This window comes from Myodes glareolus, chromosome 21 (genome assembly GCF_982192425.1).
Source record: "Myodes glareolus chromosome 21, mMyoGla1.1, whole genome shotgun sequence".
Taxonomy (NCBI): Eukaryota; Metazoa; Chordata; class Mammalia; order Rodentia; family Cricetidae; genus Myodes; species Myodes glareolus.
This window is the reverse complement of record NC_142046.1, coordinates 55,561,996-55,706,174: the sequence shown is the minus strand read 5'-3', so window position 1 is coordinate 55,706,174 and position 144,179 is coordinate 55,561,996. Positions and strand designations below refer to the sequence as shown.

At 40.5% G+C, this 144,179-nt stretch overlaps 1 protein-coding gene and 1 pseudogene across 2 annotated transcripts; one reads left to right on the top strand and one right to left on the bottom strand.

Annotated features, from left to right (window-relative positions):
• Window positions 1–70,899: 70,899 nt before the first annotated feature.
• Mtx2 (metaxin 2) lies at window positions 70,900–123,837 on the bottom strand. Of its 2 annotated transcripts, XM_048425911.3 has the most exons (10): window positions 123,612–123,837; window positions 102,176–102,223; window positions 101,105–101,151; window positions 86,208–86,280; window positions 80,820–80,896; window positions 79,292–79,384; window positions 78,818–78,856; window positions 78,282–78,407; window positions 77,283–77,359; window positions 70,900–71,342 (listed from the first exon to the last, which is right to left on the bottom strand). In XM_048425911.3, the coding sequence occupies exons 1-10, from the start codon at window positions 123,649–123,651 to the stop codon at window positions 71,171–71,173; spliced, it is 792 nt and encodes a 263-aa protein (XP_048281868.1). In that variant the 5' UTR covers window positions 123,652–123,837; the 3' UTR covers window positions 70,900–71,170. The 2 variants fall into 2 exon arrangements, with proteins under 2 accessions (XP_048281868.1, XP_085537065.1); XM_085680939.2 differs by lacking the exons at window positions 101,105–101,151; window positions 102,176–102,223 and having other exon boundaries at window positions 123,612–123,836.
• LOC146890387 (large ribosomal subunit protein uL16-like) lies at window positions 88,499–92,404 on the top strand (annotated as a pseudogene).
• Window positions 123,838–144,179: the final 20,342 nt, after the last annotated feature.

The window sequence follows — 144,179 nt, the reverse complement described above, 5'->3', positions numbered from 1 at the left end:
GAGTTCTTTCCTTATTGTAATATATTCTCCACATTCCGTGTGCATTTTAAAAATTGTTGTGTGCCTGTGTATATGATGTGTGTGAACATGTGTCTGTTATATGTGCATATATGTATTTATGTTCATGAGTGGGGGCATGCATGCGCATGCCACGGGAGTGCCCATGGAGGTCAGAGAATACAACCTTAGGTACCAGTCTTTGCTTCCTACCTTGTTTGGGATAGGGTCTCTTGTCTTCCCCTGCTAGGGCACTGCACAGGCTAGCTGCCCCTCGAGCCTCCAGGGTTCTCCTCCTGTCTCAGCCTTCCATCTTGCCCTAGAAGTGCTGGCATTATGGACGTTACCACATCAGCCTTAAGTTGGGTTCTGGGGATTCAAACCCAGGTACTCATGCTTGCACAGATAGTACATGACCCATGGAGCCATCGTCTCCTGCATCTGCATTTCTTTTGTCTTTTGTAGACAGAGACTGCGCTTTCATTTCCAGGCCACCCAGACCCAAATAATCACACAGAAACATTATTAATTACAACACTGTTTGGCCAATGGCTCAGGCATATTCCTAGCTAGCTCTTGCATCTTAAATTAACCCATTTCATTTCAACCACATATCACTTAGACACATAGATGTGGCTTACCGGTAATATTGTGGCATCTTTCTCCTCTGGTGGCTATGTGGCATCTCCTTGACTCCACCTACTCTCTCTCTATATATTTCTGTTTGGATTTCCCATCTGGCTGTTTTCTGCTAAGTCATTGATCAAAACAGTTTTATTAATCAAAAGCAACACATATATAGAAGGACATCCAACATCAGTCTTTTTATTATTCATTCATGTTATTTTGTAACTCTAAGGACCAATTCCAGGGCCTCATGCATGCTAGGAAGGAGCTTTACCACTAAGTTTTAACTGAGCACATGATCACAGCAGTCAATTTTCTAGTTTTTATTCTTACAAATATGGACCATGTTACCAAATTCACGGGGACACAAAAGGGATTTGGACAACTTCTGGGAGCCTTTGCTCTCTCTTTCCTCTTTTGACGCTTCTCTGAGATGCAGATGTTGATAATTTGAACAAAGAAAAATTCCTCAGAATGGTTAAAACAACGAAATTAGAAAGCACACTGGCTCTGTGTGCCCAAGGGAACAGAGCAGGCTGTCTGAGCCTGCCCATCCATTCACACTTGTGTGAAACAGAAACAACCCTTGCTCTTAGCCAAACAACTGTGTAATGATGTCCCCATCGTGGTTAAGTGATTCTTTTTATAACAGCCGCACCAATGACCTAAGTAACTACAACACCTGGCCAGAATCCATGGACACGATGCAGATAGAAGAGAGAAATACGGTACCCAGGAAGAATGTCACGGGCGTTGACAAGGAGGTGCCCGAGGAAACTGAGTACAAAGACATAGCTCAGTGAAGCCGTGCTATTCAGTGATGCCTATGTCTTACTAGAACCTGAGAACTATCAGCTCCTGGTGGTAATTCTGCTATTGTAATGGCGAGAAAATAATCTGCAATCTAAAGAAAAATCTTCTTATCAATAGAGGACGTGCAAACCTTGTGTTGCAATTAGAGGGCAGCATTTGCTGACTTCAGGAGAATCCTGGGTGAGCCTGGTCGGTTCTCCTCCAACACCTGAACTGGGTTTTGTCTGCTTGAAAAGTATCACTTTGGAGACTTTGGAAATCATTCACTTAGAATAGCATGGAAAGTTTTCACTTTAGGGACTTGGGGAGAAATCGCTTATTAGCACAGCACGTAAAATAGGCATTTCTAACGATAAAGTTATCTTCCCATTATTTTTAAGTTCTGTGACACCGAGTAAAAATTTAACTAAGGTGAATAAACCAATTGGAAAGGAAGAAATATTTTAGAATTGATGGGAGAAAAGCTAACTGGAAATCAGCCTGAAAAGATAAAGGGGGCTTACTTTCCATATAGCAGAATATGTTCCAAATAGCTGGAAAAGTATTGCATTTAAGAGGAAACTTTTTTTTAAATATTTATTTATTTGTTTATTATGTATACAGTATTCTGTCTGTAGGCCAGAAGAGGACACCAGGCTTCATTACAGATGGTTGTGAGCCACCATGTGGTTGCTGGGAATTGAACTCAGGACCTTTGGAAGAGCAGGCAATGCTCTTAACTGCTGAGCCATCTCTCCAGCCCCTAAGAGGAAACTTTTAAAACTACAATTCTTATCTCAGTCAGGAGCAACAGTACTGAAATCCTTATATTAAAAAACATCACCAACAAGACAGATGAGGCCAACTAAAGGAAAGATGAAAAACCATACCCCAAACAGGAAGAAGACACGACATCAAAGACTGGAGAGATTTGCATTGCACATGAGCAAAAACTCTTAATATTTTTCAAAAATCTGTATAAACCAAGAGGCTTCTGCTCTTTAGCAGGTGAGGTTGTGAGAGGGGAGAACACAGATGGGGCGATCTAAGTCACAGCCGAAGTGCTTGGAGCGGCGCACAGATTTCCTGATGTTAAAAATGGAAACTGAAGCAATGGTGACCTCATTCGCAGGATCACGCCGGCACGCGTTTCGAGTTGCATGGATTCTCAGGCCACTAGCATGACATAGCCTACCACCTGAGCTGATCTGTCTTTTGACAAACTAACTCGTTTTGATTAGTACACAACCAGGGAAACACTAAGAAAAGAAATTAATTATAGAAAGATGTTTCTAGGAATTGTTTTTTTTATTTCCTTTTATTTGTTGTGTGTATGAGGGAAGGAGGGGTGTGTGTGTGTGTGTGTGTGTGTGTGTGTGTGTGGTGTGAATGAGGGTACCCCCATTCAAGGGTGCATGTGTGGAGGTTAGTTCTCTCTTTCCGCTATGTGTTAAAGGGATCAAACTCAAGTGGCCAGACTTGCTCAGTAAGCACTTGGAGCTGCTGAGTCATCTCTCCAGCCTGCTTCTACAAATTCTATCGTAAGAAAAAAAATTCTTAAATGAAATTTCATTGTATATTTTAAAAAAAACCGTCTCACAGTCAGGAAATGGGTCGTTTAGAGGGTTATGCAGCTAGCGAACGACATTGACGTGTACAAAATTTTTGCAAAACTGTTCAAAGATCAGACATGTGAAATAGAACATCAATTATTAAGCCTAATGATTAGATTTATGTAAAATTATAAGTCTCTTCATTGGAAAGAGTCACAAGAAGGTCTGCATGCAATGAACTCGAGTTTAAAAAGCTGCTTTTCTGGAAAATGTTGGAATGAACCATAAAAGATAACAGATGAATTGGTCAAGTGGAAGAAATCATTTTTCCAGCTTGCAATCATCTCTCAACCAAGTCATAATTTCAGCAAGTACTATTTATTAACTGTCTAATGTGTGCTGGCAATCCCGCTGGCTTCTGAGATGCAGGATCTGAGTGAACATCACGTTCACCCTGCAAGTTAGATACCACGGACCTTCACTTTACAGCTATAAATGGAAGTTCAGGGAGATTAAATAATTTGCCAAGCCACCACACAATTACTGTTGCCCAGAGCCTAAATTAGAATCTACTTCTGCTTCCAAATTATTTCCTTTAAAAGTGTTTCTTCACTGGAATCCACATAGCCCATTCTCATGGGGGAAGACATGGAAAAACACATATTAATCAAGGAAAAAAAGGTCTAAATTCCACCATCGAAAGACTATCACTTGGTATTTTCCCAAATAACCTCTCAATATTTCCCTAGCCTGCTTTCTTTCTCATAGTTAAATTCATAGTCCATGTATAATTTCATATCCTGCATTTTATTTAACATTACATCATACTCATAAGTCTTAATGACAGCATAATACACTATTACATGGATATTCTGTTGCTCACTTAACCATTTAATATACATTTGGACACTGCCAGTTTTTCACTATTAGGAAAGCACCACAATAAAACCCTCCGTGTACAAACGATGCTTGGCAAGGAAGCCGACTGAGAGACGAAGTGTTGGGGTAAAAGGTGTGGGAATCTCAGCGTGGTTAGAAATTCCCTCCCAGGAAGGTTGTATCAGTTCACACCAGCAGTGACTTGGAGAGTGTTTGTCTTGCACACGGCCTTCCTTTCATTACTGCCTTTTGATCCTTGTTAATGGAGAGCTGAGAAATCGGGCATTCTGATGGAGTTTGGGCTTACAGACGGTAGTTTCGCGGGGTTGTTTTTTAATTCAATCTTCTTCAGAGACCCTCCTAAGTGCTCTAAATTGTTTTGGTTCCAGACACGCCATCATAAAACAATCGCAGTCCCTCAGTTTCTTTTCCCACAACATGTCGCCTCCCCGAAGACAGAGGATCTGCAGTCTTTGTTTCGTTTATCCACCAATGTGCTTACAAACCATGGGTGCATGGGAAGCATTTTGACAAAAAAAAAAAAAAAAATAGCAAAATTTTTATGAACTGTTCATAACCTTTAAACAAGTCGATCCTCTCCTGATGGACTGTTTCTGCAAACCAGATATGTTTTAGTTGGTTCCTAAAGAAAGTCATAGAAAATGGATCTGAAGGAGTAGCTATGATCTTTTGTTTCCTTTTGTTTCTCTCATCTCCTTTCAGAGGAGGCAAACATCTTACCAAGAACAGCTGTACTGCAAATAGCAGAGACTAAGCAGGCGGCACCACCTGTGGCCAATCAATAATAAGCAAGCTCTCCAAGGAGGCACCCAGTTCTTCTAAACTTCTTTGGAAAAAGCCTTAAAATTTTTAAGTTGATAATTTTTTCATATAGGTTAGATGGATGGATGGATGGGTGGATGGGTGGGTGGATGGATGTGTGGGTGGGTGGGTGGGTGGATGGAGAGGTGGGTGGGTGGGTGGATGGAGAGGTGGGTGGGTGGGTGGATGGATGGGTGGATGGGTGGGTGGGTGGATGGGTGGATGGGTGAATGGATGGATGGATGGATGGATGGATGGATGGATGGATGGATGGATGGATGGGTTTGTGGGTGGGTAGGTAAGTGGCTTACTGGCTGGCTGGATGTATTCTAAAACATTCGTGAGCAGTCATATCACTCTAATTTAATCTGCTATGGAGCAAGTGGTTATAAACAATTATCATTTCAGCCACTTGCAGTGAATGACAGGGTCACTGGTAGGGTGTGAAAGTGAAATCTCCCCCATAGCCCCTGTGTTTAAATACTTGGTCCAGAGCTGGTGCCAGCATCTTGGAAAGTTGTGGAATCTTTAGGATGTGGAGCCTAAATGGAGAAAGTGGGTGGGATGGCTTGAGAGTTAGAACCAGGCCTACTCCTATGTGGAACTCTGCTTCCGGGTATGTACCACATCGTACGAGAAGCAACCACAAGCACACTCCTGCTACCACAGACTACTCAAGGCCTCTGCCATGCAACAAGTATCTATAAGAAGGAGAAAACTAGTACAAATGAAGTCGCCCTGCCTGTAGTCTCTCCTGCAACTTTGTGGAACCCTATTGTACATTTGTGAATATGCAGGGGAATGGGCAGGTCAGTGAGCATCCTGGACACCTTCAGTTACTACAAACCAACGGGCTTTCAAATGTGCATGTGTTCAAGCATGAACTAGCACTAACAAGTAGACCAGGTCATTCCTGTGTGGTCAACTTTTAAAATAAAGTAAGTAGGGTAGGGGCTAGGAATGTAGTTCAGTGGTAGAGTGCTTGTCTGCCAACTACAAGGCCCTAGGTTCAATCCCCAGCACCACACTATAAATGAGGGGATGAAGGAAAGGAGGAAGAGGGAGGCATAGGTAAATAAACTTTCTTTCCATGTGTAAGAATCTCTCTAACGCTTAAATTCTGAAGAAGGGGACAGACAACACAAGGAAACAAATATATAAGCAAGAAAGTGCGGGCTTCTGATAAGAAGTGGGACGAGGAAAATCAGTCCACATCAGCACACTCGAAAAGGCAGCTCTAAGGAAATGGCGCTGTAGCTGAGATTGAGCTGAGAGGAGCAATCAGGAAGCCAGCCTGGACAGGACAAGGGAGTGGAGCCTCTGGCAACATGCAGTGGTCAGCGAGACACAGGAGGTGGGCCAGGTGGCCAACTCCCTGGGAGGAAGGAAACCAAGGGAGAAGATACTGCCTTGCATAAAGCGCTGCAGGAAGGTGGAGCTCCCAACAGGAGCTGGGCGAAGGCGGGAGAAGTCAGGGAAACTGTCAGCCCGCCTGCTTTCTGCTTCTGCACGCTTAGCTTCCTGTCCTCTCAGTAAACCTACAGTGGCTGCACTATTTAAGACTGTGACCTCATTATCTAAGGCTCTGTTACCCCATCCATTCACACTGTGAGAATATAATGTTGGGATCCAGGCTCTAATCAGAACTCTTCTAACCACTGAAACATCGGTGAACCCTGGACCAGCAGACCTGGGTACCACCACGCCTTACCTAGGAACTGAGTCTCCATCAGAGGATGCCACATCCTGTACCCCACCTGCCTCCCTGCCTCCCTGGGGATCAGAAAGCCTGGCTGCTGACTCCTGCTGTGACCCCTCTCCAACCCTCCAAAAGTATAGGGGGCGCTGTCCTCTGCCACACAGGCTCTGACTCTCCTCGGAGGAACCCCACTCCCACCCCATGCCACTGCCCCTCTAGTTCTCTGTCTATAAATAAATGCTGGCTATGGAAGCCTCGAGACCTGAGTTCAATTCCCAGAGCTGCGAGTTCTCCTCTGACCTCCACACCTGGATCGTGGCATGGATTACCCCCACAACACATACATGCAAATAAATATCATAAAGAAAAAAATGATAAAAAAAACTATTCCTAAATGGTCCAGCCATTCCATTCCTCATAATATCCAAAGGAAACAAAATCATACATCAGAGACACCTAGCTCCCAAGTTCACTGCAGCACTGCTCACAACAGTAAGACACTGGATCAGTTTAGTGTCTGCCAACGAACAACCCGAGCAAAGAAAAAGTGATGTGCATACAGTGGAATACTATTCAACCATGAGAAAAGCACAAAAGTCTGCCACTGAACAGCTGAATCTAGAGAATTTTCATTAAGGCAGTGACTCTCAACCTTCCTAATTCTGAGACCATTTAATATAGTTCCTCACGTGTGGTGATCCCCAGCCACAAAATCATTACTTCATAACTAATTTAATTATTGTTATGAATTGTAATATAAATATCTGTGTTTTCCTACGGTCTTAGGTGACCCCCTGTGGGTAGCGACCCACTGGTTGAGAACCACTGCATTAAGGGACATACACTAGGTGGCAAATGCATGAACTCATTCATCCGTAATCTAAAATAGCTGTTCCTACAGCATGAGAGTAAAATGATGAGTATTAGAAGGCGGGGAGGCCAAGAAGGGTGGGTGCAATCCAATGGTGCAGAATTACTACTACTGTATGGGAAGGAGAAAGACCTAAGCGAAATCAGAGACAAGGAAGAAGGTAGCTGCCTGTGGTTAGGAAGGGTCAGGGTAAAGGTCAAGTGAGAAAATAGAGAATGACGAAGCCGTTGACTTTCCTTGATGATGAAAACGTTCTCAAGTTGGGGTTGTGTGCACTGCTCTTGAGAACACACTAAAAACATGGAATTGTGTGTGATTCTGGTGAACTCTGATGTGCAAGCTACCTCAATAAAACTGTTTGTTTTGATGGTTTGGTTTGTTTTTTAATGTGCCAAAACACAAGGGGAATTATTTGCAACAAAACTCCCAGAAGGGGCTGGAGAGATGGCTCAGTGGAAAAGAGCATTTCCCGCTTTTCCAAAGGTCCTGAATTCAATTCCCAGCAACCACATGGTGGCTCACAACCATCTGTAATGAGGTCTGGTGCCCTCTTCTGGCCTTCAGGCATACACACAGAAATAATATTGTATGCATAATAAATAAATAAATATTTAAAAAAAACCTCCCAGAAGGTGCAGTGCCTTAGGGCATCAGGCTTCTAACCTACAAAACCATAAGATACTGAGTCTGTGGGGTCTTAAGCCGGGAAGCTTGTCATTTGTGTGTTTGTCCCAACAACTACTACTGCAGGAGACTACATATCTAACCTTAAAATCTGCATTGAGAGCTAACGTGTAAACTGTAAGCATTTAGGAATGGCCTATGCATTGTTCATATTACATTATACCAGATTTTCTGGTATGTGTGACCAAAATGATCCCACATAATTATAGTAAGCATACAAACATGTTTTACAGATGGCCATAAACTCACTCTTAACATGCCTTAATTTTGAGATATCAATTTTAGCAAACAAATATAGAGCCAGTCACACTGGATCTCCACATGGGGGTGGGGGGTCTCCCTGCTCATGGAGAACCTAATCCCAAAGTTAGCCTAGAGTGTGAGAGAGACATGAAGGAAAAACCAGTTTCCACTTTCAACACGTTTACAATAAAGCCAGGCAGATAAATGCCACAGGAATTAAGGACCTAATGAGCTGATTTATCGGAGAGCTGTTTCTTGGCAGCATCTCAAGATGTCCTTGTGCCAAGCAGTCCTATTCCTCCAGGAAGGAAGGAAGTGGAAAACCTGGTGTTTTATCACACTATTCCCCTCCCTAGTGAAGCATCCTTTCCTCTAAATGTGAGCAGAGTTCTCTCCCTAAGGCAGACTAGGGAAATAGAAAGGAAAGGTTGACTTTAGAAAACTCGGAAAATAACTGACAGATTTATAATAGAAAAATACAGGGAGAAATTGCCTATCAAATACAGAGAGGGTGCTGTGTGTGTGTGTGTGTGTGTGTGTGTGTGTGTGTGTGTGTGAAGACCCACTTAAAGAGACGATCTTGCACCTCTCTTGTTATACAAGAAAAAAAAAAAGGCTCTCTGCTGGAATGAGCTTAGGGAATTTGCCTTGGGTATTGAAATGGGAGCCATAGCACCAGTAAGAGGTCGAGTTAAATGCACAGGAACCCTAAGGGAATTAACTTAGAGTCCGTGCAAAGGAATGCAGGAAGAAAGATGCAAATTTGGAGGCTCCAGCCTGAGAAAGGAATTCCATTTCCTGAGATCACTGGAGCAAGGCAGAGTCCTGGCACCTGAAGCCATCAGCCTGGAGAAGGAACAGAGGCCAGAGGTTGTTCTGGTTTCTGGGGACAGACACCAAACACCAGAGTAATTTCCTGCACTGGAAAGAAGTGGGGGGATTAAAGGTGGTTTCTCTAGGTTTAGGATAGACACAGGAAGAGTCTACCTCTAGTGAGAGATCAAGAAGTCTGTCGGAAAGCACAGGTGACTCGGGCTTAGTTGATCTGTTTAAGTGCATTAAGAAATGTTCAGACAATAGACATGTGCACCATTGATAGAGAACGCAAGCCTGCAGACAGGTGCCGACATTGCAGGGGGCGCTGTGAGGAACCTTGCGGTATTTCATACAAGGTGACTGTCACGCCAAGCAGATGTGAGGAGGACAAGGCACCTGGGATCGGGGCCCCGTGTGACTTCTCTCTGAGAGGTGAAGCCAGGGAACATTAGGAATATGAATATTGATTGTTGAGAAAGCCCGAGACCCGGCACAAGCCTGACATCTAATTGAATCAAAGAGACCCGTCTACCCCCGCTTCACTTCCACCAGCCCCACCACAATAGAAACCACAACTCCCATTGAGTTAATGACTTCTTCACTTTTGTCAAGAAAAATGGTTCTTCTCCACCCTGAATCGTCTTGATCTCTGTAGCTCCCAGCCATTGATCAATAGCTATTATCTTGCCCAGCTTCTAAGACATCCTGTGTGTAGTCAGCCCCGTTTGTTCATTCATTCATTCATTCATTCATTCATTCATTAATCCATACAGACATCCCCAGAGTGCTAGGCCCTAAGGAAGATGAATAATATTCAATCTGACTAGTCTGGATGTTGAGCACTCTCCTGGGGAAACTGAGCCAGGAAGGTTGTTCCCATGTTCTGGGATTCATCCTTTCCACTTTATCAGCCTTATAATACGAGGCCAGTTTTCCATCCTGCTCCTCACAGACAGTGGGAATCTGGCTGCAGCCCGCTCCCATTCCTCCCTGTTCCACAGGCCCAACTGTGTCTTTCTCTGGCTCAGCAGGATAAAAGTATGCCTCAGTTTCCCCTATCAAAAGATGTATAGCTGCCACATCTACTGACCAATGGTTAGGATCCACATTCATCACTCAGGAGATGTGAAGAGCTGTCTTTGACCCACCCTAATTGATTCCTTACCATTCCCAGCATCTGAACACAGGCTAGCACGTGCTTCCAATTTCTTTTAGTCAAGTACTGCTCTTAAGGATCCTTGGGTCCTCTTTGGCCCTTGACTAGGATTTCTTTTTCTTTATGTGTTGATGCCCTTCACGGACTCCACATTGCCCAGAGTGTGCAGTAATTCTAGGTTCAAAGATAACCACAAAATTGCTTTTTCTCTTTGCTTCAAAACCAAGAAGTGTTTAGATTAACTCTGTGTTATGCCCAAATCCCAAGTCCCCCAAAAATTCAACAAGGAGACCAAGTCCCGTCTGTAAAAGCAAAGAGCCTTTATTTTATGCAAGTTTGCAAACTCGGTCTCTCCGCATGTCCAACATATTGGAATAAACAGATAGCCCCAAGTTCAGTTAGAGTTAAGTTTTTATTGTAGTAAAGGTGGGGGAGAGGGGTTTCTGAGGTTCAGTACCCCTCACTGGCTGACATTTGTCTAGGGGTGCCCTGGTGAGTATGTGCTGGCAGGTGTCCTATCTACAGCAGTTGGAACTTTAGCCATTTCCTTTGGATGGTCTGTTCTTGGGTGGTACTCAGGTAATCTCAGTTTGTGGTTCTTGCTGCAACCAGGCATTGCTTCAGGGTAAACTACTGAGACTCAGGCCTCTATTAAATTTATCAGTGACTGATTCCTACTCTGGCAGGTGATAACGGTTGGAAGTAAAGAACTTCCTTTGGGTGATCTGTTCATATTTAGCTTTTCATGGCTGGCTCCTACACTCTTGTGAGATTGGGTTGAGCAGCGGACATCCCTGAACCAACCTTGGCAATTGAATGATATGAGAACTCTGGTGAGATTGGGTTGAGCAGGGGACATTCCTGAACCAACCTTGGCAGTTGAACGACATGAGAACGGATCGGGTCGGCTGATGAATGAATGAACACCCGTATGAGGTAGCACACTGGTACCATCCTGAGTTGAGGAGACAGTAAACTAAGATGGCAGATCCCCACACTGAGCTGTTCACCTCTGAGAGAGACAGCAGTCAGAGGAGTCTAAGACCCCAGGATAGCGTTGAAGAGCACCATGGCTTTACTCTTATCCAAGTGCACAGAGTGCAAGCTATGTGGGGTCAAATGTGGGCTCCGCCACTTCTCATAGACACGTGACTTGTCGGTGGTTCAGTTTCCTTAGCGATGAAAAGGAAATACCTACAGATCCTAAGCAAGGGGCGGAACTTGGCTCTTTGCAAGCACTCAGTACAGGATCTCTATAGAAGAGACATGGCAGGGGCGGCCGCCTGGAGAAATGGCTCAGGGTTAAGAGCACTGGTTGCTCATGCAGAGGTCCTGAGTTCAACTCCCTGCCCTCAGATGGTGGCTCACAACTATCTCGGATGCCATCTTCTGGTGTGCAGACGTACATGTTGACAAAACTCAAACATGAAGAAGAGACATGAAGGAAGAAACAGGCATGACACTGGCTCAGACATTAATGCTGACCCGAGCGACCAAAGCCTTGCACATGTAGATCTCCGAGGAGACCTAAGATCCCAGCAGAGTACAAACTCTCGGAGATGGGAACAGGAAACCTTCACATAGCAGAGGAAAGGAAAGGAAAGGAAAGGAAAGGAAAGGAAAGGAAAGGAAAGGAAAGGAAAGGAAAGGAAAGGAAAGGAAAGGAAAGGAGGAGAGAGGAAGGAGGGAAAAGGGAGAAGAGGGGGAGACAAGCGAAGCAAAGAAAGAAAGTGTGGATGGGTAATTAAAAAAAAGGTCAATATTGGGATTAATCCAGGAGTCTCGCACAAACGAGGCAAGTGTTTTATCATTGAGTCCCATTCCCAGCTCCTAAATAAAACATTGTAAAGGCAGGGCGGCTATTCACTCCTCTGACTCCACCTGCCTTGGCTGGCTTAGGCCTTCTGTGGGAGTGCATCTAGCATGCACTTCATTAAGCCAGGGACGGCTAGAGCCAGCTAATTGCATACCTGGTAACAACATTCATTACAGCAGCCCCTTGATCAGACACTCAGCTTGAGTGATCCCCTTGGCTGGTGACCTGACCAGCATCTAAAAACACTCAGATGTCCAGCCAGGTTGATGGAGGGCAGGAAGTGTAACCTTTGACCAGGCAAGTGGTAACAGTGTGGCCCTTTCTGCAAGGAAGAACCAAAGGAATTAAAATCAAGTCCGTCACCACGTAGATTGCATTTAGGGCCACCTATAAATCTCTCTGGAAGATTTGCCAAAAATGTTTACTTTTCTTAGTAATTTAAAACAAATGGGGAAAGGTTTGGGGCTGAACATGGCAAAAAACAAATTAAGTTTCCTTCCCTCCCGTTCCATTACATGGGCAAGGTGTCCACCTCTCAGGGTTTGCCCCTCGACCATAATGGGGCGACAAACCAGGGCTATATTTTCTGAAATTAAATCTATTCCTGTCCCTTTGGCTGATTGGGCTGCAATTGTTCTGCGGTGTACTAGTGTGGGTGACATCGCATTCTCACACACTAAATAAAGCTGGTATGACGACAAATGCATTTTATGCAATTTACATGCAATCTCTCTTTGTTCTCTCGTTCCCCCTTAATAACATTCAGACTGAGTTTTGCAATGCCACCAAGAGTCTGAGGGGACACCAGGGACTGATGCTGTGGTTGCTCCTGTTTATAGTTAGGATGTTTATCCTAGGGGTGAGGGCGAGGCTGGGGTAGAGACGCTCTTAGGAGTTAGATGCACACCAAGCAAATGTGAGTGCAAAAACAGCTGGCGCCTGGTTCCCTGCTCTGTGCTTTATTGTAAGGTTTGGCTGCCGGAGTGTGAAAATTTAGGTCCTATCGTAATTCTTTGCTGTCTGTTCTCCCTCAGATGTTTCTGCATTGACCAGCAACACTTAGGGACCAACACAGAGTAAATGCAGCTTGGATAATGTTTCCGACTCTGACACCACATCACGCTATCCTTCTAGAGCAAGGTATTGATTTGAAAATTGGCTTCCTGACTTCTAAGTAATTGTCAATTCTTCTTCTTTTCTTTTTTTTTAAATGGGATTCTTGTCTACTGACTATATAGTCCTTTTTCTGTTTGTTTGGTTTTTATTAGTATAAGTGAGGTGCATTCCGGATCCCCAAGAATGATGCTCGAATAAGAGAATGGAAAAAACAAGTGAGTTTCTGAAGGGTTCCCGGGAACTTTCCCTACCGTTAACCCAGGAAGGTTTGCTCGGCCTTCTCTGCACGACGGTAACCCCAGACTTTAATTTCAGAACAGCACTTAGCATTTGGTCTGATTTTAAGAGAAATGATTTTGTTTCACAGAGCAAAAATTTCTGTCTGTGTTTTCCATTTATTTTATTTAAACCATCCAGTTGCTTTGGCCTCCTCCCCATAGGCACTGCGAGAGAAACACAGATGCATTTGCCTTGAAGTTCCACCTAATGAACTGAACTTTAAATACATGGTCAGGAATGAGTTAGGCATGCTGCGTGAATCTACAAACGGTTGGGGACAGAGAAGGGAAAATCCTGAGGACCTAGGACGTGTCGCAGGGTGTCCAAATTCTGTTGACTTGTGTCACTGTCCAAGAGCCTGGAATTGTTTCTTTTTTAGATGTCTAAGAAGATGAAATGTTCTCCATGATGAGAAGAAATTTTTTTTTCTCTGCCCTTTAAAGGTTCTAGAGAAGTAACAGGAAATCACTAGAAAAGGCTGCAGCGAGCTCTGCTGAGGAATTTCTCCAAGCTCTGCCATTGCTGCCCCTCGGATGAGCCCTCTCTTTTGGAGAACCACACTGTGAAGCCATGAAAATGAGGCCCTGCTCTCTGGCTCTACACATACAATGGTGGCTCTGCTCCTACCCCGCTTTTCGGCCCACTAAATGCACACTAGATACTGCTGTTATGCCTGTTCCAAAAGACCCTGAGGAGGAATCGAGGCACCAGATCTGAGATTGAAGAGGACAAGCCTTACTATGACACTGGTGTGTCCCTGGTGGGGAGGGAGGGTAGTTCCAGGCCCTGGACTTCTTGTTTGTGCTTTGCTTGCCGGCCCTGTATGCCAGGTGTTTGGGAGTGAAGAAGAGAGATGGGGCCTGCACCCCCCGCAGTCTCCAATCTAGCAGGGAGACAGATGGGGAAGAAGTAATTAGTAGGGTGATGGGGCTGTAAATGAGAAGTCTGCTGCTTTGGGAGCCTCTGATGTGCAGAGTGAGAGCCAAGGTGGAGGGCATGAAAAGTAGGAGCGCCTGCACCAAGGAGGTTCTGCCCTCATCTACTCCCGGGATTCCTGCGTGCCATACCAGAAATCACATGCTAGGACTCAGTGTGCAAAGCTGTGGCTTACTCCGATGGGCATGGCTGAAGGGCTGAGGTGAAGGTCACTCCTGACGGCAGAGCCTTCTCCCGCAGGGCTCTTTCTCTCCCACAACTTTCTTCCATCGTCAGCTGAGTGACGGCTTGGAACAGAATCCTTCTCTGGAAGGAAAGTTGCTTGATTTCTGACGCAGAATGATGGAAGCCTGGTAGCCAGCTCTATGACCTTGATTTGGGCCCTGTTTCCTGGGGAAAACAATCCCTGTCTTAGGTGGTCTCATTCATGAGACAAGACAGAGCAGAGGAGATGCATACATCTGCCTCTCCCTTCTGTTAGCAACCTTCAAAACCCAGACAGTCCCTGAAAACTTTGGAAAAGGCAGAGAGGTAGCCAGACTGACTTTGGTTGTCATCTCCCAAAAAAATGACACAGAGACTTCTTATTAAGTATGAAAGCCTTAGCCTCAGTGCAGGCTTATTCCCAACTAACTCTTACAATTTAAATTAATCTGTTTATATGAATCTATGTTCTGCCATGTGGCTTGTTACCACTGCTCAGTACCATGCAACCACTTCCTCCACGTCTGTCTGGCAAATCCCGCCTCTCTCCTTCCCAGAGTTCCTATATCCGCCCTGAAGTCCCCTCTTATCCTTTCTTGCCTAGCTATTGGCCAATCAGCTCCTTATTCAACCAATCAGAAGGTGCATAGACAGGCAAGGTCAAACAGCAACTCGTCTTCACAGTGCACAAAAAGATTACCCCACAGCAAGAGGGATGCATGTTTTCCAAATTTAACAACTCTCCCCTCTACTTCAATGCCAACCCCTGGACACACACCCACAATTTGGTTTCTACCAAAACAAATACATGTCTGGGGTGGGGGAGTGCAGTGGGGCAGGATCTCTTTGTGTAGGCCCAGCCCAACCTTGAATGCAGGATGCTGCTTCAGCCACCTGAGCATTAGGATTACAGGAGTGCAATCACCACACAGTTACCACCACATCTGGCCGTACTGCCCGTGTCTCTTAAAAGAGACAGAAATGTATTCCTTTAACACGGAAACGCATATAATAAATACAGATATCATCACCCATACTTGCGTTTCATTTTCTCCCAAACTTCTGTTTTAAAACCAGAGAAATGAATTCCTGACCCAGAAAAACATTTTTAGAAAGCAGCTACAAAGAAATTGCTGGGCCTGCGGAAGTATGAGGATCTCGACACTCTGGGATGCCTCAGAACACTTCCTGCCTCCCGCTGAGGTCAGGCAGGCACAAACTCCCTTTGGCCTCACTCGTTTATCTCTGCTTCCCACCAGACTTCTGGTACCATCTACATTCCACTCCTGGTTTTACAAACAAGCTTTGCAAAAATGAAGTTCTCAGATAAAGAATCAAAGTCTGGAATTATCTAAACTCCAGTAACATGGAAGACATGAAAATCCACAGGCCTGTAGCTCCCGGGGATTGATAAATACCACTTTAAGCCTCACCTTGGGCTTCTGCTACGACGGTAATGCAATGTGCCACTTTTGTATTTACTGCCTCTCCTTCTCTTATTTACAGGAAAATACATGTCTAGCCATCAATGTTTGGGGTTTTGTGTGTCCTGGGAAGGAAACAGATCTATAGGCGTGCAAATACCTTATTTTCTAGGTAACGTAGTAAGTACAACCTAATAAACTCTTTCTGAAGCAGTCTGGCTGTCTCCATAAACTAAATTTAGAGATAAAAGTGGTTTGAAAGTCTGTTTTTAGTTGTTGCGACAAGTAACGGACGCAGTAAATAAAATGTTACAACGATGTAGATAGAAAAAGCCACACCCATATTCCTCCCACTCCTCTGCGGACTTTCACTATTTTCTGTGCAGTTCTGGCACAGATGCATTTTTACAGAGCAGTCTCCAATTAAATACCACTGCAGGCTTTGCTTCTTCACGCCTCTAAACAATCCCCCGTTTTCTACAGAACTAGTTTTCTCCATTCACGGGCAGCTTCTGAAGTTGGTTTCTCTAAGGAAGGAAATCATAGTAACTTCTATGTTGCTAATTCTGCTCTTCTGATGAATCTGCAGTACCTTAATCACAGCACCTTGGAAAACACATCAGAGGCCCTGTAGCCCCCCTAATGCAATGGACCCTTTTACTACATAGGGAAACCAGTTTTTAAAAAGCTGTGGGGGCAATCAGAATGATCCTGCGATCCAGGAAGACAGAGCAAGTGCAGAGCTCCTGACACCTTGTTCTCCACAGTCACAGCTGTCCCGCTCCAGCCCCAGCACATATTCCATCCAGGTAAATGCTGATTCTCAGTGGCGGTCACATAAAGGCAGCCCCTTGCTCATCACTTTCTCTATCACGAAGCTGCTCCCTGCTTCCAAGCATGAATGGCGTGGTCCTAGCCTGACCACCCAGAAGGGGAACACTTTCATGCTTTGCTTTTAAATGGTTTATTTTTATTTTATTAATTATTTATTTTATTAATATTTTATTAATTAACTGTTTTAATTAATAAAATAATTATCATTTCGTTGATGGAGACAGGAGCAGTCAGATACTCCTGGAGCTGGAGTTGCAGGCAGATCTGAAACCCCCAGCGGAGATGCTGAGAGTTAAACTAGGGTCCTCTGGGAAGGTGGTACATGCTCTTAACTACTGAGCCCTTTCCTGTCTTAAAAACTGCTCTTTTTTTCCCCAAAGCTGAGCTCTAGGTCCCGAGGTCCTGAATAACGTGCCAAGGGCTTGGAGACACTAGGCACAAGATCAATTTTATGCAACTTACCCTGCTTAGGAGTCCACCCCAAGGACTGTACCATGACTCCCCTAAGTTAAGCACTAGAAACTGCTCAGCTTGACTCTCTAGTGTGGAGCGGAAGCCTCTTTGCTACGTGATTATTTCAGACATTGAGTCAAATCGGAAGTCAAATCTTTTGTTCATCAGCTCACTTCTCAGTCAGCTGGAGTCTTGAAGAAGGGTTTCCTCTGGGTTGGCAGGATTAGGGCACTAACTGAGTCACGGGACGTGCTTTTTTCCCAGCCTGCATTTGGGCCTGAAGAGCCCTGGGGAATGGTCTGCAAAGGAGAAAATCAGGGATGGCATGGGTTCTGAATTCCCATGAACACCAGCTGAAGCGGTGATTCTTTTAGCTGGGTTTCCAGCTCCCTAGCGGAAAACCCAGCTTATGGCCGTCTTTTCAGCCGGACACCCACTTTATCCAGCGCTGTTGAGCACAGTTGCCTTTGAACAGAGACCTGGTAATCTGCGCTAGAAAGGTCCCTCTACAAATCCCTCGAACCTCACCGTCTATTCGATAGTTCTCTCCATATTTCACGTCATTACCCATATGTTAAACCAGAGCGTCAAGGACATTCTGAGTCTGGGCAAGAAAACCAGCCCTGGGCATATTTTGTCTCCCATTGTTGCTGCCGTTTCCCGCCGCACAGCTCATGCGGCCCCATTGCGGGTAGGCATATCGGTGTAAGGATTGGGGATTTTTTTTTCTGCCCCTGGGGAAACGCATCTGCCGGAAACAGTGTGTTAGGGGACACTGACACAGCAGTGCAGACATTTCTTTGTGGGAAATAGGAACAGAGCATCTGTAAGGTTACAGATCCACGCAGATGGCTTCTTCCGAACAATCAAGCATTTGTCATAACTGCTACACAAAGAAAGTTTTATGCTCACAGCATTGTCCCTGTAGCATTTGTTCCATATAGAGCTCATGGACACAAACTAAACAAAACAATACAAAAAAATCATCTTACTTTTGCTACATGAGTAATATTCTCTTCGGTGCATGTTCATGAACTTTGATAACTATAATCATGTGCCTAAAATACACACAGCCTTCTTGGTCCTCCATTTGTCAATGTATGGCCGTAAGTATTTACCAAGTTATATGTATTTTCATTAAATAAAATCATCTGGTATAATGAGAACTTCTGGAACACTTCAGAGATTTGTTTTTAGTTTTTGATTAGGTTTGTCCTTTTTATCATACAGTTTTATACTTTAAGGACTGAAAGGTACCAAAACGTACCAAATCTGAGATAGCTAAGAATTCTGGAACATGTCAGAATTGTGGTTTGGGGACCAAGAGTTGTCCCCCACACTCACTATTCTAGTCCTGTCCTCAGGAGTATGCTTCCTTTCTTAATAAACTGCCAAGAGTTTCTATTTCAAAAGTAAAGCATTTTAAAAAGAATTATAGGATTGCCTTTTTCTCCTTTTATTGGGGTTGTTTCTTTGCCATCTCTTGGTGCCAAAGGATCTAAAGATGTTAAAATCATTTTCATCTATCAGAACTGACAATCGTCTTTTGCCTCATGATGGCTCTATGGTGGATTCCTCTAGTGGTGTTTGGTGGCGTTATTTAAGACAAGACAAAATTATTTATGGTATCAAAATCCCTTCATTTTCCTGAAGGAAAACGCTGTCTTTGCTTGCCTACTGCCCCATAAGGGTGTAATTAGGGAAACCTGTGCAAAAGGCTTTAACGTTCTCTTAAGTTTAAAGAAAGAAGCATGAGGGCTTGGGATGACTGTTTCCAAATAAAACAGCAAACAGAATATTAATAGAATATTAAATGTGATAGTTCCGAACAGAAAGATAACGGTCAAAGTATCTCTCTCATGCGATGGCTTCTCACTGACAGACCCCGAGCAACATGGTATTTTCCTTGGAAGACCCTATAACCCCTAGACCTCTTGTTTCATTGCCCCTTCCCTGAGAATGTATTTGTCTTTCCTGTATTTTACCCTTCACATATCTAAAAATGGAAATTCCCTGAAAGTGGCCCCGTTCAGCCTAACATGACCTCACTCAGCAAGTCACAGGCTCACGGTTAAGGTGGAACTTCTGCCCTGTTAACCAGGACACAGGCTCACGGTTAAGGTGGAACTTCTGCCCTGTTCACCAGGAAGCTCTGCTCATTTTCAGCTCAACCAGCTCAATAAAAGCCAGGAGAAAGTTCTACGTAAGGAAGCTGATGACTGAAGACTGAGCAAAAATGAAGGAATGTTTCTGGGCTCCTCAGCTAAGACATCACACTTGAGTGTATCTCCATGTATCTCCATATTGTGCCTGGAGAGTGGCGATGCCCCAAATTATATACCTTTCTGCTAATTGTCTATGTAAAAACAACATTTACTCAAATATTAATATCCCAGGGCTACATGGGACCCAACAACTATGTTGTATCAATATTGCTGGGGCTGCCATAAAAGAATTCCACAAAAAGGGCAGCTTTAGCAGCCGAAGCTCATATTCTGGAGGCTGTAAACTCAGGATTAAGGTGCCATTTGTGAAAAACTGGTTTCACCTGCGGCCTCTCTTAGGCTTGCCGACAATTACCTCCTCACTCCCATGGCCTTCCCTTGGTCTGTGTTGTGTTCTAATTCCCACATCTCATAAAGGTACCAGGTATATTGGGTTGGAGCCTCATTTTACCTAATTACTTTTTCAAAAGCACTATCTCCAAATAAAGCCTCATCCTGAACCCTTACGGGTTAGGACCTTGATATATGAATTTGAGAGGAGACCCAGTTGACCCCAAAGCATACGACTGTGAGAGACATAACTGACAGGTGCGATATTGCCTCCGGTCATCCATTATGCTCTTATGCACCCCTTAACAAAAGGTAGCACCAAGGAATTTACCTGCCCGTGTGTTGCTGAAGGACTATGAACATGACACTCAGGGACACGTTGGAATGTTGATCTGGAACTATGAGTAGAAACATTTGTAAGATTCCATTGACTGTCAGGAAAGAATCTGAAGAAACTGATATATGTGTGTGTGTGTGTTTTTATATGATATATATGTGTGTATGTTTTTATATGATATATGTGTGTATGTCTTTATATGATATATACGTGTGTGTGTTCTTATGATATGTGTGTGTGTTTATATGATATATACATGTGTATATGTTTTATATGGTATACTGTGTATGTTTTATGTTATGTGTGTGTGTTTTTATATGATATATGTGTGTGTGCATGTTTTTATATGGTATATTGTGGAGGGGTGAGGGGTTTTATGTACTGGTTGGAATCAACAGAGCTCTGCCTTCCTGTGTAGAGGGAAAGTTACTTACTTCAGAGCACTTGTGCCTCCTTCCTCAGACCGGGAGATTCTCCTGCTCAACTCCCCCACTCATCGGCTGTGTATACAAACTCCTGACCTCCGTGCTGTTCTTCCCTTATCTGTAGACCCGAATGGTAACCTGCCTCAGAGGCAATGAGATTCAACGATGCTATAAATCTAAAAACCAAACTGTGTGGTGCTATCTAATTGCTCCAGTACTCACCATTTTCATTGCATATAAAATGAAAACATTAAATACCATAGTTTCTAAACTTGCTGCTGTGACTGGAGCCAAGGGAATGGCTCACCTCTTATGTTTTATGACTCTCCAAGTTACTCCTCCGCAATTACAAAGCAACATTCGTAGGCGTCACAAAACCTTAGGAGTGAATTTACTTCCTGCTATTTGCAATTAGTTAGCTTTTTCATACTATAGAGAGCAGAATGATTCTTTCCATCACATTCTTCAATGCTGCAACATCTGTCCTTCATACAGTGTACTACTACTACACAGTGTAGTGTCCGCTGAAACACAGCTCGGGTATCGTCATGTTGATTCCCGCTGGGCTTCTGTACTATACTATAGAGAGATTTTCTTCCTTTGGCTGTGACAATACTCGCTATAGTACCTGGTGTAGAGACTAGCAATTTTTTTTTTAGTGTTCACAATGCAGAAACACATTATTTGATAATTAATAAATACACCAGTTAAGATTAAAGTTCCTTTCGGTTAGAAAAATCAAGCCATCAGAGACATCTCAATTCTAGATGCTTTAGGAGAGTAGTTGGTAGCAGCATGTGTGATAACAGGAGCCATGGATGGGGAGATAAATTGTATGTGTTCAAAGGCAATGGCGGACCATTGGAATCACATGGGATGTTTGTTAAAAGTACAGCCACCCTGGTCTTTTTTTTTTTTTAACCCTTAGATAAAGCCAAGGAATCTGAAATTTAGTGAGTGTCCCAGAGTCCTTATGAACTGGCAGGTTTTAGGAATACTATCTTAGGCCAAGTAACCATTGGATTCAGCTCTTGGGGATGATAGCAGGAAGGAGAATGGGGAGGGTAGAAAGCTTTAAAATATCAGAAAATGAGAATTGGCTATAATATTTCTATCTCTATGTGTCTCATATCATTACCTGTAGTCTACAAAGGGACAAGGATATACAGAAAGGTAACAAATACTTAGTTAATATTCCATTGGAAAAAATCAGACTTCTAACCAACTGCCACCATCCCAGGCAAGAGTTTAGTACCCTCTGATCACTGATAGAATTGTTAAACAGAAAACCAAGTGAGCTATGGGAAAATCAAAAATGCCATCCACAAAGAGGTCTCAGCAACGTGTGTCGATGTCCACCAAGAGGAGCAGAAACCCTTCCTCTTTAGGTGATTGTGACACGCACACACGGAAGCAGAAGGTCGTAGGACTAATTCCACCAAATTTAAAAGAAATGAAACCACTCACATGTATCTACTGGCAAAACTGAACTCCTAAAGACACCACACAATAGGAAAATCTCCAGTGTATTTCCAACCATCCGTGAATGAAAAGGAAATAAAAATTAGGATTTCATGGAACTCAGCTATGAGTGAAGTAGAACACACTAACTGGGGGCTGCGGCCCGCCAGTGTTGAGAAGGAAGTAAGGTCACATTAGCAAACCCAAGGCCCACAGGCGAAGTCCCCACCTCAAAGGACAGACAACAAATCAAGTGGCCCGGAAGCAGCAGGAGGAAAGAAATCCACCAAAAACAGGAAACAAGAGAGAGAAGCAAGAACAAAATCTGTTCTTCAAAGCAATAAAGTTCGCAAATGTCTAACGACAACAACCAGAGCCACAAATCACCCACCTCGAGGGTGAAGCAGAGTTCAGCTCAGACGCTGCAGACGGGAACATGATAATAAAGGAATAGTACAAGCGATTGTCGCCACACACCCGCCAGTTACACACTCGACAACAGTTCAGAAGAGACGCGTCAGCTCCTGCAAAACCACCGACGGCAAATTCAGCCACAATTATACAGATAACCTGCATACCCCACTAACCGTTAAAGAAACCAAGTTATTTAAAATCTTTCCACTCATCCATCCCCCTCCCTCCCAAAAAAAAAACCTCATAGACAGTTTCCCTGGAGAATTAACACCAAGTCTCCAAGATCTTCTTCAGAAGACAGAGAGGAAAAAAAAAGCTTTCATTGTATGAAGACAGGGTTACTCCACTGCACAAAACCAGCAAGACAGCTACACAGGGACCTACAGACAGAAGTCATCGTGAATCTAGACAGACCACGCTCAATGAAAGTTTGGCAGTTTGAAATCAGCAAATGCAAAGCCAGCTCCTTACTGAAAAATCAAAGAATAAAATCAAACCACTAAAGAAAAGCGCGTGATGACAACTAATCTGTTAGAATTCAACACCCTGTTTTTTCATTAAAAAAAATCATTAAACTAGAAATCAAGAAGAACTTTGTCAGACTGATAAAAACAAACACTTCCCAAGCTAGCACCATCCTTGAAGGTGACGGACACTCGTGCAGCTAGGACCATACTAGAAGGTGACAGACATTTCTGCAGCTAGTACCATGCTGCATGGTGACTGAGCCTTCCTCCCAAGACGAGAAAGAAGGCAAACATGGCTACTGCTGCTGCTCCCATTCTGTGGAGTTAGTTCAGAAACAGAAAACTAGAAAATGTTTGGAAAAGAAATAAGAAATCTTCGGAATCTGAAGCCAAGAGAAGAGCTTTTGATTGACATCAAAAGCACAACCCATAAGAAAAAAATTTGATGAATTAGGAGACCACGCCACGGTTTAGCTAGAAGGATGAAAAGATAGCTATGTACCGAGAGAAGATATTTGCAAAGCATATATCTGAATTCTCAAAACTTGACGGCAAAAAAAAAAAACTAGAAAATAGAGAAAAAGGCATGACCCACCCTTTGATCCAAGAAGATATCCAGATGGCAGATAAACACATGAAAAGACAGTCAAAGTCATCTGCTATAAAAATGCAAAACAAAACTTGGAGAGAATATTGGTAGAGTCCTGTCAGAATAGTTGGCTAAAACTGAAACCAGTGGCCAAAGGAGAGGGGTGGAGAGACACGAGGCCAGAGACCCATTGCTGTGTGAGTACCAGGGAGATGGGCAGGAGAGGATGGGGAGACACAGGACAAGAGACCCACTGCTGTGTAAGTACCAGGAACATGGGCAGGAGAGGGTGGAGAGACACAGGACAAGAGACCCACTGCTGTGTGAATACCAGGGAGATGGGCAGGAGAGGGTGGAGAGACACGGGACCAGAGACCCACTGCTGTGTGAGTACCAGGAACATGGGCAGGAAAGGGTGGAGAGACACGGGACAAGAGACCCACTGCTGTGTGAGTACCAGGGACAGGGGCAGTGTTTGCTGGAGTGAACAGCACTGTCATTGTTCTCACAGATGTTTTATTCGAGAGAAATGTAAATGTATGTTCACAAACATACACAACTATGCACAAACAGCAATAACTTTATTCATAGTGGTCAAAAACAGCCCAGGGGGTGAACAGATGAGATGCAGCTCCCCATGAGATACTACTCACCATTGAAAGGGACAGTGGGCACAAGCGATTGATCATGCAGCAACCTGGATGAATCTCCAAAGAAAGAAAAGGGAAAAACTAAAAACAAAGCAAAGCTAGGACGGAAGAGAGGCTCTTCGGGAAAGGTGCTAACCACCAAACCGGACAACATGGAGTTCAAGCCCCAGGACTCACACGGTAGAAAGAAGAACCAACTCCAGCAAGCTCTCCTCTGGCCTCCACATGTATGCCATGGCACATACAAAGAATAAAGTTTTTTTTTTTAAGGAACAGAGTTGTTTCTTACAAAATAAAAAGCAATCCCAAAAGGTTACATATTCTAAGATCTCATCAAAATAAGAATTATGAACTTAGAATGTTTTGAAGCAGGGTCTAGAGAGATGGCAATGCAGTCAAGAGTGCTGGCTGCTCTTGCAGAGGACCCGAGTTCGGTTCCCAGCCCCCACTTAGAGGTTCACCGGCACTTCTAAGTCCAGGGGAAGGGCATTCTATGACTTCTTCTGGCCACTGTAGGTACCAGGCATGCATACAGTATACATACATAGATGCAGGTAAGACATTCATAGAAATAATCTCATTAAAATGTTTTGGAACAATAAGTTTATAGAGATAAAGACCACAGTAGAGGTATCTACAGTTAAGACTGGGTGAGGATAAGAAGTAGGTAGGGTAAGTCCAGAGAGAGCCACAGGGAACCTGGCAGTAATAGAAGAATTTGTGTCTTAATTAGAAATTGGATGAAGCATCCCGCCCGTGTACAGACATTTGAATACTTGCAAAACTTATGAAACTTAAGTCAACTAACTGCGCAATTATCAGCTTGTAGTGTGACGGGGTGCTGCATGAACTAGGCAAGTCGTGAACATTGAGAGAAATGATCCCAGGAGTCCAAGACCTTCCTGGACGTTTTCTTGTTTGCTGCTGTTAGGAATTTCTAACTATTCCAAAATACAAAGTTAAAGAAAATAAGCCGAAGAAAGGAACGAAAGACAAGGCTCTCAAGAGAGCGTGAATGGAAAGCTGAGCGGATCTTTGCGTGCTTCCGTGAATGGCTAACGTGAACGAACCGGCAAACTGCAGATGTCAGGGGTGGGAGAGAACCCACAGACGGATGGACCCATAGAGTCTGCCTCAGGAGATCTGGAATGGAGACCAGGAATATGCACTCCTAGTGGGTTCCAGGGTGAACCGCTGCTGCTGGCTTGGGAAGACTTTGAGACTCACTGATTAAAGGAGAGAGGAAGTCAATTTGCCCTGTGCATGTCTGCTCTGATCCAAAAGCAGTCCTCGATCTGGTGGATGGATAATCGCTGCCACTAATCTGAGTTATTGGTTCAAATCTCGCTTCTTTCAGATAAATAGCAGGTTCAGACAAAATGCCTTTCCATTGAAACCCACGGCTCCTCAACTAGGTTCTGGAAGAACGAGAGGGAAAAGGGAAGGAAGGAAAGAAGGAAGGAAGGGAGGAAGGAAGGAAGGAAGGAAGGAAGGAAGGAAGGAAGGAAGGAAAGCAAAGACAATTAGTTTGTAATGGGAGAGGTCCATACGATGCACATCTCCAAATGAACCATCCCTTCAGAGGTGAGCTGAGGCAGCTTCCATGAAGCACGCACCCCACCTACACCTGGTGTTCCAGGGTGTCATATTTTTGTATCTGCCACCACAGAGGGGCTCCGCCATCTCAAGGGGAGAGACACCTCGCATAAAGCACAGTGAATTAAATGTGCTCTCTCTCTCCCAATTCTTTCCTTGGTTACATTTCATGCCTCTTTCCTCCGAGTGTTTATCACCACCACGAGTCATATTTCTGTGTGAGTATCTGGCAAGTGGCTCCCCACTGAACAAGTCAAGAGAAAGGTCTCATAAATCAGAGAGTTCTGTCGACCACATCCTAACTCCCAGACCAGTAGTAGGGCTCTCGAATATTCTTCAAAGCTGAGTGCTTCAGGACAGCCCTCTTGGAAATCAACACCCAACTACTCAGCCCTGGATGGCATCGGAGATGCTCCTTGTCCTCATGTGGGCGTAGCCCAGAAAGACCTGAAGAGTCTCTTCAGTTTCCTGAGGGCCCTAAGCAGCCACTGACTAGAGAGCGCAAGTAACAGTTGTCTTCCCTCACTGCCTGTCCGGCAGGAGAACAAGATACTCCCGGGGACGCCAGGAGACAGAAACAGTGTGGGAAATCATGGGCTTGTAATTATATACAGTAAGACACCCTGAGAATCCCACAGAAGAAAGCTTGGTGTAAGCGCAGCACTTCTACTGTGGAAAAAAGAGGCCTTCGGAGCATGTGTAAATTGCGATGAGTACTGTCGAGTCCTTACCAGTCAAGATGCGCCCTTTAGTCCAGCTGCAAGGGCATTACTTGTAGAGTCTCTGGTCCACCTAGCCTTCCCAATCCAAATTTGCAATTTCTTGTTTTCTATTTGTTTGTTTTGTTTTGGTTTGGTTTTTGTTTTTTTGAGCCAGAGTCTCATTATGCATTCCTGGCTAACCTGGAACTCTCTATGTAGAGTAGGCAGGCCTCAAACTCATAGAGATTCAAGTGCTGGAATGAAAGGTGTGAACCCAATGCCTGGCCAAGTCTTCATTCCTTTACAGCTCACGTGTGCACCGAGCACATAAATCGTCCTCGCTTTCCCAGGTGAGCCGTGTCTGGAGGAAGGACATCACCGGGGCAGCCTTTTGGAGTTTATAGTCTCACCTCACTTCCAGTCTTTTCCCTCTGCTTCCGATGTGCTGTTGAGACAATGGCTTCAGCAGTTCGCTTCTCTGCCTCCCTTGCCTTGATGGACTCTGCCTCTGGAACCATAAGCCAAAACAAATCCCTCCTTCCAGAAGTCGCTTTTGGTCATGCTATTTTTTATCATAGCAATAGGTAAGCAAAACAATAAAAGTCAGTACTACAAAGCTTGTAAGACCTCACTGGACACCAAAGTAATATTGAGTCCAGAGCCTGTGATTTAAGGAAAAGGCTTGGCTCCTCTGCTCTTCCTTCCCGTCAAGCGGTTATCATTCTAGGAAGCTCATTGGATTCTAAACCCACACCTTGCTCTCAGAGAAACACTAACTGGACTCTATTTAACATTTCCTGATTGAAATTCTTCTAAAATAACTGGTTGCTTGAGTTTGCTGAGTCTTATTGAAGAAAGTTTGAGCCACACAGAACAAATCACCAGATCACACCTTCTGAAAGCACTGAAAATTTACCAGAGAGTCACTGTGATTGCTACTTATTCTCTCTTGGCTTCCAAATCTCTCATTATGTGTGACAAACCCATGGGCATTCACGACAAAGAGAGAGAAGTTGGAGTGGGTTTGCTGGGGAGCAGTGATGACCCAGAGAAACTACCAGGTAAGTGTGTTCTAGAGACTTGAGTTCGCTCGTGTTTCAAAAGTTTCTTGATAGTTAACACCATACATATGTTTTAAAGATAAGGTTTTATAAAAAACCATAGTAACTAGAAAATGCTCTTAAATATCTAAAGTTCAGATTTATGGGCAATTTCAGCACTCATTTCAAAACATGCTTTCTAAGTCCACAGAATACAGATTAATTATTTCAATATGGGATTAAAATAATCTTTCAATTTCCTCTCCTTCTGCAAAGGTATCTTGGGAACCTGAGGCAGGAGAATGGAGAATTTGTGGCTAGTCTGAGCTATACAGGGAGTTCAAGATCAGCCTGGGATACACAGCAAGACCCTATCTCAAAAAGTCAAAGGGGTGGGGAGAACACCTAGCTTTTCTCCCTGGATAAGCATTGCATAAAATATCATCATCATGCAGAGAAGCTCATCTTCTCAGCAGGAACTTGATAATCTCTTATTTCTTAATAGTTTTGCATGAAGTCATATTGAATGAGCACCCACCTTTCAGGAGCTGGCTGTCTAGAAGAGGAAAGAGGGGAACAAACACAAGATACATCTGATATAGGTTGGCCTTCTGTTATGTGTTATTTTTATTGGTTAATAAAGAGACTGCCTTGGCCCTTTGATAGGACAGAAAATTAGGTAGGCGGAGTAAACAGAACAGAATGCTGGGAAGAGGGCAATGAGGCAGATGCCATGGAGCCAGCCACCAGGTCAGACATGCTGAATCTTTCCCGGTGAGGCACCACCTCGTGGTGCTACACAGATTATTAGAAATGGGTTAATCAAGATGTGAGAGTTAGTCAGTAACTAACTCTCTAGAGATAATGGGCCAGGCAGTGTTTAAATGAATACAACTTATGTGTTGTTATTCCCGGGGCTAAGCTAGCCGTGCGGGAGCTGTGCGGGATGAAAAGCAGGCCTGCCCGCAGCTCCTCGCTACATACATCAACAGTGAGAAACAGCAGAACTTTAAGCCTGAATACCACAGAATTCCAGGGCAGGGAAAGGAGAGACACAAGTCAAGCTTAAAGACTAGAGTGTTAGTGACAGAGGCTGGGGTTAGTGAGGCAGGCTTTGACACAATACTTATTCACGGGGAAGAGCTAGTTCTCTCTTTCTGTCTCTCCCCCTCCCCGCCTCTCCCTTCCACTCTCCTTTCCTGTCTTCACCCCCCTTTGGATTTTTGAGATAGGGTCTTCCTGTGTACCCCAGGCTAGCCTTGAACTCACTACATGGCTCAAACTAACCTCAAATTCTCTGTTCTCCTGCCTCAGTTTCCCAAGTATATCTTTATTAAAAGATACCTTGCCATAAAGCGAGAAGGGATGCACTTGGGTTGGGACCAGCAATGGCCGTGAGGCATGGGCTCATGCAGGTCAATAGTAACAAAGACACTGGGGGAAAGGGAAGAGAAACAGACTAGTCAGCAAAGGAATGGGAGCGAGAGAAAAGCTTTCTGAAGGGATAGACTTGTCGGAACCACTGAAGAGGTGAGTTCGTTGAAGGTCAGGTAGAGTCAGTTGCTGATGGTCTGTCGGTACAGAAGGGGCTTCAGATTTTACTACCTGGGGAAGAGACACAGAAGATATTTAAGTGGTACGTGGTGAGAGCAGTGTGTAAGGAAATTTGGAGCTTCAACCCCCGTTGAGAGAAGCAGGGATAACCAGGAAAGGGACAGGACAGACAAAAGGAAAAATAAATACAACTGTGAGTTGAAATAAAAATGATAAACAAAGCGAGTGGAGAGAGTGCTGGAGCTTTGGACAAGGACCAGAAATGGAGAAAGAGGGAAGGGAGGTGGATAGGAAGAGATAAAGCCTGAGTCGCCATGGATAAGTGGTAAGCAGAATGACAATAAAGAGAGAAGCATCCTGGTGATGGTGAGGACAGCTGGGGTCTTAAATGGCAGGCTTACCCGAGAATAAAGGCCTCTCCAGCCCAGTTCTTGTCCTACTACACAAGCAGAAATGCGAACTTGAACCAGGTTGCACACACCTGCAATCAAATCATTTGAAAGGTGGAGGCAGAAGGACCCAAAGTTCAAGGTCACCGTAGCTAGCTACACAGTGAGTTTGAGATCAGCTTCGACTGCATAAGATTCTGCTCCCCCCCCACTCCCACCCCACCTCCCCAGACAGTTCAAGTGCAAGGCCTATCTAGACTACAAGAGCATCCTGGGCAACTTAGGAAGACTCTGATTCAAAATACAAGGTAAAGGGAAGGTGGAGACTGTCCAGCATGCAGAAGGCTGTGGGTTCAATCCTCAGTACTGCAAATAGCAATAAAAATAGTAATAATAACTAACAGTAAAATGAAAGGTAAACGGAGGGAAGGGAGGAAAGAAGGAAGGAAGGAGGGAAGGAGGGAAGGAGGGAAGGAAGGAAGGAAGGAAGGAAGGAAGGAAGGAAGGAAATCCAAGCTTTATGAACTCAAATTCAGACCATGGCTATCTGAGCAAGGTCAAGGAAACAGAAACTGAAGCCAATAAGCGAGGGAAAATCCAGGAGCAGCTGTAACTGCAGCACAGAACCCAGAAAAGCCTTGGGTATTGGAGATGCCTGATAGGAGTCAGGGATAAGGAAAAAGTCTCCACATGAACAATGCCCTTTCCCATTGATTGCCAGAATTTATAGTCTCAGAAATAAAAAAGAGGAGATGATCAGAGGACAGTGTGGAAGAAAATTCCAAGAACTGTCTAGACAAATACATGGGCACCAGGAGACCTGAGCTGAGAAGGTTAAACAACCTAGAAAGTCTAACTCATCAGCTCTACCGAGAAAACTCAGGCAGAAGGAAGGTGAGGAGGAAACCATCAAAGAAAAAAAAAAACATCAGGGAAAGAAAAAAAAAACTACAGAGACAAAAGCCAAGAGCTCCCCTGGAAGAAGAGGACGACACACCCACGACAGGAAAGTAAGCAGGTGTCATCAGAGCTCCGAATCCTGAAATCCCACAACTCTGGAAACCAAGGGACACAGAGGGAGCTCTCTCTGGCCATGGAGGAAAGGGACACGTGCAGAGGAAGGCATCAGAAACCTGCATGTCATACAGGAAACTGGAGAACAATAGCTTGATGCCTGCAAATGGTCGGGGGCGGGGGTGTTCTGCCTGCTAGGAGTCTCTTCTTTTACCTGCTGTAAAAACACCATCAAAACGTCTTGCAAATACAAATGCAGAAAAACGTCTCTTTTGTACCTTTCATTGGAAAGTTGATTGAGCAGAGACTTACTACCCAAAAGGATGACTCAGACAAGGGAGAGGAGCACCCGGGGTCTCCGTGAAGAAAGGCAAATGGAATCTCAGAGATACCATGAAAAGAGAGCTTGTAGGTGGCAGCCGGCAGCCAGCCTAGAAGTGAGCAAGTGCCACAAGGTCTTATGTGGGCTACGAGTAAGGTATCCCAAGTGTTTCCTGTAGTTCAGAGAAGGTTTACGCCTTGGTGGCAGATCTGGGGATAGGCTAGAGCAAAGGTAGCAGCGTAAGCAGATGGAAAAGAAGGTAACAGCTTCCTGAGGAAACAAAATATCAGTGCAGGAAAGAATCCTGTCACATGGCTCAGATGTGAGGGTAGGGAGTTGTGAACACTGAAGCCATGAGAAATGAAAAGAAATGGTGCCTGAAGCAGAAAAACAAAAGGCAAAATTTAAGAGTGTTTTTTCAAAGTGGTCACAACATTCTAGAGCATGTGTATTTTAAGAATTTAAAATAGTTGTATTGAAGACAGCTAAGAGGAACATTTGAAATAATTTGCTTTTTAAATGTTTACATATTAGACTGACCTGGTGGTGGACCATTATAATCCTAGCACCTGGGGGGTGGAGACGGGAGGGTCAGGAGTTCAAAGCTATCCTCTGACTTAATAGTGAATTCAAAGCCAGCCTGGTCAATATGAGACCCTGTCTCAGGAAAAAAAAAAAATTACAAAAATTAAAATCATACACCTAAATCATACTCCCTAAACTCCCTAAAATCATACACCTTTAAAATAGAGAGAAAGAACAAAATAGAAGGATGAAAGAGAATAGAATGGGGAGAGCAAACTGGATGCATAGTTTAGGAGCAAATACAGGAACAAGAGCTAATGCACGGCTCAACTGCAACGACAAAGCCAGCCTTTCAGACTTCCACCTCTAGACACTGTGCTTTTCAGACTAGTAGGGTGAGGCGGTGAGGAGCAGTCATGAGGACACAGCCTTTTAAGATACTCTTAATTAGACTAAGTATACTTTAAAATCTTGTGTTTTCTATTCTTTTTGATAGCATGTATCAAACTTACTTTTCCAAAGATACATTATATTCCTTCTTGTAACCAAAACAACAGTGGACAGATGTCCAAGTAAGATATCTAACTGTCAGAAGTTTAAAAACAATGTATTTCTCTTATCTTCCAGGTGTGTATCTAGTGGACTAGTGGAAACCTCTCCTGATTTCTTCTTTCTCTTCCTTCCTTCCTTCCTTCCTTCCTTCCTTCCTTCCTTCCTTCCTTCCTTCCTTCCTTCTTTCCTTCCTTCCTTCCTTCCTTCCTTCCATTCTTTCTTTTTCCCTCCTCCCAACCCCCATTTTTTTTCAAAACAAGGTTTCTCTGTGTAGCCTTCACTGTCCTGAAACTCACTCTTTAAATCAGGCTGCTCTCGGACTCACAGAGATCCTCCTGTCTCTGCCTCCTGAGTGCTGGGATTAAAGGCGCGCAACACCACCTCCCTGATTTCTTTTTCAATTCACCATTTGAATAGCATTTCCCATGTGTAGTCCTGACTCCAAACTGTGGCTCTCTGTTCACGTTGACTTAAACAAGTAAACATTCAGTGGGGCAGGAAACAGCACTTTATTCAAACAGTAGATTAGGAATGAAACAGTAGTTTTCAGGTTGTTTTTGACACTTAAAAAGGGCTGAAGTATTTTTATCCCTTTGCTAGCTGTTGTTTTGCGAGATCCCTAATATCTTTGAGAGACAACCGCAGCCTGTTATATGCACTGAAACCCTGGCCAATGCAAAGTGATATTTTCCTCTCTATTTTTCATTTCTGCACGCTGGCTCCAGTCAACAATATAATCACTTTCTCTTATTGATTTTCTTATAAAATGTATCCTTGTTAGATTCATTGATGACTATCCATTACCAAGGCACCTGATAACATTTCGTTGTACTAGTATCACTACACGGGAAACACAGTCTGCCGGCTGAAAAGAACTCCTTCCCAAGGAGCCAAGGAAGCTGGTTTTGCTACTGAATGCCACAGAATGGCACACATGTCTGAAAACTGCCCAGCTAGAGCTCCTATTCTCCAATCAATGTATCACTGTTCTCAGCTTCTAAGATGTACTGTAGCGCTACAGTGACCTCAGTTCCGATTTTAAAAAGAGGGTGGAGGGCTAGAGAGTGCTTTAAAGCATTTGTTGCTCTTTCAAAGGACCTGGGTTCGATTCCTAGCACCTACATAATGTCTTACAGCCATCTATAACTCCAGTTCCAGAGGTTCTAATACCTTCTTTTGGCTTCTTCTACCTGCACCAGGCATTCATATGGTACGCAGACATATATGCAGGCAAAGCACTCATATATATAAAATAAATAAACCTTTAAAAGGATATTTAGACAGAGGTAGTGTAGCGCCTGCACTATGGGACGGTATGCGAGCTGGGAACTAGACTGGAGACTTAAAAACACTTGCGCACACACAGACAGAGACAAAGGGACACGGGTCATCCTTGATATAAGAATGCCAATCTTATTGTGCTCCAGGGAAGCTTATATAGGGATCCTGAACTGATAGTCACGCCCCGGCTCTCGGGATCTTTCAGCTGCAGGCCTCACCAGAACCCACTCCCCTGCCATCAGGGTCTCGTGCTCAGAGCAGCTGCAGACACAGGAAAACACGCTGTTCTGCTCAGTTCACTCCAGCAGGCAAAGGGTCTGAGGCAGGCAAAGAAAGTCAAGGGGTTAGGGGTCTGCAGCCCCCAACAAGGCAGAGTTTCACTTTAAACACTTAACAATTCAAAATATGAACTGTTCAATAGAATTTGAGTTTTCCCATGACTGGTCTTGCAATGTCACATAATTTCCTTTACAATGTACACTATGTGGTGGGCTGTGTCTGATAATTTGGGTTGGGTCAAAAAGTTTTGTTGAAGTAACTCACCAGGGTCAGGGAGATACTTCAGTTGGTTAAATGCTTACCATAGAAGCAAGAAGAGTGACCTTGATCCAGAGAAACCACAGAAATGTTCAGCATCATGGTATAAAGCCCCGGGAAAATGGGGACGGGATGGATGATCCCTGGGGCTCCCTGGCTTGTCAGTCTAGCTGAATTGGTGAGCTTCAAGTCAATGAATGATAGATCTCGCATCATGAGCAAACTGGTCTTCTTGAAGATGATACCCAAGATTTTCCTCTGGTCTCCACATGCATGTGCACAAAATGCAACCTACACACCCACTAACACATAATAATAATAATAATAATAATAATAATAATAATAATAATAATAATAATAATAAATAGGAGAATGTAGGAAGAGTTTATTCATGGTCAGAAAGATGGCTCAGGAGGTGCTGGCTACCTGACAACCTGAGTTCAATTCCTGGAATCCATGTGGTTTGAGGAGAAAATCAACTTCCGAAAGCTGTTCTCTGACCTTCACACACACAAAATGGCACGTTCACATCTCCACACAATCAAACAATCAGATAAAAAAATCTTTACTGAGCCAGGCAGTGGTGGCACATGCCTTTAATCCCAGCACTTGGAAAACAGAGGCAGGCAGATCCCTGTGAGTTCGAGGCCAGCCTGGGCTACAAAAGCTAGTTCCAGGACAAGCTCCAAAACTACAGAGAAACCCTGTCTCAAAAAACCAAAAACAAAAACAAAAACAAAACAAAACAAAACTTTTTTTGGAAAGGATTTGGAATTTTTTCCCTAGAAATCCCATCTAAACAGAAAATAGAAAGTTGATGCTATAATTTAAAACTATGATGTGCATGTTGAGTGTGGTGACCCCGACACAGAAAGACAAATGTTCTTGCTCATCTAAGGTTCCTAACTCCAAATCTTCAGACGAGAGTATGCCATCTAGAGTAACCAGGAAAGTAAAAAGGGACCATTGCTGGGTTGGGTGGAGTGGGGTAGGGAAGCAGAAGACCAGAGAATAACAGTGTACAAGTGACCTCATCAGGGAAACGGGAAAGAAGGGTTCTAATTAGGGAGAGGGTCAGTGGATAAATACAGAAGAAGGAGACAAGGGTAAAATAACAGTAAGGATGTATGAAAAAGGCATAAGGAATCATAGTTAACTATTTTCCTAAAAAATAAAAAAAACCTGTAATATATGTAAGTCTGTATATAGTTGAGCAAGGGACTCATTGAGGTCAGGGAACAGGAACAATGGCAGCCTGGCTATTGCTGGCTGACATACCTTTCTGGTTAGAATAGGTTGGTGACCAAAGGTGATAACCAATTCCTTGTACCCATTTCTACCCTCAGCGTCCTGATATAAAAACCTGCTGGTGAGTGGGTCTGCACCCTGAGGATTTGAAGTAGAGCGGACTGGTTGTTTTTCATGTATAAAAGGTTAGATTTGTGATTCTTTTCAGATTTTTTTTATGAGATTACCTATTGAGATAAACGATAAAATGGTGGGCCTTTTCTTTGTAACTGTAAATGCAGCCTGCCAGCAAAAGAACTGGCTGAGAAAAATACCTTGCTTGCTTAGACTCTGTTAGTCTATAACAAGTTGCTTGGACATGAATGTATGTGGGTTCTTGGAAATAATTTGGTTTTTTACCTACAATATGTAAAATGTTTCAAGGTGTAAGGGATATGGAAGACATGTTATTTATTTGTATTCACTTTAATTATTGACTTAAAAAATAGAATATAATCACATTGTAATTTTTATACTGCTTGAGAGATTTTGCTGCGGTATATAAGCTGTAAGGGGAAAAACGAAGAAGAGACAGAAGGGATCCATTTATGTAGGGGTAAGAAAAGAAATAAAAAGATGAGAGAGGGGTGATAGAAAGACCCTAAAGGAGGTGTGTGTGTGTGCGTGCATGTGTGTGTGTGCGTGCATGTGTGCATGCATGTGTGCATGTGTGCGTGCATGTGTGTGCATGCATGTGTGCGTGCGTGTGTGTGTGCGTGCATGTGTGCGTGCATGTGTGTGCGTGCATGTGTGCATTTGTGCGTGTGTGTGTGCACGTGCATGTGTGCATGCATGTGTGTGTGCGCATGCACGTGTGCGTGTGTGTGTGCGTGCATGTGTGCATGCGTGTGTGTGTGTGTGTGTGCGTGTGTGTGTCCCTCTTTTTGCTGACCCCAGAGAATTAAGTTTGACTCCCTCAGATAGAGAAGTCAGCTGAGCGATTAGCCATGGCTGTGGAAGAGGCATGGGAAGGGCTACGAGAGCAGAGGATCGGGGAGGTGGCTATGATGCTGCACCTCCTAGAAATGCCATAAAGCCCCACCAGTATGAAGGCCTAAACATAAGCCAAATAAGGACAACAACCATATCCATGCTAAAGTGCATGGCAGAAAACCCGCAAAGCCCCAGCCATACACAAAAATCTACAGGCAACTAAGGAAGGCTGAGAACGGAGGAAATAGTCTTCCTCGGGGAAGAGCACATATACAAATGACAGTGTACGGACTAAGCAGGGTGTAGTGTATGTGTGTGTGTGTGTGTGTGTGTGTATGTAGCAACAACTGATGAAAAAGAGAGACCATGAATTTGAAAAGCAGGATGTATGGGATAGATGGAAGAAAGGGGAGGGGGAAATGTTGTGATTATATTATGCTCTCAAAACTACTACTACTACTACTACTACTACTAATACTACTACTACTACTAATAATAATAATGATGATGATGACAAAATTAATAAAACTATTGTGGGAGTTTGAATGAGAATGGCTTCCATAGGCTCATGTTTGAATACTTGGTCCCCAGTTAACTGAACTGTTTTGGAAGGATTTGGAGGTGTAGCCTCATTGGAGTAGGTGTGGCCTTGTTGGAGTAGGTGTGGTCTTGTTGGAGTAGGTGTGGCCTTGTTAGAGGAGGTGTGGCCTTTTTGGAGTAGGTGCGGCCTTGTTGGAGTAGGTTTGTCACTGGGTGGAGGCTTTGAGTTTTCAAAAGCCCATGACAGGCACACTGTCTCGTTTTCTCTGATCAGGATGTAGAGTTCTCTGCAATTTCTTCAGCACCGTGCCTGCCTGCAGGCTGCCATGCCCCCAACCATGATGATAATGGACTAACCCGCTGAAACCGTAACCAAGCTCCCATGAAATGTTTTCTCCTAGAAGTTGCCTTGATCATGGTGTCTCTTCACAGCAGTAGACCGCTAACAACTATGGTCTGCCACAGTCTCCCTACATAATTTAGTTTCAGCCGACTTCCCTTTCAGCCCCTTACCGTCCCTAACAGAGGACTCATGGAGACGCCGTTTCTTAAAAATAAAGTTAAAGTTTCCTCTCTGTGGAAAATGATTTCTTTAAACCCGGTTTCCTGCTTAAAATTAGAACGGCTGTTAATTTTGCAGAATGAAAGCATTCAGAACCCCAGAAAGATTAGATAACAGCAAATTCATAAGTAGAGCTAATTTTTCAAATTAAGACATTCGAAGCTAGCACTTTCTTGTACATGAAAAATGACATACAATACTGCGCTGCTCCTTAATTCGGCCTTATCTGAATTAGAGAATATTTTAAATCGATGTGGTTTTATTTCCTTAAACCACATACAATAACTCACACAGCTGCCATGGCTCTACTTATTAAGAGATTATTTAGGGATCTGGTTAACAAATAGAGAAATACCACGGTTAGCACGCTTCCTGTACGTCCAGCGGCTGCCTCCCCTTAGAGCGTGCATCCTAAGCTCTCCTCTGCAGGCTCCTGATTTGGGGGGGAGGGGACAAAGCCAGACTCCAACCTAGATTTGGGAGCCCGGTTCTTATGTCATGTTCAGGCTGCACGTTAGCCGACTGTGTTCTTGATTAGTCTTTGCCTTTGGTTTTCACCAGGGCAAGTCATTTGTGTATCTGAAAGCCTTAATCGACATCATTTACAAGTGGGGCCCCGTGGTCTGAGTTCAAGGGAGTCGATTGTTAAAAGAGCTTGTTGCCTAAAGAAATAACCAGGCAGATAAGATTTTTCCTCCACATACCACCGTAAGGGATTTCTGACTGCTGTAACATCTCCCTTGGCCATTGTAGTAAACGTGTGTAAACAAAGCGACTCATTCAGCCATTCTAAAAAAATATGCACTAAGGGACTTATAAACAGCATCTTTTCACTCATTAAATCATTTTTAAAATGGGCCATAAATGGCAACTTAAAAGCGCTTAAGAAAATATTATTCATTCTGCAAAAGAGTTACTCTGGCCTAGAACACAAACTGGTCATCTGGGACTCTCCGACAAACTGCAAGCAGGAAGCAGCCAGGGTCACTGCGCTCCTCCCTCTAGAAGAAGCCAAGCTGCTCAGACTTGGCCAGAGGAAGCCGAAGTCAAGGGCGGGTCATCCTCTGGGCTATCCACACTCGCAGCAAAGCAAAAGAGCGTACATTGTATTTCAGATCTTATTTGAAAACATTCATTCAGGCTTCTCGAGGATCTCAAACCCCGCAGCCCAAAGGCATTAAACTGTACTGAAGCTTAGCAGAGGAGAAGCTGCCTTTTGAATGAGTGTAAAATCCAGTTCCTGAAGTCGGCACAGGAGGGTTTGGGGAGGGCATCTGTAGTTATCTGAAAATTCTGTTTCAGACCCTGGACTCCGAGGATGTAAAGCTCTCTGTACAACACTTTCATATGGCATAAGAGAGATCATTTTTCTGGGAGCCCAGTAAAGGGACTTTCTGTTAGTGACTGATCATTTGAAATACAGAAAGGTTTAGGTGGGTGTTGAGACGGTAAAAACAATACTAACAACAGCAACGACTACGAAGAACTTACCTAAGCCTCTCAGACTCTGATATCCTTCCTTTGCTGCCGAGGCAATTCTAGAATCCGCCCCCATTTTGCAAATGAAATGGAATCTTTGATTCCAGACCAGCGGAGTTCACAGCAGAAATGATTTGTGTCAGTACAGGCAGACATTTTTAATTTTTCACTGAGATGATCTCTAATTTTTGGTTTGGTTTGTGCAATGTGTACGTGAGATAAAGTGTGGTTGGAGCTAGCATGCTATCTCCCTTCTATAAATAAACGGACCTGGGCTGAGGCTTCAGTCAAATAAACCCAAGGCAAAGTCTCTAGACAGTAAACCTGAGCCATGGCCAGTCTAGCCACAAGCTGAGAACCGCACGGAACTGGAGGCTGTTCTTTCAGCCGGCCTGGTCCTGCTCTGCACACTGGAGGTAGACACAGCCCCAGTGCCAGAGACCCTTCGCAACACAGTTTAGGCAGATGAATCTCCTGTTCTCGAGTCTTTTCTCTCTCTCTCTCTCTCTCTCTCTCTCTCTCTCTCTCTCTCTCTCTCTCTTCTTTTCCCAGTAAATTTGCTTTTAAAACTTCTTCCTGGAGCAGGGCAGTGGTGGCACATGCCTTTAATGAGAGCAGAGGCAGAGATAGGTAGATCAAGGCCATCCTGGTTTACAAGAGTTCCACAGCAGGCTCCAAAGCTACAGAGAAATCCCATCTCAAGAAAATCAGAAAAAAAAAAACAACCACTTTTCCCGGGGCAGGACAGGTGACTCAGCGGTTAATAGTACTATGCTATTGTACATGACCCAGGTTCAATTTCTAGCACCCACATGGCAGCTCACAGCCTCCTCTAACTCGAGCTCCAGGGGACATGATGCCCTCTTCTGACCTCCATAGGGGACCAGGCACCTATGTTGGGAACCTACAGACAAAACACTCATATAATAAAAATAAACAGTGTTAAAATAATAATAAAATAAAACTTCTTCCTAAGAGAGCAATCCACGAGCAGACAAAGGTGAACAAAAGGGGCTCACATAGCCTGACTTTGAGTAGTGACAAACCGGAAGTCTCCATCTTGGGCTAAAGGCATGTCACAGCCATTCCAAAGTGTGCAATGTGTGTCTTCATGCATAAAGATATCAGTGGCCTGGTCACGGTGGGGGAATCACAGATTTCAACCATTGTATCTCATTTTTAATCCTTATCATTTTAATTGTTAGAGCACAGCAGAGGATGCCGGTGACGGCGATGGTACTGAGAGCGTTAGAGACTAGGGAAAAAGAGGGGCAGAGAAAGCAAAGTCAAGAAATGTGAAGCTCCCGTGAGAGAGAAAAGCTGACTATGGCAGGAGGCCCAGTACCAGCAGCATAGGCAGTCTTAGATGTGCAAGCCCTGAAATACTGGTCTACACCCAAGTGGTCAGAAACTGGAAGATGGAAAGAGCTAAGTCTCCACCACACTAAGTAGTCCCAGGACAGTAGGTAAAGCTAACAACAGAACGTGAGCAGTCAGCATTTAGACAGAAATACACAGCCACCTCAGATGTTACCACGGGAAGTTTAAAGAGCACAGTCTCATGATTGAGCAGATCCCTCTTCATGCAAAGTTTTGGACTCTTTGTCTAAAAAGCCCCATAAATTCCAGTCACGAGCTTATTTCTGCGCTCTCGAAGGAGATGGTTATGTGTTCATTTGAACTACTCCCAATAGATAAGTTCCTCCCAACCCACCCTTCCACGGCAGGCCTGCCAAGTCCTTCACACTGAGATAAACAGGGCCGCAATAGACCTTTTACTGGCTGGAACATAGACCATCACGAAACTGCAAATGTATTGTATTTAGAAAATCCCAGGACACTCACTTGCAAAAGGTCATGTTTCTTTCCCCTCCCTAGCCAGGAGCAGGGTCTCAGGGTTTCTCAGCACAGCTAGCAGGATGGTGGCTTACTTGGTGGTCGAGTCTGGATCATGGGCTGGGGAAAGCATAAACTAGAGAGAAGTCATTGTTAAAATATGATCCTTTGTGTTGGTCAGTGCTTGACACTTATCACTTCCTCAAAACAATACTAAAGTAATAAGCAAGTGAACAACAATAATAATAATACCAGTTATGATAATGTGCCCAAACCAATAGTTATCAATGCATTTCTACCTGTCTGAAGCCCAAATAGAGAAGGGGGAAAGGGCCATTATCCTGCTGGATGAAGGACGCAGCAGGTAACACATTTGCCCATACACTGAATATCATCCTGAACTAAAAGTTTATTAAGTGGTCTCTGGAGGCAAGGCATTGGGCAGGTGCTATAGCTACAGTAATTGAAAGAGCTTGAGGCCTGTGCATTTTTGAGATATCATCTTATCTTTCAGAATTTAGAAATAACACTGGTATATACAGGGCACTTCCAAATATATTTAAACCATGCTCAGTTTATCTGGGCATGGCGGCACATACCTTTGATTTCAGAATGTGCAGGCAGATCTGTGAGTTCAAGGCTAGCCTGGTCTACATAGTAAGTTCCAGGCCAGCCAGAACTACATAGCAAGACTTTGTCTCAAAGCCAAACAAGAACACACGAATGTGTAGAGCGGTTGCAACCCACAAGCCATTGTCAAGCAAACATGAATGGTAACTGTACAATGGCCAGGTTTTGCGGGCCCCATGGAGAATACAAAGATGGTCGAGCCCCACTTTGTTATGCCGTGTCTGTTATGTGTGTTCTTATTCTGTTTTATGCATGATAGTTAAGATTAAAGATTCAAGAACTGGGTGGTGGTGGTGCAAACCCAACCTGATCTATAGAGGGAGTTCCAGGACAGCCAAGGGTATACAAAGAAACCCCATCACTAGAAACCAAAACAAAAAACAAAAAAAAAGTTAAAGATTCAAAAGATCACAAATACAGTTGAAGCATAACTAAATATCTAAAAAACAAAATGAAACAAACACGCATTTGTCCATTATTTCTTGTCTTCCTGTATTTTGAAATTATAATTCCTGTATTTTTTAGAAACTATCTCGAGTTTTCTTCTGAAAATAGTTCCTGGTGTCTCAGAGATAAAACACACTTTTAACCCAGATAGACTGGGGTTCACAGTACCCACACCTCACAGATCACAGACCCACGGGCCCCCAGAGCCAGCAGGGTCCTGTTCCTGGGCAGACTGAGACGAGAGGCTCATAATCACCTTCCAGTCCAAGGTGTGGAGTCCTTACGAGCCCTGCAGCCGCATCTTTGCCAAGGGCTGAGAACCACGGCAGCTTCAAGCTCTTGTCCAGAAGAACAATCAGAGGGAAGAGGAGAAGGAATAACTCCCTCAGTTAGTATTTATACAGAACACTCTGCCCAGCCTTTCATATGGACTTTTAGCACATTAACCAACCAAATGAATCCTCACTACAAATCTAATTTATGTAGCAGCAGTTCGTTTGAAAGATTAAAAAAAGTAAAGGTCAGATAGGTTAAGTAACTAATCTAACATCACACAGTTAAAAGTGATGGAACTGTAATTGGCTCAGGCAATCTTGTTTCAGCATCTCCAAACCAAAGAATCTGGGTATTCCCTCGCAGGCCTCGGATGGCATGGCGATGGATAACTCTGGGAGACAAAAGAGGAAGAGATGAGCCCAAGCCCGGAGGCCACTCATCAATAGGAAGTAAGGCAGAAGTGCAAGACGAAGGCTGTTTGTCTTGTAACTGGAACCTTTCTGGTTATCTACAGACAGAGAACCTCGGAACACTGTGCCAAATGGCTCCCATCAGAGCGCAGAAGTGGCGTTTGCAGCAGCGGCTGCTCCTGGGTAACTCGGCTCAGGTGAACAAAAGGCAACTGGGAGGGATTACAACATGTAATTGATGGTGTGGAGTCCAGGACAGGTTTCTCAGCTCCACAGAGAGCTGGCCAGGAGATGTCTGGGGGAAGGGGTGGCTGGGCCCCCACGGGGCCTCAGGATGCCTGACAGGACAGGGCACAGGACCAGCACAGAAGAGCTTCTCATAAGCAGGACCTGTTGGAGCAAAATAAATAAAAAGTAGAGGGGAAGCAGAAGAGCTGGTGTTAACCAAAGTCAAAGAAAGTCGCAACAGGAAGGCCAGCCGCGCTAACAATAAACATCCTGATAGCTAGGTCATATGTAATGTTCTGGCTCGGCCAAATTATCTGCTTCCTGAAGTGTGTTATGGTCCGGTATCCCTCACTCTTTTCCTTGTAGGTTCCTAAGGTAGAACATTCCTCGTGAGAAGTGTGAAAAAGACTTTATTTGACAACTACTAAATGTGAAATGGCTTTTAGAATAAATTATAATTCAAGAAGTAAATAGGTATCTATGGGTGATTTGAGCTAAATAGTGGTTAGTATTTTTATAATGCGTCCAAGAAATTCAAACTGACTGAAAGACAAAAAAAAAAAAAAATACCATGTTAGTTCCTGGTTTGAGTCTGGGTTTTGCTTTGTTGTTTGTCTGTTTGTTCATTTTTGCTTTGTTTTAATCCAGCAGTTGGTGTGTGATCTGTTCCTCAGTTTCTCTAGCTACATAAAGAGCTATTGTTTGCATAAAGACACCCAGCCTCCTTCTACCCCCAAGCCCGGGAGGGCCAGCATAATCAGTTGGGTTTCCAGTAGTGATGATGGATTTGCTCTAATCCTCCCTCATCCTTCCTCCCATTTCAGTCCGTGATGAATGGACACCATTACAAGATGGCGGCTGAGGTGAGGCCAGCAGCCTGGGGACCTCACCCCCACAAGGGAATCAAATGCTGGTCTTTGGCCTCTTTTGTGTGATGCTTTAACCCACTGAACCAATCAGCCCTAGAAAACTAAGGATGCCTGTCACTGTCAAACTGGAGTGCCTGGAGAATATATTAACCAAAATCGGGGGTGGGAAGGAGCCTTGTCTCTACAGAAAAGCGGTTATTCAAATACCAACTAGTGTTACTGTAAGTCAGGAACAGAAGCAGTGCAATAAAAGTTGATTCCCCCAGTCAACAACTGGCTGGAGACTACATGTGTCTACAAAATGAGCTTCATAAAATCATGCCTATTTTAGAAACATCAATACTAAAACAGCAGTAAGAGAAAGTGATCATCCCCTTAGTTTAAGCACTGCTTGGATGTGCATTTATCCAGCCAAGCAATAATTGTGCAAACTCTGTCTTCAATTTCCCCTCAAGTTCAAGTATATAGCGCTGAGCACACCACAAGTTTCACAGAGCAGCCCAGCTCTAAGTGTGCGATAATCGCTCATTTCCTGGCCATTAATTCAGACATCGTGCAATCACTCAAAGGCATCCATTTCCCTTTGCTGCTATTTTGGGGACCGCTGTCCTCCTGTCATCCCTGCCTCAGACCCCTGACTTAGTCATCTTTTAATTAGAGCCAGCAAGAGCGCTAGGCAGAGTCAGCCTGCTGCTGGCAATCCATCACATGGCTTGCTCTGCTCCCGGGCCTCTGGGAGGACAGTTTATAAACAGGGACATCTTGGGGACTGAGAGAGCTGTTTAGGGAAACGGGGGAACAAATGGTGACCATTTTGTAAGCTGCTTCTGTGAGATTATAAACCGGCGGAGAGCTAAAGCCTGGCACTCATTGGGTTAAGAATCCAAAGACACTTTACCCCTGATAACTTTCCTGGAAGATGTTTTATCTGAGCTTGGTCTCAAACCAGTGGGTGCCCTAGCTGAAAGTCGCCTAAGGCATTAGCTAACACGCGAATAACCTGACAGACAGTTGATTTGAGATGGATCTGCTGTTCATCTGAACCCTTCTGTGCGCTTCAACAGTGGTAATCCCTCCTTGGACCTAAAACACGAAAACCAGCTCAAAGCTGGAAGCTCGGCGTTACTGTAGAGAGCGCACAGGGTATTGCTAGTCAGTATTATCTTCCTGGTAACACTGGTTTATGTCCGTTGAGCACCACGCCTATGGTCCAGAGAAATGACATAGAAGACCCAAGATTCTATTAGACAGTGATTCAAATCCACACCCATGTGCCAGGCTCACACATGTGATGTTTACTGGGGTTGTGAAAGTGTAGCCCCTGGGCATAGTTGAAGAAGGGCTTGAGTCCGAGGCAGTTGTGCGGGTGAGATTATACGTTAGCTGGTATACAGAAGACACACTGCAAACGAAGTTAGCTGGCCTAGACGCCACTGGTCTCCTCCACTTAGCAGCTATGTGACCAGGGCTGTTTACTTAAACCATTTGCTTCTTGGTTTTATAAATACCTTCATCTGTTTCTCTCCAATTCTTCTCAGTCCCCTACAATGAAATGAAAAGAATACTTTGCATACTTGTGCCTTAAAATATGAAAACATCAGAAGCATTTCCCCATCGTAATATAAGCATCTGTCTGTGTCCATAGGTTCCCTGATGAAAATATTCATTAAAAAAAAATTGGTCAGCACAGACCTTTTTTTCTTGCTAATACAGCTAGCAATACAGCGGAACAGCCATTTGTACCAGACCTACATCGTGTTGTAAGGTAGTTAGCACATACAGGAGAACGAGAATGTGTGCAGGTTATAGGCAAATATTCCACCATTCTACACAAGGAGCTTAAGTACCTGTGGTTCTGGGTTGGTGAGATGTACTAGAACCAACGCCTGGGGCATCCCAATCTTTGTTTAGCATTTGTAAGTGTGTGAGAATAAAATATACAGCTATGTTGGGGCTGGAGAGGTGGCTCAGTAGTTAAGAGCGCGCTTGCTGCATTGCCAGAGGACCTGGGTTTGATTCCCAGCACCTGCATGTTGGCTCACGATCATCTGGAACTCTGGTTTCAAGGAATCCAACACTCTCTTCTGGCCTCAACAGGCACCAGGCACAAGACATACATGCAGGCAAAACGCCCAGATACACTAAAACATGAATAGCTAGAGTAACTACCAAGCAACCATGTTGTTGAACAGCTTGTTTCCAATTTCTGCTATAGTTAGGATGAATACTATCCTATCATCTAAAAGGTCTTACTAGTACTAGATTGAAATATTTCATGAAAGATTTTTGCATCTCAGTGGTGAAACTGCCTAAAATGTAATAATTTAGGAGGTTAACTTTTCAATCTTCCATGTTATTTTTTTATAATAATGATGTTTTTAAGATACTATAGGGTATAGATTAAATTCAGCATTGATTGATCTCCAATCAATGGACAAGATGATTGTCCATCTTGGCAGTGGACAAGATGAACATGTAAGAACAGAGTACATCAGGAATGGCAGCTGCTTTAGAGCACCAGGAAGACTGTGAGGGAGCGACAGAGGGCTGCGGGGATGGTGGCTAATGGAGGAATCCAGAAATAAGTCTGAGAAGATGGTAATTGAGAGAGAGAGAGAGAGAGAGAGAGAGAGAGAGAGAGAGAGAGAGAGAGAGGATGTAGGAAAAAGACTGGGCTGAGGGAACAAGGCACAGACTAAGGTGTATCTGCCTAGACCCAAGTAAGCAGGGGGAAGACAGTGGGAGATGAGCCCAGAGAAGTAGTAGTCAGTGCACGGGGACTAACGGGCCTTTGCATGGACTTTGTTGGTAGACATACGCTAATAGATGTTTTCATGCATGATTCTGAAAGTCTTTCTTTTTCAGGCATCATTTCCAAAATATCATTATTTAGGAGGAATGCCAATCCATGTACTGTTACATCCTTTCCTTCTATTCTAACCTACTAAAGCATACTCTATTGCAAGCATTCATTTCCAGATGACCACTGGTACGTTTAGTTAACCTGTCTTTAAAAGTCTGCTGCTTGATCAGGAGGAGGGTTATATTGGCTAGGAGTGTTACTTTGTGTGACTGGCTGGTTGGTTCATTTTGTTTTCGTTTTTGTGAACTACACAAGCTGGAACCATTTGGGAAGGGAGAAGATGAGCCGGGGAATTGCCTCCACCATATTGACCTGCAGGCAAATCTGATGGGTAGTTTTTAAATTAGTGATTGATGTGGGAGGGCCCAGCCCTCCGTGGGTGATGCCATCCCTGTGCAGGTACCCTGCCTTGTATAAACTTGAGCAAACCATGAGAACAAGACAGTAAACAGCATTGCTGCATGACCTCTGCTTCAGCTCTTGCCTTGTTGTCCCAACATAAAGAACTGTAGACCGTAAGAGGAAATAAACCCTTTCCTCCTCAAGGTTGTTTTTGGTCAGTGTTTTCACGGCAGCAGAAGGCAAATAAAGACAGACATAAAAGGCTAAAAACAAAAAGGAAGTAGAAACCAATATTTTTTTTCTGTGTTTCCACAGATGTCAGAATCAGGATCCTTGGGTGGGTGATTTTTGAGGGAGCTGCAAGAGGACACACAGAAAAGGTCTCTAGTTATGGTGGAGCCAAGATACCCAAACTGTGGAGCAAGGACAGGATGGGGTCGCAGGAGGATCCCTCAGAGCTCTGCTTTTATGTACCAGGTTGGCAGGAACAGTCACACAAATACCTACAAGTCTCCAGGATCCAGGTTTTCAGATCTGCTTTTGTTCAAGGGCTTTCTTTGTAGACATGGCCCCTGTACAGTCCTGTAAGCAAAGACGTGCTTAAATGCTGAAGGTTACCAGAAAATATAATAACACACATTGTTTCCCTCAATAACATGCCCGGAATGCTGGCCAGGTGCCAAGGGCCATGCATGCTGCTGGAGACGCAAAGCTTGTAGCCCAGCAGAGTGACATACAAATGAATGGAGTTTGTGAATTCTTCCTTAAATGTAACAGCATGATGCTGTGCAGGAAAGGGCATCTACCCCTGACTGAAGAGCTTGTGTTGGCTAAAATAAGTGGTGGGAACATTCTGGATATAAATGGACTGAGATTTGGTGACCCAGACAGAACACCAGGTCTGTAGGAATCCATGCGGTGTTACCAAGCTGTACTATGTGAGATCAGAATGTAGAGACGTGGTATCCGGAAGGAGGAGGGAGAGGTATAGACTAACCTTTACATGTCGTCTTGGTTACTTTACTGCTGCCATCAAATGATCCAGGCAACTTACAGAGGAAGAGTTTATTTGGGCTTTACAGTCCCAGAGGGATGGGAGACCATCACACTATGGCAGGGAACATGACAGCAGGCAGGCCACCACGGCTGGAGTAGTCGGCAGCTTAGGTCTCTAGACAGAAACCAGAGAGAGCACTGGGAATTGCCTGGATTTTTGCGAACCTTAAGTGTGCCCTCAGTGACACACCTCCTCCAACAAGGTCATACATCCTAATCCTCCCCAAACGACCACCCAAGTACGCTCATGCCTGAGACCTTCTGGAGACATCTTGTTCAAACCGCTGTACCTCTCCTGAGCACAGCAGCACAGCTGTATTTGCAAAATGGCTTACTACTGTGGTCCACATTGAATGTCTGCATTTGCCAGAAGCTTAGACAAAAGGCAACTAAAATGTTCTGATGGGTAAAATGCTTTTTAAGAAAGAAAAACAAACAAACAAGCAAAACGATTTGGATCATCATCTCCTAATGATGATGAAAATAGAAAATGCACCAATATATATGACATTTTGATGAGAGAGAACTTGAGAAATAAAATGTGCTTCTTTATCAAACCCCAGGGATTGAATACAAGGTGGTACCAGGTCAATCAGGGCATTCTAGATATCCCATCAAAAACAAACATCTCCTAAAAGTGGCAGTCAGCGGATTCCTTGTCAGCTTTGCTGCAGTGGTCTGAATGAGAATGGTTCATACTGATGGCTGTTCGCTCCCCAGTTAGAGAAACTATTTGGAAAGGCTTAGGAGGTGTGGCCTTGTTACAGTGGGTGTGGCCTTGCTGGAGAAGATGTGACATAGGGGGTGGACTTTGAGGTTTCAAACCCTCTGAAACTGTAAGCGAGCCCGATTAAATACCTTCTTCTGTAAGTTACCTTGCTCATGGTGTCTCCTGATGGTAGTGAAAGAGTACCTAAGCCATTTAATAAACACAAAGATCCCCAGGCCTCACCTACTCCCTCACGGCTCCTCCCCACTCTTCTGCCAGCCTCCTCTATTACGCTTTCCAAAAGAAAGCCTGGGATCTGCACTTCAACACGTGTCTTAGATGTTTCCTACACTTTAACAAGTGTGTGAAGTGATACGTGCTACGCTAAGAGCACAAGCTGGAGGCTCCCAGGGTCAACAGTATGAACGGCACAGCTGTCTCACTCACCAATCACACTGGCACATGCCATCTGTTGGACCCCACGCCAACCCCAGAAAGCTTGGAGCCCCTTACCTGGCAACACTCATCAAATCAACAAGGTGGGCTGTCATAGAGTAGATAGAGCTACCCCAGCCCCTATCAGTCTCCCGAGCCTCACTAGGGTATGGAAACCTAAAATGTCCACTCAGCATTATAAGAATTGTAGCAACTTCAGTCTCCTTCAAAAATCACTCCCTGTTGTTTCTACTCACAGGAAGAAATCCATTCAAGATCTCTCTCTCTCTCTCTCTCTCTCTCTCTCTCTCTCTCTCTCCCCGGCTCTTTCTCTTTCTCTCTCTCATCACCATGTGTCAGGATCCAGCCTCAACAGGTTTGTATGTTCCAGGGTAGGGTCATGTGGGTTAGAAATGTTAGACAGAGATACAAAAGAAAAAGACAGAGACACAGAATAGAGTCAGGAGGGCAGCGCAGTGAACACTGAATTTGCCTGGGTGTATTTTCCATATGCTTTATATACCCCAATACAAAGGGGAGTGGGGAGACAAGACTTCTTACCACGCTACAAACAAGGAGCAAAGTAATTATCTCTTCAATACCCAAAACATCAAGTAACTGTGTCCCGAGTTAAGTATTCTGTTGTAAAGCCAAGAATAGAAAATATTTAGTGTCTAATAACTAATTATTTATATGAGGATACAATTATATTATATAACCATGTCAAAGTTTCTTATATATATTTTCTACAGTTTGGACAAAAAAATGTGATGTGATTTGACATAAAAACCAATTTTAAAACTTAAAAAAAAAGCATTCTGTTGTTCAGGTGGGACTACAGCAACCCACACCCTAGGCCAAGCATCCTGTAGGTAGCCACACCTTGGGTCAAATCTCCTGTTGTAACCTTGAAGGAGTAAGAATAGGCCTGAATCCTCTGACCTTTGGTCAAGGTGGAATGAGTTCACTTCTGTGGGCACCCGTGAGGCATTGGCATGGTGACATACACATCTATAATCACAGCACTCAGAAGGCCGGTGTAGGAAGATCAGAAGTTCAGTGCCAGACTCTGTCTCAAGTTCTTAAAAAAATCAAAATAGTTTAGAAATCATTTGTTGATGCATGAGCAATTAAGGGAGATGCCACATGGTAGTTCTAGCTCTTACCGTCCCCTGCCCTCTTTCCCCCCACCAAATGTCTACCAGTCCTCTTTCCTCCCTAGACTCACTCCGTCAGAAACAGCCAGAGGAAGGGCCTGAGACTTGCATTCTGGTTGCATCTTTAACTCACTCAGGCAGCCTCCCATAAAAGGTATAATTCCCACCTACTTGTCAAACAATAGATTTCCCCATTCGCAGGACCATTTTAGATAGCATCTAAAAGACCGTCAGAGAACTTTCAAAAACCCATCTAGAGAGCAGAAATTGTCTTACTAAATTTCAGTGCGGTGACATTTGAAATACTTAAAGTCAGAATCAATAAAATTATGGGTTTTCAGCGTCCTAGGAACCATTGTAAGTTCCAAAGAAGGAAAATGCTTTTCCTGGGATCTGCATAAGTTAGCCAACATCTGGAAAGCTTATGTAGCTTAATGACTATGGCGCACAGAAACTTCAAAAATCCACTTGCATTTCAATGGTTTATAATTAGTGGATGTGGTCCAAGTAAGAGCTCACTTAACTATATTAGAAGCATAACTGTCTCTTGAGCCCATACAAAACCCCTAAGGTTAAAAACCAGGATATGATTTTTTAGTAGTCTGAGGAAAATTTTATATCTTGCTTTTTGGTAGCTCCACCACTATGAAAACCTTCAACAAAAATCAAAGAAAAGACCAGAAACTACTCAGATGACAGACGGTGATTTTGTCACCCAGTAACATCTACCATCAGAAATAGCTGGGAGTAAAATGTCTGAATGTAAGAGATAACCAAGAAAGATCCTCTTGTGGGGAAAAACAAAAAACAAAAAAACACAGACTAAACAAATTCATCAGACAAAAGTTACCGGTGATCTGAACCAGACCAGAATCAGCTTACTAAGGACCAGTGACTTCTTTGAACTCTTTGTTCATATGTGGGAAAGAAGCCATCCCTAAATGGAGACACTTCTGTGCAGACATATCGTGAGTGCCCTTACTTGACGAGTGTTTAACATTTTGTATTATAAGACCCCTTTTCAAAGCAAATTATGACATAACATTCTTGTGCATCTGGCATGCTTGTGGACCCTAGACACACATCAATTGTTAATTCTCTATTTTCTCTTCAATCCACTGAATAGAGCTGAAATGCTCCTTTCATTTAGACTTGTGCTAGATCTAAAGATCTGGCTTATATGCTCGTTACAATGAGCAACGCAGGAGAACAATACCGTTCCTGGTGGCCCTGGCTACCCAGACAGCAGGGAGAGAAGTCTTTATAACAAGTTTCAAATTGAATCTTTGTATGAGTGAATTCAATTCCTTTGATGGAGACAGAATCGGACATCAAGATTCAATAAAAGGAACCTCTGCGCATAAAAACTCAGTAGTTGTGAAATATTTAACAAAAGCCAAGTATTGAATTTGGCCGTGGAATGGGCTCCAATTGTGACCTGTTGGAGGTGACATGGAGTGCCAGGATTTTAACTGAGCCGGAAAACAGAAGGCGGAGGTGAGATGAACCTCGTTTGGACTGTGGGCGAGAGAACGGCCAAGAGCCTGGGGAGAGGGTTCATTCTCAGAACAATTCATCTTATTTAATTGTCCTGAGGGTCCTAAAGCTGCACAGGTAAGAGCGGGCAAAGCTCCTAACCTACAGAACAATGACTACAACAGCGAAGGGGGATATCCGGGTTTGGACTAACTTTAGACACACTTTCTTACTAAACTTCACAGATAATTAAACATGAGCAGCATTTAAAAGTTACCCTTCAAAGACCCCAACTAGGTCTCCCAAATTGAGCAAATAACACAAGAACATCTTCAGACTGGTAGGGGTGGTATTTTTAGAGTATGTAGCTCAACTGTTTTAAAAGCTCAATTTTCTTAACAAAAATATTGAGATTAGGGGATATGCTAATTAGTTTGATTTAACTATTCCACTTTACATAAAATAATGTCACTTTTGACTTTTTTTAAAAAAAAAAACAACTTTATGAAGGTGTCAGATCTCCTGAAACTGGAGTTACAAACAGTTGTGAGCTGCCATGTGGGTGCTGGGAATTTAACCAGGGTTCTCTGGAAGAGCAGCCAATGCTCTTAACCACTGAGTCACTGAGTCGTGTATGTGTGTGTGTGTGTTTTAATTTTTCTGTAATAAAATTTCTATTTTACTCTGGGAGTTAGATGAAATTGGGAAGACTATGACTAAAAACACACAGTATGAAATTCTCAACGACTTAATTTTCAAAATACAAATTGTTTTCAATAAGAAAAGAATTATAGCTGGGCGGTGGTGGCACACGCCTTTAATCCCAGCACTTGTGTAGGCAGACGTTTGTGGATCTCTGTGAGTTCAAGGTCAGCCTGGTCTACAAAGTGAAGTCCAGGACAGCCAGAACTGTTACACAGAGAAATCTTATCTCAACAAAACAAAAAAAGATTTTAAACAGAAATACACAGAATATCAGTTAAATACGAATTTCATATGTATGGTTGTATAATTTTGAGTTAGTACATTTGTGTAATATCTGGGACATGCTTATATTAAAATACATTATTATTTATTATTTATCTGAAATTCAGGTTGGACTGGGCTTCTTGCAATCCAGACATACTATCAGCTCTCACCTGCTGTCTACACCCGACTTCAAAGAAACTGGATTTCAGCTAATTTATCTATTTGCAGTCACCTGGAGACAGCAGTAGGTCCCGCCCACAGAGAAAGCCTCAGTGGCTCCATGGTGGATCCTACATATGAGGTTATGCATTTACCTTTGCTAAATTCCCTTGGGTTAACAGAAATGCAAAACCATTGCATTTTGGTGCAGCCTCTGCAAAGCGGCAAGGTCACCCCTGTGGGAACTTGTGTGCCTTTCTAACGGAACTGCACTGACGGGAAAGAGATCCACACATCTGTCTAGCAAACGGAGAAAAGACGCTGCTGCTGAGGCCCTAGACTGACAAGGGCAGATTTGGGGGTGTCACATTTGTTGTGTGTGGTTTGATATGTCGGCATAAGTTTTAGAGTTTCGCCCCCCACAAAAGGGTACATCTCAGAAAGACACGCAATACCGCGTTCATTTTACTTTTTTGAAGGTAATCATAAAACTACAAATATTTTGGCCTTAACACGGACTATTTTCATAAATAGGCACACACAAAGGCACAGAACGTCTCTGACTAAGCATTTTTTTTAGTTAGTTTATAGTGAAAGTCCAACATAACTCAAGATCATATCCACATAATTTATTTCAAAACGCATGGCTGTCTCTGAGGAAATTGTCTATTTATACCTATGACATTTCTTGTGTATTCTGAGGGTTGCTTTTTTAAAATTATTATTCACAGAATCTTATTATTTCCTATCATACATCAGGCACTCAGCAACTGCTTCTAAGAAAATCTGAAACTTAAATTCTTTAAATTAGACATTACCCCACTCTTCCCCGACTCCCCGCCCCCACCCCGTGCTTATTATCTGGAAGCAAAAGGACTTCACCTGAGCTGCTTTCCTCATGGTCTGCCTGGTCATACTGACACACAGCAGGTGCCAGGAATGAGCCAAGAGGCCCTGCTTGGCAAAGATTCACAGGCTGCGTAAGAAAACGTGTTAACGTTTTAGCTTGCATTTCACACATCAATTTGAAGTAAAGGGCTTATATCGTCTGAATCCCAGAAAACTGAGATGGGCCTCTGACATGGCTTGAGACTCCAGCTCGAAGGTCTCCACCTGGCTGAGGTTTTTCTCTGCACTCAGGAAGACCACGGATCTTCCAGGATTGATTTGACTTTTCCAGCAAACTCCCCCCTCAAAAGGAGAAAGGGTCCCAGCTGCTCCCTTCCCCAGACTGGTTACAAATACCATTCTTTCAAAGAAATAAACACTTTTCTTTCTCTGTAATATTCTAACTCCAAATAGAACGACATACAAATTAAATGTAATTTACTTTGCCTGTGCAGTGCTGAGAAAGCCAAGATGCCGGTTCCAGGACGCATTGTTGGTAGTCTACAGAGAAGGGTGGCACCAACGCCTTAACAAGAGACGAAGCAGATGAGGAGACACTGGGGCTTACTAGTTCAGCAGCCCAACAGCTATGAGGTAAGCACTAGGGTGCTTCCTACAAACGCGGAAACCCACTTCCGCAAGCTTCCCCAGCTAGGAAGCAGGAATGCTAAGATTCGAACCCAGGCCTGATCGATTCCAAAGGCTCAGACTCTGCCAAGGCTTAGTGATTCTCCCAGCACTTTCCCCTGACTAGTCCAAGAGCAGGTGGCTTACAGCAGGCCATCACTGCCAGAGGCTAGTCATTCTGTGCACATAGGCCAGATGGGTCTTGTCTTTGAAGGGCGGCAGACAATCCTGCCGTTTTATGTGATGAGAAATGCAGAAATCAAAACAGGTCAGTTTCTTTAGAAACTGCATGGGGACACACAGAGTTAGGCTAGTGCAGAAACAATAAGGTATGCTATTACTTTGATTGTTACTTTCCAACTTCTGCTATCTGGGTTTTTCTCACTTGCTAAGCTAAATATCAAGGTTCATTTCTCAAGTTCCCGCTTCTCAAATGACCTTTATCCCAATTACCCCTCCGTGCAACACCTGCTTCAAAAAATTAACCTTCAAAATGCTCCTCAGATGGGACTTTTCTCTATAGATCCCTATCTGCCAAGTAGCAAGTGCCTCCCACTCATTTCCCACCCTTGTCTACAGGTAACAGGTTGCTGATGAAGTTAACTTGAAATAACAAATGAACCAATAACAGCCAGGAAAACAAAGAGCTAACAAACAAAGTCGCAAATATCAAAGAGCAGGGTTTTGGTACCCTAATGAGCGGAACAATAAAGCTATTAAGAAAGCCTGAATTAAACTCAACTGCATGGAAGAAATTTTGTATTTAATAAATATTTCAAATTTAGTATTTAATAAATATTTAAATCAGTGAGAGAAAATTGACTTTTTAATAAGAAGCATTAGGTTACCCGGAGAGTTATATGCCAGAAAGCTAAACCTTGATGCGTCCGTCATAGCGCATATAGAATATGCACCAAGTAAACGATTTCAATGAACTCTTCTCTAAATGAAAATACACAAGAACTAGATGAAAATGGATGGCTTCCTCCACACTTTGGGTGGTTGCAGTTATTAAGTGTTTATATCTGAAAACAAAGACACAAACACAGCAGGAAATTAGCAACTTATTTCATAGAGTTAATATTCTGATTTTTACACACATCCATAAGCATGTGTTTATAAATTATGTGGACACATAGTATGTATCCATGCAAGCACATATATAGAGGAAGAGAAACAGGGAAAGGAAGTGGGGGGGGGGTCCCGTAAGATCATAGAAAAGCGGGCTAACAAACAAAAGGCTAATTGTCCTGAGCCATGTGAGATGTCCAAACTCACAGTAAAGGAAGTGAGAAAAAGGTTTCTTGCTTCTGACAGTGAGACTCATCTTCCCACTTGAAATACTTAGAAAATTTAACAAAGATAAAACACAACTTTTTCTTTCAGTTAGACAACAATGAAAGTCGCCAATGAGCTATGAGTTTCAAATCACCCAAGTGCACTCGTTCAGCATTTCCATCGTCTCCTGTGAGTATAGTGCTTCATTGGGGCTTCCCTTTGCATGTTTACACTGGAGTTGACATGGGGCCTCTCTCGCGGGCTTATTGCATGCCTTTTGTAAAGACACAGAGGGATTATGGAAACACTGTATGTGTTGATTTGGGTGACAGTCACACAGTTGTATATATTTCTATGAGCCTGAATATTGTACATTTCAAATTTACATTTATTAAGTGTAATTTACACAGCAATAAAATTTATTCCTAAAATTAAATTGATGTATTATTTCTTATCTATGAGATAAATAAAAATCAAATCACTAGAGCTCAGTTTCCAAAACCCACATGGGGTCATTTCACTGAGTGTGAGAATCACAGAAATTGGGGGACCAGTAAGGGTTTCTGAAGGGGCAACAACCAAAAAATCAATTCAGATTCCGAAGTACAAGAGGTCACAGGGTTTGGGCAGTGCTGGACTGCACCAGGAGACATCACTGTAGACTTTGTGAACACATGGAGTGAGCACTCGGTACCACGCACCACACCAGACCAGAAAACACCAACACCAACACCCAAAACTCCCTATACAGTCACTAGGTTAAACTAAGGAGAGTGCCTTTAATAGTTTCCTAACGCCATTCCTCATGTGTACCGACCGAGTCAATCTGTCTTAGGACTGTATTATATTAGGAAGCTTAAATTTTAAAATGCTGTTTGTGTTGCTGATGTGTTTCATTTAGAGAAAAGACTTAATTTTGACTTGGGTGTTGTAAGAAGGCTGCTAGTTAGTTCCTGGCTGCTCAGATCTAAAATAATCACACAGAAACTATATTATTTAAACCATATTATTTAAATCACTGCTTAGCCCATTAGCTCTAGCTTCTTATTGGCTAACTCTTACATATTAATTTAACTCATTTTTATTAATCTGTGTATCATCATGAGGCTGTGGCTTACCAGCTAAAGTTCCAGCGTCTGTCTCCAGCTGGGCTACATGGCTTCTCACTACCTCCTCCTTCTTTCTCCCAGCATTCAGTTTAGTTTTCCCCACCTATCTCTATTCCCTGCGCAGGCCCAAGACAGTTTCTTTATTAACCAATGGTATTTACGGCATACAGAGGGGAATCTCATATCACTTGGGATTGCAGCAGAATTTCCAATAGTTTCTGAAATGCCCCTAAACATGCTTCTAGCATATTGTACAACATATCTATGCAAAGTGGAGTTCTGGACATTGATTATCAAATCAATACATAGATCAAACCTGGGAAAGATTGAAGATGTTCTGCATTTCGCTAGTACATAGAATGTAGCACCAAATATCCAGGCAAGATTTCTTTGTGGAGAGATAAACAAGCAGATAATCTCATTAATATGCAAATTTACCTTCATCTTTAATAAGTAAATCTTTTAATAAATAAAACTTCATGATTTATTATCAAATGTATATGTATATTAAAATATTGGTTGAAAATGATTTTCCTTATGATTAATTGTGAGTAAATGTTTGCTCTGTGTACCTTCCTACTTTACACGCCTCTCTGTCTGGGGTCAATAAATGTTTCTTGAGTGAAAGGAGTCTTGAGTGGAAAGTTTAAGAAACCCAAGTTAGAAAGCGTATTTTGTTGTGGAGGCCATGCGGAAACAGGCACCCTGCTAATATCAACACAGACTTAGATGGATCTGTAGAAATGCATACAACTTCCCCTGGAAGAACATTTTTTCTATGGTCGAATGCAGAGAAGGAGGGAAACAGGGTCTGGGGAGTTGTGTTTAGGACGCGGACACAAGTGGTATTTCTCTGCAAATGTTCGTGTTTGTTGGTGTAAACATGACGTTATACCTAGAAATGGTGGCAAATCTCAGCAGCAATGAGCATCTGAACCAGGACCTCTAAGTGCCATTTCCCAGTGGAGAGCTGAGGAAGCCCTGAGGGAATGTGCAAAGACCAGGTGAAGTCCTGAGTGAGTGTGTGTCATTGATCGGGCATGGCCGTGCCAAGGACTAAGGCCCGAGACCCATAGGAGTAGCAAAGCCTCTGCTATACAGGTCAGGCTCGGCGTGAGTGTGCACACTGACAGCATGTGCAAGCAGGTTCCACTGTTTGGAATAATTGACCACGTGTGCAAAGCCGTGCAAAGCAACTACAGCTTCCTCTCCCTGCGTGTTCACCCCCGGGACTGCTTGCCCCCACACATCTACTTCTCAGACCAGCTGCCCCTCCCCAGTGCTGTGTGCAGTAAACATACTGAAGTTCTATAGTTCTATAGTTGGCAGCACCCCATCCAAGAGCACGCAGCCCAAGCCCACCTGGCCCCAGCTTCTTCGAGATGTGCATCTGTCTGTCCTTTCTTCCTTCTCTCACCACCCCTAGTTAGGTCAAGTCCAGACCTTCCTGAACGCAGCATCTCCCACTAAAAAGACCCACAGCCTTTCAGGGACCACATGCCAGGTCTGGGGAAAGAAATAAGCAAGAATGGCCATAATAAAGGTTACCAAATATCACTCAGTCAAAAAGACTCAGAAACTACACTGAAGAAACTCTTCCTGGCCAAAAGTGGGACAATTCTGATTCTCTTGGGGATGGTAAAAACAAGGACTGAACCAAAATCACTTTGAGACAGGGTTTCTCTGTGTAACAGCCCTGGTTGTCCTAGAAATCACTTTGTAGACCAGGCTGGCCTTGAACTCACAGAGATCCTCCTGCCTCTGTCTCCCTAGTGCTAGGATTAAAGGTGTGCACCACCACTGCCCAGTCCCAAAACACTTCTTAATTCATGCATTCTTGGTAATAATGTGGAAAATTAACTCATGGAAAGAATGTACCTTTGAAGGATGTGATAAAATCAATTCACTAATTGAAAATTATTAAATTAATGGAAAAAAGACACCATTGGTGGGTCCAAACTGCAGAAAAGGCACAGGACACAGGCCTACCATCCCAACAACTAAATTCCAATTTAAAAAAATGTTCTCAAAACTTAAGAGAAATCAGTCCAATAGAACAGTATGGACCTTATTTGGATTTTATTTGAACAAATATAAATCAATCCTTCCTTTCTTTCTTTCTTCCTTCCTTCCTTCCTTCCTTCCTTCCTTCTTTTCTTCCTTCTTTCCTTCCTTCCTTTCTTGACCCACAGTCTCTCTATATAACTCTAGTTATCTTGAAGCTCAATATGTAGAACAAGCTTGCCCTAAACTAAAAGAGATCTGCCTCCTCTGCCTCTCAAAAGGTGGGATTAAAAGTATGTGCCACCACACTCAGCCTGAACAAATACAATTTCAAAACTATAGTTATGAGACAACCAAGAAACCTGAACTTTGATTATATATTGAAAGAGAGTAAGGCAATTTTGCCATCGTGATGGTATTTCTTAAGGCTTTAAGAGATTTGTTAAGTACATTCTTTATTTGAATATGATGTTTGTTATCTCATATCTTATTCAAAACAAAGAGGAATAGTTGTCTTGAAGAAGTAAGATTGTCATCAGAGACATTATTGCTGAAGCCAGGTGGTGACGAGGGCAGGGAACTAACTCATTATACCACCCTCTGTATGGTTGGGTATGCTGACTTCTTTTCATAATAGTTTTTAAAGTATTTACTATGTGTAAACAATTGACAGAAAAAGAGAAATCTAGACCTAAACACGTGAGACTTACAAGAAGATGTTAAGAGGTCAGAGTTTATGAAAGCCACAGTTTTAAGATTACAACTAACAGTGGAACAGAGTGGCACACACCTTTAATCCCAGCACGTGCGAGGCAGAAGCAAGTAGTTGTCTGTAAGTTCAAGGCCAGCCTGACCTTGTAAGTCAGGGCTACACAGAGGGACCCTGTCTCAAACAAAAAAGAATCACAACTAAAATTAAAAAGAAAATCCCCACAACTGATAGTATGAAAATAATATTTGGCAATTCCTGCTGGTGAGAAAAAAATAAGGACATTTGAGATGCCCAGGAGTCCCCTGGAGCAGGAAGAAGAAACACTTAGACCTTGAGGAAGCAAGTGCTCAACTGGGCTGGGGAAAACAGGCACCTCCTTCTGGGAGGAAGGGCTATTCAGTACTAGAGAGGGATGATAGGGTCTGAAGCAGGGAGGGAGCAGGGGAATGAAGATGAGGTGGTGACTTCACGGCCACCGTTGATATCAGAGGACAACGCTGAGATGAAGAACAAGTCGCTACAAAGTACTGACTGAGCATCTGGTACCCAACATGGTCTCCAAGACCTAGCAATGGAAAATGGAAAAGAACTGACAGTGTCATAAATGTTTCATAACAGAAACGAGCATGAAGGTTCCAGGCCAGAAAGGAACAGTGGAGTAGGTGGTAAGATCACTGAGTTGGGGGACATAACGCAAGGACATGTTTAGAAGGGGTTTGTGGGATTGGAGGCGTTTGCCGGGCATCCGCTGGACAAGCTCACTAGAAGGGTACACTCAGAAGCGCAGCCCTGCAGCCAGCAAACTGGCAGCCACTCACCAAACAATGATTCTGTTAAGTTTGATGGAAGAAATAAAAATTCTGTCCTTTCAGTATAATGTTTGATTGTATTGGCATCTTCATCAAGCTTAAAGTTTTGGTTTAACTTTTTCCTGAGTGCTAAGTATCCCAATTTAATGCTACTGTAAAGATTTTTCCAAAATCATCTAAACTCAACGTCAAATCCCCTGATGTATCATTTAAGTGCACCGTTTAAGATAGGTTAAAATAATTTGTCTGTAAATGCATGTCTCCGTGCACTTATCAGGATGGCGAGAATTACGATAGCATACTGACTGTGGCTACCTGCCATACGAATAAATATTATTTCAAAGATGGAAATGCAATAAATCTTTTTTAAGGGCCATGTAATGAGAGACAGCAGATGCAGCTTTGTTGACATAACAGAGTGGAAGTAACTTTGCCAAATAAAACAAATCATATTTCTCTTGAAAATTTTGTACTTGCGCTCTGAATGCCATGTTTTAGAATTTATAGTTTTCTTATAAACTCTGGGAAATTGAGAAACTCTCTCCAAAGGTCATTTATCAACTGGTTCAAATATATGCGATACAGCAATGGCTCAGATGCACTTCAAACATTTGCTCCGTATGGTTACACTGTAAAATGCAGTTCTCAACACCAATTGGCATCAACCGCTCAATAAGTAAAACATGCCATATGGCATTAAGTTCATACAACAGAAACAGGGACGACACAGTCTGCTGTCTAACCACTATTCACAGTTACAGTCGTAGGCTGAGAACGAACGCAGTGATGCCATATACGAAACTAAACGGAGGTTATGACATCATCATCGGATACTTGCACACTAACTTTGCGAATTTATTAAAAAGTAGAGTTAAGAAATATCTTGCGATGGACCATTTTCAATTCCGTACATTCTGGAGAGCTTGGTAAATAGGAAGTTAACATTCCCATAAATAACCTCGCTGACCTGAAAAATGAACTGAAGTTGAGTGATGGTATCGATGGGGGAGAGGGGGTTAATCTGGGCACCACCTCACAGAGACAGGAAATGGAAGAGACTGCCTCAAGACCCCCATCGCATGGAATGTGTGCTTTTGTTTTTATTAAGCAATGTGCATGATACAGTACATGCCTAAACACAATCCACTGTGATTGGTGTTGCCGTGGATCTCCGAAGAACAAATCTGTAAAATCATGGCGTCTGAAAGCTTTAACACAGTGATATAAAATGGCAGTGGCATGGTTCATATCTTCAACTGACAGACTGATGGTGATTATTGCAAGGACAATGCCCTGCATATGTCAAACGATTTGCAAATAATTTATGTCACCTTCCGTTCCATTATTGTTTTTGCAGAGGACATAAACTGTGTCACCAATATTAAACTGTCTGCAAAAAGAGCCGAGCTCAGCTTTCTCCTCTCTGGGAACACAGAGCCATCTGCACGCAGACAAACACGCATATGGCCATCATTTGTCCAACACCTTACACAGTGTGAAGGTTTTTTACTTGAAATGCCAACCTATGTGGCAGATGATGTATGTGTTTCCTCAGTCCTGTGATTACCGGGCCCGCGCCGCTGTGCAGCGCCCTCACCTCATCAGTTCCACAAGCCGCACTCCTAGGTGTGTGAGGCATTTGCAGCAATATGGCTTCTGACACGCGGGGAGGTGGAAGCGTTCCGCTGTGAATATCTGACTCCAGATTTTGCTCCAATCAGGGTCAGAGTCTGACCCACAGAAATTAGTGCGGGTAGAGATTTAGGACTCAAAAACAGCAATTTGAAAACTGGAATGAATATATTTTGATAAAGGGGGAAGCTTGTTGGCCCTGCTTGACTGCTGTGCCAAATGCCTTCGAAATGACCCGCATTTTGTTCCTCTGGAAGGGAAGGTACGGGGCATATTTGTTAGCACCAGCTATAAACAGAGCAGGCTGCTGCTGCACCTAGCAGAGGCCATTCATTTCAAAGGTTTGCCGTTACTAGAAACCTTGTTCTTTCCTTTGAAGCGCCGTGACAAGGAAGCACCTCTGCAGACCACCGTAGTTCTGGGAATACATCAACAGAATTTTGGTCTTTACGTGTGTCACATCTGTGCACTACCATGCACACACACATGAGCACGTGCACACACACACTAAATATTTTTTGAGTTGTAAATACATTTAAACTATTGAGATTGCAAGTTTTATTTTTTCTTTTAAGGAACACCTTTATTTTCCTTTTAAATCCAGACATTCAAATCAAACAAAGCCCAGCCTTTCTCCTCCCACATTATTGGTCTCCATCTCTATCAGGGTAGGAAAGGGAGTGATAGAGGAGGCTAACTAAGAATTAAAGACTGTCCCAAAGGAATCTGTATGGACACCATATAAATTCCACACAATCATTTTTATGGGTGCAGTGTAAATTAATCTGAAACAGGTTGGATTTATTTTACTATAAAATTCACATGGACAAATCTATCTCCCTAGATGAAGATGTGTGGTATTTTGTTCTCATCCTCCACCACTGAACGTTAAAAACTTCCAAATACGAATTTTGAAGATTGGTCCAAGTCTCTAGTCTTAATTCAAAAATAAGTTCTAAAACAAACCTGGCCCCTCCAGCTCTTGACACAGCAAACATGGCGACAAATGGGACACTTCATGGGTGTTTAGCATGCTTAGAACAAATGACAGAACAATGCTCAGCCCTGAACAGGACATTTTTACCACCCGCTCTATGGGACTGCTCAGGGGAAGGGAGGACGGAATGTAAGGGCCAATAAACAGGGAAGAAGAGATGCGAAATGCTATCCTCTGAGCACATTACTGCAAAGCATGGTCACATAGCAGCATAAGCTGTCTACACTGGACCTTGTAAGCTGTCTACACTGGACCTCCGCCGGTCTAGCCTGTCAAACAGGCAGTCGTGATGGGGAGGGGCTCATGTGGTCCCTCCCCTCCCTGATAAACTACTGGCAACTGATAGGTTCTAGGGGAGGGGCAGTCATTGCTTTCAGTTGTAGAACAGCCCACGAGGCTCCAATGGATGGTTTCAGACACTCAGAACATCTTGGTTAAAAGCAGAGGGTCACAAAACAAAATAAAACAGGGATGTAAAAGAAAAGCAGGCGATCTGTAGGGAAGAAGGGAGCTAACAAGGACGGGAGAGAGGTCAGAGAAGGGGGGTGAGCATAGGCTATGGACTTGAGGATGGAACATGGAAGGGGATGGGGGAGACTAGGAGGGTCTGAAGGGAAGAAATGGAAGGGGGAAAGTGATGCAATTATATTCTTAATAGATTTTATAAAAATAGAATAAAGAATAAGCAATTCACTATAGATGCATGAAATTGTCAACAAATTTAATTTAAAAAAACACTTAAGTATTCTAAAAACAAACATCACATATAAGACCAGTTGTTTTGGGATCCAGAGTCATCAAAGCTGTCTTGGTGGTGCTTCAACATTTCCCGAAATTAAACACAATTGAAAATAACAGTGATGGGTGCAGGCTGTAGCTGGATGGTAGGATGTCTGTCTGGCACACATAAAGAACTGAGTTCAATTAACAGTAGGTTTTTTTTTTTTTAAAAAAAAAAGGCAGTTAACAAACTTCCCATCATTTGCCACTTGTGATGACCTGTTACTCTTTCAACTAATAGCAAGATGGGGAAAACAGAGCATACATATGCTAACAATAAATTTAGAAGAAAAATGAGCGTGATGGATTTAGGGAATTTACATTTAAGGAGTCTGTAAGATGTGACCAACAACTCCCTGGGATCTTATTCTGACAAGTTCAATTTACTTGTTATAAAATGAGCGTTGTCAAGACTCCGTTTCTAGACCTTTTATTCTCTTACGGCCTTAATATACCAACTACATGGCTACTGAATATCTCTTATGCTGCCAAAGAATCCTGGGCAGTTTTCTTAGGCTATGGAAATCAACGCTGTTTAAAACTGTCTTGTGGAGACTTCCCATTGCATGTCCAACTCAACACACCCAAAGCTGCTCTCCCAACTCCAGTCTCTCAAGAAAGCCATTCAGTTTTCTAACACTGACTCCGAGCCCACTTTACTTCATCACATCCATGACCTATCGTCTCTGTTAGCTTTTCAATTCACAATTTTCTCAAAACTGGCCTCTCTGTGTCCCTTTTCTTTACATCTTCCTAACTCAGGTACTTTGCTACCCAAGCTTAATCTAATGACCACCATGTTTGTTTCTTCCTTTTTTTTTAAAAATCTCTTGGTTATGGGTGGTTTTAGGACAGTCAGTGCTGTTACACAGAGAAACCCTGTCTTGAAGAACAAACAAAAAATTATTTTCATTCATTTACTCATCGATTCATTGGTGCTGGGAATCAAGCTCAGGGTCCGAGGCATGCCTAGATGTCCTCTACCACTGAGCTAGATCCCTGGCCCCATTTTTATCTTATCTACATGTACAGACTGAGACTTGTCTGGTTTTGCCTATCCTTCAAAATTCAACAAATATATAAATATTCAATAAATATTTGAATTCAGTTCATTTTGGTTTTTTCCTTAGCGTATTCCTAATGTGTCTAAGTACATATATATGTGTGTGTATGTGTGTGTATATATATATATATATATATATATATATATATATATGAATGATAAAATAATGGGCACTACTATTACATTTCCAAACTTGTGCCTGCAGCGCTTTGGAGATATTAATCTTTCATTTCCCACTCAATTCCACTCTGATTCCCATCCTCTCCCTAAAGGATTTTCTATTTTTCACATCCTCCTCCCAACACCCCACAGGTATTTATTTGTCTTCTGGGACTGGCTTAGTTTAACAGGATGATCTCCAGTTTAATCCATTTTCCACAAGCATCATAATTTTTTCCTTGTTTACAGCTGATTTACAGTAATCCTCCATTATATCTGTTTGCCATGCCTCCCTTGCTGGTTCTATAACTTGATCCTTGCTAAGAGTGCTGTAGCAAACACAGATGTGTGGTATCTCTATTATAGCCTAACTTGGATTCCTTCGGTGATACACCTCAGAAAGGTAGAAATGGATCGCATGGCAGTTCAGTTTCCAGTTTTTGGAAGTACTGGCTGAGTTGTCAGTGGTGACTTTCACATTTGTGATTTCCATCCTGGCAGTGTAACAGGAGACCAAATACAGATATCCTTGACTACCCTTTTATTAAAGATGCTTTCGATTTATTTTTAAAAGTTAGTTACTTTAAGTTCTATATATAATCCTCCTTATTAATCATTGTCAAAGGAGCTTAAAATAAAGTCACCCTTTTTCCTGGACTATTTCAGGAGTGAAATTCTCATTTGGTACATTGTGTTCAGATTAGGTGTACATGGAGATGTTCTTTAACTACTATTAAAGAAAGTAGAAATGTGTTATTAATCTACAGTAATTATCAGATACATTATAACCCTTTGACAAAATCCCAAAAAGGAAATATTGTTTATTCATACACACACACACACTACCTAAGACTATAAACATCACAAGATAATTTCTAATGCAACAATAACGCTTAACAATTCAATCTGTCATGCAAGATTATTTTCTTCTCATTTGAAAACATTATTTTTCAATACTTTTAATACTTGTTGAAATGCATTTTCTGAAAAGCAAACAACACAATCCTGTGTGTATGTATGTGTGTGTGTGTGTGTATCTGTATCTCCAGCCCTTAGCACATTCTCAAAGCTCGCTGTCTAGAATGCTAATAGGCCTCTCTGTCTCCCTTCCTATGATCACTGCTTGCACACCTTTGTCTCATTCTTTCCGAGCCATTTCTAGGCCTACTTCTACCACCTGATTTTTCTACTGCTTTCCTTGTACTTCTTGCCTTTTCTCATTGGATTCCAGTGACTTTTACATTAGTGGGTGCTAGAGAATTTTGTGTTCCTTAACTAATTCAAGGCTTTGTTTTAAAATGTTACTTGGAATCTATTCCTTTCTCTCACAGTTTTTCTCTTTAGTGGGCCTAGACATTAGCAGAGGCCTGATTTGGCCCTAACTGCCGTGACCTGCACAGCTTTGGGACTGACCTGGAATGCCAGGGAATGAAGAAACAATAGAAACACAGAGAAAAGATGGGAGTGTCTGGGTCGTGGGCTCTGACAGAGCCAGTAACAACTGGGAGACTCGGAGCATTAGCTGAACCGATTATCTAGCCTCAGTAGGACTGTAGGGGAACAGTCTCGGGGTGCAGCTGTCTGGGAAGGTGAAGTTGTGGTTGATAGTTTCTACACACACTGGTTTTAGCTGTTAACCTCTAGGAATATCTGTGCTTGGAGCAGAAGGCAGCTTTGCCAATCCTCTTAACCTGACCTGGGGGAGACTTTGCCGTCCCCATGGGTCTGAGGCACTGGGGTCCTTGAGATGTCGGTAATACACATTCACTCAGGACTTCATTCTAAGGACTAACGCACACAATATCCTTCTGAGCCATCTATCTGATGCCGTGTGTGTAGGTTTTCCCTCACTAGCAGGGACTAAACCATGAGCAGCCTTCCATCAGAGCAGTTATTTTGCTGTTCTTTCTAGGGTCCCAGGGGGTTTCTCTGTAAGCACAGCAGAGCCAACACTCAGAAGACTAAAGACCTTCTCCAGATCTCCAGAGTTCCCTATGCAGGTGTCTTCCCTCAGCACTCCACTCTGACTTCTCTACCAAAGGAGACTGCTGGCTGCCACTTGGGTTCTCATCTTCTTTGGGTTTAAGTTATTTAAGACAGGGTAAGCCTGTTATTATTCTATCATGAATAATACCCTATCATGAATGGGGGGGAGAGTTCCTAATGTCACAATAAAATATAAAAAACTTCTTGAGGAATCAGAGTGAAACAAACTTCCTTATTTTGAAATTGTCAGAGAAAAGGACCCACAAATGAAAACGGACTCTTTTTGAAGTAAGCCCTTCATCAACAGCACCCAGCAGAAATACTGAAGATGCTGGTATTTTAACTTGGCTGGGCCTGGTGGCAGATGCCTGTAATCCCAGTTGTGTAGGATATGAGGCGGGAAAGTATAAGTTTAAATACAGCCTGGACTACACAGTGAGTTCAAGGCCATCCTGGGCAACTTATGAGTCCAGGTCTAGACAAAAAAAGCAAGCTGAAGAACTAGCTGAATGGGAGCTCTCTTGCCTACAATGCAGAAAGTCCTAAGTTTAAGCCCCAGTAATGGGGCAAGGGATGATTTGGACGCATTTGAGGTCACTAAACATTCTAAAGGTGATTTACCTTTCCTATTTCAAAAATCATTTTAATAGCTTAAAAGTTACAAAAATCATCATTTCAGGCCAGTTGTGGTGGTATACAACTTTTATCCCAGCAGAGGCAAGTGGATTCTAGGAGGTCAAGGTTAGCCTTGTTTATATAGAAGAGGTCTTGGCCAACTAAAGATACACAATGAAAAAAAAAAAAAAACAACAAAACTTGTTTCAATCACCATTTTAATATTTTCTAACATAATATTAAAACGAGCTATTTTTCCAGGTCCTTTGGCAACAAAGAAAACCAAAACAATGGTGTGACGGCAGCACAATTCTGTAGAAAGAATCAGAAGGGAAAGTAATCAAACAGACAACAACTGGCCCGAGCAAGCTGGTCCGCTGCTCTCTTCCGGGCCCACTTTGTACTGGTAAGACCAGATAATGAGCGGCACTTTTCCTCTGTAACAATTCATTAATCAGAGAAATGATCCTTGCTAGTGTTTAGATGTTTTACTTAATTTGGTACCTCTGGCCTGCTGCCCCACTCGTGCCAAAATTATTATTTCTCACCCAGCAGGTGATAAATAACAGCTTCACTCGTGATTAATACCGTGAATCCTTCAACCTGACTAATGCAACGGGAAGAAAGCAATGTGAGGCCTACAGAGCAAGTGGGTGATGATTGTGAGGACCGTGGAAGCAAGCGCTGCTTCACTTGTGGGAGGACAACCACAGGAAATGAGGCGTCTGCCAACAGTCCAGCTGATCCTTCGAGGCTTCATTAAGCCCATCGCAGTGATACGTGCCTCTGCAGGCCCAGTGCAGGTTTTTTACTCCCAACACTACGTCCTAAGTACCTTCAAAGAAAAGAAGCCACCAACTCCCTTCTGCCTGCATTTAAATATATATTAAATGGGTGACTGACCAAATAACAAATGAGAAAATGGAATTCTTACCGAAGCATTAGACACTGTAACATGGGTCATTTGAGAGCTACATACAGTCTCTGGTGAGTTCTGAAATACTGCAATCATGCACAAACCACAGCAAAATTAACATTTGCTGCTGGCAAAAAGGAAAGCTGTTTGTAGTGGCCAATAACTAAGGCCACATGATGCCGTCAACTTTACTACTATTGGTTAGCACTGGACACCAAGCAAATACCAGTGGTCCTTAGCTAGGCAGAGGGTAAGTAGACTGCACTGCAGAGGAAGCTCCCTTGCCTCCTCAACAACCCCCTTTACACAGTACACAGACTACATGTGCATACACATACATCACTAACAAACCTGAATGACCGGGCACACACCAAGTAGACCAGGGTGACCTTGAACTCACAGAGATCTGTCTGCCTCTGCCTCCTGAATGTTGGAATTAAAAGCATGCACCACCATGGCCTCTGGTTTAAGTCCCAAGTCAAGTCAATGGGTTCACGAAGGGAGTTAATCAGGTGAATGTGACAGACTAGTAGCTCTATTTAATTTTAATGCCGTCACACAGGAGGATGAACCTAGCATGGCACAGCTCGCACACTAGCACCTGTCCGTCTCACTCGCCCATCACTGCTCTACCTTTCTGACTGAGTTCATGGCTGCTGGCTAAATGGAGAGTCATGGAGCGGAAACAGAAAGCGTGAAATAACTTGAATAGAGGTATGTGACCATAAGCAGATATTCTCAAGAATCAGAGAGTAAGTATCGACTCCTGCAACTAAAAAAATGTTTTACCCCTCTTAGCCCAAGCAGTGTGGGGTACAGCATCCGATCACTTTAAAACTGCACAGTGGAATAAGAGACAAGGAAACAGAATAGGGGACTGAAACCCAGCCTGCTATCAGATTTAACCAGAATCTAAAACAAGAATCACCTCTCTTATTAGCCAGGTATGGAAAAAAAGCCCAACAAAAAGTGAATAACATCAGTATAGAGCTGACTTACCAGACTCTTTCCTTATAAACTAGGAGGAAATACAAGACCTCCACAAATAACCAAATGTAAACCGGTACTCAAAAATCCCAAAACCTCAATGCAGGAGGCCAGCTGAGTTCAAGTTCAAGGCCAGCCTGGACTACCTCCCAAAGCTAGTGACTTTTAAATGAAAGTCTCTGCTTCTTATGATAAAGAGAAGAGGAAAGAAGAGAAGAGGGGAGAGGAAGGGGAGAGGGAAGGGAAAGAGGGAAGAAAGAGAGGGGAATCATCAAATTTATTTAAACAAACTTTATTGGGCTATAATTTACATACAATTAAATAGTTTGATAAACATATATACCTTATAAACATTAGAATCAAAGTAATTTCCCATTACCCTTCAAAAAATTCCCCTCTACATATAGTCCACTAAGAATAAAAAAATCTGACTCCAAAGCTAGGCGGTGGTGGCGCACACCTTTAATCCAGCACTCGGGAGGCAGGGCAGGTGGATCTCAGTGAGCGAGTTCCAGGGCAGACTCCAAAGTTACAGAGAAACCCTGCCTTGAAAAACCAGATAGATAGATAGATAGATAGATAGATAGATAGATAGATAGATAGATAGATAGATAGATAGATAGATAACCTCACTTCAGGCAACCACTGAACTGTTACTATGGATTTACTTCGATCTAAATTTCCCATACACATGCCATTCTCCAGAGTACTTACTTTACACAACCCTGGCTGTTGAATTAAAATATACACTTTAGGGGCTGAACTTGTTTGCAGGTTCAGATTCTAGCACACACAGTGAGCTCACAACTGTCTGTAACTTCAATTCCAGGGGATCTGGCCCCTGAAGGCACCAGGTATACACTTGGTACACGCAGAGAAGTATTCACATATACAAAATTTTTAAAACCTTTAAACAAACAGAACAAGTGGCAGCAAACACCTGCAATCCCAGCACTCTAGGGACAGAGGCAGACAAGTCAGTCTCTCTCTCTCAGCACTCTACGGAATAGAAAAGTGAAACTAAATTCCCCTTTGAAAGTGTTAGCCTGAAGTCTGGCAGTTGTGACACACACCTTTAATCCAAGCATTCAGGAGGCAGAAACAGACAGATCTCTGACTTCAGGGCCAGTCTGGTCTATAAAGTAAGTTCCAGGACAGCTAGGATTACACAGAAACCCTATCCAGAAGGGGGGAAAGGTGTTAGCTTGGAGATGAAATACAAGCGAGAAAGACTATGTCATCATGGAGCGGGGGAGGGCTCCTCCCAATGGCCCGCTCATCTTGAGAAGCCCATGGCAATCAATGACTACGGAGGAAGGGAGAGAGACTTTTCTCTCGGGAGGGGGCCATTGGTAGGCTGACCCACAAGCCACACTGAATGACCTCACAAACATGAGTAATTTGGCTTAGGTTGTAAAAAAACATTCTATTATTTTAAAGACAGGAAGTTGAGGGGAGATGGGATATATGTGGGGAAAGGCGAAGTACTGGAGGGAGTGGGGGATTGATATGACTAAACTATTTGTACACATATATGAAAATTTTAGAAGATTGTTTGGCTCCATTTCCTCTTTTGTAAACTGGTGATAATTATCATTAAGTGTTCTGTGAAGATTAACTGAGTTGGAAATGTTTGGTAAAGAATAAGAAGGTAGTATCAAATAACTATCACTCTCGACATATTAACAGATAAACATCTCCTTCTTTACAGAACCACTACTATGAGGGATGACAATAGATAATCTTTAGTTTTGCATATGAATTCCCATCACTACTCCTATAAAAACTACCCCCCACCAAAATAAAAGAATAAGAAAAAAATCAAGAAGTTCTCATCCTCATAAAATTAGGTTTCAATCCACCCTGCCCTAACAAAACATTACTCCAGTTCAATTCAGGAACACAGACTGTTCGATGTGTGCCTCACCGATGACCGGCAGTCACCCCACTTTCCCAGGGCCACTTTGACCATGTGCTCCGTGTCTCACTGCACACATCTGTGCTTTCCTTAGAGAACTGTCTATTCCACCTGAGTAAGTTCAGTGAGTAGCCAAAGACAGTGAATGAAACAACCACAGCTGCTTGAGGTTTATTTTTATATGCTCATAAAGAAATAAAACGTCAAGATATAGAACACAATGTAACAAATCAAACAACTCAAAATGAAGGTAGACACAAACAGCACAAAGAACATGTATATGACATTATGCAAATTTCTGAGGTTTCAAAAAAGTGGTTTTGGTTTTGAAATTCTGAAACTATTATTTATTATATTGTTCAAGTAATTCATATTTTAAAAGTTAGATTTTTTGTAATAACTAATTGACATACAACTCTACGACAACCTGCCTTTACCCCGATCTTCAAAATAGTGCTGTTCAATTCTTCTACAGAATGCAAGGAGGTTGCTATAGTTTTTCACCTTCTCAGAAAGTTCATCACTGGTCAGCTGTGTGGTGAGAATGGTATACAAATGGCCAAACACCAAAGCATCAAGTTCAGTAGGTCTAAAAAAAAAATAAAGATGAGAAAAGCTAAAGCACCTCATTTTTACATTAGAAAGTATTCTTTCTTAAAGAACGTTTTATTCATCAATGTGAAAGGAAAAAGTCATAGAAATAAAACCTACCATAACAGGATAGAAATTTTTTTCACTTGCAGAACATGAAAAGATAACATATTAATTGCATTCATTTTTAACTTATTTTTATTTCATGTACATTGATGCTTGCATGAATGTCTGTATGAGGGTGTCCAATCCCCTGTAAGTGGAGTTACAGGTGGTTGTGAGCTGTCATGTAGGTGCTGGGAATTGAACACAGGTCCTCTGGAAGAGCAGCTAGTGCTCCTAACCACTGAGCCATCTCCCTAGTCCTAAATTCATTATTTTAATCATGAAATAAATAGAGTATGTTTCCAGAGTGGCAGACACTATGCTAGAGATTAAAAGATATTCTAAGACATGGAAAACAAGCGTGAACGTGTGCACTTGCACATGTGTGCAAACACACACACAGAGCAGGTTCTCCATGTGCCCATTACAAGAGGCAATAAAAGGTGATATGTGTCTTATACCACAGTAAAGCTGCACTCACTGAACTGTTTCCCTCCCCAGGGTCCGCAAGTTTCAAAACACTGCCTGTTTATAGCCCAGACCTCAGTCCAGTGTCTGCAGTCTCCAGGGTTGGCTGAGCACACGAAGGCAGGAAAGTAAGTACACTGTACAATGTGAGATGCACATCCTGGCACACGCCTCTCACTGCAGTACTCAGGCTTAGTCAGTGATATTGTAAATTGAAGGTGATCTTGGGTTATACACAAATTCCTGCCTAAAAATAAAATGAAATGAAAGCGTGCACTCTGTGGTCACGTTTAAGAAGGTAGTCAAAGGGTAGCATTTCTTTTTAAATAAGAAGAGTCCTTGGACTTAATAGCACCATAATTTTTTCATCATAAATGAAGAAATCAATAACAAGCAGATCCTTACAAAGAGCCAAGAACACGAGGAGATAAACGCAGAGTTAAGGTCTTCACTAGTAATATAAACACTAACTGTCCTACATCCTAATATGTCTTAAAAAGAGATATCTGTCTTACAAGTGGAAATTGGTTTTCTTAATACACATTTATGCCAATCATCCCTCACTTCTTATATGGCTGGGCATTCTTTATCAATAAATGAAGGCTCTGAATAAGGTCAATAGTGAATCTGTGCTCAAGTTAAGGTAGGTCAGGTACTCTGAAGAGATCAGAATGTCAAATGCTAAAAGTATATACTCATACAACTCCAAAGTTTTATGAAGTTATATATGGATATAAATTTATATATAAAAATAAGCATACAAAAACTGTTACATTAAGACAGTTACTTAAAGTTGCTTTTGAAAACCGTTGGGAAGTAGGACACAACAGCTGAACCAAAACAAAGCACATATATTATCAAAACATGTTTTATAATCCTTAAAACCTAAGACAATGTCTATTTCTATGGCCCTGGCTGGCCCAGAATTTTTTTTTTTTTATTAAAAATTTCCACCTCCTCCCATTTCCCTCCTCCTCTCCCCACTGCCCCTTCCCCTCCCTCTCCAGTCCAAAGAGCAGTCAGGTTTCCCTGCCCTGTGGGAAGTCCAAGGTCCTCCCCCCTCCATCCAGATCTAGGAAGGTGAGCTTCCAAACAGACTAGGCTCCCACAAACCAGTACATGCAGTAGAATCAAAACCCAGTGCCATTGTCCTTGGCTTCTCAGTCGGCCCTCCTTGTCAGCCACATTCAGAGAGTCAGGTTTGATCACATGCTCCATCAGTCCCAGTCCAGCTGGCCTTGGTGAGCTCCCATTAGATCAGCCTCGCCGTCTCAGTGGGTGGGCGCACCCCTCGCGTCCTGACTTCCTTGCTCATGTTCTCCCTCCTTTTGTTCCTCATTTGGACCTTGGGAGCTCAGTCCAGTGCTCCAATGTGGGTCTCTGTCTCAGTTCATCCTCAAACTCACAAATCCACCTGCTTCTACCACCCAAGTACTAAGATTAAAGGCATTCTCTGCAATCCTTACAAATTTCAGTGACTCATGTTAACTGATTCTGACTTTCCTTTTAAAAAGTATTGGTGAGGCTGGAAAGGAGGCTCAGCAGGGTTAAGGCACTTGCTGCCCAGCTTGGTGACCTGAGTTCTATCCCAGGAACTCACACGGTAGAAGGAGAAAACCAGCTTCTCCAAGCTGTCCTCTGACCTCCACACTTGCTCTATGGCATGCCCTCTACCAACACATACATAATTTAAGTTTTGTAAAATAAAGTACACTTGTGGTTATGCAACAATATATATTTCTTAAAACTCAAAATCATGCTCATAAAAGTACCAATTTTACAAAATGTAAATCATGCCAAAAGAAAAAAAGATAAGCAACCAATTCAGAAAAACCTACAGCTCTTATGAAAGACAAGGACAAACCAACAACAGAATTACACAAGCCATGAAGATGGCTCAGCAGGTAAAGGCACTGGCTTCCTGATAATACAATCTCAATCCCTGGGCCCACACTGTAGGAAAGAACCGAATCCCAGAAGCTGTGCTTTGACCTCCACGCATGTGTCATAGTACACATGATCCCTGCACACACACATACACGCACACACGCGCACACACACAGACAGACACGAAATAGTGAGCTTTAAACTGCTACTAAAGTATGAAACTCAAAGCCCTTTCTGTCTTTTTTCTCAATTACTGTTCTTGTTACAAAACTTTTTTCCTCTTTTTCATTTGGTTTCTTTTAAAAGTTTTTTCTCAATATCTCCAGTAGGTAAGTAACAACCAAAGTTGGTTTTAATTTTAGGAAGTAAAAGTAGGATACAAAGGAAAAGAGAATCTGCCACTGATAGTATACATGAGAGCCAAGGGTAGAATTCAAGGCTTCTAATCAGAATCTAATCTATGGATCTTAAGCCAGTACCTTACTAGTTAAGAAACCATGACTGTGGCTGGCCCGGAGCCTTTCTGAAAAGCCACTGACAATGACACTGGGACCTGTTTCCTCTGCATATACTGGATTTTTGGGATCCAGTCTGTTTGGACACTCACCTTCCTGGACCTGGAGGGAGGGGGGAGGAACTTGAACTTCCCACAGGGCTGGAAGCCCTGACTGCTCTTAGGGATGGAGAGGGAGGAGGAGAGGGAATGGGGGAAGTGGGAGGGTGTTGGGCGGAGGGGCGGAAATGGAAACTTTCATAATTTAATAAACTTTGAAAAAAAAAAAGAAACCATGACTCATGAAAAAAAATGATTTCTGCCACAGATAAATTTAAAAAAAAGTTTTGCCACAGCAAAATACAGGTACAAGTTACCTTTTCCTAAATGTAGATTCTTTCCATCTAATACTGATTAAATGAAGGGCAGACAGACATGTGGTATGCACCTGTAATCCTAGCATTTGGGAGGCTAAGCAACAGCGGGCAGAGGTTTGAGGTCAGCCTGAGCTACATAGCAAATTCCAGGACTACACAGTAATAGCCTTAGCTCCAAAAATTAAATAAAAAGAATAGGCAAAATTAAAAATTATATTCTTCAATCTACTTATTAATAAAATAATTATCTGCCTAAGTATCACATTGGGTAAGATTTTTGAATACTTACATCTTAAATACCAATTAAACATCAAAAGCATGTCTTCTTTTTTACAACTGTCTAAATTTCATTTTCTTTTGTAACCTTAAATACAACTTAACAAAAGTAATATCTTTAATTTTTCTCTAAATCACATGCCAAAAGATTTCTAGTTATCAATGCATTGACAAGGACTTTGACTAAAAATTATTCTCCTGCCCGACCCAAGAGATAGCATGTATGTGTAACAAAAATCACTCACTGGTAAACAAGAATAATGCACTTCAAACAATAAAACATAGCCCCTCTCAACTTTAGCACTAGTAAGAATTCAATACCAAAAACAACTACATAATACTAACATCTACATAATACTAATGTCTTTGTGTTAGGAACTAAAGAATAGAAAGACAACATAGTTGTAGAAGCTGTAACTTTCAGAATTTGATGAATCCTGTAGGCTTTTTGCTTCAGAGATTAACAAGTCCAATTTTTAATTTTAAAATAATTTTATATAACCTGAGATGTATATATGTTATATATGTAGTTTTATATTACTTCTGTTACAAAATGATATAACTGAAGTATTTCTAAATTGTCATATTCATTTTTAATATAAAGTATGTTTGATATGGCTACAGAAGAGAATGCCCATGAAAAGTAGAAATCATAGCAAATACAGCTTGTGGAGGACGTGTGTCTGACCCCCAGCGCCCACGGCACAGCGCCCACGGCACAGCGCCCACGGCACAGCGCCCACGGCACAGCGCCCACGGCACAGCGCCCACGGCACAGCGCCCACGGCACAGCTCACCATCACCATTAACTCCAGCTCAGGACTCCGGCCTCCTCACGTGTACAAACCCAATCATATACACAGAATTTAGAATAGAATAGAATAATTTTTTTAATGACTGGAGCTGGAGAGATGGCTCAGTGGTTTAGAGCACTGGCTGCTCTTTCAAAGGACCTGGGTTTGGTTCCCAGCACCCACATCACAGCTCATTACTGCCCTTAAACTCCAGCTCCATAAAATCCAATGCCCTCTTTGGCGCTGCAGGAACCAGTCCTATCAACAGGCTCTGGATTTGACAACAGACCTTACAGACTCTTCAAAAGGTTCCTGATATCAGCCTCAGGCTTCCACAGGCACACACCTATCCATGCATGTACACCCATATACATATATACATACGGGAACACACATGCATGCATACCATACACATAAAAACACATGAAAAGGTATTATCAACCTAAAAAAGTGTTTCTAATAATAAGAAGACAAGAAAAAATAGCCTTAAGAAAGTCATTGAGATGAAAATACTAATTTATGCTCATCTATACTGTATCACATAATTAAACAATCACTTTCAATATATGAAAATTATTATTATTTGCCAGGCAGTGATGACACATGCCTTTAATCACAGCACTCGGGAGACTGAGGCAGTTAGATCTCTGAGTTCAAAGCCAGTTTGGTCTACAGAGTAAGTTCCAGGACAGTCAGAGATACACAGGAAATACTGTCTTGAACCTCTTCCCTAGTTATAATTTTTAATAAAGGAAAATCTTTGCCCTTTTAATGAACCTTTTTAATTAAAAAATGTAATTAGCATTAAATTTTTAAACTCTTGTTAATAGAATATGCATTACTCAATTTACATATATACATATATTTTATCTATACTCCTTAATATCTGTATTTACAATATTTTCATTTTAAAAGGATAAACAGTTCTTGTCCATCTGACAGTATTCTGCTTGTTATTAATGACTCTCCTGGTCTTCAAGTATCTTACACTACAGATTGTGGCTGTATTAGCAGCATATTTGTGCTGTTGTACTTGAAAGTTTAAGATTTTAATATTTTGTACTTCTTACAGCACTTTAAATTATATCAAAATCTTTGTCAACCCATACAAAAAGTGATTGATTTACATGACTGATCTTAAGAAAACTCAATGACAAGGACTTCAGACTTTAGAAATCTTAGTTCTATGTTAAGCAACACTGTGCCTAACAGTCAAGAGGGAATAAATGTTTAATGAGTACAAAAATGAATTTTAAAAATAAGTCTTTTATATACATACATACATACATACATACATTCCCCTGTAATGTATCTTGCTACTTGAAACTAAAAATCTGTGGACGGAAAGCTGCAACATCAATGACATGACACAGAGGGCTGGAGCCCTTTCCTGTACATAACAGGAGAGCAGCACAGTTGTTCCCACCAAGAAGAGCAGAGTAATATGTCCTTCTTGAAAAAATAATAGCTCTGTGATAAAAGACATCTGAAACCTCTATGTCAAGCAAAGCCATTCCCACAAGAATAAAACATCTTACTGCTTATTGAAGAAGTAAGGTTGTGTCCCCAGTCTTTGGGAAAGCGCTTGACAGCACTGGTCCACATCTTCTAAGACCTACGCAGGCAGTGAAGCAAAGAGAAAAGTATCCAAATTAGCAAAAACATAAAATTATGTACGACTCTATATCCCAGTTCATAACAAAAGCAGACTCAGTTTAAATTTTTAAGACCACAGACCTTATATATGACATAAGTAATGCTTTTGATATTAATGGGAATTAGTGAAAACCCATTAAATACAAGTAAATTTAAGTTACTGATAAAGATCACTGTTTAACAAAAAGTTTTCCTATCGAAATTTAATTCTCCAAACAATGTTTTCCTGAGACCATATATTCAATGATTTTGCTTATATTTTAAGGGGTGAGGGGAGTCTACTCCATAAAAATGACTAGAAAGTGCTGGAGATTGACCTCACTTACTCTACCCAGTTACTTGCTACCCCTCTGTAGCACACATCAGTAAGATGTCTAGCTAGAAATCAGGGAGAGAAAAACAATCACCCAGTTAGCTTAAATGACTGATGCTCAACCTCAAGACCTTGGAAATTACATTTTTTACAGTTTTAAATTTTTTTGTTATTTTAGCAAACTTAAGACACCCCCCTTCAAATAAAACTAGTTAAGTACAATACTTAATAAAGCTTTTTAAAGATCTGATGCTGCAGATCTATTTATTGATAAAAGATTGCCATAATATGCTATTTAGGAGAAGAAAAAAATCAAGTTATAGAATAGCAGGTAAAATATGATCCCATTTGAGGACAGTATCACTTAGACATCTAGAAAATATTCTGCAAACGAAGAGGAGCGAGTCTGAGGTGGCGGGATCTTGGCCTCACAGGCACAGGCAACTTTCATAAGAGAAGAGAAAGGATATCAAATTGTTTATGTTACAATATTACACTGAGATTACTTTTTTAAAGTAATTATTTTTAAAGTAAAGAGAACCTTTTGTTAACTTTGATCTGTACTGACCTGGTCTAGAGTCTTGTTACCCCATCCGATAGCTTTCATCTTACGTTTGACTTCCCACTGCTTCTGATAGGCCAAAATGTGGTTCAAAGGCCAAGGGTAAGGGGAGCCATACCTAGCATGAGTGATCTAAAGCAAAAAATCTTTGTGAAACACAGAATCCTTCCTAAAAAACAATGCATTTTTACAAACAGAATTCTAAAATGTATTCCCGGAGAGCATACATAAAGTAATCTGGAATATATATATATATATATATATATATATATATATATATAGCTTACAACATAAAAAATTAAAATTTTAAACCATTCCCTTTAAAAATATATAAACTTTTATGTACTTTACAACCAGTTCTATCAAACAATGACACATGGCTTCCCTAAAATGTATGTGCAAGCAAAATTAAAGTAAGTGAAAAACTGTATCACTAATGGTATAAACCACAATGTTTCATTTATGAGCAGGGACTTGCGATTCTGAGCAAAAGTGTTTTCTCATTAAATTTTAATTAAGATAAATGCTGCAGAACCACTCACCTCCCCGACTGTAGCTTCATCACACCACTGGAGATACAGCTAGGAACAAAAGAAGAGTCACTGAAACTACCAAAAGAAAAGGGTCAAACTTATTTCTTGCCACAGTAAATTCCTAATAAGACAACTTTGTAAATCAAATATATGAGCTTTTTTCTTCTTGGCTAATTCACTGGACAGAATTATCAAATTTATCAGCAGTCTTTACAGAAAACATTTCTTACGTACAGAACATATGTTTGTACATATGTACAACAGTATTGTATGGATATTATTAAAGTAAACTGCAAAAGGCTAACATAAAACAGTGAGTAGACAAGACTCAGAGCTGAAGATACCCAGAAGCTTGTTTATAGATAATGACCCCCAGCCTGAGTCCAGCTTCTCAATGGCTTTATGGTAGACCATAGGGAAAGTTTATATGAGAATGCAAATTATACAAGACTCTACTTTATTTCAAGCATTATAATCTTATACCTCTGCAGTCAACAGCATATTGTTGACTAATTCCATGTAAGCTTTCATTTCTGCTTTCTGGACTTCATCCAACCCATCACTAAGAGAATGGCCCTAAAGGAAATTTTAAAAAATTTTAAAAGAGTACCATATTAAATATACAAAAATCTTTGTTATCTTTCTATCACAAGTAATATATGTAAATGTCTAATGTATTAATTTCCAAAACAAAATCATTATGTATAAAAGTTACCTAATATTCAGTCACTACTAAGTAGTATAAATTTGTCATTATATACATGCATTTTCAATAGATAAAATGACAAAATGAATTATTTCATAAAGGAGAAAACAAAATGGTTAGTAGCAAACCTTGCATTTTTCAAGCATAAACCTTAAAAACAAAATAAATGCTAAACATGTGCTACTTATAAAATGGGCAAAGATGAGGGAAAATAGACAGTTTAGTAACGACATGGAGACAAAGACAAAATCAAAAGTAACAATGGAGAGACATAAAACGGAATAACTCCTAGCTCAACGCGATGATCAGTTCTAATTATTAAAAGATATATGTCAAAGCATCCTAATAGCACTTTCAGGAATTTATCTTTTTGTTTGCTTTGTTTGGGACAGAGTCTTATTATGTAGCCCCGGCTGGTCTGGAACTCACTCTGTAGACCAAGCTGGCCTCAAATTCACAGAGACCCGCCTGCCTCTGCCTTCAGAGTGCTGGGACTAAAGGTGTGCATCACCATGCCTGGCTTAGGAATTTATCTTAATGAAACAAGTATATAGAGGTTTCTGCAAAAGAAAATTCATTTTAATACTTATAAATAGCAATATAAAAGGTCAACGTCCAAAGGCCCCATTTAAAAACTATATAATGCACGAAACACAACAGAAAACCATGTAACCATGTATTTTTAAGATATGTATCTGTGTATAGTCATTAATATGGAATCATTTTAAAACTTATCGGTAATTTTAAAGGATAAAATAACACATAATAGTATGATCTGGATTTCTACCTATATAAAGGTCTGCAAGAATGCTGTTTTGTTGTTGTTGTTCTTACAGGGTTTCTCTGTGACTTTGGGGCCTGTCCTAGAACCAGCTCTTGTAAACCAGGCTGGCCTTGAACTCACAGAGATCTGCCTGCCTCTGCCTCCTGGGTTCTGGGATTAAAGATGTTCACCACCACTGCCTGGCTAATAACAGTGTTTCTTAACGGTTAAAATCCAAATTAAACAAATGAACAGAACTACTGATTACCAAGTAAGAAACTTAATATTTTCGACTTCAAAACATCCTATATCTATTTTCCTTCTCAAAGTTCTTAAGAACTTAAAAGGTTCATTTAAGACAGAAATTCTCATTACCCTATATTAGAAAAAAAACAACCTACATCTTTGCTATTGATTTATATTATGAAAAAGCACCCAACTTACAGTTCAGAAATATCTTCTAATAATTTACATCAGCATTTCATTAAGCTAGGTTCAAATCAATGAAAATGGTCAAACGCATTTTCTATTTTTTCCATTACCTTGGCTTTAACGAACTGGACTATAGGACCAAGTTCTGACACTACTTGATTTCCCACATGAATAAAAGGTACTTTTCCTGTTGATGAGGAGAAAAGATGTAAGAAAACAGTTTCAGTAAAGTTTGTGCTAGTAAAAAAAAAAAAAAGTTAACAAGAAACACAGGTTTGTTTTATTCATATAGAAATGCTATAAAATTGTAATTTTCCAAATGACAAACCAGAAGCATCTGCTAAAGTCTACAAATTTTAAGCAATGATTGCTTAAAATTTTAAAATAAAAGAGCCAAGTACAGCAGCACATGCTGGAATCCCAGAACTCAGGAGGCCGAGGCAGGATCTGAAGATCAAACACAGCTCCTAGAGTAAAACTCACAGGCAGGTAGGGAAAGAACAAGCAGATTCATTTTTAAAGTTCTTGCCTAGATATATCAACTAGTCATCACGTTCTCATTTCAGAACACTAAAAAGATTAATAATAAATCACATGGCCCAAGCCAGGACACTAGTTCAAGAACACTGAAAACTTCCTAAGAAATTTAACTGGGATTTCTCTTCAGGATACAGCACAAAACCTAAATCTATACTGAAAAGTGTTGGGTTTTTTTTTTTTTTGGGTGGTGGTAGTGGGTTTTTGAAACAGGGTCTCAGTATGTATAGTCTTGGCTGACCTGAAACTCACTTTGTAGACCATGCTGGCCTCAAACGCCCAGAGATTCACCTGTCTCTGCCTCCTGAGTGCTGGGAAAGGTAGTCTCCAAATTTTTTCTTTTATGCTTTCTAATTTTAAATCTGATACTCACTGAAATCAGTATTCTTAGTGAGTAATGATGATTAATAAATGTCTTGGACTCAAAGAATGTACCACCTTAGAGGGTGTTCTACTTTGAGTTATATTCCCAATACACAAGAGGAAAAAGAACAAAACAGTAAGCTTTTGAAAATGGTAACACGAAGAGACACAGCTGAACTTAGAGCTGCAGTGCTTGAACAGCGTGAGGCCGTGGGTTCACACCTCAGTGGGAGAGTAAGGGAAAGAGGGAGAGAGAGAGACTGGTGTCCTTAAATAAATGCCACATTAGAGAGTAACATTCCATTTTAATAAGCATTAATGCTTAATATAACTATTAAAGATAAAGGAAAAAACAGTCTCTGAATAGCAAGCTAGCCCACTCCAAATGTGAAAGGATGGTTTAGTTCAACCAGAGTTCACACTAACAGCAGGCTTCTGCCTACTACTTTTCCATTTATTCACTTCTAATTCAGTCAGCCTGAGGGTAATGGATGAGGGGCCTGGCACCAATAAAAGCTTCATCTGCATCTACGGGATAACACTACAAAGAAAAGAGAGCCTTTGGGAACACAACACTCAAGAGATGTATTTTTATTTCCCTACTACCAATGGTGCATTCCTTTTATTGCTTTATAAATCTCAAAAAACAAACAAGCTAAACTGGATAAACATTAGGTTATATTGTTATTTGGTTTTAACTTGGAAAAAAAACTTTATTAGAATAAATACAGGTCATCTGAGATTTTGATAAAAACTGTTTCATGCCTAGACTAATGGGTACTGTGAGATATGATATTTAAGATTTTATTTGATGTATGTGTGTGTGTGTGTGTGTGTGTGTGTGTGAGTACATGCACACGTGCACACATAAATAACAGTATCTACAGAAGCCAAAGGAATAGGAGCTGGAGTTACAGGTGGCTGACACGGTGTTGAGAACTAACTCAGGTCCTTCACCAGAGGGGCACATCTTAATCACTGAGCCACTTCTTTAGAATAACATTTTTAGAGGCAGAATATTTCTCTTTTTCAATTAGTTTCTAACTCTTCCAGAGGAGTACTTTGTCTTCTTGCAAATATATTAAGTTGGGGCTGAGCTGAAGACTAAGTGCTGGCTGCACAAGCATGAGGACTTCAGTTCAGATTCCACGGACCCTCAGAAAAGGCCAAGAACTCTGCTTCCTTAGCGCTAAATGAAGGAAACACAAAGATCCCAGGGGCTGGCTACTTGGTCTAGCCAAATGGTGAACTACTGGTTCAGAGAGATCCTATCAAAAGAAAAGACACAAAGACTCACAGACAGAGACACAGGTCATCCTTGGTGCCAGAATGCCCCAAGAATGCCCCCTTTATTGGTTCAGGGGCAGATTATACAGGGATAGCCACACCCCAGCCAAACACACCAGAAACCATTCCCCTGCCATCAGGAACGCCTGAGGGTCTCGTGCTCAGAGCAGCTGCAGGCACTCAGATCAGGGGAAAACAAGATGTTTACAAGAAATTCAGGATCTGAGGATTCACAGCTCCCAACACAGGCAGATACTGGGATGCCCAGATTTTTGTGTGGGTGCTGAAGATCTGAACACTGGGCCTCATGCGTGCACTGTAAATAGAGAACCATCTCCCTAGCCCTATTTCTTTCTTTTTCTTTTTTCTAAAGAAAGCAATAACATATTCTCAAGTAAGTCTGTATATCAAAGACTGTCAGCTAGAAACTCAGATGCCATCTTGTCTGAGCAGCTCACGTAAAGGTGAGAGAAGAGAGGCAGAACTGCCCGAGGAAACAGTTAATAACAGACATGGGGCCGGATGAATGACTTCCTAACGCTTAGCCAAAATGTTTTCTAACTGTCTTACGTTGTTTCAGAAACCCATTACAAGCTGAGGATGGTGGCACATTCCTTTAATCCCAGCACTCAGAAGGCAGACAGGTGTCTCTATGAGTTCATGGCCAGCCTGGTCTACATAGAGAGTGCCAGAAAAATCAAAGAAATATAGCGAGTGTGGTAGTTTGAATGCAAATGGGCTTTACTGGAGGAAGTGTGTCCCTGGGGGTGAGCTTTGAGGTTTCAGCTGGTCAGGTCATGTCTGCAGCACCATGTCTGCCTGGTATGCCACCATGTCCGGCCATGATGATAATAGATAAATTTCTGAAATTGCAAGCCAGTTCCAATAAATGTTTTCCTTTATAAGAGTTGCCATGGTCATGGTATCTCTTCATAGCAACAGAAACCCTAAAACAGTAAGCCCTTGTCTCAAAAAAAAATTATAATATCAAGTAGGCAGATTTTTAAGGAAATTTTGCACTTATCACTCCCAATCATGATAAAGAAAACACTAATTTGAGACAAGATGAAGTATAAATATCTTAGTAAAAAGGCCTGAGAGCATGGCAATAAATGTGAACATACTACATATTTCTCTAACATTTTAGAGAAAGCTCTTTGCTTTTCAGAGTGTATAAAATGAAGCTAATCCATAATTATATAAGCACAATAACTTAAATATGTGACAAACGATATCACTTCTTGCCACTTATCAACTTCAGTGTTAAATTATTAATCATTTTATAAGTAGGTGTGTTAGTGTGGATGTAACTGGCCCCCAAAAGCTCATAGCGAATGGCACTATTAGAAAGTGTGGTTTTCCCGGTGTTGGAACGGCCTTCAAAGGGAGGAAGTGGTGTGCAGTGTCTCAGATAACTTCCTGCTGCCTGCTCATCAAGAAGGACCTCCTTCTCAGCCCCTCCAGCACCATGCCCGCATGCCATCACGTCCCACCATGATGATAATGGACTAAACCTCTGAAACTTAAGTCACCCAATTAAATGTTTCCTTTTATAAAGGTTGCTATGGTCACGGTGTCTCTTCACAGCCAGAGAAACCCTAAGACAGTAGGTATATAATCAATTTCCTTATATGACAAAGAAAAAGACAGTGAAGATACAATGTATTTCAACATAGTTTACATTAGCATCTGAGCCAGCTAGTTTTTAAGTCAGCTTGTCCCACGCTAGAATCATATGAGACAAGAGAATCTCAACTGAGAAACTGAATGCATAACAGTGGTTCTCAACCTTCCTAAACTGCAACCCTTTAATACAGTAGTTCTTCCGGTTGTGGTGACACCAACCATAAAATTACTTTTGTTTCTACTTCATAACTGCAATTTTGCTATTTTATGAATTGTAATGTAAATTACCTGTGTTTTCTGATGGTCTTAGGTGACCCCTGTAAAAGGGTTGTTTGAGTTCCCACGAAAGGGGTCATGACACTCAGGGTTAAGACTGCTCCAAAAGATCAGGCTATAGGCAAGCCTGTAGGGCATTTTCTTAATTAGTGACTAATGTGGAAGGACCAAGTACATTATGGATGATGCAACCCCTGAGGGTTGGTGGTCCTATAAGAAAGCAGGCTGAGCATGAGGAGAAAGCTAGTAAGCAGTGTTCCTCCATGGTCTGCATCAGGTCCTGCCTCCAGGTTCCTGTCCAGTTTGAGTTACTACGTTGGTTTCCCTTAGTGGACTGAGATTCAGAACTATGTAAGCAAAATAAACTTTTTCCTCCCCAAGTTGCTTCTGCTCATGGTGTTTCATCACAGCAATTGCAACCTCTAAAAATCCAAAATATATTTTATTTCTAAGTCTAGAAAATATTTCTTAGAAATGTTTTCTAAAAGTTTATTCAGAAATCTAATAAATGTACATTTATACAGAATTTTCAGTGCTATGGGATGGGTATCTACAGATAGTCTAACAATTATTATCACCCTTAAAAACTTAAGGGTGAAAAGAAAATGCTAAACACAGCTAATTGCTAAATAATCACCATATCAAGTTGAAGAGATTAACAAATTTTTATATGCATAAAAAGCTATACGGCATACCTACATTAATCAATTATACACAATCATTTATTCATGAAGGAATGATTCTGTGTAGTTATTGCTTTAACAAAACCAAAATGAAAATAATCTGTGACATTATATTTAACATTTAATTAGCTTTGAGACATTTGAATGAATTATTTGAATCTCATTGATTTAAGACTAGTTAGATCTACTGGCATCTAACACACAAATCTTCCTAATCATTAAATCTACTAGCATGTAACACAGATCGCTGTCATCATTTAGAAGAGTCAAAGTGAAGGTTTACTAAAAGTGCTTTAAAATACTAGAAAAAAGAAAGTTGACAATTTAATTTTTTCACGTGTTTTTTTCTTCTACCTATGCTATAGGAAAGATAAGTCAGGGATGCTGAAAAGTTTATTAACATTAAAGTTCGTTTTCAGGTAAGAAAAACCCTATATAGATAAGACTGGGGAAATCAGGTATCACATATGTACTGAACATTCAGTTAAAAATCTCAGACCAGAGGTGAATAAATAGACATAGGCCTTCATGATTAAGCTTATAACTGCTACTTTTAAAAACAATCAGAAGATTGTTCAAAGGGGAAAAAACAAAACCAAGGATTTGACAACGGGGGCTAGAAATACGGCCAGTGGTAAAGTACTGACGTAGCAGGTTCAAGGCCTGCCTGAGATTCAATCCTCAGTACAAAAGAATAAACAGTATCAACAGAAAACACACACTTACCAGATGGAGACATGTATTCTGCATTTGCCCTACACACTACTTTGACAGGCAGATTACACATTTGCAGAAAGGCCTGTAAATGAAGAGAAACATAAGCCTGGTAAGAACACATGCACATTTGAAAAGAGCTCTTCCTTCTTCACTTCTTTTCTAAACAGTCCATACACTAATACTCCACTGGAAAATGATGAGCAGTTTAAAGCTTCCAAACAAAATTATCATTTTACTTAAAAAAAAAATCTGTCATTAGTAAATATATAAACAATACAATTATATATACTTAAGAAAAAATGTATTCACTTTCTATTACTTTATATAAGTAAGCATTACTACACATTGCTTTAACTTTCTTTAATGGGTGACTAATGTCAAAATTTTATGAACATACTGATAGTTTAATTTTTTTGTTCACTGAAGGATTGCCATCTTTCTCGTCATACTAGAAAATTCAAAATGTTATTTCTGCTACTCAATGTTCTTTTCAGTAATCCTCAAAATCCTGACATGAGGTTTTTATGTTAACTAATTCATCATTTAAGATTTAAATTGGGCTGGTCGGTGGTGGCGCACACCTTTAATCCCAGCACTAGGGAGGCAGAGGCAGGCAGATCTCTGAGTTCTAGGCCAGTCTGGCCTACAGAGCTAGTTCCAGGACAGCCAAGGATACATACACAAAACCCTGTCTCAAAAAATCTTTTTAAAAAATATTTAAAACTCGGAGCCAAAGCCCAGTAAATAAAGGTGTTTGTCCCCAATCCTGACAACCTGAGTTTGTGCACCCTCCAAATCCCACATGGTGAAAAGAACCAGCTCCCAAAAGTTGTTCTGTCTTCTATACACATATGGTGACATACATGCTCATGCTCGTGTCCTCTCTCTCTCTCTCTCTCTCTCTCTCACACACACACACACACACACACACAGCACAACTAATAAATAAACATAAAATTTAGTAAAAATTTTAAAGAGACAAATGATTTTCCCCTGGTTTACAGAAGGAACAACTGTGAAGGATTAAATGTCGACCAATAAAAGAGTAGGTAGGCAATATAGTATATCAAAGCCAGAATGTTCTATAGCTGTCTTCTCTTAAAAGCTTATGCTTTGGAAGAATTTTTTATGATTAAAAAATATATAAACTGTGTGTGGTAGCACACCCCTTTAGTTCCAGTACGCAGCAGGTGGACCTCAGCATGGTCTACATGGTGAGTTCCAAAACAGCCAGGGTTAAATAAAGACCCTGTTTCAAATGGGGGTGGGGGGAGGAGGGGGAGAAAGAAGCAGAAAAAAATATTCACATATACAAAATTCTACCTAACCTACTATTTCTTGGGACACTCTTCTTTCATGACTTTGTGACTTCTCCTCTTAGACACTTTTCCAATGTTCTTTCTACACGATAATTCATTACACTGGGAAACCTTAAGTTACTGTAGTGCTAATTCCCATACACACTTTAGAAGGCGGAAAAAACTTTTCTTATTTTCACAAGTTGATGAAATTATAATAAAAATAGTCAAATGTGAGTTGCCATAAGTTACTTCATTAGCAAGGCTATTATTTATCATATATTGAAATTAGGACTACAACAGCCAGCTTATACACAATACAAATCTCTCAAGAGCTGTTTCCTAGGATTCCTAGGAATCCATTTTGGATTGAAAATCAATACTGAACATGAACAACATTCTAAACAAAACTCTGATTTACCCATTTGTACAACTAAGGTAAGACTGTTTCAGGCCAATCTGGATTACATTACAAAACCCTATCTTGTTACAAGACCCTGTCTCAATAAAATAAAAATAAAACTTTCTATTTTAATTTAAAGTATGTCAAGTAAGCCAGGTGATGGTGGCGCATGCCTTTAATTCCAGCACTAGGGAGGCAGAAGTAGGCGGATCTCTGTGAGTTCAAAGCCAGCCTGGTCTATAAGAGCTAGTTCCAGGACAGGCTCCAAAGCTACACAAAGAAACCCTGTCTCAAAAAGACAAAACAAAACAAAACAAAATAAAATAAAATAGTACGTCAATTAAAATTTTAGTCCTCCAGAAATGTAGAAATGCTTCCTTAAAAAAAGAAATCCCCTTTACTCACAGCATGAGTAAAGTTTTGTAATTTATGTATATCTGATCTCCCCAAGCAAAAGAAATGCTTTAGAAAGCCAAAGAAAGTAATTTTGCTTTTTTTGTATTTCTGCTGGTCTCCTTACAATCGTCTTCACTTTCCCTACAACTGACTTATAATATTGTAGTATTTGATGCTAAGCACTCGACGTTGCTTACTTTGCAATGTTATCTGCGTACACCAATCAAAGTGGGCAAGAGTTTACTGTAGCAAAAGCCGTTATCTGCCCTACCCTCACTCATGCATATTTTCCCCTTTCCCGGAAGTGGGAGAAGTCTCAGCAGCAGGTACTAAGTGCAACGTCCAGGACTCCATCTCAGCACTACAAAAGGCATACGGTATATGGAAACAGACATAATCAGAAGAAACAGAAAAACAGATACATAGGCACTATAGAAAAGGCAGAGAGGAGCACCTATCAGGAGTCTTTCATACTGTAACACAAGGAAGGGAGAGATCAATGATGGTGACTGCAAACTGATTTCAGGAAAAGAAAAAAGACTAGGGTCAAGGAGACAGCTCAGTGAGTAAAAGTTCAGCTCAAACTTGAGGGCCTGATTTTGGATGCGGAGGATCCACATAAAAAGCCAAGCAGATGGTAACTCCACCTCAGGGCAGGAGGAAGAGGGAAAGCAGAGCCCTTGAACTTCCTGGCCACTGGTCTAGCCACTCATTGAGTTTCAGGTTCAGTGAGAAACCCTCTCTCAAAAAATAAGGTGGAGATGGCCACAGTGGCCCATAATTTTAATTTCAGAACTCAAGATGCAGAAGTATCTCTGAATTTAAGATCAGCCTAGTCTACGTAAGACATTTCAGGCTAGGATTACTACAGTGAGCCCCTGCATCAAAAAATAGATAGGTAGGTAAGTAGGTCGGTCGGTCGATCAATCGATCAATCGATTGATAGATAGATAAAATAAAAAATAAAAAAGAGTGAAAAGTGACACCTAACCTCAGCCTCTGATCTCCACACACATGCATACAAACATGAAAACACACAAAAAACATAAGAAAATGAGAATGTACTCATATTAACTATGAAATATGAAGAGAAATTTATTGAGAACAAAAATCTAGGAGAGACTAAGGCCTTCAACAAAGCAAGAGTTTGAAATAATTTAGTTCTTTTCAAATACCTGAATAATATCCAACTGCTAATTAGCAACCACTAATATCTTACAAAATGGTACATATGGTATGAAATTGTACTACATATATAGTAGAATTATATATAGTAGAATCAATATTCCATAGAACTTTAGTTCACTGTTTTAAAAAGGCAGAATATATTGTTGTATAATCAGAACTATACTTCAAATTTTTGCTTCTTTTTAAAAATAAATAAACTGAATTAATTTTGACCAATTTAATGGCACTCAACAAACAAACCTCAACTGAGGGCATGATTCTTCTTAGACAGAGATTAATTTTTTAACATAAACACATTTAGTCTTCATCACTAGTTCAGAAGTAATTTCTGAATTCAACTGGAGTTTACAAAGAAGCTTGCCATTACAGAGAACTTCCACTCAAATATTAAAAATGTAAAAACAAAGCATTACCATGATTATCTTCAACATGTAAACACTTCACAGGGAAAGGAAACTCTGACTTAACTGGTACTTTTGTACTCTCTCTGTAAAATGGAAGGGAATTGACGTTCCAAAACAGTACTTTCGCCTTCTACATTTCTATAATATGTTTAATTGGGGGGGGGGAGCTGTACACATATGTGAGGGTAACCATGGAGCTCAGAGGTTACAGATCCAGATCCCAATAGAGCTTGAGTAACAGGTAGCTGTGCACCATCCACCACTAAGAACTTAACTAAAAGAATGGCATGAGTTCTTAACCACACAGGCATCTCCAGCCCCTCACTTTTATTTTTAATCTAATACTCCAAATAATAGTTATGAAACATCAACCAAAAACACATTTTGTTTTTTATTTGAAGTAGAAATACTTTTATTCTTAGCTGAGAAAAATGTAGTCTTGGTTATAACAATGAATAGGCAAACTTAACCTCTTATTCTTCAGTTGGACACTTAATTCCGAAGCAACTCAAAGAAAGAACAACATGAAACAACTTCCTTAGCATATCCTATGCCAATGTTTTATAACCAGGCTGTCCAATATGGTAATCACTAGTGACAAGTTGCTAATTAGGTTAAATTTAAGTTTAATAATATTGTACAAAATTTTAAAATCAGTTTCTCAGGCAATCTAGTCTTTTTTTCATATTCAAGAGGCACCTGTGCCTAAGGTCTATCTACTACATTTATTATACAGCACAAATATCAAACTTCTGTGGGATAGGGTAGTGGGTGCTGGACATCTACTGGATAGCATGTGTTTATAACAACACGGGTAGCCAGTACATAAGAGAATGAGGCACAAAAAGCTGACAATATCTGGAAGTGATTAACATTATAAAGACAACCTACAAAACTGGGAGAGCATCCTCAGCAGCATCCCAGATAATATGTACATCACATTTCAAGTCTTTATTGCCAAATATACTAGCAATATTCCAGAAGGAAACATGAGAAAAAAACGGTTAAATTAAATTTAAAACCACCAGGCAGTGGTGGCACACACTTTTAGTCCCAGCACTCAGGGAGGCAGAGGCAGGCAGATCTCTCTGAGTTCAAGGTAGTGTGGTCTACAGAATTAGTCTTTTTCTATGTTTCACTGCTTTGTACTTTTTTGCTTAATTTTCCTTTAAGGTCTATTTTTATCTACATGCAATTGTAATAGGCAAATGCTTTATCTTTTTCTATTCTGATTTTGGTTGCTTTTATAAAGAATCTAATTTTTTCAAAGCTCTCAGATGTTGATGAATCTAAAGTTGAGCTAAATATTCCAGTAATAGTTTTTATGAGAGTGTGTACTAAGATTGGTTCTATTCTCTCACGTAATCTGTCTTCATATGTGCTCTTAAATGTCATTTTCATGCTTTGGTAACAGATTTTCTCTATATAAAGCATATTCCTTATTATGTTTTATTATTTGTTTATTGAGTTATGATTTCTGATTACAAATAGCTAAATTTTCTGGTAGCTTTCTAAACCAATGCCTGCTTATTAATAGTATAAGTATTGATTTCTTAAAACACTAATTAATAGGTGGGTTTACTTAAAAGTACTGAACTTTGAATTCATAGAATTAAAAGATGCTAACTCTTATTGTAGCTTGTCAGTACTTTTCAAGAACTTATTGTATGTAAAGGATAGGTAGTAAAGACAGTCATGGTCTGTAGGTATTGACGGAACTTACACTCTGAAGGGAGAGATCTTTTATCTGCATGATTTTGATAAATTATGAAGTAAAAATTTATGTCAGTACCGTATGTTTATTTATTTGTTTTTGTTCTGTTAGAAAAGATCATATAGTAATGTGTGTTGAAAATCAATCATTCCTTCTCCCCTTCAGCTCATTACCAGTATTAGTATTTTAGACAAACTGTGTCCAAGGACTCACTTCTGCTGAGGTGTCCCTGGGGTCAAGATCCACAATGACTTGGGACAGAAGAAGGCAAAAGTTGATGAATTCCCATTTTGTGGCCACATGGTGTCAGATGAACATGAGCATGGCTCTGCCAAAGCCCCAGAGGCTGCCCGTATCTGTGCCATCAAAGACACGGTGTGTAAGAGCTGTGGTGAGGGAGGATGGCTTTCACCCTTTACTTGTCGTCCCAATGAACAAGATGTTGTTCTGTCCTGGGTCTGACTGGCTCCGGATGGTATGCATAGTGCCTTGGGAAGCCCCAGGTCAGGGTGACCAGGGTTCACCTTGGCCAGGTCATCATGCCCATCTGCACCAGGCTACAGAATAAGGACACATGTGACTGAGGCTCTGCCTAGAGCCAAGTTTACCTTCTCTGGCTGCCAGAAGATCCACATCTCAGAGATGTGGGGCTTCACCAAGCTTAACGCAGTGAGTTTGAAGACATTGTTGCTGAGAAGCAGCTCATTCCTGATAACATCAAATACATCAGCATTTATTGGTCCCTTGCATTTCTGAAGGAGTCCACAGTACTCTCCTGTACCCTCCCAAATCATGTTCAGTAATAAATCTCATATCCAGTCAAAAGCAATAAAACAAAAACAAACAAACAAAAAAAACAAAAACAAAAAACCCACCAGCAGCACAGCTGGCACTCACTGCAGACGGGATGAGGGAAGACAAAGTGTTTTCTACAATCTAAGAGATGTAAAGTTTTGTTACAGTTCCAACTGAAAAAAGATAACTGTAACAAAAAAATCTAATTATTATTAGCTAAACAGATTAGGTAGGGACAGATAATATACTCACTTCATTTCAGCTAAGTAATTCTAACACAGCCCTGGATGTTTAGCAGCTAGTTCTTTCCTCTCCCTTACCTGAAGATATGTTAACATCTTGTCTTAGACGTTAAACACTAACACTCTCTAATGTACATTTCGGCAGTAAATCAGCCAAGTGACAGGAAAATGTTAAAGTAATACAAAATTTTAAATAATTTTCTTTAATCAAACTTTTAAGACTGAGGAAAGCTTAATATGACGTTTCCTGCACAGAGAGCACATTAGCGAAGTTGCTCAATGACAGTGATCACTGCACTGCCCACCCCAGGACAAAACTTCTTTTCAGGTCATAACTACATCAGAAACACTTCACGTGAAAATTCTATAAAGTTTATTCTCAATCATGCAATGCCACTTTCAGGGAATAAAGTGAAAATGATTCTGATTTTAATTTCTATCCTGTTTCACCAGAACACAAAGGAAAATCAGTGCCGACAACTGAAGAATTATTTCCACTTTACCGAAGAGAGGTATTTTAAAATTAAAAACCATGAAGAAATCTACCCACAAAATAATTTGTTTTACATCAAACAGCTGCAGACCCCATAATTGAAATAATGTATCTGAGGTTACAAATGAGAAGTGTTAGGTATCATTCTTAAAGAGACATATTAAGTTCCTAACACAGTTACAGTAATAGTGCTATTTGTACTTTAACATAAATTAAGACCGTAATTATATTTGTGACTATTTTAAACAAAATAACAAATTCCTTTGTACCTGTGAATGTAATTTATAGCAAAGCCAAGTTCATTTTCCAAACCAATCTATTTCACACTGCAGAGGTACTCTGGTATAACAGTATAATGTAATTCTTGTGGAATGTTGAAAGAGTAGATTCACTAAAAGCACAGAAGAGGTTTGAAGATAAATGAAGATGCTATTCATTCAAGGGTAATTTCATCTTGGAACTATATGAAAGATGTTTCACTCACACTGGATAGTGTATGGTCTCAATTTTAAGTGTGTTTTCAGCCCAAATGCAATACTGCTAGATCGATTATGCTGATACTGTACATCTAATAATGAAGAATGCTAGCATTTTTCTACTAAAAAAAAGTCTTCTTACCACTATGTCTTCATTGTTCTATTTAACTGCGACAAATGTTAACATACAGTTTGCTACTTACCTTTTAAAGAAACAAGCAAAAAAGTGATGATACTTTAAACTTATAATTTCTCAGAGACTTATAGAAACATGGTCTTTTAACAGGTTAAATAAATATTTGCATTAGGAAATATTAGCTGGTATAAACTATTTCACAAATTACTAAAAATGACAACTTAGCCACCTACTTTATTTTGAATATGCAATACTTCATGGCTGCAAATCCTATAAGACTAGTTCAGATGTTTTACATATTATATCATTCATGTGCTAAAGAACTTATATGATATTGAAATTGTTTCACTCTATTAAGTTCTGTTTACTATATAAACTCAGTTTTATTTTAGAAACATATCTTATACTTATTCATACTTTATATTTACACTTCATAATTCATGCCAGGTGTTTTAAGTGTAAAACTTAAAACATAATCACCTAATTAATGTAATATAAAACAACAAATCTGAAGAACTTAAATTCAGTGATAGCAAGGAAACATCTACAGCCTTCATCTTTGCTCATCTTGGAATACTGAAAAGGGCAGCTGTTGCTATGTTCTTTTCCTTAGTTGTTGCTGCCTTGAAAGCAAATACAAAACCTCATTTTACAGAGTATGATCAAAGTGAGGACAGACTTTGAAATCTTTAAATTCATATTTTATGAAACAATAAAGCAGCTTTAATTTTTAAATATTTTCTACAATAGTATTTTATTTGTTCTCTATTAAAATATATCAAATGACAGCATCCTAGCAGTATTCCCATCATGTTTAAGTTGGCACTTCATACTAAATATAACAATTTGTTAAAACAAAAATGTATGCAACCCAATCAAATACTCAAGATTATCTCACCTAAAATTTTGCAGGCAAGCTGTCTACCCTTGCCATTTATCTAAATGACTTGACAAGGGGCTATTTTCATACAATTTCCAATTCAACAACTGACTTGCAATCCAAAGAAAAAAGGCACTTACTCCTCACTGCTTAACCCCAAAGATTACATTAGGATATGACCATTTAGTCACTAATAAATACTTCCACCTACAAAACCTCATTTGTTAAAAGGCAAAAGCAAGGATCAGTTTAAGTAAATATCAGCCCATCTGATATGTTAGTGTTCACAGCATCAATGATGCCTATAAAAACTTTAAATTTTTGACAATATAATCAACAGAAAAAAATAGTTTTTGTTTAGAGTTATTTACTCACAAAACCCAAGGAAAATAAAAAAGATTAAATGAAACATAAACATTCTTTTTAATCTGAGCTTAAATGTCATTCTTAATGTTTAAGTGCTACTTTTTCACACAGAATTCTAATAATGATTATTTGTCTGTGACATTAAAAAAATTCCAATTTTATAGACTATATTCAGACACACAAAAATGAAAAGCCAGGTTGTTTAAATTGGCTTCATATATATTAAAAGAAATTATTTCTAAACCTCACCAGAAAGTATTATCACATATATATATAAAGATATTCTCAAAACAAGTATATAAATCTTTAAAGTCAAAACAGGCATTAATTCTCTACTCAATGTCTTCTATTTCCATAGCTTCAGAAGAACCTTTACTACCTAAGAAGCTTAATAATAACATAAGAATGTCTTGGCTACAATTCCAAATCCCAAAAACTGAGACATGTTTATCTTTTATAACTTAATGTAAATTATAATATGCTAAGAAATGCCAGAAATAATGTAAAATTAAAAATTCACTTATTGTGGGGCTGTGGTGGTGCACGCCTTTAATTTCAGCAATTGGGAGGCAGCAGCAGGCGGATCTCAGTGAGTTCGAGGCCAGATTGGTCTACAGAGTGAGTTCCAGGACAGTCAGGATTGTTAAATAGAGAAACTCTGTCTCAAAAAACAAAGCACAGATTCACTTACTAGCAGGGCAGTGGTAGCACACACCTTTAATTCCAGTACTCAGGAGGCAAAGGCAGGTGGATCTCTTGAGTTTGAGGGCCAGTTTGGTCTACAGAGTGAGTTCCAGGACAGCCAGGGCTACTGAGGGGTGAGAGGGTCATGTATTATTAGGCCAACAGATGAACCTCTCTGCCTCACCACTCTTCTCTGTGGGGGAAGTAGAAACTGTAATGATACTAACTCCACGGGATTGCTGTGGAGAGGTCCTTCTGACATGTAGCTCACACAGCACCGGCCTCACAGAAGGACTAAACTAATAAAAACGATGTGCTCAGCACAATGCTGCCATATACAGAACTTAACCAACTGGATAGAGGCTCTGTTTTCCTCCATAATTGCTGGGTTCTGTGTCTTTAGAAAGACCAGCTCTGAACTTTAAAGATGTCTACTTTTTGTGTTGTGTTTTCCGGCTTTGTTGTTGGTTGCTTTAAGACCAGGTCTCACATATAGCCTAGGCTGGCCTGAAACTCATCTAGCCACAGCTGGGCTTGAATTATGATGATCCTTCTGCCTCAGTTTCCAAAAGGCTAGGATTATGGGTATGTGCCATATCTTGATTTGTTTCTTTTTTTTTTCATGTGTGTGGGTGTTTTGCACATATATCTTTGCACCATGTGATGCATGGAACTGATACTGTGAGCCACCATGTGAATGCTGGCAACTGAGAGCAGCCAGTGCTCTTAACCACTATGACATCTCTCTAGTCCTACATTTTAAAAAAGGGTAATAGTAGCACCCTGCATTGGGCGATGGTAAGAACTGATCGTAATACTTTACATAAAAGCTTTCAGTATAGTTGGTTATACACAAACACATTTAATATTAAATTGTAAAACAAATCTGAATATTCTTAAATAACATTAGGTTTATGCATTGACTATTAACATATTTGGCATAGCATGAAAACATGCTCCAGTGCACAGCTTCATGTCCATAACTCTATGGGCAGCAGAAACTGGACTTGGTGGGTAACAAAAAGAAGAAAAAAGGACAGGAGGTTGGGAAAGTGTGAGATGGGAAATGGATCTGGAAGAAGGTTGGGGAAGAAGTAATAGGGTAAACATGAACAAAATCCATGTATGAAATTATCAAAGAATTCATAAAATCCTGTATTTAATGTGGTTATAAAAATTATTAATATTAATGTTCCCTTTAAAACCTCATATATAATATTTATTCCCAGTAGTGTTCTTTAGGCATTATCAAGCCTGTAAGCTTCTAATTATCTTGTTGAAACTGATTAAATGTATTTCTGCCACGAATCAGAACATAAGGAAATAATCAGCATCCCCTGCATATTTATAACACTGTAAGTAGCTTTCTAAATGTTTTAAATATGCTAATCCATTCGATTCCCATTAGCTGATGGGACAGTAACTACCTTATGTCTATTTTTACAAAGGAAGAAACTTGAAACAGAGTTCTTAAAGCATACCATCCTTGGAACAGAGATAAACTGCCCATTTCTCTTTGTGGAATTTGCTATAATATATATATATATATATATATATATATATATATATATATATATATATGTAACATGAGGGCCGGCTTGTTGGGGTTTCTGTCCCGCCCAGTACCCCACAGCCGGCAAGTCCCAAAGAAAATCAATCACACAGAGATCTCTATAAGTTATAAAGCTGATTGGCCCATTAGGTCAGGCTTCTTATTAGTCCTTGTAACTTATATTAATCCATTATCACTATCTATGTTAGCCACACGGCTCAGTACCTTTCTCAGCATGGCAGCTCACATGTTGCCTCTTCGGTGACAGGAATGGAGGAATGGCTTCCTCCTTCCTGGAATACTCCTGTTCTCATCGCCCCGCCTCTACTTCCTGTCTGGTTGACCCGCCTATATTTCCTGCCTGGCCAATCAGCGTTTTATTAAACTACATGATTGACAGAATACAAATAATTCTCTCGCACCATATATATATATACATATATATATAACATATATAATATCTATATCTACTGTTTCTAACTGAAACAGTACAGACAAAACTTCTTTCATGCTGTTTTTGTTGAGACAGGGTCTCTCTATGTAGCACTGGCAGTCCTCGAACTCAATATGTAGCCCAGACTGTCTCAAACAAGATATGCCTGCCTCTGCCTCCTGAGTGCTAATAAAGGAATGAAGTACACATCCAGAACTTCTTACTTTTTAAAAAGCTTTTTTTTGTGAAAATCTTAAGAATTCTTATGTATTCATATTCACTTGTTCATGCTATATTTCTAAACTAGCACAGTACAATACAAGTGCCAGCAGTCACATATGTCTGAGCATATGACTAGAACAAACAGGCATATTCTAAGTGTACACAACAGATTTTGAATTTAATTTGAAGAAAATAAAATAAATTTTCTATTGATTTTATGATATTTTGATATACTGGGCTAAGTAAAACATTACAAAAATTAACTACTTTTTTAATGAGGCTACTAGAAATTTTGAATTACTTAGTAGCTAGCAGTATATTATCTACTGGATAGTTGGTCTAAGTTTGGAGAGTAAGAGACAACAGTAACGGAATTATCAGATTTGTTTCACAAATCACTATAAGTCTAAATTCCTCAGAGAAGCACTTTAAAATGAGAACACTCTCTACACGTGTGTGCAGTGTTACACAAACACTGAGCCCATGAGAATACATCAGGCTAAGTTTTCACGACAGTCAGCAATCAAGAGCACATTATGACCAAGCCTAAACCTGTAGACAGATGATACAAAGACAGCAAACCACAGGGGAACTGAACACCGGGAGGAAAATCATATTCTTTTAAACTGAAGTCATAAAGGTGCCTACCATTAAAAATAGTCAAGCAGTTAGCTTTCTGAATATAATAAACACCTGCCTATGTGATTAAGTAAAATTTGAATTTCCTGATGGCATAATTGGTAGACTATTAAAATGTCTAGTGTTTTATATCTGGTATCTTCTAGAAAGTAAACAGTTTATAGATACTTGTCACGTTGTTTTGATCAATATTATACATCAGACATAAAGCCCTTAGCTCGTTCTTCTAAACAGATGCTGTTGCTCTATACAGAAGAAAATTACTCCATAAAGTTTCTATCAGATATGTGAGAAAGTCGCATTTATAGTCCTGGCTACTATCAGCTGTCAAGTCAAAGAATATTGAAGAAAACCAAGAATTTTTAATATATGCTGGTTAATTTATCATCTAAGTGACATATGTAGGATAAAAATTTGAAATGGTTAAGCAAAATTCAATTATTTTAAAAGGTCTTTTTTGGTGTTATTTTCAGCTGCAACTGTGATTTGAGAAACTATGGTGAGAAAACAAATGAAAAGGAAACAGAACAACAATAATATACACGCCAAGCTGGGTCTTTTTACCTTCCCTTCCAAGGAAGACTTAAACATCAGTTTTTAAAATGGTAATATTCTGCTATTTTGCTTTGTATAGAAACTGATTAAACCACCTAGACTTTGGCTGTTCAAACCTGACACCCTTTATATCTGAACTGTGGAGCTCATGGTAGAACTGTAGAACAGTGGGTGTGCAGAATGTCTGGAGCCTACCAAACAGGGACAGCCAATGGATTCCTCCAACAGCTCTGACAACCCACGTGCTTAACCACTGTCATGTCTTCAATGAGCCAAACTCTCCCTAGTTGAGAATCATTAGTCTATTCCTACCCAAAATTCTGTCCTATTTGTTCAAAATTAATTACTGCTGTACTCTCTACGATAATATTATTCCATCCTAAGGGCTCTTTGTAAGGGATCCCTAGATGACTTCAGTAAGGAGTAAACCTACTGAAATACATACAAAATAGCCTGGGCACATTTCTTTTACTGCATCATGCACTAGAAGATTTTTCTGAGGAAAAAATGTTAATTAGCTTTGTTAAATCCTTGAAGTGCTACCGCCCAAACGGCAATTAAAAGGGGTTAAGAAACAGTGCTTCAACTAAAATATTCACTATGCCCTGAAGCTATCTTTTCAAAGATATAAAGACTGAAAATAATATGTTATATACAGCAAATAATTTATTTGTGCAGTCATTTATCAGGCAAGATTGCTTCACAACACTAAGAATCCATTTCCACAATATACATCTATTGGGTGCATTCTTTATTCCAGCAGCTATACTTTGTGTGTCTGTGTGGATGTGCAAACATTAAATTCCATGTATCTCACAAAAGCTGCACAAAGGCTATATGTATTGCACATAACTGAAAATTTATTTATCAAAAGTTAAGATAAAAATTAGTTAAATAGAATTTAAAGACAAAATAAAGGCAAAAATTATAATCTATATTCTTGGTAAAAGACAGATATAAGACAAATGTAAAAGAAATATAATAGATCCACCAACTAATAAATCTTTGTCCAAGCACATTCCTTCCCATCTTTTCTTTCCTTCTCTGCCTTAAAATAAAGATGAACTGAATACCATACCATCTACAGCCTCACTGAATGACAATACCAGACACTGGTATTAAACCCAGTGGTTATCAAATTAAATAAAAAATATAAATGAGACGACCTAAAATTAAATGCTTAGCATTATGCCTCCAATATGACAAAAGCTTGATAAATACTTTCTCTCCTCCCCTTTCTCTTTGTCCGCCAGGAGCCCACAGTCTCACCTCCAATAAATGTCACATATTACAGACCCCTTTTACATGCTGTACAGTCAATCTTCTTTGTGCTTCAAACTACAGAAGCTAAGTACCTCAGCAGCTAAATATATAAAATATTTATTTAATTTTACAACCTACAGAAACATTTACTTTTTTCAAGTAAACAATTCTCCACATATTCCATAGCAGTTTTAAGTTCACACTGCCAAAAATCTTTTTTGGATTATATAACGTAACATTAAATTTAAAAAGCAATTGCACTCAATAAGTGGACTGGGAATAATAAATAAACATACAATCAATAAATCTATGAGGAATGGCAAGAAAGAATCTATCTGCTTCAAAACTAACAGACAGAATTAAGTTAGCATGTGTATAATAAGCAGAGTGATGATTAAAATATGTAGTGAATCACTCTTTACAAATAACTTAGAAAACAATTCTGAGTATGTAAATAAAATTATTACCCTCAAAAAAAATAGTGTATCTAACCAAAGACAAAACTACTGCTAAGATAGAATGTGTCTTCCACTTAAAAGTAATTTTGCTTAAAGGAACAGATAATGAAGTGTCTTTTACAGACTGACAACTGAAATACTGTATAAAATTATACTTCACAGAAGAGTAAGATTATACCAAAAATGGTTAAGCCATACAGAAAAACTCTAAACATACAATATCAGACTTTCAGTAGGGGGTGGAGTGCAACTCAAAATGATATACATCCTCTAGCACAAAGAACAAAATTACATTATTTACATATTTACCTGCACAGCAAGAGATGCTGCATTGTCAGAAAGCAAAATTTGCTCCCCTGTGGAAACATAAAGAAAGGTCTGAGTCCAAAGTTTAACTGCTAAATAAGCAAAATATTTTAAATATTATAAGTTATTTCTGTTTTAAAAAGAGATATCCTACACTAAAGCAATGAAGCTTTATATCAATGCTGCCATGTAACAGTTTCAATTAAATTATCATGTGTAAGTCATGATAAAATAGGAACGTTCTAAAATTATCTGATCATTTATCTCATTTTTTCAGCAATTAAAATTGCTCATTTAAAAACATCCATTTTTACAATTTAAAAGTTTTTTCATTAAAATGAACTAAAATAGTATCTGTTCAAATCTCTCTAGTTTAAAGTAAAAGTATTCACAACCACATAAACCAGCTTAAAGTTAATACTGCACTGTGTGTCTAGGTCTGTCACACAAAAGAAAGATGGCAAGTTCGCTGCAATAAAAATTCCATGCTTAGAAGACGGGGGCTGCTGCCTATTAGTCTTCATTACTTTGCAGTCTTTTGACAACTGTAGCAGGCTGCTGAGCCCCAAATGGGGTCCATAATGTGATCTGATGATATATGAAGAGCTGCTAAAGGGAGCCTGAACCATCCTAGCCTATACATTTTAACAGTTCCTTTTTACTGAGAGCCCACTTTACCACAGGACTTGGAAAATCTGCTGTCTCAGCTATTGGTGCAGTAAATCTGCCAAGTGCTCCTGCAACCACATCATTTTACACTGCCTATAGCAGCCAATATAATGAGTCAATAATAAACTAAGGACCTTATAGGCTATGAATAGTTGGTTTAGGCAAAACCTCATAGACAAATACAAGATACAAGTTTAGGCAAAACCTCATAGACAAATTATACAAGGGAATCCCTTCTTTGTATTTTATATTCTCATTGCAAAAAAATTGTATTAGTACATTTGGGGGGATGCAGCGAGTTTCGTTTGTTTGGCTGGTCAGCTGGCTCAGTTTAGCTTGGGGGTTTATTGTTGGTTATAAGTATAGTTTAACACAAAGCCGTTTTAATTGTGAATAAGAACCTACCTCTCAGTTGCTGATATAAGGTGGCATTTTCAGGCCAAGGTTCTGTGGCTGCAGAAACAAGGCAACGATAATCAGGCACATGGGGCAAAAGCATATCAATACTCAGCCAAATCCATCAATGTGTACACTGGAAAGCATTTAAAATCTACTGCTAAGGTGACACTTAACTACAGCAATGAATCATACTACCTTAGACCATAGGATAGGCTACTTAAGAAGGCTAGACTATTTTAATGTCTATTGTGTGGTGATAAGGTTTTTTCATAGAAAAAGAGGGAATATCTTGCTCAATTAAAAACATAAAATTAGCTTCCTTAAAAGTAACTATTGCAAAATAATGTTTATACACACAAAATACTGGTATTTTATTCAGCACAAAAAAAGAAATAATGTTGAGAACATTTTACTGTAAGCCTTTCAAAAAGTAAACTTTCCCTCACTAGATGAAAGAAAACACACATCTGTTAACAACCTGTCCACCTTTCCTTTTTTTAAAAGTAGTACTGCAAAAACATAGGAACCCCAGTGAACATTAAAAGGCTCCACTGCCTCGACTCCAGGATTGCCACCCTACAAAATGATAAGCATTAATGTATCATAAGCATTAAGAATTATAAGGTGAAACAAAGTCAGTAAAACTAATTTTAAGTCTGATAATGAAGCTTGACCTTGACCCTTACTCTCCCATCTACATAAAATTGCAGCTATACGGAGAAGCTAGCTATAAATCCATCAGTGCTGAGGAAAAGCACTCAGTTCTAAAAGGACTCTAATCAACTGTGCTTAAGAAGCAAAATGATTTTTGCCTGGTGGTGGTGGCTGTGCCTGCCTTTAACCCCAGCATTCAGGAGGCACAGGCAGGAGACTCTGTGAATTCGAGGCTAGCCTCTACAAAGCAAGTTCCTGGACAACCAAAACTACACAGAGAAACACTGTCTTGGAAAAGAAACACACACACACACACACACACACACACACACACACACACACACCCCAAAACAAACAAACAAACAGAAGAAGCAAAAACAGAGGAGTAGACCTGGAGAAGGGAGGTGGAAATGGAAGGAGTGGAGGGAGGAGAAACTTCGCACCAGATGTACTGAAAACAAAAACTTTTAAAAAATATTTTTTTAAAAAAAGTAAAAAAGCAATAGTTGCATTAACAGAATACACAAGATTAAAAAGATCTCATTTACTAACTTCACCTCTGTAAAGGACATAAGGCATAAACTAATCCTACACAGCAACTATAATTGCTATTAGCAAGAAAGTGGGCTATGGTAGTTAATAACTGATAGTCTTCTAACTGCTTATGTTAATCTAGCCTTCGACATAGCAACAAATCATTTTAATATATAATTGTAGTTGACTTTTAAAAGAAACTTATATATGTAATGCATTTTAAGATGAATAATTTAAGAGGCAATAGGTAAAAAAACACTTAAATTTGTTCATACACTTTAGAATGAAAATAAAAAACATAGTATTATCAAAAGTGGCAAATGTTACATTTAGTCTAATTAATACATATAAAATTAAGTAGACACTTACTGATAATACTAGGAAATCATTAAGCATATAACAGGTCAGGAATAGTTTTCTATACTGTTAGATACAATATTGTGCATATATGTAAAGACTACTGGCCTTCAACACACATACCAAAAAATGTATTGATGCTAAATATTTATACTTTACTGTAAACATTTTAACAAAGTAAAACTTCAGTAAGAACCCAATTAGCCTACATAGTACAATTCTTAAAAAACCAAGGCAACAAAAATAAGCTGCCATTAGCAAATTACTCAAAAGTAACTTTTTAGGATAGATTATATAGTCAACATACCTATACTATTAACTTCTCTAAACAACACAATGAGACTCATTTATTATAAGGTCCATAATCATCAAATATTTAATTTTATGCACCACATAAATGTGGCTAAAGCAACAGTACCAAAAGAACATTTAGAAAATTTCCAAAAGACAAATAAATATTAAAACTCAGTTCCTGAGAGAATAGATGTGTTCTATACCCCTCTGTGAGCCATAATGTACATATCTTGCATACAGTTGCTACTCGTTTTAAGTAAAAAAGAAAATGAGCATTTAATTCTATCATACTCCATTCTTTAAACATGGGTAAGCAGCTTAATATTATTGTAGTGGGTTGTTATAAAATATTTTGGTAATTTCAATTTGTTTAGCTATTTTGTCTCTATACTAGACATAGACTGCAAATTTTCAAAACAATTTATCATTAAATATATGCTATGTGCAGTGAGTTTATTGATAAATTAGAAGTTACTCTATTGGTTTATAATATGAGCTATAATGTGAACATTAATTCAAGCTTCAGTAATTCCAGTAGCTCAGGGCAGAGTGCTCACCTAGCAAACATAAAGCACTGGGTTCAAACTCAACCAACGCACACACACACACACACACACACACACACACACACACAGAGTTAATTTATCATCACCTCCACTATGATGGATTCTCCAGACCTAATTCAATAGAGTATATAAAAGCAATAGAATTTTTGCAACATTCTACCTGAGTGCAAGTAAGCTACCTATAAATCTGGTATGAAAAACCTGCAGCTGGAAACTAAGGTAGAAGGGGGTAATGTTTTGCTTAGTACAATATATAAATTATATTTCAACTCATAAGTTATTGAAAATAAAGTCCCAGGAAGAAACTACCAAACATTTGATACTTTCTCCACAAATAGAACACACCAATTTTAAAAAGGCAAGTAGATTGATGAAACCTCTGTAGCAATTTTATTTTAGCACCTGAGAACTCAGTGCCATGGATCAACAGATAAGAAACTATATGCAGAAAATGAGCTGCTACCTAATTCACCCCTGAGCATCTCAGAGCATATAAACAACACTGATTTTTTTTTTGGCACAGTCTACGTGGCCTAGTTTAAACAATTATAATGTGGGAAAAGAAATCATTAGTGCTATTCTATAAGTGTGCCATGAGGAAACCCCATGTTGGGGGGCATGCTGCTAGATCTCTAACAACCCACGGAGGTGCCAGTCTACCCAAGTCAGCAGTTCTCAAGCTGTGGATCTCAATTCCTTTGGTGTCAAACATCTCAGACATTTACATTACAGCTCCTAACAGCAGCAAAATTACAGTTATGAAGTAGCAATGAAATAATTTTAGGGTTGAAGAACTATATTAAAGGTCACATAAGGAAGGATGAGAAACACTGATCTAAGTAGACCCAAGAATCATGAACAATTATCACCCACACATGGCAAAATATAAAGATTATTTCTTGTTGTGAATAACAATAATTAAAGACTTTTATTGTTGACACCTGACTAAAGGAGACATCCAAAAGGACATTTTCTCTTTCTGAATGTTGAGCAAACCAATACCCACTCCACCACTTGCCCTGAGTTATGCTATGTACCAAATGAAGGGAAGCGGACATTTTTAAAGCACAGTGATGACAATGAACATAATACCTGTAGCATTTTAAAATTATTTTTACAACGATAGAACAGCCAGGCATTGGTGGCACACGCCTTTAATCCCAACACTCAGGAGGAAGCGGCAGGTGGATCTCTGTAAGTTCGAGGCCAGCCTGGTCTACAAAATGAACTCCAGAACAGCCAGAGCTGTTACACAAAGAGACCCTGTCTTGAAAAACCGATAGATAGATAGATAGATAGATAGATAGATAGATAGATAGGTAGGTAGGTAGGTAGGTAGGTAGGTAGGTAGGTAGGTAGATAGATAGATAGATAGATAGATAGATAGATAGATAGATAGATAGATAGATAAAGAGATGATAGCCTTTTCAGTTTTAAATAACTATCCTTCAGTTGACTTGCAATGTTTTAGATAATAAAACTACTTCCAGTAGGAAATATTATGTACTTTCAACTTAAACTAAGTCACTCCGAGTATGTATGAAAGGTCATTTTAAACATCTTTAGAGAAGGAGCGGTCTCAGAATAACTAGAAAAGTTAAAACTAAAAGTTTTCTTAAAAGGGGATTGGTAAAAACTGGAAGTTGTGAGAAAGGGTTGTTCAATACGGTCAAGTTATTTATGCCTAAACCAAACTGCAAGTTACATGTAGTACTTGGAATGAAGACCCAAACCCTCAACATGATGTCCCAGATCCTTCTTGGACTCTGGAAAGTCAGCCTCTCTACCCATCATACATCTTCTCCAGAGAGTCCTTCCCACTCTGCATTCCTTCATCCAGTTTCTGAATACACCACAATTTCTCCCGCCCCAAACCTCTTCTGTGTTGTTTCCTCTACCTAGAATGCTCTCTTGTGTCATCACATCTCAGCTAAAACATCACCTGCTCAGGTAGAGTCTGGTGTGTGAACTTATAACCCCTGCAGCTGAACAGAGATGGCACTCAGCAAGGGCCTATTTAAGCATTCTGCTGTTCCAGTCCCGGAGTCTTTACAGTCTGTAAGCAAGAGCCTCACATTTTCATTTTGTATCCTACAAATGCTGAAGATGAACTTATCCCCAGCAAGTCTTTTTTGATCTCCCTAAATTGCTCAAATGCTCCCTCACACAGACACCCTTTATACCACTTATCACAGTTGATATTTTCACAATCTGAGTGTTTAGTTATGTCTCCAAGCAGAAAACAAACTGTGAATCTAGAATTCAGGTCATCCTTAGAACCTAACATATAGGAAATATTTCACTGGATAATGTTGTGTTTTATTATTATCACTTCCTTTATTACTACTGTGTATCATTTTATGCTAACAGAGCTGCAGGAAAGATACAGAAACTATATCATGTAGAAAAACATTTAAAAAATTTACCCAGACAACTTCAAGACCATACAACACAAGTCCAGTAATATTAGTTGCCTGAAAACAGTTGGATCTCCAATTTCAACTTACTTTTTTAACTCTTCCTACTTTCATCCTTAGTATAAACTTTTTATGTGTCTGATATCTATTAAAAAAATCAACAAACATGATTACTAAATCTACTTGGGCCTGCATGCTGTATTGAAATGGGATTCCCCTCTGTATGCTGTGACTATATTTTATTACCACTGGTTAATAAAGAAGCTGTTTTGGCCCATGGCATGGCAGAATACAGCTAGGTAGGAAATCCAAACAAATACAGGGAGAAAGAAGGCAGAGTTGCGGAGATGCCAGCAGCTGCAGGAGTAATAAGATACCAGAGCATTACTGGTAAGCCATGGGGCACATAGCAATATACAGATTATTAGAAAGGTGCTAATTTATATGGAGAGCTAGCCAGCAAGAAACCTGAGCCATCGGCCAAACAATTATAATTAATATTAAGAGTTCGAATGATTATTACATAATCAGTGGGGGGTGGAGGGGACTGGCGGATAGGAGAGAAACTGATCCAGTGGGATCAGATGGCACAGAGAAAAGACTCCCAGCTACACTGTATACTGCACTAAAGTGGATGTGAGATTTTCAAAAGATGAACTCTGGGCTAAAGTCAGGATGCAGAAAGCATTAATAGTGAGACAGCATGTCTTGACTATGAGGCTTAGGAAGTATAACATTTGAATCTGATTGTGATGATTTGCCCCACACAAGCTCATGTGTTAAAAGGCTTGGTGAAGCTATTCAAAGAAGTTTAGGAGGTTAGGGCCTGGTTAAAGGAAGTATATCATGGAGGATATGCCTTTGAAGGCCCATTCTTCCTGACCCAGTCCATTGTTACCCTGCTACCTGGACACTAGCAAATGAGTAGCTCACTTTGTCCTGCATTCTCCAAGATAAGTGTCTTGCCTCGGGTCCAAAGAAATGGGGCCAGCACACCAGGAATGGAAATCTCTGAAACCATAAATAAATCCTTTCTGCTTGTTTTTTTCACAGGAATTCATCACAGCAACAAAGACACTGGATGAAAACTACATAGTTAATATAAAATATCAAACAGAAATTTTTAAGTTTTAGGGTTTGTATCTGGGTAAGAAATGCACAGTTAATTTACAGGAATTTTCTTCTGTACATCAAAGGATTCTCTTACATAGTACAAGATATACACTCTAACCCCACATGGCAGAATGCTGTTCTAATTAACTCCTGCTGTGGAATAATCCTTCTGTATACTGTGAGTATGCATTACTCTCATTGGTTAATAAAAACCTGACAGGCCGGTAGCCAGTCAGGAAGTAAAGACAGGACAGCAAGACACAGAGGAGGAAGGACAGAATCAGAGGAGACCAGCAAGGAAGAAGCCAGCTGCCAAGGAAGCAGGACATGTAGAAAATGAGGTAACAAGCCATGCACCACGTGGTGAAGTATAGATAAGAAATATGAGGTAATTTAAGTGTAAGAGTTAGCTAATAACAAGCCTGAGTTATCAGCCAGGCATTTATAAGTAATATTAGGCCTCTGAGTAGTTATTTGGGAACAGGCAGGCAGGAGAGACTACAAACTACTTATTTCAAATTTCACCATAGAATTCAAATATTCATGTGCTCCTAAACAAGAAAAAGTCCTTCTCTTTCATGGTAAAAATCAGCTTTTTAGACCAAGAAAAGGCTGAGGGAGGAACATACATGAATTAGTAGAGGAGACCCTGTCTACCTGCTCACTTAATACCAAGATCCCTATCCAACTAGATAGACTATGCCAAATTTTTCCTGAACACTTAAGGCTTGCTTTTATGAATTTGCTCAAATTGTTTCCCTTCAATGTTTCTCTTTATTGACAAAACCCAAACATCTTCAAAGCCAAGTTTGTCACATTATTTCTCTTTTATATGTACTGTCCATACAAGTTTATATTTACCTTATGTCATACATTATTTTCTACCATATCTTACTGTGAAGTCAATATTGTACCTCTCATTTCCTACAAATAAATTCTTAGATACAAAAGTTTTTCTGTAATTCTGAAGTTATTTGCTAAAATCTTGGATTCTCAACTGCTTCAGACAAATCACTGTAGTTGTAATAATGCATGCTAAAAATAGTAAATTTGAGTTTATCAAGTTTTAATTTTTTGTCTAATTACCATTTAAAGCTAATATTTGTTGTAAGAATTCCAAAGTAAAACTGCCTACTTTGGCAGCTAGAGAAATGGCTCAGTTGGTAAAGTGTTTGCCACTCAAGCATGAAAAAGCCTGAGTCTGACACCCAGCAACCACTGAGAGGCTTGGTGCTCCAGTATATGCTTGGAATCACAACGCCAAAAAGGCAGAGAGGAGATCTGGGCTTGCTGGCTGGCCAGTGAGCCGAATCAACAAGTTCCATGCTCAGTGAGAGATCCTGTCTCAAAAATAAGGTAGAAAGTAACTGATGTCAACCACTGGCCTCACATATGTGCATGCTCATACAAAAAACTACTGCCTGATTTTGGAGAAATTAATTCATTCTAAGAAAAGAAATTACTATATGGTTCAGTGGGTAAAAGCTGACATAAATTCAATCCCCAGGACACACATGGTGTAAGGGGAAAACCAACTACCATGGGTAATTTCTGATTTCTCTGCTCATGTTATGGCACACACCCCCCCACACACACACACTGTCTCTCTAAATAAAACTGGGATACATTTTTTTTCTAAGATTAAAAAACTATTTCATCTTTTGCATGCTAAAACAAAGACACTCTTGGTGGTCTACTCTAACTTACATTTTAAAAATCAGAACTACTGGAATGGGGGCTGGAAAAGACGGCTCAGTGCTTAGGGCTCTTGTTGCTCTTGCAGAGGACCAGAACCCACACAATGGTTCACAATCATGGCTTGCAACTCCAGTTCCAAGAGAGTAGATGCCCTCTTCAGACCTCTGTAGGCTCCAAGCACATACATGGTGCACAGACATACTTACAGGCAAAAAAAACCTCATTTACATAATAAAAGAAATCTTAAATTCAAAACAATAGATTGCTATTGTAACAGTATTCGGGTAAATTTCCTTCAATTTTATTATTTTTATAAAGAATTATGTTTCTATTTTGTAAATATTAAAAAAGAACTAGAAATGAATCAAAGCCCTCTAAGTGCATATCCCAACTAATTCTATTGAAAAGCTAGTCAGTCCTTTACCAACTTTCTATTCTGCCCTAATCAGTACCCTAATTACTTCCTACTTTACCCAAACCTTCCTTTACCAACAGCGAAAGACACCTCTAGGTTTCAGTCTTTGGGGATAAAGACGAGTATTTTTATGCAACTGAGTATTTCTTAAACTTAAAATGGACCTTTCTCTATTCTTGCATGTGTTTATGTTGAGGAAGACAAAACAAAACGTAAAAAGGACATGCTTATGACAGGAGGCACGCCCTATACTTATAGCACATGTGAGGTTGAGGCAGGGATATCTTAAGTACCAGGTTAGCGTATGCAGCATACAGACACTGTATCAATAAAAACAAAATGGTTTTTAAATTTTAAAAATTAAAGACAACTCTTGGGGCTGGAGAGATGGCTCAGTGGTTAAGAGCATTGCCTGCTCTTCCAAAGGTCCTGAGTTCAATTCCCAGCAACCACATGGTGGCTCACAACCACCTGTAATGAGGTCTGGTGCCCTCTTCTGGCCTGCAGACAAACACACAGACAGAATATTGTATACATAATAAATAAATAAATATTTAAAAAAAAAAAAAAAAAAAAAAAAAATTAAAGACAACTCTTAAAATTTTAAAAGTTAAAATATAATGGATAAATTGCTAGCAATATATATGATAAACTAACAAAACCAAACATAAATATTTGCTCAACATTATTTTAATTGTATTTAAGCCATACTTAAGCTTTATCAATAAATATAATCAAAAATCAATATTTTTACTATTAGTAAATTATAATACTACTGAAATGACTGGTAGCAAATAAATTTACATATGCATATCATAGTTCTCTTAGAGAATTTACATATTACCTGAATGTCCTCAATGTCAAGTTAAGAGATAAGTTGTTCTGGTGGCAGATGATTCTTCCATCCAAAGTTATTTCACACTATCAAAGTCATAACCTAATAAAAAAAAGTCTAGATTCCAAGGACCTCTTCTTGAGCTAATCTAAGAGGACAAGAGACAAGCTATGAAAAGAGATGCCCTCTGTCGTTGGTCTCTCTTTTCTTAAATTCTGCATTTCTGATGCACAACATGACTCCTCTGGCATATGAACACAGGTGAAGACATAATTTGTAGAATAATAGGCACTAATATTACACGCCGCTTCAATTCTGTCATTTTTCCAATCCATCAAATTGATTAATGCTATAATAACTCCTCACAAACCTACCATTGTGCACTAATGAAGTCAAACCCAGCTTCTCCTTAGGCAACTATATTCCAAAAGCTCATAGACGTCATTTCTTCAGCCCGGCAACACGACTACAGTGTTACAGAAAAGGAGTGAGACATGTGCAGTCTATCTCCAGGCTCAGATGACACTCTGACAAAGGTATCAATGCAAATACTAGCAACGTAACAAAATGCTCAAAGAAGCACTTGAGGATCTTAATCAAAAGTTACTGCACAACATACAGAAAACAACAAACTAACTTGCTAATCTGATATAGACACCACACCTCAGTGGTATCAACAAATACACTAAGCTTAAAACTCATTATCTGTCAGGCAAATGTAATTAAATCGGTTTTTAAGATAATTAGACTTAAAATATAAGACTATCAAAATGGGAATTTAATGAATGCTGTTTTAGATTATCAAATTCAATATTAATTCAACCTGAAGGTTATAGAAAAGGCAACAACAATCACAAGATCACTAAATAACATCCCCAAGGTGCAGAAGGAGAGATGACTTTTAAAGACTTTACAACAAATGCGTAAGCAGTGACTCTTCCCACACAGGAGTTTAAAGCCGTTCTTCCGAGGCTGGAGACAGGGTTCCAGTTAAGTGTACACACTGATCTTGTGGAGGACCCCAACACAGACCCCAGCACCTACAATGGGCAGCTCACAGTCACCTGTACTCTAGCTCAAGGGAATCCAATGCCCTCATCTGGCCTCCAAAGACACCATCACTCACATGCATATACCACCATAGACATACACAATTAATAAAAATCAATCTTTTTTAAAAAAATTCTCCCAGCACCTTAACAGTTTGAGAGATCAGTTCATGCCAGAAAGTGGCTCATGTTTTTTATTAAAAGGGAGAAGTGGAGGAGTCATTTTCAGAAACCTAAAGCACAGGCAGATGGCATTATGTAGCATGGTGGTAAGGCAAGTTAGAACTGAAAGCAAGAAGTGCATATACAAAGATTAAAGACTAACAGGTTTAAATAAGGACTCAATGAGAACTTGGAATGTGCCTCAGTTATAGAGTGCTTGCCTAGCAAGCACAAAGAACTAGGCTCAACTCCAGTACCCTACAAAGCACAGGTGCCATGGCACATGCCTATAGTCTCAGTACTCAGAAAGTGAGAGCAGCAGAACCAGCAGTTCAAAGTCATCCTGGGCTACATAGCAAGTTCTAAACTAGCCTAGAGTACATGAAATCCTGTCTCAAAAAAGATTTTGTAACAGGGTATGGCCTTGGTTACAAGTTACCTTAAGTCTGTAAGAAGAGGAAACCTGTTGACTGGTATCAGAGTCTTTGTTGTTTGTGGTATGTGAATACACAAACTGTACATAGCATTCATTTCAGAAAGTATATTTAGTACGTCTACAATTTTTTGTTCATTTAATACATACAATATATACATAGAAAAAAAGTCCTAGAGACACAAGTGGCACTTAAGATTACATTCTTTTCATCTCTTTCATTCATTTAGCTCAGATAAGGTGATACTGAGGACCTATGTAGATTAATTTAATTCAACAAAATTTTTGATCATCTTACTCTATTTACTCAAGTATTTATGAATATGACTAAAATCTATGTATTAAAACATAAAATATTACAATATTAAAATGTTGTAATTTTAAGATTTCCCCCAAAATAATATTTTAATTAGCCATTTAAATGAACAAACAAGATATTAAATGCATAAAACACATAAATTAATAAAAAATGAATATAAAATTGCCACTGTACTCCAGAATCTAATGTTACTGAATGGGTAACATGGAAGGAAAGGAAACTAGAGGGGAGAGACAGCAACCATTCACAGCACAGTAAGTGAAAACAGGTGGTGTAAAGAAAAAGTTAGGCCTTGAAGTCATGTAGATTCTCCCAATTTTACAATGTATTGTCTAAGTAGCCTTGGCCAAGTTGCTTAACCTTTTCTGACCTCATTATCTTACTGTAGAAGGGGAAATACTAAATGTCTTCTAAGATTGTTGAGAGAATAAAATTAGATGAGTTATTAAGAATCCTAGTTCCCATCACACAGGAGAAACAGACAGGGATCTCTGGAGCAGGCTGATGAGCCAGACTAGCCATTATTCATGAGCTTTGGATTTACTGAGAGAAGCACTAACTCAGTTAATAAGGTTGAACAGCAACCAGTGAAGACAACAGAAGAAGTCTAGATCTCACACACACACACACACACACACACACACACACACACCTGATCTGCACAGCAATGGCTACATTATTCAAAAAGAAAAACAAATAGACTCCAACTGCTTAACTAATTCAATTCATCTAACATAACTCAAATCTTACCAAATCTTTTTCTACAGGCAGACCAATAAAGTCAATATCTAGGGTACGAAAATAGTCTAAAACAGTAAACTGAAATATAAATATTTGTCTTTAATCTGCAGTCCATGATTTCCAAAGCACAAACGCATGGCAAGGTGAAGAAACATTTTAGGAAATATAATTTTTAGGTGTCAGCTTGCTCGGATCAAGGACTAGTCAAGGTGCCATTGCAGGTGTGCTTGTGAGGGTTTTCACAGACGAGACCTGTAAAGCACTTCCCCTAATCAGATAGGGAGCAAGAGCAAATGATAATTTGGCATGAAGGCCAAGCCCATTATGGGTGATGCCATTCCTGAGCAAATGGTCCTGGGTTGTATCAGAAAGCTGGGTGAGTAAGTCACGAGTAACAAGCCTGCTGGGAGCCAGGCCAATCCAAGGCTTTTCCAGAGGCCTTGATGAAACTTTAGCTCTGTGCCCTTGCCCAGAAGCAGACTTGGCAAGGGCTGGTCTCAGGCTAGAAATATGGTCTAGAACAATGTTTCAACTTTCCTAATGTTGCAACCTTTTAATACAATTCCTCAAGTTGTGGTGGCCCACAACCATAAAATTATTTTCATTGTTACTTCATAACTGTATTTTTGCTACTATTATGAGTCATAATGTAAATATCTGATATAAAAAATATTTGATATAACCCCTGTGAAAGGGTCGTTCAACTGCCAAAGGGGTCACAACCAATGGGTTGAGAACCACTGGCCTAGAAAGAGTAATGGTTTCAGTTCCTGGGAATCTGGTTTTCCCCACTGAAGGATGTGGCCTAAGGCAGCTGTGTCTGAGGCTGTGCTCTCTTGGTCAACATTGTTTGATTTAGCTGTCTGCTGACTTCAGCTCACTTCTCCCCTACAAACGGCATTTAAGATATGCTTTTTAATAAACTTCCATAAGCTGTTTGCTTATGCAAGACCTCATGATCCCAGCTTTCTGTCTTCTTATCTTCTCATCCCCGGCCCTCCCCCTCAACACCTGACCATTAGGGACCCTTATTCCTATGGATTTGGGTCACAAGCCAGTAAGCAGCATTCCTCCATGACCTCTGCATCAGTTCCTGCCTCCTGGTTCCCACCTTGACTTTTCCCTTGACTTCCCTTGATGACAAACTATAAAGTGTAAGATGGAGCAAACATTCCCCCACCACTAAAAATAAATGAATGAATGAAGCAGAAGAGAAGATTCATGTTCCCTTCCTCCCTCTTCCTTCTCTTGTTGGCTTCCTTTCCTCCCTGAGCAGGGTCCTCATCTCCTGCCCTGGGACAACAGAACTACAATCTCTGAACTCTTGAGACTGAACTTCAGTCATCCCCTGGGTTCTCTCGGGCCTTCAGTCTTAGACTGAGACATCAGCTTCTCTGGCTCTGAGAACTTTAAATTGGGACTGAGCCCAATTACCAGCATTCCAAAGTCTCCAAGTTATAGACAGCCTGTGTGGAACATCTCATCCTCCATAATCAAACAAGCAATTCCGCAAATCAATTTCGTCTCACATAGTCATATCTATAGTTATGCCCTTTTGACTTTCCTCCTCTATAGAAGCCTAATACAGAGGAAAATATATAAAGAACAATTCATAATTCCAACTGAAGAAGAAAAAGTCAATTACCAGTTAGATAGTTAGCATATTATAACTAGTTCTCATTACTAGCCAAATCAGGGTCTTAAACTGATAAATGACAATGGTAGAAACAATGAGACCATAACAACCCTTTAAATTAATAAAACAGGCAAGTCAAAAACATTTCGTATAGTTCAAGATGTCCATACACTTTTGTTCGCATGGTTTTTTGCTTGTTTGTTTGTTTGTTTGTTTGTTTTTGTGGTGCTGAGGACTAAAACCAGGGCCTCAAGCATGCTAGGCAATTCTACTGGGCTATGTTCCCGGCCCCAAAATATTTTCGTTTACCATAAAGATTGATAAGCAAACTAACAAATGGCCAGTAATGATAGCCTCTTAAAGCCTAACAGATGATAAAATTCATTTACATAAAGTTCTAGTCAATGCTTAGGTTGACCAGATAATAAAATTAATACATATATGAAAAGAAATTCTATTACAGTGAAGAATGCTGTATTCAATATATACCAGAAATTTTTTTTTTATCCAAGGGCAAACTAAGTTATAAAAAATTTCTGTGGTTTAGAAAAGTTCTTAATGATTAAAACTAAGCAATTAGCACAAAAACACACAATGAAATGCATTTTATGGCTTCTATTTTGCCAACACAGTTACAGTTAATGGAAATTGTCATGATAAAATGATTGTTTTGTGAAAAGAGCCTTCATTACTATCCCATCAAATTTCATTTTTATTACTGATGTAAAAAAGTTCAAAACCATGATTCATTTATAGACTATACAAAAATAAGAAAAGAGTTCAAGAATAGAGGGTCATTTACAAAGCAATAAAAAATTAAAGTATGCATTTTTCTTACTGGCAAGGCGAATACTTCTCTTCCACATGTAAATGAGTTTAGCTAAATTTACTGAATATTATAATTTCTGTCTTTAAAAAAAATGAAAAGTCTGAATTTTCAACATCTTATCTATTTGATTATCTCAGCCTATCTAATAACTACTCAAGAAATTTTTTTAAATGTTTGAAAAATGTTAAGAGATCTGATGATGTTTTCTTTCAATTTCCACTCAAATGTGGAAAGCTTAAGCTAACATTAATAACTCAAAAGCCTTCATAGAGATAATAGTGACATATTTTACAGGGTACCCATCACCAAAATCTTTTAAGCTAATCATTAAAAATCATGAAGCTGTGGGTAAAGCTGAGTGGCAGAGTATTTGCCTAACATACTCAAAGCAATGGGTTCCATCCCATACACATCTCAGGGAGAGGACATGTTATTTAAGAGTATCAAATTGTAATGGAACTTACAAGTAAATTAAAATTGACATTATCACTCAACTGTGGACTATTTCAGTAAACATGTCTTTCAAAAAACCATAGCAACATATTAAAGTTTTCAAAGGAAGCAAAGCATCTTGCCTTTTAGAATCTGGTTTACAATATATTCATTAATATAGTAAGATCAAATAATAGGCCATTCTCCTGTAAATCAACTATACATTGCCTCTCATCTGATATAACCCTATTTGTTTGGTTTCACCACCTGCCCCTTCAATGTCAACTTCACGTCTACTAACATGAAAAGTTCCACAATATAATACTATCCATGACTGATAATGAAAAAGAAAAAAGATTATCTGAAATGCAACGGCCAGTTCAATAACTTCTCAGGAATTCTTTGGTGCCTTCTCAACACTACTAGGAAATCCTCAGAACACCACATTAAAAACAACTAATTTTATTTATTTATTATTATTTTGTTATTTATTTATATAAATAATCTTTATTTCCAAGAGCAAAAGAATTGAATGTATTGTCCTTGATACATTTTTTAAAATTAAGGCATTTCTTCAATTATCTGTTGCAGTTTTCATCATGAAATACTTTGAGAGCTCAACATCGCCTTGTGAACAGCAGCAGCACGGCTCCTTCACACCAAAACAAAAATAAACCGAGCTTACCACTGAGCTACATTCTCAACTAAAACATACTTGTCTTAATCCCACTTATTTTCAAGATACTTACATCTAGGGACATAGTCATGTTCAACTAACTAAAAATAAGTTCATAAACCAGAAACTTATGTATTAATAAAGCTACCATTAAAAAAAAGCAATGAAAATTTAAAATACAGAGACTATCTATATAAGTTTTTTAGACAATTCAATATCTAGGACCATTTTTATCCTTTCAAAACTCCAAAACTAGCCTATAATCTAGAAAACCAAACTGTTCATTCAAACTCACAAATTGCTATTCTTTCCATATTACTTAAGTTTAAAAAAAAGTAATTCAAATTCTTCTTCCAGTTTAAGAAATTTATCTCCCCCCCCAAAACACAAACATAAGCACCATTGCAAAGAGAAAAATCATACACACCTTCAATGGCTTTGGCACACAACTTGACCAAACTGACTTGCCAAAGTCCCTTTCTACTCTCAGTTAATATGGACTGCCTGAACTATTACACAGTAACACATCAACCTGACCAAACTGACTTGCCACACTCCCTTTCTTCTCTCAGTTAATATGGACTGCCAGACTATTACACAGAAAGTAGTAAGAATGCAAAACAAGACAACAGCTACCGTGAGGCATACAAATACACCTTCACCTGGTTATTCTAATACTAATATAGATGTTGCTGTGAAGGAATTTAACTGATACAATTAAAATTCATAATCATATGACTTTTAAAAAGGAGATATACTGGGTAGCCTGGCTTAAAAACTTAAAAGTCCTTTTAAAGAGGGACTAAGTTTTGCCTGAGATCAACCATTCCAAACAGCATCTAGCCCCAAAATGCTTTCTTCCCTTCCTAGATCTCCTGTTCATGTCTGCTTTTCAAATTTTCAATTTGTCTGGTCAGTCACATAACAGGAGCATGAGCTGGTGTAGATATTCCTGTGCAGACACAGAGCTCCTATTGCTGCCAATCTTTCATTAAACTAACTGATAAAATAGAGAAAAACTCCAGCATTCAGGAGGCAGAGGCAGGTGGAGCTCTATGAGTCTGAGGCCAGCCTGATCTATACATAGCAAGATTCAGGTCAATCAGGCAAGGCTCCATAATGAGACCCTGTCTCATAAAAACAGAACAAAACAAAACAAAACAAAACAAAAAAACTAAAACACTATCAGAATATGATTTCACTAAGGCCGGGCGGTGGTGCACACACTTTTAATCCCAAAACTTGGGAGGCAGAGGCAGGCAGAGCTCTGTGAGTTTGAGGCCAGCATGATCTACAGAGTTGCAGGTCAGCTAGAGCTACACAGAGAAACCCTGTATCAAAAAACAAAAATCAAAAACCAAAAAACAAACAAACAAAAAATATGATCTCACAAGTAAACTATGGTTTCTTTACAATGATATACTACATAGCTATTCAAATATGACAGCATATAATTTCATCATAGACATGAGAAGAGACCCATTACATCATATGACAAAAGAAATGTGTCCTCTACATTATCAATGTCTGTATTTTTAACTTAAGGGAAATAAATTATAAGGAAATAAATGATAGATTTGCTCACCAAAGTTTTGAATATGAGATGGGATTTTTTTTTTATCTTAATCTTAGCAAGTCAGGTGATTTTTCACTTTATTCCTTACCGTTCTCTGGATTACTTTCACTCTATAATGACCATGGATCATTACTATTATTATATTTTAAAAAATATCATTGGACAAGGAAAAAAATTCAGAGGCACTTACACATTCAAATGGTATTCAGTCTTGAGAAGAAACAGTAGTTGCTTAAGTGGACACTTCAAGCAGACAACAGCATGTGCTAAAGATGGACATTACAGTTTAGAGGGTGAGGGAAGGCGGTGACGAGAGATGAAGCCAGAGTGACAGATTTGGACTTGGTATAGGGAGGTTTGTAAGCCACTTAGCCCTACGGACATTGGGAAACCACGGAAGGTGTTGAAACAAGAGAAGTCACACTAAATATTCTAAGAAAATAAAAATTAAAAAGACAACAATACCACTGAGACTTGCAATATAAAGATTCTCTTAGGCATCAAGAGAGATTGGAAGCCCCAAAAATAGCTAATTCACAGACAATAAAAAATAGCTAATTCACAGTAAGCTAGTAAGAATTAACAAAACCTTGAAAATAAGTTAGCATTGTAGAGATAGAGAAAGCCACACAAAGGAATAAGAATGGGAAGCTGTGAGCAAGAGAGGTACTTTTAGTAGAGACAAAAGTGATAACTTACACTGAAATTCAAAAAGAGCTTCTCTAGTGACAAGCTTTCCACTACCTTAACAAAATATATGAAATAATCAACTTATAAGAAGAAAGGTTGATTCTGCCTCAGTTTAGGAGGTTTTGATTGACTGTAAGACAGACTCACTGCTTTGGACCTGTGGTAAAGCAAGCATATCAGAATAAAGCTGTTCACCTTCATGGTGAGGACACACAGCAAAAGAGACCAAAGTCTCACAATCACCACCTCTCACTTTCTACCAGTTCCAAAGTCTTCATAGGTGATCAACACTTTGGAGCATGGTCTTTGCGGAACACTCCCCATCCACACTACAGCAGCTTACAAAAACAGGTCCTTTACAAATGAGTCTTCCAGGGAGGGCACTGCAGAAATGTCAGAGAGATACCAGATGCCTTAAATGTTTCCAAAAGAAGTATCAAACTGTGAACTAGCTCATAGTCACTGAAAGAAAAACCAAAATATCATATGTAAACTTAAGAGTTATCAACTACAAAAATTCATAGTTATTTATTGTTATAACATGACTATGTAAATACCTTAAAGGTCACCCTCTTCCAAGAACCTAAACTGTGACCAGAAAGAGAACACTGTGGACAGTTATTGGGTCTGAGCTACACTTACAAATCACTTACAGGTCAAGTTCAAACTCAGATTATTTTCCTTTCAGTTCTGGACTAAGTATAATCTTTAAACTTAAAAATTTATAATCATTTAAATTACAAAAGTAAAATAGGTTCACTATAGAAATTCAAACAATTCAGAAACACAGTCCTTAATCCTCTATTAACACTTTATATTTTCTTGAAACTCCTAAGGAGAATTTGTTGAATTTTTCTAAAAGTTTTCCTTGCTTATGTAAGCATATATGTATCCATACAGAATTTATTTAATGAGTTCATAAAGGATATACATCATGCGTAACTTTTTAGTTAATATAATTCTAGCCTGCAAGCTAACATACATAGCATTTCTTCAGTTTTAGCATTTGTAAACACAAGTATACCCACTGCTTTTATAAATTTGTTTCTTTCTCCTCCCCCACCCCCACCCCCGCCAGACAGGATCTCTCCATACAGCCCAGATTAGCCTTGAGCTGGCAATCCTCCTGCCTCTGCCTTCCAACTGTTACTATTACAAGTGTTTATCACCATGTCAGAAACAAATTTGCCTTTTGAAATGACAAATGTGATTTTTAACATAAGTACATACATAGGTATTTACTACGGAAATATTACACCAAGCTACTTACCATGCCCATCATCGGCTCACCAACTTTCTTATGATAACATTAGAAATCTATCTGTTTATTCTGAAATATACGTTTGTGCTGGTTGGTTTCTGTCAAGTTTTCACAAACGTAGATATATCGAGAAAGAGGGCAACTCAACTGAAAAATTCTTCCACTGGACTGGCCTGTGAGCAAGACTGAGGGTATATCCTTAGTAATGATTGCTGCCTGAGGGCCCGGTTTTCTGTGGGCTGTGTGCCACCCCTGGGCACACTGGGTTGGAAAGCAGGTTGAGAAAGCTACAGGGAACAAGCCACTGTCTTCCTCCATGCTTGAGTTCCTGCCCTGACTTCCCTTCAGGAGGGACTATCAACTGTGAACTGAAACAAACCCTTCCTTCCCAAATTGTTCGTCATAGCCTCTATCAAGCATTAGAAACCTCAGGAAGACAATGTTACTACCAACGGTGGTCACCATGAAGGAACACCAACCACAAAAATTCACTCTCTGAGTCTAAACGAAAGGCTGTGCCCTCTGGTCAACATCGCCCTTTTCTACCTCTTCCCTCCCTACCCACCACCCACTGCCCCAGTCTCTGGGAATCACCCAGCTACTCGGTTCCTAGAAGATTAACTTTGTTCAGATTCAACACAAAAGTGAGATCATTCAGTATCTGTGATTCTATTCCTAGCTGACGTCACTTAACAAGGTCCTCTAGTTCTATCCAAGACATTATGAATGGAAGAATTACCTCCTTGCTACCGCTGCACAGTATTCTTTTTGTATACATGCCCATCCTTTGGATCCATTCATCTGCTGACAAATACCTAGTTTGCTTCCATGTCTTGACTATTAAGAATACTATTAATAATGGAGTAAAGATATCATCTGACAACTCACTTATTTTAGGTACTGAAATGAAATTGTTGGGTTGGTGTATCAAAATCTGACATACATCTGGAACACTTTTATTTTTTTGCTATCAGAAATAATGCTATTGCTAAAGATGACTATATAGTTCTTTGAAGAACTGGTCCTCAAATTTCTATCAGATAAATCCACATACAGATGATTTCTGGGTTGAAGTATAACATCTTAGTAAATATTGCTGTGTTTGGCTCCTAACTTACAGACCCGCTAAGTTAGAAAGTAATGTTCTATGCCCCTGCCAATACTGGAGATTATCATGTTCACTTTTACCTAGCTACAAAGACAATGTGCCAGTTACTCACGGAGCACCTCTTCCCGCCTGTCCACTGTATACGTGTATCTCTCCTTTTATGAAAGACCCATTTAGATTCTCTGCCTTTCCTTGAGAAGGTTTTCTTTGTTTAATTTCTTATTAATATGTACAAATTTATTTATGGTGGGGGTTTTCCCTGTTGTTGATGTTTGTTTTGTTTGAAACATGTTCCTTTAAAGCCTAGGATAGCTAGCCTCAAGCCTGCAATCCCTGGGTCTCAGCCTCCCAAGTGTTTCTGATTACAGGCAAAAGCCACCACACCCAGCTATTCACGGTGTCTTTTATCATCAAAAGCTTTCAATATTTTTATTCAATCAACTCTGCCAATAGTTTCTATTATGGCGTGGATAGTCTGAGCTTTGCCAAGGAACCTCTTCTGCTATTCAATATTATTAAACTAATATCCTGCATTGCTCCTTGTAATTTTCTTCTAACTGTTTTATTATAAATTGGTTTGTGTTACATTTAAATCTTTAATTCATCTAAAATTTATTCATGCAGCATTTTGACTTAGGAGCTGTTCCAATATATTTACTCAATTATCTAAATTTAAATGCTTCCTCCTACAACAGATTACTACAAACAGCTAAGACAATAGACAGAGATAACCGTTACTCGAAATCGCAGTATTCCTCACTTACTCAAGTCATGAGTATTTACAGAGAACCAAGTGACTGACAGGTACTAGGTAAGATACAAGGGGGGCACACAAAGCAAGCATCCCCCTGCTTTCATGAAGCTTACAATCTATCTAGTTTCTTCCCTCTCCTATAAAATGATATTTTAAAGGAAAAAGAAAATCTATGTTCAGGCAAATTCAATACAGTTGGCAAAGTTATGACCCATTATACTTTTCATTTCCAAAACACTACTTTATGTCAAATGTTCCTGTTTATCCTAGTGAGTATCTCCTTATGGTACTCATGTTGAAAACACTGCTGGAGTTAACGTTCATTCCATTAACCCTTCACTTTTTCCAAAATAAAAACCTCAGGAAGAAAAAAACTACTATAAATCTATTTACAAGTCAAGTTCTACCATCAAGTCAAAGGTGTTTACTTTCTTTAAACTTTATGCAAATTAAGACTAGTTCAAAGGATCCCACAGATTATGCAAATGGCTTGGAGAAGCAAGAACTTCGACAACAGGTAAAGAAGGGGTGCTCATTAGTGACGGAGACTCCAGCACCAAAGAGAGAGAGCCCCTCCGGGAAAGGCCGTGGCCACGCCCCCACCGCAACCCCAACCCCCGGCCTCCTCCACCCACCCAAACTGCCGTGAAGCGGAACAAAGCGCCGCGGGGGTAACGCGGCCAGCACTCTGCTCCTGCAGGGTGACCTTGGCCACGCGTCCTCAGTTTCCTCGTCTGGAAAGTGAGGCCAGGCCTTCATGGCCGCCTCCACCCGGGCTGTGGGTTCGGGACTCTCGTCCCCCAAGTTCCAGGGAAACTACGGCCCTCTCCCCACGCGGCTCCCCGCCGTGCCCCGCGTCGTCCCCCCGCCCCGTCCGCGCCCACGCGGGCTACCTGCGATCTGGGAGACGAACGCTTCCGCCACCAGAGACATGGCGGCTGCGAGGCCCTGGACGCGCGCCTGTGCTCCGCGGCCCTCGGCTCCCTCCCGCGCGACCTCGGCGACTCCCACGCAGTTCACGAGCCTCGCTGACTCAACGCTCTGACACGCCGAAACCAGCTCACCAGACGCGGCCCAGCCCGCAAGGTTACCGCCAGGCCGGCCCTAGACTTCCGGCGTCGCTGACAGCGCGCGCCAGCACTTCCGGCTGCTCCGCCCCGCGCGCTCCGGACCCGCGTGAGCCCTGGAAGATCAGCCTCTGTACTGTCCCTAGCTACATGAATACACGTACATGTATCGGCGCTTTGGAATTTTATTGCATTCTTTCAGCAACCTACCAAGATGGAAACAAGCTGAAAGAGGTTCAAGTGCCTGGTCTGGTACTGCTGAGGCCCAGAAACTCAGAATTCCCTCAGTTCCACCACCTGCAGGATTGAGGTTCCTGGACAGATGACAGTGTCAAATATTTATTCAAATGCTCTAGCCAGAAGGAGGTTTGAACAACTCGTGAGCTGAAACATTATCTTTCAACTCCGTGCACCCAAAATGAAGCTTGGAGAATAAAACACTTCAATTTCTTGTTTCTGAGTGTAAAGGGAGCAGGGAAGGAAGGGCTCTAGCTCCCATGAGCCTTTCCTCTTAGCCTAATCGTGTTGTTTTTTAATTATAGGTTATAATTGGAAAATCATAAATATTACCGAATTAGAAACATGAAGATACACTTGTAATAGACTTCAGAAATCTCTGGGTGAGCCAAAGTGTGTGTGTGTGTGTGTGTGTGTGTGTGTGTGTGTGTGTGTGTGTGTAGGTGTGTGTGAGACAATTTTGAGATTCGGTTCTCTCTCCTGCTATGTGAATTCCTGGGATCCAGCTCAAGTCATCAGGCTTGGCGGGTTAGCCCAAGCAAACACTTGCATCAACTTGGGTAGGCCAGTGGTCAATGACTAAGTTCCTCTTGAGTTACTTACTCTCCACCTCACTTTTTTCTTCTAAGGGTCTCTCACTGAGAATCAGGAGATCAAGGATTAGGCTGGTCAACAATAGTATTTGAAAAAGTCAGGCCTGAGCATTTGGCACACTACTAAAGCTCTTGCCTAGCTTGGAGCTTGAAACCCTACTTAATATCCTTAGTTTCACCAGACACACACACACACACAGAGCTTATGAAGTTTGTCCATAGATAAACTGCTGTTCTAAGAATTACTGTCCATGATATTTTTGGAAAGTTATGTCTCCTTTCTTTATGTTTGTAGATCTCTGACCCTCCATTACAATTTATTGTTCATATTTCTGCTTCCTTAACTGATAGTTAAGTAGTATATTGCTTTCTTAAAAGTGCCATACAGATTACCACAGAATGGGTCGTTTAAACAACAGGTGTATATATTCTCTAAGTCTGGAAGCTTGAAGTCTGAGGTGAAAGTGTTGGCAAGACTGAAAGAGACTGCTTGTTCGTTTCCTGACCGCCCAGACCCGAATAATCACACAGAAACTATATTAATTATAACACTGTTTGGCCAATAGCTTAGGCATATTCCTAGCTAGCTCTTGCATCTTAAATAAACCCATTTCTATTCATCTGTGTATTACTATGAGGCTGTGGCCTACTGGTAAGGTTCTGGCTTCTTTCTCCTTTGGCAGCTATGGGGCATCTCCCTGACTCTGCTTTCTTTCTCCCTGAATTCAGTTTAGTTTTCCTGCCTAGCTCTATTCTGCCCTGCCATAGGCCAAGTCAGCTTCTTTATTAAGCAATGGTCATAAACCATATTCACAGCATACAGAGGGGAATCCTCCATCACTCGGCTTTCTCTCAAGGACATAGACATCCTTCCTCATTCTTCATAACTTCTAGGATTGCCAGTGTTCCTTGGCATTCCATGACTTTAGTCATGTCACTTCAATCTCTGCTTCTATCGTGACATTCTCCCTGTCTGTCGCTTGGTCCAAAATTCCCTCTTCTAATGACGGCACCAATCATTGGATTAAGGCCCACTCTATTGAAAAATGACCTCTTGTTAATTATATCTGCAACGAGCTGATTTCCAGATACAGTCTCATCCGTAGATGCCAGAGGCTAGGATGTAGAAGTCTTCTCAGAAAATGTAAAATGTTAGAAAGTTTTAAACCATAGCAGTATTTGTAGTCCCCACAAGTAAGAAGTTTATTAAACCAAATTTAAACTTACCCATCAATTTTAATAGACACAAACTGTTTCTAAAGGCAACTTTTCTCTGACTGAAATTAGAGGTTCATGAGAAGCTCATAGCAATACAAGGAAGGTAGTGGGTTGTTCTTGTTTATGCTGAGGGAAGAAACACACTAATAGTGGAGTATGTGGTGCCCAATGCCCTCCTCATCCTGTTGTTGACATTCACCCATCGAAATGAGCTGTTCCGCTATCTTCCTGCCAACCAAGTTTTCTATTCTTTTCCTCTGCAAAGGGAATATTATGTATGGCCTTGAAAAAATAAAAGTCTATTATCAGTTCAAGTTGGCCTCTTCTGCTTGTTATCTTTCTAAAGCTACAGATACTATGTTTTGACTATTTTTGGATGGATTTAGTGTTCTGTTTCATAACTTGAGGCAAAGTCCTTAGATGGCAGTCCTGACCATGGGACTGTGAAACCAAAAAACAAATAGAAGGGGTAGAGGTGAACCTCAAAATGGAAAAGAATGCTAGAGCCAGAGCCTGGAAAATTTGGACTTTTTTGGGGGGAGTGGGATTTTTGTTTGTTTGTTTTGTTTTATTTTGAGACAGGGTCTCTCTACATAGCCCTGGCTGTCCTGGAGCTACGTGTATCTGGCTGGCCTCAAACTCACAGCTACGCCTGCCTCTGCTGGGATTAAAGGTGTGTGCCACCACATCCAGCCAGACTGGGTTATTTATAAGCAGCAAATTTATTGCTGATTTTGGAAAACTCTGAAATCCAAAATCAAGGCTTTAGTAGATCCAGGGTCTTGCAAGAGAAACCGCTCCTCATAGATGGTGCCTTCTCATGCCTTCAGATGGTCCAAGGGGAAGAAGGACAAACAAGTTCCCTCAAGTCTTTTCAATTAAGTGTTTTAATTCCATAGAAGAACCCTCCCAAAGGCCTCTCTCTCCCTCTTAAAAACTGTTATATTGCTGATTGAGTTTCAGCATTTGAATTTGAAGGGGTACCAGCATTCAGACCACAGCAGCTAGCCTTTTGAGAAAAAAAAAAGTAAAACTGAGATCTATTGGGGCACTGTCTATATACACAACTCTTTTTTCATTGTAGTCAAGGAAGCTGAATCCTCCACAGCATATGGATTTACTTTTTTCTCTCTGACTGACAGTTCTTTTTCTTCCCACACAGACAAATTTAGGCTGGAAAGAATGTGTAATGTGGGAGGTCTTTATTACTAAAAATTAAATCCAATAAGATGCAGATGTCTCAACGGTGCCCACAAACAAGCTTTCTTTGTAATAAAGAGCCAACTGGAGAAAATATATTTATGCATCTGTATTAGAACAACTGGCAGATTTAAAACTGAAGATCTGTTTAAGATCACCACAATTAAGGGAAATACAAGAAAACAAGCCACTGGAATTTTTAAGAATGAGGTTATAAAACAAAAGTACTGTGGAATCCATATGTTACTAAAAGAATAGTCACACAATAATTTAAAATAAATTATTAATGCATGACATTAACAGTCTTATTGTTTGCCCTAATAAAATCACTTACTTGCCAAATTGTTCTGTCATAGGATATTTGCAGGTCTCTAACCTAGACTTTGTGTTACTGTATTACACAGTAAGAAAATGTTCAATTATTCTTTTGAATATATGTTAACATTAAAATATTTGGGCATTTTATTTATATTTCACTTTTCTCTGATAAAATACTAATACTTTAATGCAAATATTTTTGAAAGATGTCTGCAAGAGGAAACTCTTATCTATGATTCCTTTAAAAGGATACTGTCGCTTTGAAAATAAAATGGTAAATTACAGACTTCTGAAGTTGGTCCCTCCTCCAATCGACAACTTTGGCTATGGCTAATTCATTCAGCACAAATGGTGTGTTATTCAGTTAAGAGACAATAACACTGGAGCTAACACCAAGCAATTTTTCCCCTTTCTTTTTTCCTTTCCTTTTTTCCTCTTTTTCTTTCTTTTTCTTTTTCTTTCTCAGTTGGGGTGAGGGAGGTCTTGCTGTATATCTTAGACTGTCCTCAAACTCATCTCTCCAGGTCCTAGGATTAAAGAAATGTGCCATCATGCCTAGCTTTGCAAAGATCCATTGAGGGTCCAGAAATGTCATGGCAGTTCATCCTAACGTCGCTTCAATCCTTTTCTTCCCTTTTGAACACCTAAGGAAGCATAATTGACCAGGACAATTAAACTTACACCCTTCGTTCCCACTTTCTGATTGTAACGCCTTCTTTATTCAACTGGCACTCCACTACATGAACCACAAGCATATTTGACTAATTTTTGAGAAATAGCTACATAATTGATTGTTGTGGGCAAAGGTTTTTCAAATATTAATTGTTTTTCAAAATAAATTAAAAGGCTGCTTCCGACTTGAACTTCTAATTATCTTCCTGGTCACTTCTATGAGTCGTTATGAGGAACTGTGTCTCACTGTTTCTCTGACTACCCCTCTCTGGCAGTTACGTCTCGCTCACAGTCACAGGACCTGTGTTAGTTAGGACTTCTGTGGTTGTGAGTTACAAAAACACAATTAAACCTCAACTTAAGCATTGAAGCTTACTGTCCCATTTTGATAGAAAAGATAAAGCAATGATACACAGAATTAATAAAGGCCTGTAGGAACCAGAAGTTTGGGCTCAGCAACTTGTCTTTCTGTGTCTTCGTCTCTCTCTGTCTCTCTCCCCACCCCTGATCTCTATACCTCTGTTATGTTTTCTTCTTTTTATCTTAAAATGCATTTTCTCCAGATAACTTGAGAAACAGTTGCTACAAGCACCAATTTGACATAACCCCAACTTCTAAGTTACCCTAGAAGAACTGCAATTATCTTCAATTACATGCTCTCACCCCCACTTTTAGTACTGTGTCCAAGTGAGTGGATTGGATGGCTGAGCAGGCTTGGGGATGTGGTGGTGAGGCCTGTTACAATAAGGGGAACAGAGAAAATATGCAGGACAGCCAAAACAATAGAACCACTGTGCTCGGTCAGGAGGGGAGAGCTATACTGTGGCTATCTCTTGTTTTGGAACTTAGATGAGTCATTTAAGCTCTTTAATAGTTTTCATTTCCATAAAGGGGTTTGTAAAATGTGGTAATGCCTTAATTGCAGCCTCTAGCACAGGGTGGGAGAAGAGGAATTCAGATGATTGTTTTAACTAAAAAGAACAGAGCTAACGATGTCTGCAATAGAATAACAGGCCTCATCCTTGGATGTGTGTGTGACTAGACCCCCATAAAGCAGAAAAAAGAAAGCCAGTTTATTTATCGATATAAGAGTAATTAGTTGCCAGCCCAGAATAGTGGTCAGCACATAATCCTAGCACTCAGGAGACTGGGGCAGTAGAATACTGAGTTCAAGACCAGTTTAGAATGCATAGAAAGACTAGCTTTAATGCCTGGTCCCTGAAACTGGAGTAATAGGTGGTTGAGAGCTGCCTGAGTTGTGTGAGGGGAACTGAAGTTGGGCCCTCCACAAGAGCAGCCTATGCTCTTAACTGCTGAACCACCTCCCCAGGCTCTGTGCAAGAGTATGTGTGGGCTTGTCTAACAGTTTACCATCCTCCTATCATCCTCCAGGTTAGCACTTCCTTCCCTTATCTGCTTCAGTGTTATATACTGCTCACTTAATATGCTTAGGTTCATTTCTCACTCTTCATAGTCTACCTCTGGTTTCCCTCACATCCTGGCTGGAGTTAACTTCATTTGTCAGGGAGGAGGATATGTGTCTCATTACCATAGTTCTAAGAACCAGTTACAGGAAAGATCTATTTATAACAGCATGTATGTGTGAAAATGCCACGGTGAAACCCTTCACTCTGTATGCTAACTTTTAAGGTTCATTTAAAAGAAAATAGAAAACCAAAGCAAACAAAACCCAGAAAGATTGATACAGAAGTGTGATTGCCTTCTCAGTCTTGCTACGTTTTCTCCCCACCCCCAGCCCTCTCTACTCCCACCAGTAAGCCTGTCTCCTTTTATGCTTTACCCTCTTTGCGTATCTTTAATACAGATGAGTAGATACATGTCTGTTTCCTTTAAACCCCTTTCCTTTTTACCTGAGGTATTTCATCTTCTTCAATGTCTTTCTTCTCTTGTCGTTTTTGCCTTTCAGTGTTGTCCCGACTGTTCTTGCATGTTTATTCTTCCACATGAACTTTGCATCAACTTCTACAGCTCCGTTTTAAAAGGCGCCTTGGCATTTTTATTGGAGCCACATCAACTCTATAAACCGACTTGAGGTGAACTGGCATCTTTATAATGTCGACTCGTCCGAAGCAGAACAGAGGACCACTTTCCATTTGCTGGGCTCTGCCTGGCAGGACGCTTTAAGATGTTCCCATCTAGGGTTTGTTGCTTGTTACTGTGTTTGCTTCCAAGTATTTAATCTTCTTTATTGCTGCTAAAATGGGTTTTCTCTAACTTTATGGGCTGAAAGTGGTTATTGTTCATATATAGGAAGGGTATTCATGTTTGGCATTTTATTTTACATTTAAAATGTTAGTGACTTTGGTGACCAAATAGTAGTGACTCTTGGTGATAAAAGCAGACATTATGTCTGCCGCCACAGTCTTGTGACTTGTGGAATATCACACAGGCTAGACACAACTGAGTTTTAAACAACTCCTTTCCTTAATGTTGCAATCAATGAAAATGTGGTAAAAAAGACAGATTTCTATTTGGGTCAAGTTTTTAATAATATTTTAAAACTGTATTTTTTTTTCTACTCAAACTCAAAATCCCAGCAACAAATCCTTAAGGGGAGTTAGAAAGGGGTGGCTTTTGTGGAAAGAGAAGCATAGGTTTGTCAAATTTGAGAAGGCCGCAGAATGCAGAAGAGAAAACTACTTAGAGCCAGTTTAGGACGCAGGTCTAGAGCCTGGAGAGGGTGGCCTCATTCCAGCCGCTGTGACAGAAGCAGCTTAGGGGAAGAAGGCTGGCTTCAGCTCACAGGCCCAGCCACGACCCCTCACAGCACGGAAGTCCAGGCGTCAGAACTAGCCACAAGGCCGGCCACATCCATAGTCCAGGGCAGAGAGAAAGTGAATGCATGCAGCCTGTGCATTAGCTCGCCGTTTCCTTTATCACATTGTCTAGAACCCAAACCAAAAGAACGGCACCACCTGCTTCATCCTGGGTCTCCCTGCACCAGTCAGCATAGCCAAGATCACCCCCACAGGCCAGCAGCCTGAGCTCCACTGCATTGAGACTCTCCCCAGGTGACTGTGGGCTGTGCGAAGCTGACTATAAAACTAACCAGCATACCACAGTGCTCTTCCAAGTCTGTATACGAATGATAGCAGAAACAAGGTGTGATCCCTGAGGATGAAAGAAAGAAAAACAAACAGAACTGAAACGTGAATGACAGAGCGCACTGCAGGCCAGGAACACCGAGGGGAAGCAGGAGAGAATCAGAAGACAAGAAGGAAGGGAAGTTCAGAGACTAAAAACAGGGCTTTATGGCAAAAGACTTCGGTATCAGCAAAGTGAATGAATACAGTCAATGCCAGGACTTGTTGGCCTGGTGTTTCTATGTGTAGCTCTGAGCATGCTAGTTTATTGGAGATGATATGTAGCGTTCAAACAACATGCGATAGGGAAATGGTTCAGTGGTGCAGACTTTTGCCTATCACACACACCGATGATCCGGGTTTGGATCCCCAGAGCCCATATCAAAGCTGGACTCAGTAGTGCAAGCATGAGAAATCACTGCTCACTACAGAAATGGGAGGTAGAGACAGGAGTGCCTTCAAAACTAAAGGGCCAGCTGACCCGGCTCACCCAGAAAGGAACAGAACTCGTCTCAAAACAAGATGGGAAAATGAGAACCAACACCCCCCGGGCTGTCCTCTGGCCTGCACACACACTTACATCTTGCGTGGACACACGTGAGCATGTATCCTCACACATTACACAAAGAGAAATATTACAAAGATTTTTTAAAAAAACAAGTTTGGAAAACACTGAATTTTTTCTTTCCATCCTCTGGTGCTGGGCGTCTAACTCAGGGCTTTGAACACGTTAAACCCACACTCTACCATTGAGCTCCACCATCCACCCTCCACCCTCCATCCTGGATAAGTTTCTTTACTACATGACTTTTCATAGCAGCTACTACTACTGGGCTTCTTTGCATTATGAATTTCTTTCTTTTTTTTTAATTGTTATTGTTTTTTTTTTTTAAGACAGGGTTTCTCTGTAGCTTTGGAGCCTGTCCTGGAACTAGATCTTATAGACCAGGCTAGCCTCGAACTCACAGATATCCTCCTGCCTCTGCCTCTCAAGTGCTGGGATTAAAGGCATGCGCCACCACTGCCCTGTGTATTATAAATTTCTATACGTAAGAGCAGAATGCAGTCCTCCTTTCTTCTTATATGTGTACGAGGAGTCTTTTCCTGAATCTATGTTTATGCATCAAATGGTGCCTCCCTGGTGCCTGTGGAGGCCGGAAGGTGCCTGATCCCTGGGAACTGTAAATATCATCTGTTGTGATCAGTCACATGGGTGCTGTGAATTGAACTTGAGCTTTGCTCTCTAACTCCTATTTTCTTTTATTCAAGGGATGGGGAGAAACAGGAACAGGGTCTCTCTGTGCACGCTGACTGGCCTGGAACTCACTATGTACACCATACTGGCCTCAGACTCAGAGATTCACCCTCATCCTGAGTGCTGGGATCAAAGGCATGGGGCACCACACCTGGTCAAAGTCCTTTAGACAACTAAAGTTTGTCTAAAAATTCCTTAAGAATTTCTTGAGGTAAGAGTGTCTTGGAACACTCTTTGGAAATTTTAGAAAACACTGAAAACTAATTCTCCTTAGCCTCTTCTCTGACTTCGAAGGCAAGCACAGCCAGCAATAAGAATGTCCTTTCTGCCTTACAGGAAACCGCCTCACTAATGCTGGAAGATCTCTCCAGCCTTATTCATACCATAGCCTGAGCTAAGCACCAGACATGGGAGACAGCAAGAGGTAACTGGGAGGCAGAGAGGAGCTCTTCTGGGTCAGGGGAGAAAAACAGTCAGCCTTTGTGTCTAAAGTCCAGAGGCTTCTGGGACTTGATACAACCCGTAGTATCGGTTCCCTAGAGACTTGATCCCGGAGGCCAGAAAGACCCCGAGGTTTCCAGAAGCATCCTGTCCTCCTGAAGGATGAGTCACTGGCCACAGGCTCTTCCCAGAGTGGAGAAACCCTGTCTAGACAGAGCCTGCAAATGGTAATAACCTGACAGGCACACAGGTGGGGAGGAGCCAACCACTTCTCAGACAGAAAACATCTTAAACTCGGAGTAAAGAGCTCTCTAAAAAATGCTTTCCCTAAGATGAAAACGCACTTTCCTTTCTCAGCAAAGGAAAAGGTGCTTTTCTTCTTAACTACCTTGAAGGAAGGTACAGTGAGAGTGGAGGTAAGATAGCAAAGAACTGGATGGATTTATCATAAATGCGTTCCCTGAGACACAGCATTCTCTGAAATTGGTGGTTCTCAACCTTCCTAAGCACAAAATTATTTTTTTGTTACTTTATAACTGTAATTTTGCTACTGTTAGGAATTGTAATGTAAATATTTCTGATTTCCCATGTCTTAGGCGATCCCTGTGGAAGGGTTGTTGGATCCCAAATGGGGTTGCAGTCCACAAGCTGAGAACCATTGGCTTAAACAAAGTTTTGGTGGTACAGCAAGAAATAATTTGCATGATACTTTGTAGCAAATTAAAGGGGTGATAATTGTTTTATCATCCAAAACTGATGTAAGGTTCTTTTTTTTTTTTTTTAAGGCTGGGAGGCTTTGCAGTCTAGAGATAAGTGGGCATCCAACTATAGGTAGCTGCATCAATGCCTGCTCAATGGAAATCCTGCCAATTTTAGGGTGTATGTTTGTTCAAATTCTGGGAAATTCTAAACAAGCCCAGAACATATTGGAAGTTCCATTCTCATGGGTATAAGGAAGCAGAATTTGTCTAGTTATTCTTAATCATAATTAAGAATTGGTCTTGGTCATCATAATTAAAAATGTAAATTGTAGCTGGGCATTGGTGGCACACATCTTTATTCCCAGCACTCAGGAGGTAGAGGCAGGTGGATCTCTTGAGTTTGAAGCCAGCCTAGTCTGCAGAGTGAGTTCCAGAACAGCCACAGCTACACAGAGAAACTCTTGTCTCAAAAACAAAACAAAAATCATCTAAATTTTCTTCTTTTGCTGCTTATTTTTTTTACACGCCTAATCTGCATATGTATCCTACAGACAAGACTTCTTAGATGGATCTTGACACTCAACCTACTAATTGTCAGGTCCAATTTTTAGCTTTCTGCCTTCCTCGAGGTTCACCAAAGACCTCGCCTCAAAAGAATAACGTGGAAAGCAACAAAATAGGACACGCCATATTCTCCTCTGGTGACCATTTCCACCCTTGGGCAAATTTCTGCTTGATTTCGCAAACCTTTATTGAGAATTACTAAATACTGGGTACTGTGGCAGACTTAGCAGTACAGTGGAGAAGTAGACATGTCTCTTGACCTCATTGTGACCCTTTATCCCAAGCTGCTCCTGTTTACAGTCTTCCCCCATCTCATTGGTCCCCTGTCCGCTCAGGCTCGAACATCTGACCTGGGGTGTTTTCCACTCCCCAAAGTAGGATTTGCAAGAGAAAGAATGATTTTGTTTGAGATTTTGTATGTTTGTTTGTTGTTGCTGTTTTGGTGGGTGGGTGTGCTTGCATATTCGCGTGCATAGACTGTGTGTGTGTGTGTGTGTGTGTGTGTGTGTGTGTATGTGTGTGTGTGTGTGTGTGTGTGTGTGTGTGTGTGTGTGTGTGTGTGAAGGAAGTAGCAATGAAAGTCGTTTATACTGAGACTTTCATCTTGCTTGTAGAGGCTGGAGAAAGAAAGACAGTATATTGGCACTTGGAGTTCAGCATGTTTGGGGACACCGGGTAAAGATGTGTCTGTAGGGGACAAGAAAAGAAGGAACAGTGTCCTAGAGCTTGTGTGGTGAAGGACCTAGAAGTTCAGGGTCTTCATTGCACCCAGACAATCTTTCTCATCGTAAGATCACTTTTTAAAGCATGGCTCACTGAACCTTTCTTTAAAGCATTGAATCAGCTATATGATCCTATGTGCTTTTTACTTAAGGCCATTTTTAAAAACTTTTCAATTATTTTCCATCAGGGGGTACACACACGCCATGCTTGCATGTGGAAGTCGGAGGATAATCTGTGGTAGTTGTCTCTCTCCTTCCACCAGGTGGATTCCAGGGATCCAGCTCAGGTCATCAGGTTTGACAGCAAGCACCTTTACCTGCTAACTCATCTTGTTGCCTCAAGAGCAACTACTTTGTTCCCTTAAAGAATCTTTCCAGTGCAACTCTATGCCCATAGAGCTGTGCACTCCATAGATTTAATAAGTAGCCGCCCATTGTTCTACTGTGTCAGTGTTACATTCTGAGACACATCAGTAATTTCCCTAGGGTTAATATAAGTAATTGTAAACACTTGGGTAGTCTGATGTACCAAAGGCTAGCTAAATATAGCAATAATAGTTACCACATTTGCTAAAATAACAGCTACGCTGCCGTGTACAACTTGGGATTAAAGGCTCATTAAATAATAATATAGTTCTTTCCAACCAAACTGCCTGGCTCATTATTCTAAGACAGGCATTGGCTAGTGCAGCTCCTGCATTTCTGGTGACTTCACTTTTTCCCTCTGTCCAGCTCTTAGCGCCTATTGGGCCTTGTTCATCCCTCGTGAGTGCTATCTGTGAAGCGCTTCTCAAATACCCGAGGTCTTCCTGGTATGCATCCATTGACTTTATTAGTTTTGGTCTATTGAACTCATCTTCTCAGATTGGAGAGAAATCTAAGCTTTCTGGAACTTCTCTCTCTTGCCTAACACAGCTTGGTAAAGTAGCAGGTACCTAACGACTCATTGTTGGCGGCTAACAGATAAGCGCTAAATAACTCACATGGGCATAGATTACTGGACGTGGAATCCCTGGGAATTCAGTACTCTCAGCCTAACACCTAAAAGACGCTGTATCGTTTGTCCTCAAATTAGGGTTACACAGTGGTTCCCAATCCCAGAAAACTGTTGAAATATATAATGTGATATATGTGTAGATATATGTGTGTATGTGTATTTATGAGTATTACTTGACCATAGAGAAATAAAAATGGATAAAATTGGAAACCACCATACTAAGTAAGATAAGTCAGACAGGCAGATATTCATGTTTGCTATTATATACAAAACCTAGGGGATGATTTTTTTCAGGATATAAAATATAAAGGGGACTATTAGGTAGGACTGAAATGAAGGGTGGGGAGAAAAGAGAGGATAATGGCACTGAGTATAATCTAAGTATGTGGTGTTCACGTAGGGAAAAGTCACAAGGAAGCTCGCGTTTTATACAACTCATATATATACTGCTAATGCAACAATTAAACCATTTGCACTGTTCTGTCCTTACCACCAGCTTTCACAGGACGAAGTTGTTACAAATTGCTAAATCCTCCAAAATACTTTTTCAATGGAGATATGGCTTACTTAATATTGTAAAATTATCTTCCTTCATTTTGTTCCAAACACTCTATATAGAATTCAACCAATTATCTTAAAACATAAGTTTTTTTTTTTTTTGGTTTCGGATTTTTCAAGAAAGGGCTTTGATGTGGGATTCCCCTCTGTATGCTGTGGCTATCACTGGTTAATAAAGAAGCTGCTTTGGGCTTATTGCAGAGGGCAAGACTGGAATTACAAGCAGATACAGGAGAAGAGAGTAGGCAGAGTCAGGGAGATGCCATGTGGTCACTGGAGGAGAAAGATGCCTGTGGGAGCCTGTTAGGACCTTGCCAATAGACCACAATGATATGCAGATGAATAGAGATTGGTTAATAAGAGCTAGCTAGCAATACACCTAAATGACTGGCCAGGCAGTGTTTTAATGAATACAGTGATCATTTCGGGTCTGGGTGGCTGGAAATGAATGAGCAACCTCTGCCTACAGGGCCTCATTGTGTAATTTTGGCTGTCCTGGAACTCACTATGTAGACCCAACTGACCAGGAGCTCACAAAAGTCTTCTTGCCTCTGCCTCCCAGTGCTGGGGTTGAAGCATGCACCACTGTGCCTACTTTAAGATGTTTTTAGAATAGACCGTGTCAGAATATTCTCTCAGGAAGGAGAGTTTACTGGGGAATTAAGCACACCTTGCTTCTGTTGTATTCATTTAGGTGTCTAGTAATGAGGATTCCAACCAAACAGATGAAGAGCTTCTCATTTTAGATGTGCATGTGTTTTCTCGGTTCGCACAGGTAGAAGCTCAATTTTCCAAGTTCTATCTAACAGTGAAATTAGCTTTCTTGCTTTCTCCCTTCCCCCATACTCTAAGCTAAGAATGAAAAAGAAATATGAATTTTACTTTCCAGACAATTTATTCAGCCTTGAGCTTGTTAGATCTTCAGGGAGTAGATTTACATTTTGAAAAAACACTGTGATGTACAAATGTGCATACCCTACTCAGCCAACATCTCATAGATACTGTATAATAACATCTGGGAATATTAAACTCTGCCTTTACTGGCAACCCGATTGGCATCTTTAACTCACAATGCAGATGTTTTATGCTGATGTGTTTTGAAAATATTTGAAGTATTCTCAAGACAATATTCTGAGGTTTCTGCAGTGGTCCACTTTAGGCTTTTGAAGTTCTCTATACAATAGGATGCATACATAGATTTTCCAAAACATGTTTCAGTGGGAAAAGAAGAAAAGTTCAAGCTGGCAGCAAGCACAGCTTCCCCGAGTCGTCTGCACCTAATTCCTTTTTGGCAGTCAGTGAGCTTTTTGAGACCAATCTGATAAAACAGTTCCCACTCCCAGCCTACTTTGTAAAATCTAAATCACTTTAACGGCTTGAATTTCTGAAACACTCATATATCTGAAGTATAGATATAAAAGTTTAATTTTGTCTCTCAGTACAGGATATTTCAGCTCTGTGTTTTCCAGAGGGTGCCCATGACAGCCGTTATGGCCTATGTGTACAGAAACGGCTGAGGAGGCCAATGTGGAGACCTCCCCTAATACCTAGGCCAGGCATTGTTCTTCTGCTCTGTCAGTTCTGATGGAACCTGTTCCCATTTCCACTGAGGCTGCAACCCCGCAGCACAACTCAGCTTCTGTTCGAAAGGAACTGCCTCAGCCATCTCCCGCAGGGCATTGCCAGAGCTCCACTTTGTGCCATGCAGAAGTCCCTGAAAGCATGGACTTCAGAATACCTTTAGAACCAAAGTCTACACCTCCGTGTCTCAGCATGACATTGTTAGCATGTAGAAAGCACGTAGACTTTGGAGATGAGTTACCGAGTTATCTTCCTCAACTCCGTTACTTACAAGCTGGATCACCGTGGATCGGTCAGTAGAAGCACCTGCTGTGCAAGTATAAAGACCTGGGTTTGGATCCCCAGGCCTGGAATAGTGGGAGGTGGAGATGGAGATGGAGATAGAGAATTCCCGAAGCTCATTGGCCAGCTAGCCTGTCAAAATTGATGAAGTCCAGGCTCAGTGAGAAATCCTATACCCGAAAATAAGGTAGAAATTGTTCGACAAAGACTCCCCAAGTTGAGCTCTGGCCACACACACACACACACACACACACACACACACACACACACACACACACGCACACTTGCTCACCTCCACACAAGCATATATACATTACGTTTCTGGTAAACACAGAAGGAGCTCTGACTCTCAGTCCTTTTCTGGCGGAGTCAGTAGTACCTTGCTGACTCAGGTATGCTAGGTTTAAGAGGATGCACAATGAACCATGTCCACAGACCTTTGCTGGGGCAAGCCATTGTCATTCTCTGAATTTACTTGAATCAACCTGTATTTTTTTAATTATTATTATTATTTTTACTTTGGAGGATCATATTATAATTATACCATTTCCCCCTTCCCTTTCCTCCCTCCAAACCCTTCCATATACTCCTCTTTGGTCTTTTTCAAATCAATGGCCTCTTTTTTCGTTAATTGTTGCTACATGTGTGTATGCATATGTATATACATACATATCTCTAAATACATAAATATACCTTCTCAGTCTATAGAATGTTGCTTGTGTGTCTGTTTCAAAAGCTGACCCTTTGATACTGGATAACCACGTGGTGTGCTCTTGCCCTGAGGAAGACTATTTCTCCCACTCTCAGCATCCCTTGGTTGTCTGTAGTTCTTTGCGGAGGGTTGGGATTTCATGAGCCTTTCCCAATCCACTTTATCATATTTATTGATAGGATAATATCAATAAGTACCTCCCTCCCTTCCTCCCTCCCCTCTCTCTTCCCCTATCTCTTTGTCACATGTTCTCACTCTGACGTCATCACGCCTTCTTCCCTGCATCAATCCCATCCAAATACAGTGACGCTGTTATTATGTCTTTGTCCTCCCCCCCCCAAAATTCTTTAAGACTAGCCATCTCAGTTCTCCCCCTCAACTTGTCTCTTGCTCCACCTGCAGCAGATTTTTCACCTACGCCACTTGCATCAAAAAGGCCCTTTGGGGACTGGGGGACCGGAAAGATGGTTCATCAGGTGAGAACACTGACTGCTCTTCCAGAGGACCCATAAAACCTCACACTTCTATCTGGGATGTTAAGGTTGTGCTCTGATGCTCATTTACCAAGGAGAAAATAATACATAGCCTTCAAAAGATCTTTAAGAAGATATAACTGGGAGCTGTAGAAATGGTTCAGGGGTTAAGAGGATTTGCTGCTCTTATAGGGAACCTAGATTCAATTCCCAGCACTCACACAGTGGCTAACAATCATGTTTTTTTTTAATTGGTTTTTATTGAGCTCTACATTTTTCTATGCTATCCTCCCTGCCTCTCCCCTCCCCTTCAACCATCTTTAACTCAATCCAGTTCCAAGGATTCCAGTATCCTCACCTGGCTTCCCTGGGCACCAGCCTTGCACATGGTACACATACATATTTGTAGGCAAAACTCTCATACACATAAAATAAAATGAATAAATCGTTCTTTTGAGAATCTACAGTTAGAATCTGGCCACTTTAAAAGTTACTTGAAGGGGATAGTGGAGCGATGGCTCAGTGGTTAAGAACATTTGCTGCTCTTGCAGAAGACCCCTGTTCAGTTCCCAGCACCCATGTGGGTACTCACAGCTGCCGGTGACTCCAGTTTCCGGGAATCCGACACCTTCTTCTGACCACCGCACGGACATGAGGCAAGTCACTCATGCAGACACAACACTCAGACACATACAATAGATAAGTCTAAACCATAAATTTTAAGTTACTGGGGGTGGGGTCAGCAAGATGGGTCAGTGGTAAACAAAGACATTTGCCATGAAAACCCAGCAACCCGAGTTCAGTCCTTGGAACCCGTGAGAGGTGAATGGAGAGAAGTGACTCCATGACACTATTCTTGGACCTCCACACGGTCACCATGTCATGTGTATGAAGACACATCATCCCATTATCATGTATACATACACAATACGAAACAGGGAATAAATAGACATTTTTTTGAAGTTACTAGAATTTTCTATTACAGTACACCTGGTATCATGGCACTCAGGAGGCGGAAGCCAGGGGTTGTGAGTCTCAAGATGGCCTGGATTGCACAGGGAAGTTCTATCCCCTGAGAAAAGATATTAGGATAAATTTTATCTCCATCTACGTTCTTTGAAAAGATTTTTGAGCTTAGTGTTAAGACATGAAGAACTATGCTTAAACTGATAGTGTTCAGGTTGTTATTAGTGCAAAACTGACAACTGCTTTGCATGGTTACTGCTGATGGTGTGCAAGAAGGTATTTTTAATTAGCTTATATATAGACTTACAAAATAATGCATCTCACTATGACATTTTCACACATACATGTCAAGTACTTTGCTCAGATTCACCCTCCCCAGCATGTTTTTTGTAATTCCAAAACAGGTTATAAAGATGTGTGCAATACAAGACTCTTGGGTCCTTAATAGTTTCTCACTATTGTTACACTTGCTCCATATAAGGTATGCCCCACATTCTGGGGGGGGGCACATTTTTTCTTTTTATTTCCTGTGTCTTTGATATCTAGAGATCATTCTGTTGCTTAACAAAATTCATCCAATGCCTTCACATTTTAGTTTCCAAGCAAAATACTTTATATGTCTTATAGCTAAGGGGGTTTATTAGTACTTTCCTTCTTATTCTAACAAAGCTGAGAGAATCAACTTAAGAGAAGAAAGAATTGTTTTGATTTGTGTTTTAAGAAAGGAAACAGTCCAAAGTTGTGAGAAGGCCAACTCATAATGTGTCTGGTCACATCAACTCCCCAGTCAGAAAGCAGTACACACGTGAACTCTCACCCCCCCTTTACTATAAATATTTTATTTCACATGTATGAATGTTTTGCCTGCGTCTATGTCTGTGTTCTACACGCATACCTGTTGATACAGAGGCCAGAAGAGGGCATTGGATCCCCTGGGACTGGAGTGTAGATGGCTGTGAGCCGCCATGTGGGTGCTGGGTCCTCTGGGAGAGTAACAAGTGCTCTTAACCACAGCATCTCTCCAGTCCTGTTCTCCCCCTTTCCATTTCGTCCAGGACCCCCAGTTCATGGCATGTTCTGTCCACATTCAGAGCAGGGCTTCCTGATTCAGTCACATCTTCTTCAAAACATCATCACAGACACCTGGAGGGGTGTCTCCTATATAACTGCAACTCTGCTCAAGTTGGTGGTGAAACTCAGCCATCACAGAGAGTTATTATGTAACTTCCTTTGGGAGTCATCTTCCTCTTGGGTGAGGAGTAATGGATTCCCTCTGGTGCAGAGTTAGGCTATACAATTAGTACTCTGCTTGCCACTGGTTAGAGGAAAACCACCTTCTTGACTTTAGCATTTTTTTAATCTATAAATTAAATTTTTAGACACTTTTATTAGCATACATTCATTGTACAAACTAATGGGTTTCATTATGAGATTTCCATACATGTATAATGTACTGTGATCGTATTCACCTCTATAAATTTAGTTCAATGCTTCTCAGAGTAGCCCACAAGATTTTATTAGTATTAGGCCAATTAATATTTTTAAATAGTTTGCAGAATATGAGATGTTAAATAAAATATACACTATTATGTGTGGTCAAGCCAAGGGGGGAAAATCACATATCTATAGTTTGTACAGTTTAAAAGGCAAGAAGCACTGTAAATTGTAGCTATTTATAAATTGTAGCAATCCCAGAGAAACTCTTCCAGCTGCAGGTGCCTGGTGACCTTGATCTCTTCAAGGCGCCTTTGTAGAGCAAATACCACAAAACTTTTCAACACTAAGTCCCCCAGATTTCTCCTGAAGGCCCCCAAGACAAGCAAAAACAGAACCGTCTGTCAATCCAGTTGGGCTGTCAAAAGAAAGAAGAGAAGAAAAATTATGCAGGAAGTAGAGGAGCCAATGAGACAAATTAGGGGAAATAAAGAATTCTGGTATGGATTGAACTGACAAGCTCAAGAACAAAATGATAAAGACCTTTAATCACGTCAGAAAGTCTATAAAACTGTGTAAGTACAAGGACTAGAAAATGTTAGTAATAAAGTCTATCCTATTTCACAAGAGACAAAATGAACTGCCACAGCTTCGGAAAGGTCAGATCTATCACACATTGTATCCGTATTGAATCTCATACTGGAAACTAATTGGAAGTTTAATGAAGAATTTACTAAGAACGAACAATCTTATAATGACTCAGATGCTTTCAATATGGAAGACGCTTGGCTCCTGTGACTGCCGATGATCACGGCTGGATATGCCTGTTGAAGAAGGAGAAGAAGGAGCAGATGAGCTGTCCCTGTGGAGGCTGTCTGATGTGGCGCAACAGCTGGGTGGGTCCTAGCTGGATCCTGAGACATCAAACAACTAATCCCAGGCAAGACCAGCAGAACCGCACAGACGTCATACAGCTCAGACCCAACACAAAGAGCATGCCAATTGATGAAATGCAAACACAAGGAAGAGAAAGCCACAAAGAGAAGTCTGCAGTATGTTATGCTGACATCCCCTAAGTAATCCACCCGTGTTAACATAACCCAAAAAAAAGGTGTTGGGGGGGAGTAATGAGCATAAGATGTCTTCCAGGGTGACTTGCACAGAGTACATTCCACCACTTGGAAAATGGCCTTTCCTGGAAACAGAAGCTGTTTAGCTTAAGTATTCATGTCTACCTGCTAAATTATAGGAAACATGGGGGGGGAGGCACAAAGCATATTAAACAATTACAAGGCATAGCAAAATCACCAAAATGCAGGCTTGTTATGGGATAATGCTCTGGTATACTGTAAAGATTTGTCACCCATATTGGTTTAATAAAATGCAGCCAGGCAGGAAGTATAGGCAGGGCAACCAGACTAAGAGGATTCTGGGACGAGAAAAGGCATAGGTGCAGTCACCAGCCAGACGCAGAGGAAGCAAAATGAGAATGTCTTACTGAGAGAAGATACCAAGCCACTTGACTAAACATAGATAAGAATTGTGGGTTAATTTAAATTGTAAGAGCCAGTTAGTAATAAGCCTGAGCAATAGGTCAAACAGTTTATAATTAATATAAGCCTCTGTGTTTATTTGGGACTGAACAACTGCGGGACTAGGTGGAACAGAAACTTCCCTCTACACAGGCTGAAAAAACCCTAAAGGGCAGGAGAATATAACCTAGCAGTAGAGCCACATATGTGAAGACCTGGGTTCAATTCCCACCACAGAAATAAAGGCATTAAAAACAATAGGAGATAAAGAAAGATCCATGGAGAGTGGGCTCAGAAGTTTAGGAGTATTTGGCTGCTTTTCTAGAGGACCTGGGTTGAATTCTCAGAATCCACATGGCAGCTTACAGTGTCTGTACCACCGGTAGCAAGGGATCAGACACACTCTTCTGGCCTCCTCAGCACCAGGCATGTGTGTTGTGCATAGACATGCATGCAGCCAAAACACCCATAAGCATAAATAATAAAATAGGGAGAACGTTTGAGGAAGGAAGGGAGGGCTGGAGAGAAGAAACACTACAGATAAATGTCTGTTCTTAACCTGATAAGAGGAAAGCAGAGAACAAGCTAAGGAGGAAGTAATCAGTCAACTGAAAAGCAGATTGTGGTCTCTAGAAAACTCATCTGTCTTGAAAGAAATGCATTTCTGATCAGTTAATGAAGACGGAATCATGATTTTATATTGACAACACTAAGAAACCAGTAGCTGTTTTAAGAAAGACGTGACTAGGTGTTCTAGCTACTTATTTTTTAGTTCTTCTAGAAATAAGCAGTAAAATACTTCTAAGTGAAAAAACACACTTTTATTTCCTTCAC

Bases quoted from the DNA above. Each gene is read 5' to 3' on its own strand.
- Mtx2 (XM_048425911.3), bottom strand. From the start codon at position 123,651: ATGTCTCTGGTGGCGGAAGCGTTCGTCTCCCAGATCGCAG. The intron at 101,152-102,175 runs GTAGGTTCTTAT...ATGTTTCCACAG, and splicing joins CTTATATCAGCAACTGAGAG to GGGAGCAAATTTTGCTTTCT. The intron at 78,408-78,817 runs GTGAGTGGTTCT...TTTTTGCTTTAG, and splicing joins ATGAAGCTACAGTCGGGGAG to ATCACTCATGCTAGGTATGG.